This window comes from Acipenser ruthenus, chromosome 3 (assembly GCF_902713425.1).
Source record: "Acipenser ruthenus chromosome 3, fAciRut3.2 maternal haplotype, whole genome shotgun sequence".
In the NCBI taxonomy this organism is placed as follows: Eukaryota; Metazoa; Chordata; class Actinopteri; order Acipenseriformes; family Acipenseridae; genus Acipenser; species Acipenser ruthenus.
Window position 1 is genome coordinate 25,741,279 of NC_081191.1, and position 144,179 is coordinate 25,885,457.

General features: G+C 38.3%; 1 protein-coding gene across 6 annotated transcripts; it reads right to left on the reverse strand.

Annotated features, from left to right (window-relative positions):
- Positions 1 to 27,256: 27,256 nt before the first annotated feature.
- Positions 27,257 to 97,934, reverse strand: LOC117394713 (zinc finger protein 516). 6 transcript variants are annotated; one of them, XM_059012748.1, is made up of 7 exons: positions 97,853 to 97,910; positions 81,317 to 81,373; positions 55,241 to 57,281; positions 41,879 to 43,363; positions 33,033 to 33,137; positions 31,822 to 31,889; positions 27,257 to 28,939 (listed from the first exon to the last, which is right to left on the reverse strand). In XM_059012748.1, exons 3-7 carry the CDS (start codon positions 57,081 to 57,083, stop codon positions 28,880 to 28,882), a joined length of 3,561 nt encoding a protein of 1,186 aa, XP_058868731.1. In that variant the 5' UTR covers positions 57,084 to 57,281; positions 81,317 to 81,373; positions 97,853 to 97,910; the 3' UTR covers positions 27,257 to 28,879. The 6 variants fall into 6 exon arrangements, with proteins under 6 accessions (XP_058868731.1, XP_058868732.1, XP_033849089.1 ...); XM_059012749.1 differs by lacking the exons at positions 81,317 to 81,373; positions 97,853 to 97,910 and adding an exon at positions 94,236 to 94,520 and having other exon boundaries at positions 41,879 to 42,040; positions 42,983 to 43,363; XM_033993198.3 differs by lacking the exon at positions 97,853 to 97,910 and adding an exon at positions 94,236 to 94,520.
- Positions 97,935 to 144,179: the final 46,245 nt, after the last annotated feature.

The window sequence follows — 144,179 nt, forward strand, 5'->3', positions numbered from 1 at the left end:
ACCACCTGGAAAAGATTACACTCAATGCAACACCTTAAAATGTGTTTAGTTACAGTGAAAGCCTTGTGCTAGTGTGAAAAACACTTTTTGGGGGCCAATTTGCAAAGGAGGACTGTGCAATTATTATTTTTTTACCATCATTGGTAGCCTGTTATGATACAAACTTTAATTTCACTTTGAGATGCAAATGTTGAAATCAACCACACACACAAATGGCACCTTAAGCAAACAGTTTTCTCTAGGGTTTAGACCATCATTTCACTTTAGCAGGTTAGCCAGGCTTTTTTATGCATGTGAGATCTAATCATTTAATTTACCAGTTTATACATACTGTATCCTTGAACAATTGGGAAACAATGCAGGAATGATTTAAGAACTTTTAATAGTTCTTTGTTTTCATTAAAACAAATATACCCTTCAAATAAAGTAAAAAGTCTTTCAAACGCAACTAACATACTAGAAAAACTCTCGGGTTCACACAGCTTTGGAGTTTGAAGAATGGTTTCTTTTTGTGCGGGGCTGCAAAGTCCAAAGACCTTTAGTTAAATTGTAAAGGATTTAGAAATGTTGTTTCTGTACAATTCTATGTTAAATCCAATTGTATGTTTTATTTTGCTTTGAAAAAATTATGATTTATGTGATCAGTCTGGGGAAAAATATAAACTTTTTGTAACTGTTGTCTACCACACAATACCCTAAAATACATTTAATGCTGTAGGTGGGAGCCATTTCTAGTCCGCCTTAAAACCAGAATGGAGTTAGTGGAATGGCATAATGGGGAAAATAGGAGCTCTGACCAGGACTTCTTATAAGCAGTTACACAGAATAGCAACATCTTATAACAAGTGAGTGCTGGATTTATATTATTCTATTACACATTGCGGAGAGATGGTTGTGGCATTGAAGAACGTCAACTGAGTAAAGTAATGTGCTACATTTACACAAAAAATCTATAACTTCAATCATAATACAACTCTTAATATGGCACAGAATGCTAAAACTTACAGTCAGAAGCTGGTACGGCCATTTTGTTTCTACAAATTGTGTTATATTACAATTTATACATTGCTCTATTTTAAAAATCCCCCCAAATTAATTTGAGGACCGCATTTGCAACTCTTCATGAGTTCCTGCCTTGTTTATTAGTTTAGAATGTGCAATACGATTTGGATGAACTAAATTGAAGTTGGACATCATAACAAATGTAGGTATCTATGTATGTATCTATGTATGTATCTATTGTATTTAATTTTATTTGCCAAGTGGAAACCATTGAGAGTCAGCTCATTGTCAAAGTTGTGGCAAGAACTGGAAGGCACAAGTGTTTGTCATTTCTATATTATTTAATAATGTACATTAGAGGTATCATTTTCTTTACTATATATACAGTGTGTTACACAGTATATTGTTTTATATCTTACTGTAGTGTGCCACCTTTTAATTTAAAACTTAGAAAAATAAATGGTGCAGGGATTTAGACAGATGTCACTCTTCAAATAGAGTCTAATGGACATACCTTCCAGAAAGGGAGGTTGGGAGGAAGATTTTCTTTCTATTTAGGGTGTATAGAATCATAAGGGTTAGAAGAATTTAGTGAACAGTCACAAAGTCATTCTGTTTTAGTCTATAACATTGTTGTTGTACTCAACGACTTCCCATATTGACTCTGCATTTACCTGGCTCAAGAGATAGAAATTACTTGCATATGGCTGACACCTTCCATTACTGGTGTGTAAGGAACAAATCTGGACAGACTACAGTAGGAAATAGTAATTGAAAATGAACTGTATGCCCAAAAATTATTTGTTTTGCTTTTTGAGTGGTAAATGTCTAATTTACCAGGTAGTTTATTTTTATGAATAACATGTATTTTTTCCAGACCAACTAAAATATATTACTTTTATTAAATCTACCAAGCTTTGCAAAAAATACTTTTGTAGCACCAGAGAAGCTAAGAAAGGGTTATCGGCAACATTATTTTTGCACACCTGCAATTGAGTATTTTAGAATATACTACATACTGAGGGTCTGAGGGTATAAATAACAGTCAAATACATCTGTTCTTAATAATATGACAATGTCAACTAATTAAAACAATGTTAACAGTTGCTTACAACTTAATAAATCCATTCAAGACACTGACTGTGTCATCAGAAATTAAAAGCATCTATTAAAAATAAAATAAAAAAGTTGTACATAATATTATGCCCCTCTAATAAACCTTCCAAATGGTTTGAGGTTTTTTAATTTTTTTATTTTATAAATAGCAAAGGTTGATCCCACGGTTATTACCATTGTCTATGCTGCCATCTTTGTATGTGGTTTTCATCTGTTGTAACAAATAGCATGCTGCCTTATATACACCTGGAAGTTTCTTAAAGTGATTGGATACACTCACTGCACCCAATCAAAGGGCAGAACAATGGGTCCCTAGCTAGGTTTGCAGTAATGACCAACACATTCAATACAGAGTGCAAGGTTGGCAGCCAATTAACTCTTCTGATTACATAAAGACTGACATGCAGAAAATGGATAGCCAAAAGTAATGATGACACACCTGCTTTTTTGCCTATTTCTATACAAAACATGAAACACAGTTGTGTGTTAAAACCTGACAAGAACGTATTTTAAGAATTCTCGCTGACTTCCATTATAACAAGCTTTGATTTTGTTTCTGTAGTTTATAAAATGCATCATGTATGTAAGGGATTGAATCGGTAAATATAATTCACTGTTTCGAGTGGCATTAAGCATGAGAAACTGCAGGTTATTTCTAATCAAATCAACAGTACGAAGGTCACTCTTGAAATCAGGACTTAAAGGATGTGTTGCAGTAAGAATACCTCTGTTAAGAAAGGGGAACAAGACTAAAAGGCTAAATATGCACAAGAACACAGAAATATGGAACAATGGTCAAAGGTGCTTTGGACTGTTGATGGATGGACAATGACACCTGTGCCTTCTGCCAGTTCTGTTGTCAATTCAACGCTTGTCTTCTTTCTATGTCTTAAGGATATTATCTTCAAGTATTGCTCATCCTTGTTAGACAGCTTTTTGGGTCTTCCAGTCCTGGGTTTGTGAATTACAGATGATGTTACTCTGTACTAGTTGATTACACTATGTAACACAATTTTTGTTCCTGGGTAGTAAGTGTTATTTCCTAATTGCTTATGCCTCAAAAGTATAGAAAATGGCTATTATTCCCCACAAACTTTGCTTTTGTGACCAGGACAGTGATATTTTGAAATTTACCTATTTCCAATGAGAAAACGGGCAAATTTGTGTCTTTTCGTTCACATAAAGTCAGAAAAAAACAACATATGAATCCAAATTAACATGTATTTATACTAAAGTAATACAAAAATGACTACAAAAGATTTAGAAGTGAGTAGTTTTTCGAGATTTACGATTATACTGTAAATCACTTTCACGAATCAGCCCCCAAATGTAGTCTCCCATCATGTTCTCGTTATACTGTCCTTGGTAGCGGCGTTCAAAGTCCAGTATATCCTGGTGGAAGCGCTCGCCTTGCTCCTCTGAGTACGCTCCCATGTTCTCCTTGAATTTATCAAGATGAGCATCAAGGATATGGACTTTGAGGGACATCCTACAGCCCATTGTGCCGTAGTTCTTCACCAGAGTCTCAACCAGCTCCACATAGTTTTCGGCCTTGTGATTGCCCAGGAAGCCCCGAACCACTGCGACAAAGCTGTTCCAAGCCGCTTTCTCCTTACTAGTGAGCTTCTTGGGGAATTCATTGCACTCCAGGATCTTCTTTATCTGTGGTCCGACGAAGACACCGGCTTTTGACCTTTGCCTCAGACAGCTTAGGGAAGAAGTCTTGAAGGTACTTGAAGGCTGCCGACTCCTTATCTAGAGCTCTGACAAATTGTTTCATAAGGCCCAATTTGATGTGCAGTGGTGGCATCAGCACCTTCCGGGGGTCCACCAGCGGCTCCCACTTGACGTTGTTCCTCCCCACAGAGAACCTGGTCCGCTGTGGCCAGTCCCGCTTGTGGTAGTGCGCCTTGGTGTCCCTGCCGTCCCAAAGGCAAAGATAGCAGGGAAACTTGGTAAAACCGCCTTGGAGACCCATCAGGAATGCCACCATTTGGAAGTCTCCTATGACCTCCCAGCCGTACTCATCATACTTCAAGGCATCCAGCAAGGTCTTGATGCTGTTGTAATCCTCTTTGAAGTGCACCGAGTGAGCCAGGGGAAGAGACGGGTACTTGTTACCATTATGGAGCAGCACGGCTTTGAGGCTCCTGGATGAGCTGTAAATGAAGAGGCGCCACTCATTCTGGTTACAGGCGTTTCCGATTGCCTCGAACAGACTAGTCACATTGTGGCAGAAGCAGAGCCCATCTTGACGGGTGAAGAAGCTGGAAAAAGGTTGGTGGTGCTTCCTCTGATCTGCGACTTGCACACTTTCATCCAACAAGTTCCACTGCTTGAGCCTAGACGTCAAAAGCTCGGCATTGGACTTGGTGAGACCAAGATCTCTAATCAAGTCTTTGAGGTCTTTTTGGTTGGGGTAGTATGGGTTTCTCTCCTCAGCTCCACCTCTGAAATTGTCATCTGGATCTACAACGTCTTCCTTGCTCTCTGACTTGTAGCTCTCTTCTAAAGACGGCTGCTCTCTCTCCGGAGGAGTGGGTACGGGGAGCTCATGGCAGTGTGGCACCGGGGCGATGGATGAAGGACGGTCCGGATACGTGATAGCAGGTGCATTCTTGCCAGTCCGACGTTTGGAAGGATCCACCATGCAGAAGTAGCAGTTGCTTGAGTGGTCAGTGGGTTCCCGCCAAATTCTTGGGATAGCGAACTTCATGGCTCTCTTTTCCCCTCTGTACCATCCTACAAAAATACATTTATTTCACCCATGACTAATGTGTAAGAGATTCTCGTAAAATTTTTCATATATGATATATTCTTTCAATAAAATTGAAAATTGTAAAACATTTTAAAATTAAAAACTTTTACAATTTTAACAAATTTTATAACATAAAATTCCGAGCAACAATTGTCCATCTTACCTTCCAGATTTTTTTTGCAGTGCTCGCAGGTGAAATGAGATGCCCAGGGTTTGTCTTGATCCCCGACAGGCATGCCGAAATATGCCTTGTAGGCCTCACACATCTTAGCAGATGCTTCCACGGAGTACTTTTTCGCTCTTGTCTTGATAAATTGGCCGCAGACATAGCAAAATGCGTCTGCCGGATGCTTGCAGCCTCTTGATGCCATCTCAGAAAAATGCAGATATGTATCCACTTAGGCAGCTGGAACTAAACTGAACTGGTGGGCTTAAGGCCCCTGTATTTATACTACTATTTATATTACTGGAAAGTTCTAGAAGTTACTCCAAGTTTACTCAGCACTGAATCTATGTGGAATGTTCTGGAAAATAGGTAAATTTCAAAATATCACTGTCCTAGTCACAAAAGCAAAGTTTGTGAGGAATAATAGCCATTTTCTATACTTTTGAGGCATAAGCAATTAGGAAATAACACTTACTAACCAGGAACCAAAAAAAAAAAAAAAATTGTTACACGGTGTTATGCTTTGGATACCACACCTTGAAAATCAAGTGATGCAAGTTATTTCAGTCAATGTTTTTCCTTCTTTATGCAAGTCAAGGTTGTTATAATAGTAGAAAACACTAGTGGAGGCTTTGAGTAAATTGTTGATACTCAATGCATCAGAGTAGAAAAATGCAACATGTCTAAGACTTCTGCACAGCAATGTATATATAAAAAAAAAACAGTATTGAAATAGGTAAAATGAAGATGGAACAGAATGCATTGTACAGATGATGTTTATATTTAAGAAAAACAATGTTATTTTGATTCTTGCACACTTGCATGCATAGACGTTATCCTTCGGTCACCCTCTGCTGCAGCAAACCACAACTCAACTCCCGCTAATTATTTGAACAATGTCGCACGACTCTCACAATGTATAATGCTAGCGATCTCGTTAAGAAGACGCAACACATATTTAAATTACTATATTGCAGCTGTCTTCATTAACATATTTTCTCTTAGTACATACGACAACATTTTCACTTTAAGTGTTGCAATGAAAATGCAAATATGTTTGCACTGCGACTGGCCCATCTTAGTACACCTTCCCCATTGAGTTGTTTATCTGAAACAAAAACACATTGGAAATGTGAAAAAAATGCCAAGTTATCAAAAGTGCCCAGCCATTTAAAGTAGAGATATCAAAAACACAAGCCAAGTTAGAAGAAACAATTGGGGCAACCTTGGCCTGCACCAAGCAAATAGGCACAACTGTAAAAGCGGTGGGGGTAAAGGTTGCAACAATTGTTTCTAATAACTTGGCTTGTGTTTTTGATGCAAGTTCAAGCCGCTTTTATTGTGCCTGAAAGACACAAGCCACTACCCTGAAAACACATAAACTATTCTTGCTGTATAGAGAGTCTCAGGCAGTTCTCGCTGATAACTTGGCGCGAGGAACTACTGTTCCTCTCAATGCCACTTAAAACATTTCTTCCCAATTGATTTGTTCGATAATGAGATTGTTGATTGTTAATTTGGTAATTGGGTTTGTTTTTTACTCATTTGTTACGCATGGGCAGCAGTGTGGAGTAGTGGTTAGGGCTCTGGACTCTTGACCGGAGGGTCGTGGGTTCAATCCCAGGTGGGGGACACTGCTGCTGTACCCTTGAGCAAGGTACTTTACTTTGATTGCTCCAGTAAAAACCCAACTGTATAAATGGGTAATTGTATGTAAAAATAATGTGTAAAAAATAATATAATTGTATGTAAAAATAATGTGATATCTTGTAACAATTGTAAGTCGCCCTGGATAAGGGTGTCTGCTAAGAAATAAATAATAATAATAATTATAGTCTTCCCAGACTGTAGTAAAGGGAATGTGTTGCTAAGTTTAGGGTATATGAAAACAGGAAGCAAAGTAAGAAGATGTGGAACATGAGTGGCATTAGAAATAGGAACAGTTATGGTGGAATGTAAACATTTAATAAAACATAAGAAATAATAAATCTGTTAATGTAGTGGACATAGAGCTTTACATGTGAACCCCAAAATACAATATTCAGCTTTATATTTAATAGGTACTTGCTGGAGCTGAGACTGCAAGAAAAAAGAAAAAATGGCCAACTTCAAGGTACAGTACATCACATTTAACAAGCCTCCTATCTAACAAATTCTGCTTATAAATCCTAAGGGTCCTTGTTTCCTTTTGACCCGTTTCTTTTTTTGTAAAAATTGACTAGTACTAGACCTATTCTTTTTTATTCCAATTCAAAACTTGACTAATATATCAACTGTGATGAGCTGACCCCTTCTCAAGCACAGATTGTGATTCATAGTGTATATCAGCTTCTCTGAAGGCACAACTCAACCAAAAAGACTGGGGATAGGAACTTTCCTGGTTTGATTCTGATTATCTCTAAGTTATGTGGGTTAATTCCCTAATTCTGAAATGTGTAACAGTGGTGAGATACTACCCCCTGATGGTAATAAATCATCTTACAGTTACCAGTAATACATAACCACTTGCTGTATTCAGTTCACATTCTGCTGCACAATTCAAACCACAATAGAATCTCAGAGTTACGAGAACCTTAGGAATGGAAGCTGTTCGTATGTCTGAAATGTCCATAACTCTGAAAATCAGTTTTCAATGGCTTTAATAAATGCATACACCTGCTATCTACACCCTCAATCTGGTGAATAATACAAGGATACAGCACAGTAATGCAATACTGATATTGTTATGGTTCTAAAGTCTTTAAGACAGGACTGTACATGGAAAAGGCTAGATTTAAGTTTCCATTGAAATTGTTACTGTAGCGAACATCTAGGAAAATGGGGGTTAATGTAGTGCTTGTTTTTACACAAAATTATTCATGTAGCTTGCTCAGTCATTGCCTCCCTTGGCTTGAAAAAAAACCTGTGCTTTGTTTAAATCTAAAATGTTCCTGCTAAAATTGTCCGTACTTGCTTTGCAATCTGCCTCACCTGCCTGGATACATTTGTTGATACAGCAATTTTGCCTTCATGACCAGCACACAATTTACAGCAGGGCCTATCTGGTTGCATTGCACACATGGTTGAGTGATTTGCATACTTCCGGCTAAAAGTGGGATGTTCAGTAGATCAGTTAGTTCGTAACTTTGGTGTTCATAACTCTGAGGTTCTACTGTAATACCCATGGAATGATCCAGAATCTTTATATATCTAAATCTGGAATTTATTTTTTAACCCATAAATCTCTAAGCATTTAGACACAGTTGTCCTATACAGAAGTAAAATACAAATTACACAACTAGAAAGAACTCGAGTGACTATTTCAAAACTATCTGTTTCAGGGGAGTGTAAATTAGTGGGTGTGGGGTGTGGAGGGAGAGGGGGGCATATTTTTATCTTGGTGATAAACAATGATACTATAAGAGGCTTAATCACCATTCAGGTCTATAAGGACAAAAATCCATTCCATCACAAGCGGCCAAGAAATCAACACGGAAATGTAAGCCTGTGTGCTCACAACATTGGCACAGACATTTTGCCAATACGTATTTAGCACCGAAACGATGCCAGTGACATCTGGTGGTGGAACAGAATGACATATCCTTCTTTAAACTGTCTGACTGAGAGACTGGGCTGTCCATCAACATTGGGCCCTGTCATTTCCCATATATCACTCTGGAGGTGTGGGATGTTGGCAATTACAACAAACAGTAAGAGATCTGGTGAATACAGACCTCGCTTCCACTTGGCTTGCATTAAGGTGATTTCATAGTGCTACTCGTTTGTCAGTGCTTCACTGATCTACATTTTGCTGCATATATACCCTCTAGTATAGACAGAAATTGTGAAAAAAATACAGATCAAAGAATAGTGATAAATTTTCAGTATGAAACGTACACACTGTCAAAATGAAAACATTATAAAGTTAGTATCAGGTATGACCTCCTTGAGCATTAACACAATCCTGGCAGTGGTGACGCATAGACCTGATCAGCCTCTGGATAGACTGCTGTGGGATGTTCCGCCACTCTTCCTGTGCAGCTGCAGCCAGCTGGCGAAGGTTAGCTGGTTGCGGTTGTCTCCTGTGGATGGCATTGGCGATTTGGTCCCACAGATGTTCTATTAGACTCAGGTCAGGAGAAAAAGCTGGCCACGGCAAGACCTCGACATTGTTTTCTTGAAGTTGTGCTATTGTAATCCTAACACTGTGTGGTCTTGAATTGTCCTGCTGGAAAATCGACACTTCCGGATTGGCTTGCAGGAACGGAAAAACTGTTATCTCAAGGACTTTGTGAATGTATCGCTGAGCAGTAAGGTTGCCCTCAATCTGCACCAAAGGTGTTCTTGTGTTAAAGGAGATTCCTCTCCACATCATCACACTTCCACCGCCGTCACACTTGAACAACGCAACAGTCAGCATCATGGTCCTGGGCCGGTGTGGTGACCCTCTGCCTTCCAGGACATGGCCTGTCCCTCAAAGAGCCGGTTTCCTAATTTCTCTGGACCAGTCTGATTGTGAAGCAGAACATCTCATTCTCTGGGCAACTTCTCTCACAGACAGGCTGCCTTCAGTCATGCCGATAGCAACCAGGTGATCTTCATTACTCAAGCGGGGCATGATCATATCTTTCGCTGTTCTTGCATTAATTAAAATCATGTCTTTTCGAAAGGCTATATACAGATTCTTAATCAACTCATTTTGGCAATTTTAACTCAACTAAAACATCAAACACTGAGCACCTTGTGTTTTTATGAAATCACATGACTTGAACTCAGTATTTTGTTATCCCAAGGAACAATACTACTCAAACAATCAACAAAACTATCTGCTCACTATTTAAATGTAAATAACATTATGTATGTGCCCAATGAGCTATTCATTCATGTTTGCCAATTGATGAGATTGGTCCTCATTAATATGGAATAACTAATATAATCTTAGCTTCTTCTGCACACCGGTCTGATTGTATACAATTGTAATAACTGATGATGCTAATTGGACATGCTCTTGATCATTGTTTTACTAATTGACTGTATATTTAAAAAGTTGTTAATATTTGAGTCAATCAATTATTTAACCTAAAGATATAATGAGTATTAATTTTATAATAGATTATCACATACAACCAATTGTCATAGCTATGACAGTGGGTGCGGTATGTATTTAAGGTCTGAGATGCATGTTTCATGTACTGCTCTGATGAAGACATTGGTCAAAAAGCTTTAAAAAGGGTTATACAAGTTTTCATAACCTGTCAGAATATGTTCTTGACTCCTTAGCATGAATGCTCCCAAATAGAGTTAGGAGAGTATGGCAGTCATTATAGTGGTGGCACACCCACTAGTACACAAGAGCTAGCCAAGCATTAGAACAACTACTGCCTGCCAATAATTTCTATCATATTTTATCAACAGCAGCACAAGTTCAACTTTTGAAGGCTACTGCTCCCTTGGGAAAGGGACGAGAGCAGAAGCCAACCTTAAAGTTGACACATCTATTATCCAATGAGTGCAAGTTTTTTTTCTTCTTTTTTTTCTATAAAATAAGAAATTAATTTTATGAGATGTGCATACTAAGTAAAATAATCAAATATTTTCGGTATAGAGAAGAGATGATTATGGGAGATTTAAGTTTATTCTGTACAATACCAAATGGTACAGATAAGGTTAAACACATTTAAATTTCAAAAGCACAGAGTAGGACTAGAGGACATAAATGGAAGCAGAGTAAAAGTATTCCTGAAAATAAGTTAATTACGAAGAGTAACACTGCATGGGATGGCAGGGCTGAGTTCAACAACACAAAGACTTCTGAACAGTGTTGACAGAAGTGTTGCCTGCTGACAGAAGCTAGCAACATGTACTAGCATGTGGAGAACACATCTTAGAGCTAACATTTGCATCGTTGAACACACAGCTAAGATGAAGTTGTAACAGTTAAAACGCTATATTAATAAAATAAAATAAAACGTGTAGCTTTTGCCTTGGGGCTCATGGTATTCCCAGCAATAGACGAGCCTTGATGGGCTGAATGGCCTCTTCTTGTTTCCAACATTTCCTATGTTAATATAAACTAATCTGAAAAACAGCAGAACTACTGTTGTTTGCTGAATTTAGAAAAAAAATTAGATTTGCAAACACAGTGGGGATGGTTAACCTCTATGAACCTAAATGATCACTATCTGAATGCTGGAGCCCACTGGCCAAAATAAACCTCAAATTGAGGGAATTACTGTACATATTTTTAGTTTTCTTGAATACATTTTCAAAGTCATATCAGAGAGAAGGATTTCTGTCAGTGTTTCTTAAGCTGTACGTTTATCAGAAATAAGTATTAGCATCTAGTATTAACAAAGGGAAACTAATGTTGTGGGAATGTACAAAATGTCATTAATTCTAATTCTAATCACTTTTTGGCTATTAAGCACACATTAGTAAAGGAGCTGTTAAATGTCATTGTATGTCCTAGGAGTAATTTTCACTTTCAGAGTGGTGCCCAGTGAATAGTTATTTGCATACTTTAGATTTAACAAATCCTGAAACCGCAAAAGTATGATATGCTAAAGGCATAACAGCATTACATGATAATAGGAAATTATTCACACAAGTGAGGAAGGCCTAGCTAATAACACATAATTTTGTTCTGTCAATCCACCCAAATGTGTGTGCTAAAATGTATTATCACAAAAGATGCAGCAGAATGTTCTCAAAGCACAAGTTTTTCAACTCCTTATCTGTGACAGAAATAGAAACGGTAACCATGTGGTTTGCAGACTACCACTCCAAAATATTCTATGTGTTGTGAAGTTATTACCCACAGTCATAATTATAGAATATTCAATTGCAACATTAATGGATGTTTTTCTGCTTTAAAACCCTGTACAAAAGCAATACTTTTATTATTATTATTATTATTTAGTCGTCTCCAGTGGTTTTTTCCTCGGTTTTCTCCCCAATTTGGAATGCCCAATTTCCCAGAGACGCAGGAAATGGAGGCTGAAACACGCGTCCTCCGAAACGTGTTCCTGCCAATCCGTCATTTTTCGCACTGCGGATCCACAACGAAGCTGCCAGACCTATAGTGCCGATCTGAATGGCTACACAGATCTGAATGGCTCTACTGCAAACCTGCAGGCGCCCTAACAGCCACAGGGGTCGCTGGTGCGTGGTGAACCGTGGATTGCCCTGCCGACCTAAGCCCTCCCTACCCGGGCGGCACTCAGCCAATTGTGTGGCGCCCCCTAGGAACCCCCGGTCACGGTTGGCAATGACATAGCCTGGACTCGAACTTGCGATCTCCAGGCTATAGGGCGCATCCTGCACTCCACGCGGAGCGCCTTTACTGGATGCGCCACTCTGGAGCCTCCAGCAATACATTTTTTACCTTTACATTTACCTGCCCTGCAGTATAATGGCAATATTTTAACAGTATGCAGTATATGCAGAATAATGGCAATATTTTAACAGTATGCCAAACTCCTTTCTTTTCACATTATTCATATGGTTCATTTTACCTCTTCCCCTGCCAAAGCTCTCCAAGGAGCATATAGTGTTATCCATGAAGCCCATGCCCACTTTGCTCTGTACAGCTCAGTAATCATGCACCCAGGCATTGCAAGGAGTACGGTCCATACTGGAGCTGAACTTAGATATTCACATAACCAGGGAGTGCTTTGGGCAAATTAATGGTTATTTCACACAAAAAAGGGAATTCTGAAAATGCAAAAAAAAAAAACAGTACTGCTATTAACTTTATGAACAAAGTTTGCAAATGACACTTAAAAGTAACTTTAAGTAACTGGGTCTTAAATAAAGTTTGTGTGGGGTATTTAATCACCAGGGTAAACTCTTGATACGTTCACCTTGTTTTATAAATGCAATACAAAACTGTCCACATAATGTCTTAAGATAAGTGGAGGACAGGGCACCATTTTTGGTTCTGTTTAGGTGTAAATAACAGTTGATATGCATAAACACCCCTTTACATTCATTACTGTCATGGAATTGAAAAGGAGGAGGCAGAGGTCACTTACCAGAGGTCCTTTTCATGCAAAACACCCTGTGGTAGCTGTCACTCGTTCCTGCTTCGAGTACGCCCTCGGTCGTCTATTAGCAGGGCTTCAGGTCATAACCTTTTGTGGCATTTGCAATTCCGGAACCTTTGATTAGTGCAGTATTTACATATTCTTCAGTGGAAATGTTCTTATGTAGAAACACTTGAAGTGTTGTAAATTCGTTTGGCCTTTTGCCTGGAATGCATCATTTTGAATGCTAACAGGGCCCTATTTGTCTGTATTAATGTGCCATTTGGTTGTTTAGGCTTTAATGAGGAGTGCACTTACATCTTTAAGTCTTAAACTTAAAAATATACATGTTAATGTGAGCATTGTAGGCTGTGACTGTCGTTTTATTAAGATAGTTTGTTTGTTTAGAGTTCCCAGTAGTTAAATAAAATGCTTTACAATAGTATTATTATTAATGTTTAGTTTGGTGAAATTCTGTAGTTTACTTAAAGAAAGTACCAATTAGTACATTTTAAATGACTGAGGTTTCATTAAGTGTCCCAGGTCAAAGGTGAAGGATGAAAGACCAGATCAGTTATCTGGCTGGTCAGCGACCTGAGGGTATTATTTGTTATCATAAACGGAAAATCTTAATTTGTGCATGAAGACCTTAAATTACATGAAGGAGCTTAAAGTTTAAACGATGGCCAAAAACATACATATCTAATATACTGTAGATTGTAGCCTTATTTTTAAACAGGCATACATGTACAGTAAGGCACATATTGTGTTAATCTTCAATATTTATTCAAAATGTAGTCTAGTGCACATACATGTTTTAAAACCAAAAAAAATGTTTTGGATTGGTTACAAACATTCTGTAAATCTTTGTTGAAAAAAGTGTATTCTTTATTATTTTTGCATATGTTTTACTCCGTGGTGTACAGTAGGTCTGTCTGACAAATAAAACAACAATGGTTCTGTTGAGCCAAAAGGTTCCAGCATATCACTGCTCAAGTCTTCACACCCGGTTTTAATAACTTGCAATTTTCTTTCTAATTCTTTATAACAATTATACAAGGGAAATTAGCACATTAATCAGCTTTGACTTGAACATGTTCCAAATAGTTTCGAATTCTCCATCACAAATGTTTTCTTTAGTAAATTTAAGAATGTATTTTGTGTTACTGCATCCACGTCTTACATCTCATAGTAATTATTTGGTGTGTTTCTTTTGGCAGCATGTATTTCTAGATTTGCTCCCATGGATGATTTTCTTTATGAAATATTATTTTTTATAGCAGGCATGCTGGTTATCTTATTTCACAGAATTTGATTTATTAGAGTACCTTGTTCAACCTGGGATCGACAAAATTTGGGGAGCTGTTTCTCCTGAAAAAATTCTTATGTGGTAGTATAATTGTACTAGTTTGTATAGTAATTTTATTGATAAAATCTCACCCAATCAGGTTTGATTACAATGATCCTCATCATGTTGTAGATGTCTGTTACTCCCTGTTTGTTTTTTTAGAATTTCTGAAGATTTAGAATATTGTAATTCAGAAGTTTCATAACTGGTGACTTCACATTTATACCTTTCCACTTTCAACCAAAATGCAAAAAGGTAGCATGCATGCTAAACAATATGTTATACTAACCAACATGCAAAGAAAAAAAACACATCACCAACCATTATTCAGCATGACATCTAGACTAATTTACAATACCCACCCCCATGTCAGGTCAGAACGGTTACCCACAAGTGGCTTGCTCAGACTTTAAATGTTTCAAATGTATCAGATCATATTTCAGATATAATGTTTGCCCATGCTATATATACTCTATGTATTGTGACAGGGCAGATGCCCTGCACACTGGGGAATGCGTTTTGTGGCTGCTTTACACAGCCACAGGTTTAATTGTTTTATTCATGTAATTAGGGACGCCTGCTAGTAATTAAGGCAGGGGTATATAAGCAGGTCCAGATGTGTGGGTTTTGTCCGTGTTAAGGCCTGGGGAGAGACCTGTGTTTTCAGACTTGAAAGGCACTGTATACTTTTATGGTATTTGGTCACCGGTAAATGGCATAGTCATCTGATTTATACAGTTATTAAAATTAGGTAAAGGTTTAGTTAAAACTTCCAGGTGAAGTTAAGTTTTGTTTTGTTTGTTTTGTTTGTAAATTAAAATAAATGTACAGGCACTGCCCTGTTTTGCGAAAAATACCTGTGGTCCAGTGTTCATTTATACAAGACAGTGTGAAAGGTCTCAAAAAGTTGCACAGCACACCCCACTTTGCCACAGTATATACCAGTACCATTATTTTATATATAATGTGCACCCTGTGTATTGCACTTACCCTGTGTATTGTGCGCATGACTGAGCAGTTTACTTAACACACCTTTTATAACACACATCCCTCTGGTATGCTAAAAGCAGAGGGGTAAAGCAAAAAAAAATAAAAAAAATAACAGTAGGATTGATCATACTTTAAAATGGGTTTATTTATACTACTTTATCAATCAAGCATAAACTGCACACTTGCTATAAAGCCAGAAAATCCCAGTATACAATGTAGTTGAACAAAAGCTTGAACAAAAGTTATTGTATTTCTTGCTCTTATTGTATTACTTGTATTGTAACACTTGAAATGTATTTGCTTATGATTGTAAGTCGCCCTGGATAAGGGCGTCTGCTAAGAAATAAATAATAATAATAATAATAATAGTTGTATTTTTTCTCAAACATTAATGAAGGCTTAACTGTAACATTAGCGTTTGCTGCTTGCTGCAAGAAAACTATGCATGTATTCATGTAGGTTGTGACTTATATGTTACACATGGAAACTGCCTATGGAATTGATATATTTTGTATATTTATTTGTCTTATTGGTTTTATATATTTCATATTATATGCACTGATTAATAAGCATTAATGGCCCGAAAAAAATCCTAACAAAATGAAAAAAAAATGAAATAACTAGAATATTCAATAAATGTGGTTCCTTGTGCCTAAAGGCAGTCACAGTTTCAGTGACCAAGAAACTGTGTCAGCTAATACTCATTACCTAGCCTAGGGGTTCAAAAGCATTAAGCAATAGTGTCAGATGGCATTTGCTTGGAAAACTCATTTGACATCAGTCAATTCACACTGCCGTGAAACCAAGTTCCCCATAAAAAGTAGGATATGTCAATATGCTATGAAAGTCATGAGAATAAATTACAATTTCCAGATTTGTCTTATTTGAAAAAAGGGAAAAACCAGCATTTTAGATTATATCACTCCCATTTCTATACATATATCCACCACTCCAGATAATCTGTGGACTTGGTGTTTTACACATTGAAAAACATGAATTATGTATGATATTTTAATTGAATGCGTAAAGAATAAACATAGCAATCTTTTGCACATCTTGAGTTCGCATGTTATCAAGCTTCTTGTACTTCGTTGGTTCCCGGCATCTCAATAGTCAATTGTGAATATGCTGCATGCAGTAGGTAGAGAATTGGTCATAGAAATGCCGGGACAGCTAATTGTAGCCTGTCTGGAAATTTCCAGAAACACGTGACCAATAAGGCCAGGTTTTCAAAAAATAAAAATAAAAGCAATAATAAAAAACCACACAGTTGAATCCACTCACTTGCAATGCATGTTTGTGACTCTAACGTAAACTTGGTAAACTCTAGAGGACCAATGACCTAACTGTTTGATAAGGGAGTCTGGAACTCCGTGGCGAGAAGCTGAAGAAGCTGCTCCGATCCTGAAGCAGTGAACGGAGAACTGCCCGGCTGCAAATCCAGACCTTGAAAGAATCTGGCGAAGGTGAAAGAGGAACCAATGGCGGGTGACAATTGCTCCATTTTGTTAATAAACAGTGGGTCTGAGCGTGATGCGCCCTGAGAAAGGCAGAGTTGGAGAAAAAAGAGAAGGGGTTCGTAGGGGCTAATATAGGATTTAATTTAAACAAATAGATTAGGGAACCCTTTCTTTACTGGTCAGTTTTACTTCTTTTGAGCAGGAAGGAAAGGGTATTAGATAGATAGGTCGGAGATAGAGGGTTGAATCTGGGGGTTGAATTCATTTGAATGTGAAGTAAACTCTGAGCACCTAAGGAACCTGAAGAAGGCTAAGAGAAAAAGGGCTTCTAAGGTTTTTATCTAAAAGCTTGGAAGAGTAGTCGGAGTGAATGAATGAGATGCACTGGGAGAGTACATTGACGGTGATAGGTAGGCGAGACTGGGCAGATGGAGATTCTGATCGTTGAAGCCCTTTCAGAATTAGAGAGATTTGTGAGTTGCTGAGTGTAGAGCTGGGGGCACCGAAAATGAGTTTGTGGAACAACTGGATACCGGAAATTGAAACTTTGATGGAGGAAACTCTTATAGTTCTGTTTTTAAGGGACATAATAAAGGATGATACTACTTGCATTGAAAATGAAGGGAAGGGAATGTTGAATGCAATATGAACATTTTTAAACCAATTCATGGATGACCAGTACGTTTGCAGTGAGCGGGGAGCGATGCCGAGAAGAGCTGTTTCTTGAGCCTGCAGAACCAGGGAATGCAACGGGTGGCTCACAGGAATGTCAGGGCTGAAAAGGGAGGAATCTGAGTTGGCAGGAGGTTGGCTTCTGGTGCTAATGCCCTCAATCTCTGCATTTGAAAATGAGAAAGAGAATCAGGTGGCCGCTTTGTGATGTATGAAATAAAGATTGATTGAATGTGTTGAGCTCTAAGAATGAACTGATGAGTAACAGATAACCAGGTAATCCTTCTGAATATTTTCATTATATGGTGGGAGGATGAATGACCTTTGTTGATAATTTGGACTGTAGCTGAATTATCTGAGTGGATCAGAATGGATTTTTGGGCCCAGGAGGACCCCCAAAGGAATGTGGCTACAGCGACCAGATACATCTCGTACAATGACAAGGACTGATCGGGTGTAGGAATGGTGCTGAATTCTTCGGGCCATGGAGCAGAAAACCATGTTCCTTTATAGTATCCTCCAAAGCCGAGAGAGGGAGCTGTATCTGTGAATAGCTGAATGTTTTCGGGCAGCAGGAGACAGTCGTCGTAAAAGAAAGTAATGCCATTCTATTCTTTTAGTAGGAGCTCCTACAGGCGGAGTTCCTCATGGCAAAAAGAGTCCAGGAATATGACGTCATTAAGGCAATCAACGGAAGGGATCAGGAGAAGAAGGTAGGAGATGAAAGCTCTTTCTTGAGGAATTATTCTCATGGCATAGTTCAAATGGCCTATCAGGGACAGAAGATCACATTTGGTAGAAGGTGGACCAGAAAGAAAAGTGGAAATAATAGCCATAATATGATCTATTTTTTCCAGGGGGAGCAAAGCTGAAAAAGATTGAGAATCCAGGGTGATACCTAGAAACTTGATGAAAGTGAGAGGACTCAAGGTCTTTTCTGGTGCTAAGGGGATGCTGAGATTTAGAAATAAAGATTTAAGAATTGTTATGTTCTGGGCAGGGGGGGCGTGGGGAAAGTCAATCATCCAGGAAATGCAGCAGAAAAGGAATGCGGTAGTTGTTAAGAAGGATCCAGCACGTGGGTTCTGACAGGGTATTAAATATCTTCTTCAGGCGAACGGAAAAGTACATTTTGGAGTTCCACTGTACTCCGAAGGGGTGCCAGAGCACGGGATCAATGGGCATGATTTTAAATGCATTTGATACATCGGCTTTACCCAGCCGTGCATTTTTCCCAGCAATTTTGATTAAAGATATGGTGTGGTCAATTGTTGCATATTGCAGGTAGAAATGTTTGTGAGGGATTAAACTATTGATGCTGAGGTGGTGGAGTTATGGGGAGTGGAAAGGTCGATTATCACTCTTTTTGCCCGAGTATTTCCTTACTGCAACCCCAATGGGGTTAACCCTTTGCGGTCCTATGTAGTTGCTACGGAGATAATGCTGGCGCCAGTCTCTGATGTCAGGAGTTGCAGAGGAACGAGTGTCCAAGCAGGAGCAGCGGCGAACAGGAGAGGGAGCCGGTTGTTGTGCTGGGAGACAGGGAAGAGACAAAGGAGCCGGTGATGGTTCTGGAGAAGCAGACGTCTGAGCAGAGAAGGTTGGAGTGGTAAACACTGCCGATCGAAGTTGTCGTGGAGTTGACCTGGGAGGAGCTGGTTCAGCTGGTTGAACTGGTTGAGTAGATCTCAGCTCCAGGGAAATGGCAAAATGATCATCATCCAACAAAACGGAATAATCAAGAAAGTTCTCCATGATGCGTGCATGTACGATGAAATCGAGATGCAATGAGAGGTAAGTGAAGACGGTATATGTAGTACTAGCAATCTTGGTTAGCTAATGTGCGAATTGAATGATTGAAATTGGTGATGCGGTGAATGGTGTCTGACCCTCCTCACGAACTTTAGTTATTAACTACTTTTGGAGAGAGTCAGGATGCTTTATATTGCTATAGCAAGGCGGTCAATAAGGAATACAATATTATTGTTTCTTTATTTGCATTAGCACAGTATCAGTACAGGTTTTCAAAAATATTTTTGGGACATACTTAATTACACAGTTAAATCTTGGCAGCAACAGTCTTCTTTTGGATCTGAATTCAATCCGGCATGTTTTTGGATCTCAATCATGCATGGCGGGATTGTCACGTTTTTTCTCCCCTTAGGGATAGGGAGAATACACCAGAATATGCCAGGCTTGGTGCTATTTGTAAGATATAAATGGTTGCATCATTTAGATAGACTCTCTACTGTTCAACTTGACAACTGACAAAAATGTGTAAGAGTTGTAAGTCCTAAATTATATCATCCTGACATTGTGCGTGCAAAGGCAAGTACAAAGCAATGAAAAGCAAACCAGAATCTGCTTTACACATGCTTGTTACTGGTGTATGCTGCTTTATTTTTGGTGTTTGTACTCATGCACAGATCAAGTGGAACTGAATGTGCTATCGAATGCAGTGTTCAGTGTAAGAAAAGTATTTGTTTATGGCACTTTCTTCTTGAATAGTTCCCTATTGTGAAGGGAAATAGGAGAGATTGCACAATACAAGTCAAGTACTGAATATCAAATTACAATTTGGGGAATAAAAGGGTATTGAAAAACAGAGTTACAGCGACTGCTGATTGCAGAATACTGTAGCTGGGATTTTCCTACAGCCAATGCCTAAGAATGAGTTGCAAGAGATGACCCTATCTGAATCGGTCAAAAGACAAATCTACGTCCATGATATCACACACAGAAACCTGAAGAATACCAACACACTCAAATAACTGTGATCCCCCCAAGGCCAAGATGCAGTGAATTTGATTTCTAAATAAAACAGCCTATGACTTAACTCAATTCTATTTTATAATAAAATACCCAGTTGAAGAAAAATTCTGTAATTTGAAGACGATTCATATTTCTGGAGGTGGATTTTTGTAAGGAGGCTATTGTTGAAAGTGCACATCTGTGCTAATGTACTGAAGGGCTGTTCTTGCCATGGTCATTTGTCATAATGTGTACAGAGAGCAGCTCTCATATGAATGCACAAGTGGAACAGATCAATGCAATTTACTTGAGCCTCATTGTAAACCCTTCACTATTAATCTATTGCAGTACACGTGACTATCAGAAACAGCAGGAGAAAACAGGTTTCCCATGTGAATGTCACGAATGAATGATAAAGCATTTCTCAGCTTGTTGGCAACTGGAATCAAAGCAACAGGTTTGGGCAAGTATTGTATTCGCAATAATAATTATCATCAGCTGCACAATAAAACTTGACATTGACCATGCAAAGTCTTACATACTGTCCTTGGCAGGAAGTTTTAATTCACAATTCAAGTCTGTCTTTACTACTTCTGGCAGTTTTTTTTCACGTAAACAGCTAATAGATGATAGAAATTATCTTGAAATGCAGCTGTATTCTTTATGCTAGTTGCCCATTTTTGTTTAAGAAAGAACCATATTAAATGGAAAACCTGTATTTGCTTTCTTAAGGTGGGAATTTTGGAGGAAGTAATTTGTAGCTGCGATTGTTTGGAATCATAAAATCACATTAGTTACAGGAAATTACAAAAGTTCTTGGGCACTATGTCCCAAAGCCTTCTGCAATTTAAGTTATGATATACTAAATTGATTTATTATCTTTAAATAAAATAAAACTATAAGATTGTATCCATTAAATATTTACAGTATGTTGTTTGCAGAATTTATTAAAAGGACTATTCTTAATGGCAGCAATTTTTCTTTACAAAAGCAGGTTCGTTCTATTCTAAGGTTGCAAGATGTATTGGTCTAGTCCAGGGTTTCTGAGACTTTTTTAAATCACTCCCCACCTTAGCGATTCTTTTTTACTTGGACTAATTATTTATCTCAACATTTTAGAGATACAATTAAGGGAGATGCCTGAAAGTAAAAGGAGGAAACTAAGTCTATTGCACAGACATAAAACACCAGGGCATTAACTCTGGGAAAATCAGCTTTAGTAATTTAAAAATGAAGTGCCTGTACTTCATTTAGCTTTTATTATACATTGTGGACAATTTAACACTATATAGTAGTTGTTTCTTGGCCTTAAAACGTGATATTGTTTTTATAGATAGAAACTTTCTTTTGTAGTAAAACAAACTTAACCAAACTTCTTTGTTGCTTACCATGCATGCCTATGTTTTACTATGAATTCAAGCTTTGCTCTGATATCATGTAATCAATAGCATAAGAGAAGGTTTGTGTTGTACTAGTGCCAGAGGTTTGACAGTGGATGACGTCCAGCTACTGGCTTCTGGTGGACAAAGTCTTTTTCCGATTTTAAAAGCCTGTCATACGAAACGTTTCATCTGCACCTACTTTCACCAAGTACTGTATTGATTGGTCAAGAATCTTAGGCCTACCAGCATTAATTCCAACAAAAGTCTCACTAATTAGGTAGCTACATATAAACTGCTGTATTTTGAAACAATAATTATACCATTTTGGGAGTAAAACTGATGAGGGGGTCTGACTTGAAAACGTACAAAACACTTAATAAATTAAGCTCTAATAAAAAATGATGCCTACAATCCAACTCTGTGGTTACACAAACTCTTTTATTGCTGTTGTGAAACTGATACAGACTGAACCTAATACTTCTACCTTAAATTTTAAGCCAAAGTTCCACCACACGAATACAACATCCTCACTGTATCAATCAAATGTAGGAGGATTAACACAATAAAGTTACAATACCTATAAAAATGCATACTGTTGTTCAGAATCAGTTTGGAGAGCAAAGCCGTTCATTCAGCTGAAAACCTCGATCCTATGACAAGTCTTCAAAGTCTTTGCTTGGCACAGTATTATTTGACAGTGGGACACATGCAATTTTGTGTGCGGCCTCCTTAACTAGCATTATCTCCCAACAATGTCCACAGTGAGACGGGTAATAAAATCAGCTTCTTTTTTTTTTTTTTTTAATTATCTTTCCTATAGGCTTCAATAATATGACACATCATATTTGTGACTGCCCATTGCATAAGGATAGTGGGGGATTGCTAAACAGATTATTTACTAAAAGAAAATTATGAGATCTTTTTTTATTATTAAAAATGAAAATAAATGTATACTGTCGGTTACATTGATGTATAAATATATTTGTATGTGTTAACTATACCTTGATCAAAGACCCACCTTACTTAGTAACCCAGTGGGTTCACTATAGCACTATGTGAAGAAACAGTCCTTGGTGTTTTGCCTCCCCTACAAGCAGGACCTCCAAAACCAGAGCTAATGTGACACTTAGTAAAATCACCAGCAAAAAACGATAACTTTGCACAGCCTGGCTGCTCCCCTGACTGACTGTATGACTCACCTGGCACACAAACATCATGGTTGTGAGCCACGGGGGGGCGGGACCTGTATAAGCATTTGTTAAGCAGAAATAATTAAATCATATCAATTGTGCTCAGTAAAATACCAGTGGATTATTAACCTCTTTAATGTAGGACTGACAATTATAATTTGAACAAACGTACAAAACTGTTACGTGAGAAACATCAGATCTGCAGAGGTAGAGAATTTCTCATTGGTAAGAGTCGGAGGATGGTTGCTAAATAATAAAAGTTTATTTTAAAAGTTGATCAATACAGACTGAAAATAAATACTATAACAAAAAAAACATATTAAATACTATTTCTTATTGAACTTAACTAACAAAATAACACAAAATAAATACAATACTGCTGATAAAGAAACACTAGGAACTCAAAAGTCCAAAAAAAGGAGGGAGTGGCCCCCATTCTGTTATTAGACTTTTATCTTTTTATTTTGTTCCCACTATTGTTTCATCAATCAAGTAGACAAAGAAATTGCAGTTTTGTGATGTTCTGTATTAAATTACACACCAATGGCATTCACAAGTGGCTTGATTCCCGGAAACTTTATGACCAGCACTATAGAGTCATCTTTTATTGATTGCTACATGGACTGCCTGATTGCTTCGGAATTAGCAATATTCTGGACTGGTACTAAAAATGATCAGCTTTGCGTGAACCCTGTACATGGCTATTGGATGTACTGTACTAAGCAGAAATAGTCTTGAAGAGCCATTTCTTGTGTTATGGTCTCTGAAAAGTTTAAAGTAAATTCTGGATTTCTACAGCTATCACATATAACTTTTTTTTTTGTGAAGCAGCAATGTAAGAAGGACAGTGGTGAACAGTTGGTTCTCCCAGTAGACTAAAATAAAAGATGAATCCATAGCACACCTAGACCACTTGATATATACCACTTTGTTTTTTGTTTTTTTTCTTTTTTCTTTTTTGACTGATCTACCAGCATTTGAAATGTTTTAACTGACTGACTAAAAATAATAATTAAAATACAAAATAATGGAATACAAGTTTAATCATAACCCCTTGTGGCGGAGTGTCCCGCCCCTATTTATTATTATTTGTATTTTTGTTTGCGGCGCGGGTAAAAGCGCCGCGTCTTTTATTATTATTTAAAAACCCCGTGAGGATGCATGGCTGATCAGCTACTGATTACTTAAATAGCTGACAGTCATGCATCCTTACCAAACGCGTGCAGACTCTGGCCGGGGGATAATAAGATAATTACCAACTAGTTAATCCCTCGGCCAGAGTATATAAACCTGCAGCTCTCTGCACTTGATGTTGGGGTGTTGGAGTAGAGAGTACGGGGAGCGGAGAGAAGGAATAATATTTAAAAAACAATTGCTAATACGTGCTGGATAATCCAGCACGGCACTTACTTGTTTGTTTATTTATTCGTTTGGCCCTCGTGCCCTTTTGTTTGTATTTTGTTTAAATATTTTGTTTGTTTGTTATTAAATACGCTGAGTGCTTTTGCACTCAGTTTCACCCGCCCATCCACTGTTTGGAGTCAGTTACTTCCTGGTCCGTGACGTCATCCACCACACCACTGCGAGCCAGACTGTCACATATGGTGTCCTGCGTGGGACAAAACAAACGCCTCCAATAGCCGGACCAGGAAAGAAAAGCTCGTTTTTTTGTTCGTTTTTTTTTCAAAGTGTTTTTGTGTGTTTTTTGGGGAAAAAAAAAAAAAAAAAAAAAAAAAATATGGGAAGAAGCGGACGGAGGAAGCAGCAGCTACAGCAGCGTGGGGCCGGTCGCAGGTCCCACTGTAGCTCAACCATGCTGGACGTCTGCCCCACCTGCTTGAAAGGTGAGGAGTGGTGCTTCGCTGTTGGGGAGGTGGGTCACATAGCACCCGACCAACCCCCTCCATGGCAGGAGAAAGAGGAGCCAGAGCGTCCAGTGAGGGAGGACCTGCATCCTCCAAAGAGGACGAATGCACTCTCCTCTGAGGGAGTCTGGGACTGGCTGGTGGAGCCGGGGAGGGATTATGAGGAAGCCCTCCCTGCAGTGATCAACCTCCTGTGGGCAAGAGATGGGGAGCGCTGGGAGGCCTGGGAACAGCAACACCACCCAGCTTCCCTCCCAGACATCGCAGCCATGGTGTTCAACTACCTGGCTGCGGATATGGGAGAGACCCTGCTGCTGCCATCTCCAGCACAAAAGGGAGAGGAGCCATCGCTACCGTCTCCACCAGCAGAGGGAGAGGAGCCATCGCTGCCGTCTCCAGCGCCAGAGGGAGAGGAGCCATCGCTGCCGTCTCCAGCGCCAGAGGGAGAGGAGCCATCGCTGCCGTCTCCAGCGCCAGAGGGAGAGGAGCCATCGCTGCCGTCTCCAGCGCCAGAGGGAGAGGAGCCATCGCTGCCGTCTCCAGCGCCAGAGGGAGAGGAGCCATCGCTGCCGTCTCCAGCGCCAGAGGGAGAGGAGCCATCGCTGCCGTCTCCAGCGCCAGAGGGAGAGGAGCCATCGCTACCGTCTCCACCAGCAGAGGGAGAATGCCTGCTGGTTCCACATCCACCGTCGTGGGAGGACTGCTTGCCCCTCCCACCTCCACCAGCAGAGGGTGAATGCCTGCTGGTTCCGCCTCCACCGTCGTGGGAGGACTGCTTGCCCCTCCCACCTCCACCAGCAGAGGGTGAATGCCTGCTGGTTCTGCCTCAACCGTCGTGGGAGGACTGCTTGCCCCTCCCACCTCCACCAGCAGAGGGTGAATACCTGCTGGTTCCGCCTCAGCCGCCGTGGGAGGACTGCTTGCCACTCCCAGCTCCACCAGCAGAGGGTAAATACCTGCTGGTTCCGTCTCAGCCGCTGTGGGAGGACTGCTTTCCCCTCCCACCATCGCCATTGCCTGGGGATGGCTGTTCTGCATCGCCTGGGGCTTCCTTTTGTTCTCCACAGGACACAGGGTACGAGGGAGAAGTGGAGCTCCCGCTGCCGCCTCCATGGCCAGGGGCTCCCCTCCCGAGTTCGCCTTCCGAGGGTCCGCTGCTGCTGCCGTCGCCTTCCGGGGGTCCGCTGCTGCTGCCGTCGCCTTCCGAGGGTCCGCTGCTGCTGCCGTCGCCTTCCGAGGGTCCGCTGCTGCTGCCGTCGCCTTCCGAGGGTCCGCTGCTGCTGCCGTCGCCTTCCGAGGGTCCGCTGCTGCTGCCGTCGCCTGGGGTCGCCAGGGATCCTGCTTCGCCTGGGGTCGTCGAGGGTCCGGCTTTGCCTGGGGTCGCCAGGGATCCTGCTTCGCCTGGGGTCGTCGAGGGTCCGGCTTCACCTGGGGTCGCCAGGGATCCTGCTTCGCCTGGGGTCGCTACACGATGGCCGGAGCTCCATGAAAGGGAGCTGCCAGAAATGAAGAAGGGGGGAGAGGTCAGGAGACCAGCTCCCCCAGCCGCACTTTCGCGGCAGGATAGAGTGTGGCGGGAGCCCCGGAAGAGGGAGCTGCCGGCCACGAAGAATGGGGGGGTGCCAGAGATTCCACCATGGCCACCCCCCAGAAGTAACTTGCTTCCCCCTCTTCCGGGACTTTAAGACTGAGGGGGGAGGTGGCCGTTGGGGCCATGTGTGCTGCGCACAAGGGGGGGCATGTGTGGCGGAGTGTCCCGCCCCTATTTATTATTATTTGTATTTTTGTTTGCGGCGCGGGTAAAAGCGCCGCGTCTTTTATTATTATTTAAAAACCCAGTGAGGATGCATGGCTGATCAGCTACTGATTACTTAAATAGCTGACAGTCATGCATCCTTACCAAACGCGTGCAGACTCTGGCCGGGGGATAATAAGATAATTACCAACTAGTTAATCCCTCGGCCAGAGTATATAAACCTGCAGCTCTCTGCACTTGATGTTGGGGTGTTGGAGTAGAGAGTACGGGGAGCGGAGAGAAGGAATAATATTTAAAAAACAATTGCTAATACGTGCTGGATAATCCAGCACGGCACTTACTTGTTTGTTTATTTATTCGTTTGGCCCTCGTGCCCTTTTGTTTGTATTTTGTTTAAATATTTTGTTTGTTTGTTATTAAATACGCTGAGTGCTTTTGCACTCAGTTTCACCCGCCCATCCACTGTTTGGAGTCAGTTACTTCCTGGTCCGTGACGTCATCCACCACACCACTGCGAGCCAGACTGTCACACCCCTACATTACAATTTAAAATGTGTAGCAATAAAAATCCAATCTGGAATGTGGTTAGGCATTTTTCATTAAGAAAATGCAGACCTGTCCGCCCCAAAAAAACAAAAAATATATCCTAATGCAACTGGGTGACCAATGATTTCATTTTTATAACAGATGCAATAAAGGGTTTCATTAAAAAGTAACAGGTCAAATCACATTACCATCTCCATAACTGTTATCATCTAGTAAAACAATTTCAAGTAAATCAAGTAGAGAAACTAGAGGAAACCTAAATGATTTTTTAATCAGCATTAGTACAATAGCAAAATCACATTAAAGTACTTATGTCATATAAATCTTTGTTTTACAAGCCAATTACCAGAATGTTTTTTTTTTTGTTACTCTCCTCAGTACAGAAAGTTTTACATTATTACTGTACATGTAAAAGCTACTGAACAAATATACATTTGCATGCTAGGAATTTCTAGTTTTGCTTCTGTCTTTACAAAATGTTACAGCGTAAGAAAAAAATAAACTTCTAGCAACACTTACAAAAATCTTCAGTTTCGCACACTCTCTCTCTCTCAAGGCAGCGATAACGTTCACTAAGAAATAAACTCATCATCGTATGTGCAAAATTTTGAAACTGAAAAGATATATTAGTCGGTTACACTCAGTATAGTGTCACGTAACAGAAGAAAATAAATGCACTAAAACTAACTTTATAATTGCATATATAGAATGGCTTCATGTCCCAATGGGCCATACACTCATAAAGCTTTTATTGCAGTGGAGGTATATGATTTGTTTTATTAAAGAACCCAGTGAATGTCAAGGAAAGAGGGAAAAAATGGTTGACCTTTAGTCACAAAATCAATACACTTTAATGATGTGAGCAGTCAGTTAAGGGCATCCTGAACATTTAATTTGCATCTGCCCATTGCTAGGCTTTTGATCCTGCTCCTCCTTTATAGCGATGTTGATGTGGTTCCTGTCGTGCTGAACACCCCCTTCATATTATAGAACATTTCAATAGTGGTCCTTTATTTGTTAAAGTGTTACCACCATGCAGTCTTTGTGAATGGAGGCTTTGGAATCTAGCCATGTAATATGCAAGTCCTGAGGATAGAACAGAAATGTCCTTCTGTTAGTGTTCTACAGACATTCCAAAACACTAGATCCACCATCTTGTATTTTGATTCGGTGTTTTAAAAGTTCATTTTTGAGGCAGCTTTTAAGGGTTAAAAGTGTGCTAAGAAGTGTGCTGCTCAAACACTGCAGGAGTTGAAAGGGTTCCTCAAGCCAATGGTTGATTCAAAGTAAGCAGTGGCTTCACAGTTGTTCATGTAAACTTGCAATCCACAGCAGTCTGTAAATAGTTGCCTTTTTAGTACAAGTAGTATAATTTGTAACATGCACTTCTGTATGGAATTTATAACCTATAAATAAAAGCTGAAACGTGGTTGCTTTGCATCTAGCAAAACACAACAGAAAATCACAAAATACTGTGCACTATTTCACAGTGTCATTATATTTATACTGCATATACACACACACACACACATATACTGTATATGATGTACACCCTTTATCAAACGAAATCTCATATCAAATCTTCAATCTAATAAAAGGAAAATGGGTTATATCAATAAGTATTTTTCAATATCTTCATTAAGTTCAGGTGATGGATGCCAGTGTAGACATATTGCGTTTTTCCCCTTCGTTTTGTTTAAAATAAAATCCTTAGTCCAGGATAGTTGTTTCTGACAGTTCATGATCTTTTAGGACTTCTTCCATCTGTTTGTCCAAATGTTGGTTAAGATCAACAATTCCGGGTTGTCTAAATCTCTTGTCTGGGTACTGAGTGTTGTCAAAAGGTATGCGATGCACACACTGTACATGGGTTTTTAGGTTCCCCTTCTGAGATGCGCTGTAAGGGCAATATCTGCACTGGAATGGTCTCTCCCCTGCAGCAGAAATAATAAAACAAGGAGACAGAAGTGTATTTGTTATTTCAAAGGTCTACCTTAAAATAATTTAAACTATATTTGTGTTCAATTAATCGGCCAATTGTGCGCTGCCCCCTATTCGAACCTGCGAGCTCCAGGCTATAGGGCACATCCTGCACTCCAGGTGGAGTGCCTTTACTGAATGCGCCACTCGGGAGACCCTGCTTTCATTCACTTGTACTGAAAGAAGCAAAACTTCTGTGGGTTTACTGGCTGGTAAGAGCAGGTGAATGCTTAGTTCAGGTGATGCTAATACAGGTTTTATTGCAACATACTTCATCACACACATAATAAAAACAAGGAGGATGCTACAGTCATGGCTGTTGATATGCCCTTAAGTATTTAGAAATCAAGTTTTTGGTATACTGAAGCAGACCAACCATTATTTTATTATTGCTTCTGCCAATTCCTGTATTTTCTAAAATCGGTAAATACAAAATCCAATCCCAATATTAGAACAGTAATCCGTCACGTATCCGCCCGTCACATATCCGCCCTAACCATTTATCCACTGTGATCAACCGCTTCAGTAACATTTATTATTGAACAGAGAAGATTAGTTATTACGCACCCACACAGCAGATGGCTACCCTGTCACAAGCATTAATACCCTGTATCTTCTAAACAAGGGATTTCAAGGAGCTCCTTAATAAAAGCTGAATCTCAAAACAATAATTGTGTGAATATAGTAATTGTTACAGCTGTGTATAATGGTATTTAAAACAGGATTCATAGTTGGGTGTCCTAACCCAGTGGTCATTAATGTCCACTGCAGATTCCTTAGAGCAAGAATGTGCTTGCTCTAAGGCAGGGGTCTCCAACCCTGGTCCTGGAGAGCCCCTATCCAGCAGGTTTTATAGGTGTCTTTACATCATCAGTGGCTAAAGATCTGGAGCACCTGTTAATCTTAATTAAGCCAATAATTGGTTCAGTTAATTAACTGAGAGATTGGTTGAAATGAAAACCAGCAGCCACAGTAGCTCTCCAGGACCAGAGTTGGAGACCCCTGCTCTAAGGAATCTGAACTGAACTTGTTTTCTCTGAGGAATCTAATCTGAACTCGGTTTTTAATGTATGATCATTCCACGTATTATATTTGACAGACTAAATACAGTGGAAATACATTACCTTTGTTTGGTTAAAGTTACATTTGTAGTTATTGTTTTAAGCATTGCATAACTTGGACACAAGCAGTTTTTGACTGTAGCATTTCTCCTTTCCATATGCTTTTTAACATGATTGTTAGTAATCTAAGAAAGTTTCCATATATGGCTTAACAATCTCAGATTTCCAAAGAATTTACTGCAACAATACTTTCATAGGGGAAAGTGAAGCATTGAAACTGCTGAAATCAGAGACCTTTGTCTTCAGATGATAAAAGTTAAACATTCCCATGAATTTCATTTTGATCATAAAATATGAGACCAAGCTTATACTCAACGTTGAGTTTCCTGTATTGAATCAATTTAAAACACATTTATTTTTGTAAAGTTATATAACGCCCAAAAGGCACATACAACACTCCTAGAGGAGACATGCATTTCATACATTTATTACTTCTATTTTAGTGCTAGTTAATTTCAACATGAATATTATATGCAGTACATATTGCTTTTAATTACACTGACCTACACAATTTCTTATTTGATTACATAAATAAACCCCATAGACCTGGGTGAAACAAATGAGATTGACATTGAATTGTACCCAATTAATATTTTTGAGTAATGCAAATGTAATAGATGTTTTGTTTTGTTTGTTTGTTTGTTTGTTTGTTTTTTAAATATCACTTGGAAAAACTAAGATAACAACAATAAATCATGGTAATCTGAAACAGACTATAATGCAGTTGTGCTAACAATAAGCATATACAAAGACACCTTTGGATACATAGTTTATTATCCTGGGTGTAAGGTTTTTTTGTGCCTAATATATAGGTATAATCATTCAACAAAGCCTAAAATATCACTGTTATCATCTCTGTAAAGCAGCAAGTGCTAGATCTGTTTTTGACCTTTGCTGTTACTAAACTTATTCTTGTAACCATATCAAAGTATACTGCATGTTAGTAAGAAGTACTGGCTCATACCTTGAAGATGCATACTATACTGGGCTGATAACTTGCCTGTGCTCTTTTTCTCTAAATGTTATGACTATACTGGAAGAGGTAGCTGATTTTTTCAAATAGCTGTAAATATTCATAAAGGAAAGGTGAAACAGCAAGGTAGAGTGAACTTTGCAAAGTACACCACCACACAGAGCACAGAGAAACTGGAGGCTGAAAGAGGTGTTTCACATACATTTAAAACAGAATAACAGCAATACTCATCACAAAACCATAACCATTTGGTAATTACTTTTATTTTCCAATTGTCAAAAAATAGAAAATATGTACAATATATATCTATCTGTTTACCAGCTTTAATAACTACATGTTGTGTACATATTTAAATGTTATACCTAGCGAAACTTCATTGCAATTGTTTTTTTTTTACTGTCAATTGAAAATATGTTCAGATTTACCTCGTTCACATTTACCAGACATGCTATGGGAGCTTATTCTACCTACAATGTTTTTTTTGTTTCAAGATGACTGTGGTTGACTACTGGACAGATTCCAAATCAATCAACCAGGTAGACTAGGTGTGTGCAGTATTACCAGATTTAAGAATAACTAAATGACTTAATTATGTACAGGCATTTAGATCAGTTTTGTGACAACATTTAAGTAAACTGAAAATGGTGTTTCTTTTTTTAAAAAATAGATGGGTATATGTGTTAAAAAACCTCTTTCACAACAAGCACATGAAAACAAAGACCCAGTTAATGATAAAACATACTTGTTTTGGGGCATCTGCAGAGGTGGTGTGCGCTTCAGTACCTCGGAGTCCATTAGACTCAAATACCACTGTGGGAACAAGGGGGCTCGTTAAAATCTAAGACTTCAGTTAGCGAACATTATTTGAGACCATTACAGATTACCATCACCAGAAAAAGTGGACTGAAAATTCCAACTTAATATGACACTTACAGTTAGAGAGTATGCTAATGGAAGCCTGAGGCCCCTGCCCTTTTTAATTTGGACATTTATGCTGAAGAAAGTGAATCACTAACAACATGAATTATAACTGTATGTGTAAAGGGGGCCCACTTCTTGCATTACTTACCATTTGGCCTCCGTCACTTTGCATCAAACTGGCTTATGCATGCATCATTCACATTTTCAATACAGAACTTACTTATCTCACTGCCTCGTATCATACTAGTATTATTAGTAGTTAGATGGGTGCAAGGATTGAACTACAGTGGTGGATACGATATACATGCTAGGATTAAATCCATCACAGGTTTACATCCTTCAGTAAACAGTATGTCCCGCTTACTATATTATTTTTGTGATGGTAATATAAAGATTGGCTCAAGTTCAAAGAGACTGTGCAAAGGGTGACATATGTTGAAATTGACATTTTATTTTCATAGTGCTGGTGGCAATGCACTTCATTAATATGCACAATTACATCTCCCTTACTGACATCTGATTAATAATGTATACAATTTTCACAGGTCAGTATCACTAGCAAATATGATGTTTGTTATAAAACTGCATTCCAAGGACAGAGGTTATATCACAGAACACAGGTGCAGAATATACACGATAGATGTCCTTGTAATGATTTTCAAAAGGACAATTAGACAACAATAATAGGATTTGTTGATTTCACTGAAGCATCACTTTCACAACTGTGCTTATTAGTGGCTTGGATAATCCACCACAAAGGTACAGGAGGTTATTTGTAAAGATGAAAAAATAAAAGGTAAAAATAAACATAATAAACATAATAAATAAATAAATAAATAAATAAATAAATAAATAAATAAATAAATAAATAAATAAATAAGCTGTTTCTAAATGTTGGTTATCAACGCAATAGTGGACATTTTTAAAGGTTTAAAATTGAAAGTATATCTTTTTTGTCTCTATGATTTTGTTTTTAAAAAAGCAGGATACTTTGTCTTTAATTTCGTGTTTCCAATGGTTAAAAATCCTTACCTGTGTGGGATCTCATGTGGGTCCGGAGGTGGCTGGGCTGACTGAAGCTTTTCCCGCATTCTGTGCAGACATAGTCTCCTTGTCGTACTTGTGACCTCAGCATCCCTGTGGTTCATGAAAAAAAAGTTAAAGACGACAACATTATGCCAGGGAAAAAAAATATCATTAGTATGTCGAATGTGTCATTATGTGAGGCTACCTTCAGGCCCTGGATGACAACTGTCAGCCTTCATCACTGCACTCGCTGACAGGCCAGACACACACAGGACTGCGAGAATGCATAAATTAGAGTGAATTAAAAGATTTGCCCCGTGATGTGCCCGCTCTTGGACTGGCATGTCAGGTGTGCGCATTTCAGAGCAGCTGGATCCACTTCCCAGCCATCACCCAGCTTTGTCAAGTGGTACATCAGGCAAATCAAAGTGACACCAACGTGGCAGAGACAAGCCGCACAGATAATGGGAAGTGAGCGGAACCAGAGCGCGACTGTCCCCCCTGGGCAGGGATACCTTGGAGAGAAATGCAGAGTGAGTAGAGCCATCATGGGCTGATCAAACCTGCCTTCTACCTGCCTGCTGGTGCTGCTTTGACCTCAGACCTTGAAGGCACGGACTAAAGACATCTATGAATGAAAGTGTCACCGGACGTACACCAAGGCGCCCTTCTGCTGGCCTTGGTAAACATGTTTTCTGATCCATTAGCATTCATGGAAAACTACTAAAACATCCTCATTTCCAAAAGGTCACTTTATTATATCTGACTCAAAGGGCTACAGAGGGATGTGATGATATCTTTCCTGACATGTGACAGAGATTTCATCTGTCTACATTACATTACTTTTTTTTTTCAACATAGCAGTGATACAAACTTAGTTTTTGACCTTAGTAAAACATCAACAAGAAAAACTGAAAAAGAAAAGAAAAAAAAATGAGAACATACTGAAAATATAGCTTTTATAAATCGCCATTTTTCAAAACAGCTGGTGGCTTAATTAGATTTTTTTAATTTAATTTTTTACTTTACATATTTGTGTTGTAAGGCTACATGTGAAACTACAGTAACCATCATGTCTGCTTCTGACACATTATCTGGTTTAAGGCAAAAAGATATTTGAAGTAATTTCAAATGGGGATTTGTTTACACAGTTGACAGTATAAGATAAGGAACAAAACCATTCAGTACTTTAATTCCCCTCATGGTAAAATGCATGGTGACAGTATTTGATGGCAGATTTACCCATCTAACCAATACTTGTATTCCAAAATGTACAGCTTAAATAATTAAGGTTTAATATCAGTTTATTTAAAAACAGATTAAGTTGTCCTACATAACCCTGAAATAAAGTCCAAAATGACCAAAAATGCTGCAGACCACACATTTTAGAAATGAGGGCAACAAATACTGTCCACGAAGCGCAATTCCAATTCTACAAAGTGAAGTTGTAATTAAGTTTTTTTTTTTTTTTTTTAATTAATACTGTTAATGATATCTGCCAGTAGGTGTTAAAAATATTATAACTTCCACCAACAGGAAGCAACATTCCTTATAGTGTTCTAATTTATTTTACTCCACAAAAAATGTCTTAGCAACTAAATAAATAAAGAAAAGGTTATACTTTATGGATCCACTTCTCAACCATCATGAGGTTACATATTTAACTGTTATGCGATGAATAATTTGATGTAATTACTTAATGTTACAAGTAAGGGCATTTACAATGATCAAAGTGTTGGAATGTTCCATATTTTGAAACTTTTAAGAGTTATCATTGTACACCTTAAATTACTTGAGTAATTTTAAGTGTGCAAATGCTAAAAACAGCAGTATCATAATAATGGACCTCATTTACGAAAGGGCACTAAACATTATGGTGCACCATAATTGCAATTACCGTGCTCGTTCATGGTTTCCGTATTTACTATTGCAATTGTATTCAATGTCGCACGAAATAGTGGTTATATTATGGCACACACTGATTTTATTGTGCCACACGATGGTAATCCGAATGAATATGTGATGTGTACGGTAATGCATGATAATGTATTTAAATGAGGCACCCCACTCTAAATAATGAGATGAGCTTCATTCACACCGTATTTACTAAAGGGCAATAATCGTAGTGTGCACCTTAAAGTGAATATTAGTTTGTTTGGAAACCAGGCTTTAACCACTGATAGGTGCACTATTTAAACCGATTTTTTTCTGGGCTGAACTCTATCTGGCATAATGGAGGCATACCTTGTATTAAGAGCAGTGAAAATGACCTGTAAATAACAGGTTATGTTAAGAGAATAAACGTAAATGAATGTTATAATTTCTTCTATTTTATTTAATAGTTCATTACATTGGTTCAAATAATAGAGTGGTTAAATAAAACACTGAACCAAACAAGGTATTATAATTTAAAACAGCCTGTTTAAAATGATTACTTATCCGAGGCAGCTTTCATTTTAATCTGACTCATCTGATTTTTTCTCTCCTTCTGGCTGTCTTCCTTCAACAAATAATCTGCTGAAAAAACTCTCAAAGAAATCCACCCGTCCTGCTTCTCCTCCATCTGACAATGCTGCCGAAGACTTCCATCAAGCCTCCGCCAGTCCTGTTGCTTCAACCTCCGCTTATCCAGCTGTGCCCGCTGCTATTCTTCTTCGCAGCTCTAAATGCATCAAACCTCAGGATGATTCTCCAGCACAACTTTTTTACAACGTTTGGCCCATTGACAAACTCGTGAAAGCTCTTTTCAAAAAAGGCTTGCCCATTGAAGCAGGTAGCGATCGGGCTGCTTTATTTGTTTCAGATTGCAGTTCTGTTTTTCTCCCTCAGAAGCAGAGATCCACACTTGTCAGTTCACGCTCCGCCCCTTCTGCTGTGCAAGCTTCAGGTCGCCTCTGATCCAGGGCCTACAACCCCTCAGTTTTCAATTTCTTCTGATCCTCCGATTTGCATTATAAGATTTTTAATGATGTCAAGCATCTCATTCATCCTCTTTCCACCTGAATTTCTACAGTATCTGATCGCCTGGATGCGCAAGATAGCAGGAGCACTTGCTTGGAACCGGTAGCCATTACTTCCTCATCAGTGGCAACATCAGCAGCGCTTGTCTCTCCCGCTGCTTCAGCCACGTCCACACCTGCTCTCGAGTTGCCAATCTTCACTCTAGCAACCGCCTCTAGTTCAGAAACTTCTTCTGCTTCAGTTGTTCATTGTCACTCTATCTCTCACAATATTATTGAAGGTAAAGACATTCATTTGGTCTATTCTTATTGCAACCTCAGAATTTCTGGATCACAGGGTAGTTGACTGTGGAGATCTGTCTGTTGCTCTAAAATCTCGGGATCCTCGGCTGTGTGAAAAATGTACTCTTGGAGAATTTGTGCTTGTTTATGGTCACTGACAACAAGAACTGGACTCATATCTCTCAGTCTCAGATATGGCGGTACCATTTTTAACAGATTCTTCAGCGGTCTCCGTGCTAACGCTTGTGGAGTTTGTGCTTCCACCACTCATTCTACCTCCCTGTGTCCAAAAGCAGCCTTCTCTGCAGTCTCCTCATCAGCCTCAAATTATTCTCCTCCTGCTCTCGACAACACTCCTTTTTTTAGAAATCACGCGTTTGCGTTCTCCTATTCATTCTTCAGCTCCGCCTGCTTTTTCAACAAGCAAAGATTCTCATGGAAGACCCATCAAATATTCTGTTGGCAGACAGCTGTGCAATAATTTCAATTCCTCACTCTGCATTTCCAAAGGATGCCGTTTTTTTTACATATGTGCAGTTTCTGTGGTGATGCTCATTCACGATCCATCTGCCCTCTTTCATCTAAATCAGGGGTCAGCAAGTGGCGGCCCCTATGAGTTTCCTTATCAATGTATTACATTTAAAAAAAAAACATTAATTAATTAGATCTGCCGCCTCGGCACTTGTGTAGCCAGCTTCTGTGTTGTTGCTGGAGTGATTTTCTCACACCGCACGCAGTCTGTCAATGGTTGCTAGGCAACAGTTCCAAGGCACGCAGTCAACGTCACATGGAAGTACGTAATCAATGCTTATACAGTAACTGTATGCGAAGTGCTGAGCCAGCGGAATGAAAGAGGTGAATTTGGCCAAATTAAATAAATTGTTTGTTTTAATTTGTTAAGAGAAATGTTTTTCTTTTTTCCCTTGCTGGTAGCAAAATGTACAATTTAATAACCACATGTAACGTTAAATGGGAATAGATTAAACCTGCATTTGTGTGTTATGGCTGCTTTCGGTGGGAATCCACGTACCTTCAAAATACAAGCCGTTTTGTGGTTAAGTTGTGGTTGCCGAACCCTGATCTAAATGACATTCATCATTACTAACCGCCTCTACCCCATCAACATCCAGGCTCTAGCAGATACTCTTCAATATCACCCTGACTGTTTTTTTGTTAATTATCTAATTTCTGGCCTTACTAATGGCTTTTCTACCCATGCGTACATTCGTAGGTAATCACTGAGCATAACCTCTCAATGCCCTCACTGGGCAGAGGGAATTCAGTTTCCTATCTTCCTCCGAAACAAAAGGAGGGAGATGGAAGGCCTCTAGTTCCACTGATTGGTTCAAGTGGAAAGCTGTAATCACCTTAGGTGTGAATGCAGGGTTTGTGCACAACAATAGCCTGTTTCCATTATCCCAAACATGCATACAGGAACTGTGCACAGGCAGAGCCTGTAGCTCAATGACCCGCTTAGCAGAGATGATGGCCAATGAAAAGGCTCCCTTCATAGAGATATTTCAGCTCTATGGAATGTATAGGCTCAAACGGGGCCTTAGTGAGAGCCTCCAATACCACTTGGGGAGGACGTCCATTCTATCAGGAAGCAGTCGCCAGGCACCTTTTAGAAAATGGGTCGCCAGAATATGGGTGCCCAGGGATACTGAGTCTATAGGGACGTGGCATGCAGATATAGCTGCCAGGTACACTTTCAGCGTAGAGGGGGACCTGCCCTCCTCTAGCAGATGTTGCAGAAACTGTAAAATAATTGCTATGGGACAGTAGATGGGGTCATGACCTCTGGCCATACACCACTTCTGAAAATACCTCCACTTGTAAGCATATTGTGATCTGAGAGCCCTAAGATGGACAGACGGTCCTGTTCAGGGGCCAGACCACAGTTGAAGTCTGCCTGGTTCTGGGTGCTTTGCGCCTGACTGAGAAGATTCAAGCACAGCGGGATCTCCCAGGGCTGGCCCTGCACCAGCTGGCAAAGGTTTGAAAACCAGATCTTCCTGAGGGTAGAGTCACCATTCTGATGGGTGAGGACCCTCCCTCGAGAGGAGGTCCACCGCCCAGTTCACCACTCCGGGGAGGTGAACAGCCTGGAGGGATAGTAAATGCTTCTGTACCCAGATCAACAGCGGAAAGGCTATGCGGTGTAACCCCAGGGACCGAAGCCCACCCTGGTGGTTCACGTATGCCACTACTGACATGTTGTCGGTGTGAACGAGGACATGTCTGTTCTGGAGCACCGGAAGGAAATGCTGGAGAGCAAGGTGCACTACTCGGAGCTCCAGGATATTTATGTGCAGGGATGTCCAGAGGCCTGTCCAGAACCCGCTGACTCCTCTGCCTGCCCAAACTGCCCCCCAACCCAGGTTGGATGTGTCTGTCATCACCACTTGACGGCTGTGTATCACTCCCATCACTACAGCTTTGCGCAGGTGGGAGATTTGTCTCCACCAGCGTAGGGCTTCCCAGCATGAGCGAGACACCATCAGCCGACAGTGTCTGTTGCACTTGGGGTGTAGCCAAAAGGCATGGAGCCATGCTTGGATGGGGAGCATATGCAGTAACCCCAGTTGGATGGCTGATGGAACTGCGGCCATCAGACCCAATAGTTTTTGACACAACACCAGTTATACTATGGACCCCTGTTGAAACAGTGCCAGACAGTTTTGAATAACCTCTACTCTGTCGTCCGACATGGTGAGGGAATCCAGCCAGAGACACAAGAAGACCGTATTCTGCACCGGTATTAATTGACTGTTGGCCTCGTTGAGAGAGAGACCTACTCTCGCTAGATGGTTTGTCACTGTCGCCGTGTGAGCCATTGCTCCTTCCTGCGACTGGGAGCATATCAGCCAATCATCCAGGTAGTTCAGCACCCTGATCCCTTGCAGCCGCAAGAGAGCTAGGATTGCATCCACGCACTTCAAAAATGTTGGGGGAGCTAAAGAGAGGCCAAATGGCAACACGGAAAACTCTTTCAGGGGAATATGCTCCCCTGAAATATATTTCCTGTGCGCTGGATGGATAGGAACGTGAAAATATACGTCCTTCAAGTCAACTGTTGGCAGGACAGATTGGAGGATGTGGCGATGTGTGACCATCTGGAACCTCCACTCCCTCAAGAACCCGTTGAGGTGTCTCAGGTCTAGGATGGGGCGAAGGCTGCCGGCCTTTTTTGGCACCAGAAAGTATCTCGAGTTGAACCCCTCTCCTTGAGAGGTGCATTCTACGAGATGGATGGCTTGTTTGAGAAGTAGTTTCTCTACTTCTTGCCTGAGGGCCAGAACCTGGAGAGGGTCGTTTACGGATGTAACCGTGATCACTCGAAAGAAAGGAGGTCCCGAGTGGAACTGCAGTGCGTAACCGGTGTGTACGGTGGCAAGCACACAGGAGTCCTAGGTGCAATTGTGCAAGTATTGCAGCTGATGTTGTATGAACGGGTGGGTCTGAGGCTGCAAGCCTTCAGGGCCCCATCTGGGGCTGCTGAGGTTGGGGCGGAACACGCTCAGGCAGCTGCCTATGGCGACGGCACTGGAACTGCCTTCTGGAGCACTGCTGCGTGGGTGCACCACGCCCTGTGTTCTCTTTTCCTTGCGGGAGGGTCCGGTTGCCTCAGGTCACCCAGCAGAGCCGTGGGGACCGGGACCGTCCAGGTTATCGTGCGTGCCTGGGGAGATTTTCAGTGGCTCGTCTTGCCTCGCATCGGAACACGGGGAGGGAGTAGCGCGGCCACTTGCCGAGATGCCAGAGATCTGGAGCAGGGTGCCTGAAAGGAGGTGTAACTCGGAAGCCACCAGCTCAGGGCGTTCAGGATACTCACCGTATTCACTAGGCGGGTCACCTGTGCATCCGCTGCGTACGCCCGCTTCAGGTGCGTCTCCATGACCCTGCATTGCAGGTTCAGGCACGCAGGGTCCTCGGGTAAGCCCCCCACTGCTAGAGCCTTGACCAAGGCTGCAATGGTGGAGTCCACTGGGGGAAAGCCTGCCAGGCCCAGCTTCTCTGCACCTTCCAAGGAAGCAAGGAGGGTCACTTGCTTCAGCACACTCTGCGCTGAGGCCGGACGATCCTAGGAGAAGCGTATCTTCTCCATGAAATCCCAGAATGCTGGAAAGGGCTGAGGGCGGGGAGCCGCAGCCTGAGTCCTGAACATGGACCGCTGTGGCTCCACCACTGGTCGACCAAGGGACCTGCAAGAAGTTTGCAGCGTGTCCCATCAACGCCGACATGGAGCTCAAACGGGGGCGCACTAGCTTCCGAGGCAACCTTGGAGCTGGGCTCTGCCACAGTCAAGCATTTTGCAAAGCACCTAGGGCTGAAAAGCTACACAGATTTCGCAAAACGTCTCGTCCTGTAGGGCTGAAGTGGCGTGCTGGACACCCAAGCACCGCGCGCACAATGTATGCCCATCCTTCTGGGGCATGTTCGCCCTGCAGGATGTGCAAGCATGAAACCTGGACATGCTAGCTGGGGTATAAACTCTGGTCACTGCACGTCGTCTTGCACAGAGTTCAAGGCACGGGAGCGCCTAAGCACCATGTGCACCGAGTACCATGCACACAAGGCGCTATGCGCACCATGTGCAACGAGCACTGAGGTGCTTTGCGCACCGAGGCACCATGTGCACCAAGTGCACCGAGTACTGAGGTGCAATGGGTGCCGAAGCACCGTGCACACCGAGTACTGTGCGCACCGGATAAACCGAAGTACCAAGGGCTGAGCGTGCACCGAGGTACCAAAGCACTGGGGGGCAGCTAAGCAACGGTGCCTACCCTAACCGCATGTAGTCAACCACCTGGTCAGCGCTCAGCATGTACCAGGGGAGACACTCAGGCAGAATCCGCGGTGGGTGAGAGCTCAATTAGTAAAGAGAAAAAAGGAGGAGGGAGAACACACTTTTTTGTTTTTTTTGAAGGCCTGACGCACCGGGGCGAGGTCTACTCGACAGCAGGGCAGGCTAGAACACAGCCCTGGTGGAGGAACACACGGCTGACTGACTGGCTATTTCTTTTTTTTTTTTTTTTTTTTTTACAGCGCAGCAAAAACTGAACGACAGCCAGCAGAGTCGCTCAAACCGTGCCCCAGCGGAGGAACGTTGTTTTCCCTGAGGGTGTAGGTTAAAGACCACACACGCACACACCAATACTGCACAGGCAGTCACTCTCAAATGACAAACAGCCGTAGAAAAGACGGCCTGCGACGCAAGGCGAAGCAGGCTGTGAAGAAGAAAGAAAGAACAATGACACTCAAATAGAGCCGCTGATTCCACGAGAGTGGCAAGCCAGCTCTCAGCACAAATTCAAGGGAACTGCAGTCAACTCAGAGGACCTCTTTCAAAAACACACTCAGGTTAGTGACACAGAAGCATACCTTACAATTGGTTGGTAGTCGTCTTTGAATTGAAAGGGAACTGGATTTATTTATCCTTTCCCATCTCCTCCTGGTTGTCTATCAGGCATACACATATTACCAATCTATAAAGATATCAATCTCAATTCATTACCCTACCTACACCTCCAGGCAGTCATCTATTCCTTGCATCACGTATACAGCATTTTTTAAAAGGTATGAAAAAAGACTTGTTTGTCTTCTTACCTGTCTGATCTAACATGGGGTTGTTGGAGCCCCAGCGGTGGTACAGGGTGGTTAAGTCCTGTGTGTTGCAGGTCTTTAAGAAGCTTAAGATATCGAAGTGTGTCTTGGGTCCCTCGGGCAGAGGCTCCTGTTTGAAGTGTACTTGTAGGGAAGGGGGCCACCCTGTGGAACCAGAGTTGTGTGAGAAGCTGTTCACCCTCACTCCCATGCTGTTCCTTCCTACTGAGCGAGGATCATTGATAGATTCCCTCTGAGAATGCGCTGGGGGAGCTTCCTGCCTGCTTTTCACTGGCGAGTGATAGGAAGGGGGTTGCGAGGAGTTCGCTTTGACCTTGTGCTCAGAGAGGCCGTGCTTGGCAGAAAGTGCAAGCCCTAAACCTTCCCGAGGAAATAAGTACTTCTCCTGTCTGTCTCCAAATGTCGCAAGTGGCCGCTGTGAAGCCATAAAGTTTTTTTCAATGGCTCCAGCTGGTGTTACTTTAGGATACATTTCTAATTTGGGCCTCCCATGCGACTGCTCTGTTGGTACTCCATGTTGTCCCTTGTGATAGTTAAGTTTGGGTTGTGTTGTGTTATGTAGGCCTGAGCCTGTGGGAGCTGCTCTAGCTGCTGTGTCCCTTGCCTGGGAAGTACTGGGCAAGCTGGAGCTGTAAGTGGTGGTGTTTGACTTCAGTGCTTGCAAGCTGCTCTGTGGTGGTGCCTGGGTGCGGACATTTCTGGTAACTGGAAGAGGCTGGCAGTCTTTGCCATCTAATGCTAAGGGAGGCCCTGTGCTGCTCCTTCGGCTTGAGAAACCTAAATCTTCTTTCGGTCCTTTAAATCCATTTCTCTGAACCCACTTGGGCGCAGCTGTGTTGCAGCTAACCTTGTGTGCAATTATTTCATGCATCCACAGAACCTCTGGGTAATGGGTTGTGTGAGAACAGTACGGGCACTGGTGCCTAATCAAAGCATTCTCTATAGGTGAGGTAGGTAAATCCTTCAGCACAAAGTCACTTTTGTTTGACTTAGATGTTAGATCTAAGGGGATGGTGTCAATTGGCAATTTGTCCTGTGCATTATGTTCTTGTAATACCGTTTCTTTCTCGCTGTCTGACAACATACCTTTTGTCTGTGCTTCTGCTGATGTACTTAGGTTGACAATGCTGCTGGATACGGCCTGTTCCATACTGGGAGATATTGTTTTTTGAAGGCATTTAAGAGAGTCTGTAAGTTTTAAGTTCTGTTGCATTATAGCGGTTTGTAGTTCCAGATAACTTCGGTATTCTCCACTCTTTACTTTGTTCCCCTTGACATTGTTCCTTGGTAAGGAGTCACCATTATGTGTTTGTGATTCAGCCAAGGACATATCATTTCTATGGTTGGCACCTCTGGATTTACAGGCAACATCCTGGTCTCCCGTGTGATGGTCTTTCATGTGTGACATCAACAAGGAAGAACTGGTAGTTGCATAATCACAGTTGCTGCCCATATATGGCTTTTCATCTGTAAGAAAGACGAAAATAGATATTTAATCATTCAAAAATATCTAATCAGCTCTCCCACTTAGAATTTACACAAAAAAATACATTTTCTCAGAAATAAAAGTTACACTAGAACCCATTTTGCTTGAATAAAGGAGAGTTTATGCCCACCAGAGGAAAATGTTGTGGGACACTGTTGAACAGTGGGTAGTTTGTATAGAAGGGATTTTACTTTATATGTTGTGAGATAGTGTAGTCCTGGGGGAAGGAAAAGGACTACACTTCCCAGAAGAACACAGGCTGAAAAGCTGCAATTATGGTTAATTGTTTAATTTAATTGTTTTATTGTTAATTATCCCCTGCACCTGGTAGTGATTGTAAATTAGGACCAGGTGCACGGTATTTAAGAGGTGCAGTCAGTCTGCACAGGGCTGCTGAGTAGAAGGAGGCAGAAGGGGTGCTCTGCTTCCGAGCAGTCATTAAAAAGGGAAAAAAAGTAAGTCTCAAGACTAGGTGTTTGTTTATTAAAAATAGCGCATCAGCGCTTAAACCTCAATTTCCTGTGTCCTGGGTCTATTTTTAAAGGGGCAAAGAACCCGAGTGGGTGCAATTCTTTTACAATGTGAACTGCGAAATTGCATTAGTCAATTACGAGACTTTAACGTTGTAGCTTGCTAGCTGTTGATCTACACTTTATATACCATATTTGCGTTTTGTTTTTGAACCAGATTAAATCAATGCTTAACCTATATAAATTATTTAAAACTGGCAATCATCTTTTGGTGTCCATGTCCGCTTCTGTGTACACTATAAAAGGTCAAACACATTGTCAGTCTTATATACACTAAAGATTTATATAGTGTTTTTCTTTAATTGACACCTGTATTACATCATTAACATAATGTTTACCCATTGTCAAATAAGAAGAAAAAAACAGTTTGTAGGTTATAACTAAGTCCAGGAAGAGTCATATGCACCGTTATGTTTATTTTTAAAGGATGATTTACTAACCATCCTGTATCTTGTTCCAACTGTGCACTGCACTTCCTTTTTATTTGTGTTATGCTAAAAGAGAAACATAACAGGAATATATCCAGAAGTGTTAAAAATGCTCAAGTGTATTCAATTCACAAATACATAACACATAAATATACTTTCTCAAATGTTATCATCTGAAAAGACTTATTAAAGTTTACTGTGGTATCTATGGTAAATAATATGAAATCATGGTAAAGTACAAAAGTATGATAAAGCATGCGAAAAAAAAACATGATAAATTATGGTAAACTTGAATGCAAAGACACAAACAAACGTTAAATGAAATTAAAAAAAGAAAAATGCTTTATAATGATTTCAGATAAATTGATGAAATGTTGATATGTGACCAGTAGATGGCACTCTCTCACCAACTCTATGTAAAGCAGTCAGAATACAAATCCACTCACTGTTTACTAGTTCAGAATTTCAACTGACCTGTACATTTAGGGTCATTTTGTCTTGGTTTAAATTAAAACACACAAAAGTCAATACCCCAAATCATTTTAAAACAGCAGTTTTTCCCCTGTACTTCATATCATAACTGTTTTAATGTAAAATGTCTTATGTCACTCAATGCTTTGGAGAAGAACAGTGGCTCCTGACCTTTTCCAAGATAAGGCCCACCTTGACATTCAAATACTTTTTTCACATACCACTACCAGGCTTTGAGCCAGAAAATATATACAGTACATTATTATCCAGAAGTATTTACAAACTTGAACAGTATTCGAATATTTAGAAATGCTAACTTTGTTTTCTTTTGTGCAAAATGTAATTGTAAATGGGCATTATATATTTTTTCAATAATTGCTAATTCTAGCATAAAAAAATAATAATAACTTTCAGAATTTATAGATGAATAGCATCTAAGTCAGGATAACACCGAGTTGAATATATTTAGAAAAAAAACCCAATAAACTAGGCCTAGATATTTTAAAGCTAACAAGTATTTTCAAGAGTAAGTTAAATCTTCAACAGCAGTACAGTATTTTTCCACTAGGTGGCTCTATATTCACTTTTAATAAACTACTGATGCCTAAAACTGCCACTGAGGAGCAAGGCAGGAATGCATATCATATAGATTTTATGGTGAACCAGGGCCTCACGAAATGTATTTCTATGGTGTTGATTTATTTCTTAAGGCACATAATCATTTACATTCTGGAGCTCTATGTAGTTTTTTAGCAGCCTGGTGTAACAGATGGGAAATAAGTAAGCAGACAGGCATCTGGTTTTCATTTGGAGGGCTTTTGTAAGACTATTACAGCTTTTACTCTGGTTGTCCATGAAGTGTTTTAGCAGGGAGCTGAACCAGCCCTTCTTACTTTGCTTCCTGTCTTCATATACCCTAAACTTAGCAACACATTCCCTTTACTACAGTCTGGGAAGACTTTAATACATGTCAGAATGTAAAATGTAATTATTTGTTAACTAAAAAAAATCCTATTGAAATATTATCAAGTACACAACCCACTGCAAACACATTTTTTTATTAGAAATGCTTTTAAAAATGTTGTATTCACTATATATATTATATAGTGAATACAACATTTTTTATATTATACTACCCATAGAAAAACAAATAGGCTAACACATACTGTACAACCACTCCCTTGTTTTATCGGGGGCGTCAGACTCGTATAAAAAGCAGCACACCGTTTTAATTCGTACAGCGAAGGGTAATTGCTTCTCATCAGCTTAAGTCTCCAATTAATTTCATGAGTCTTCCTCTCCTTTCTCAAATGCACAAACCCACTGCATGAAAGAATCCCATTCCAAACATAGGAGGCTTGTTGCTAGGGAGCTGATGTCACTGCCCTGGGACTTGCTAGTGCATTGCTGCTGCCACAAGTGAACACCTCGCTGGCCAAAATAAAAAACGCTTCAGCAAGTAGATATTTCATTTGCTTTGTGTTATAGTGAAATGCATGTGTATATGATAACAGTATGATATTAATGCTTTGTTTTTTTGTTTTGTATATTTTTGATGTGCAGTACAAAATAAAACAAACAGTAATTCTAAGTGCCTATGTATATTGCAGCTAAGGCATGCACAGTTAGACTGTAAAAATGGGTAGCCAACTCCAGGACCACGGTATATCTGAATCTAAATTTAAATAGATACAGTAAGGACAGCTAGGAAGTAGACATTGCGTTCAGAGTGTGTGCACAATAGGAAAGCAGATTTTCTTCCATCAAAGCAGGAAAAGGTAAATAACATCAGAATCGAATACATACTGGAGGTGGAATTGAAGGGCGGCTACGTTTTACTTCTGATACTTGAGTGCTTTTAAGATATGATACTTTTGTACTTTTACTTGAGTAGTTTTCTAGAAGGATACTTTGACTTTTACTTAATTATATTTTTTTCCAAGTAACAGTACTTTTACTCAAGTAACACGTTTGAATAAGTTTATTCTACACCTGTGCATTACTGTCTTCACTGGGAAAGTTGGTGCTGTACCACTTCTCTGTACCATTTAAAGAAAATGGGTGAAATGTCACTCATTTTCTGGCAGTGGTTTTATAGCTAATAAATAAAATGGCAATTTGTCATGGAATTTTTATAATGTTGGGCATATTGATTTATACAGTGTGAAGTGACTCATTAGTTTGCAAGCCGTGTATATGATACATATATATATATATATCATATATACACATATATATATATATATATATATATATATATATATATATATATATATATATATATAAAATGCACAAGGGTTGCCAACTTTCCATTTTTCCAAAACCAGACAAAGCCAGCAACGTGAGCACGGCAATGAACAGTGAGTGAGCAAGATTCGCAAGAACTGGACTTTTGCTGTCCAGTCAGGACACTGTACAAATTCCCTTAAAACCGGACAGTTGGCGACCCTAATATTCACGGTCATGTAATGCTGTTTAACCAATCACAGGTTGTTATTTTTCCAAGCCGTTTTATAATTATCATCTTCTGGAACTGATAAAAATGTGTTCAAAGTCAAGCTCACAGCACCCTTACCACATCCAGTCATAATTTACATCAGCTCAGGATTTGAATTGTATTTTTAATTAATTTATTTTTTATAAAATAACTCTAAATATTTGGTATATTCTAAATACAATACTGACTTAATACATAATGGTATGCAGCTTATTTTTCCTGTTAATCATATACTATTACAGCTACTAATAATAAAATTGATTTAGTTTTTTAACCTTATCTTTCTCTCTCAGTATATGGTTAAATTTATAAGCTCACTATGAACAACAAATCCATTAATCAGAAGTGAAAAACAGAGCTCTTTAATCTAAGCTAACTTTACGTGAATCTTTAACCTTTTATTTATAAAGTAGGTATTTTTGTGATTGTTTTGCAAAAAGCTCTGGATTAAAATAGTCAATCACTGAAATAGACTTCTATGCAGGTGAACATTATTCCTGTGACCCACCCACACAAACACTGCATTTTAAATATTTTTTAAAGCGTCATAGTAATAAAAAGGGTTAACTTTGACATTGAATGAGTTTGTGGCTACATGTGTGTATTGTTTTTAATAGTGAGGGCCATTGAACCTCAGATGTAAAGGAAGACATTAACAACCCCAGAAGGGAGGATTTAAATAAACAAGGATGTTTAAGGTACCATGCATAACTTGTTAATGATTGAGTTTTCTCTCAATCTTTTTGAGGGTGATTGGAAAGGGGGGGGGGTGACGGGGTGACATGGCTTTCAACAGCAGGCCTGTATTATTACAATATGGCCGCTCTAATGCGTGAAACAGGTGTTCAAGGCACTAACACACACTTCACCCTTATACCCAATTGTTAGGGATGTGATTTTGTCACAGCGGTCACGGAACCCGTGAATTTTGACATTTGTTTCCATAGCATGAAAATAGGACAGGCGCAGTTCACGTCTTTTCAATTGGTTTCAGCGCACTTAAAGCGGTTAGCAAATGTTAAATAAAAGGTGAAAACGTACACAGAACTATAAAAAAAGTGGCGAAATTAAGTTCTAAGCAACTAGCAGAGCAATATCCTAAACAATTTCATGAAAGCGGAGGGATCAGCTTTAATGAGAAACAAACTTCAAATTAACCGAAGCCTTTTGTGCAGAAAATATACCTCTGCATACATTTGATAATGCAAAACCTAACGGGAGGACGGTTTACAGTTCTGAAGCATGAACCCCGATTTGCAGTCGTTCCCGAGGTGCTTAACCTGTCAACAGTGTAAATGCAGAACGATCCTTCTAATCTTTTAATGTACATCTTATCATACCAAAACTACAGCTGTGTTTAAATAGACATTAAAGAACAGGATGTTGTAAAATTCGCAATTTACAACCAGAACATTTATTTTTAAAAACTAAATTTCAGTGTTCAGGTTGTTTTACTTTTTTGGTATACATGTTAAAAATAAAAGGTAAGCATATTCCTGTTACAGTTGTTTTAAAAAAAATAAATAAATAATAATCTATGTTTACTTTTGACTAGAAGCGTGTGTTAAAAGAAAACACATTAAATACATTAAATATGTTTACTTTGCACAAATACTAAAATATTACAGTATATTACATGAATAAATATATTTAAGTTCAAATCTTTGTAGCCGTGACCATTCTGTTTTTAGCCGTGACTGTTACATATTTTTACCGTGACAAAATCACATCCCCTACAATTGTCTACATCAATAAAAGCCAACTGCTGTGTAAATCCAGGTGCATTTAAACAGTGAATTTAATGTTTTGAGTTACTTTTTATTTTATTTTTTTTAAACAAAATAATTGTCTATGACTAAATGTTTGATATGAAACAAATACCTTTTTTTTTTTTTTTAAATGAGTAGTTTCCTGAGACAGGAAATTTCTAAACATGATTTACATTTTATACTTGAAACAACAAGAGGTTTCTATTTCTGGCACTTCTACCGTAGATCTGTGTAAATGTTGATTTAATTTTTATAACTAACAAATAAACTACATCATAAAACAAGTATTCAAACTAGTTGAATAAAACACAAACAAACAAACAAGTATGTTTGTATAACACTGTATATCCCCTGACAGCTGTAAATACAAAATGTGAGCTATTAGTATCTGCCTGTCTCTCCAGAATATGATAATCTAAAGCAGCGGTTTTCAAACTGGGGGACTATATCCTGAGGGGGCGTGAGAAGGTTCAGGGTTTTTTCAATTTTTTTATGTAATTTTTTTTTTTTTAAATTACAGCACACATCTTAACCTAGGCTATACAGTATACTGGGCAGATACTTTATTTGGGCTTTATTGGCTATTTTGATTGGATCGCCAATAATACTTCCACCAATCAGAGGGTTGCATACAGTACTCGTAGTGATCCCGCCCTCTGTCAGACTGGTATACAGACCAGATTAAAGAAGCGCTGGACAAGAGAAATAAAAGTGGATATGAGAATGGCAGTGATGAAGTCAATTTGCTTGAGAACATTAAAAGTAGACTGGACATTTCCATCAATGGATTTAAAAAATGTGGAATTGATGATGCGATCAGAAACCCAGAAGCAGTGTAAACTGCCTGCTAGCAGGACTGTTCTTTTTTATGTTTTTTATGCATTTTTGTGTTCTTTTTTTAGAAGGGTTTAATTAACAGCCAAAATTGTTTGTGTCAGACTTGTTGAAAGTCTGTAACAAAATGGTTGATTGTTATTGTCGATACGTTGTAGATACGACTATATTAATGCAGGTATCGCAAAGTCCAGAAACCAAACAAAACGTTAAAACGGTGCAAATGTTTCATATGCCCCCTGTACCTTTAAGGAGTTGGTTTCTAGGCATTGCTATCTCAAGCTTTTTTTGAGAACAGAACATACGTGCAATAATATTAACCTATAACTTATCACTTTAAATTCACTTTCCTACAATATTTTACACAAATGGCCTGTGATGTGTATAAAATATGTAATGTGATATAAAACATAATGGGCCCTATTTAGTAAATATGTGCACAGACGCTTCCGCTCGGGCAAAAATGACCAAGCCCCTCAAGCAAGGCTACGAAATTTTAAGAAAAGTAATCTATAAGGCTTTGTCTGCCCTGCCTGGCACTTGCAGCATCTGCAACCTCCACCACTGGGGCTTCAAGTTCAGCATCTGCTTCCCTGAACCCTGTAACCTTTCCTCTGTAAGTTCAACATCACATCCATTACGGAGAGCTAGGTTACGTAAAACACAAGCCAGGATTGCTAACCTGCTGAGGAGTGTACTGTAGTGTTCCCCTAGAGACATCCAAACATCGGAATTGCATTTTTAGGATTCCAAATGTTCTCTCAATTACTGTACAAGCACATTTAAAGGTACGGTTATATCTCTGTTCAGCAGGGGTCGTGGGGTTGAGCAGCAGTGTCAGTAGCCACCGCTTCAGTGGATACCCGTTGTCCCCTATCAACCAGCCTCCCAGACTGTCACCCCGCTGAAACACAGAAGCCACCTGAGAATTAGCGAGGATAAACGAGTCATGAGCGGAGCCAGGATAGTTTGCATATACAGTTGTGATGTAGTTGTTGGCATCACACACTACTTGCACACTGACAAAATAGGTCCCCTTACAATTTATGTAGTGGTGCCAATTCTGTGTTGGTGCGCATAGCTGGACTTGCAGGGGTAGAAAATTCTCAAAATCTTAACATGCCTGGTCGGGTATGTAGCTCTAAATTTTACATGCCCAACACAAAATTTTACACGCCCAAGTGTGAAACTGAAAAACACTTTTCTGCTGCTGGTAATTCCACACCAATAGAGGACTTCTGGGCTGCATGTCCTGCTGTGTGTCAAGTGTGTCTAGTGCCAACAGTCTCAAACATCCAATGTTCCACTGCTGCAGCCTCTTAGCTGCCATTTTTTATTCATCAAATAAGCATACATCCAGTGCTTAATTTGTGACGGGGCTTGCCAGGGCACAGCCCTGGAACCTCTGGGCATGCAGAGTCATATTCCCGGTACCTCTAGTTAAAAATCTCATAAAATGCTTTCTATTTAAATTCTCAACAGTTGTATTAAGTCTGCAAGTTCTTGTGTGCGCGCTAAAGAGAGACAGTCCGCTGCCACGTTTGTAGCCTACTTTAAATTACTTTACGATTTCAGCATGAGTGTCTTTAGTAAGATGACAGTGGCTGCAACTCTACTGTCATTTTTTTATACACCAATAAGCTTACCTGATTTGAAAAACGCCATTAACGATACAAGCAACTTCTTACACTACTTGGTTTGATTAAATGAGTAGTACACAACAAAATATGAAAGCTGAACATTAATTTCAACAAAGAACAACGACAACTTTTTAATGAAAAAAATATATTGTAGCCTACTTAAATAGGAACATTAGCCTGCTATATTAAATGAAAACAATAAAAAACATAACAATCTGGTTCTCTCTTGCCTTTTTCAATGAATATAATTTAATTAATAGACAATAAAAACATACTACGATAACAACGACCTAGCATAAGTTTAATTAATCGTTTTTGTAATCTACCAGCGGTTTCTGTTGTATACACATCGCTGATAATAGTGCAGACCGTGGGTCAAACCAATGTTCATGTTGGGGTGCGAATTTTTTTTTAATCAATGTCGTCCTTTTGGAGTCACCTGAATATCTTTTAATTTGTTTGTTTTTTAAACCATTTAAATGCAAAACCATAACAAAACATGTATACAGTTTTTTTTTTTTTAAATTTATTTATTATTGGTCCTGCGGTTGCCTTTAATTAATTTTTCTAGTACTTTGTATATGATGTAGAATACGTGAATGTAAACATTTAACACAAGTACGTACAATACTCTCTCAAATAAACATGTTATGATTTTGAATATGCGCTTCTTATGGTCGGTATTATTGTCATTGCTTGCGCCTCGGCACCTCTTTCTTTACAAATTAAGCACTGCATACATCCAGTATACTATCACATAAGGAATGCACAAAATTTGCTGAATCTCTGATTAAACACTTTTTGTTATTTTCCCCCCAGTTTCGGTAATCCATTACAAATACAATCTGTTGTCACTCCCGACAGCAGAATATCTTAACCAATAGCAGCTCAAATCACTCGGGTATCACATTTTCTGCTGTTCGCGCAGGTGCACAGGGACGCAATACTAGAACACATGTGATGCTGGCTGGAAGTGATGTAGGTAAAAAAAGAAAAAGTGATGTGGGAGTAAATACGGAAGTTTAAATCTGTAATAAAGTAATCGCTTGCTTTTGTTTTAAGGCATTGACTTTTGAAGGGCCCCGACTCGGGCATGTAAGTAATTGTTTTTTAGATGCCCCACCAAAATTTGTACATGCCCCGGGCATGTCGGGCAATATAATTTTCAAACACTGACTTGTGTGCAATCGATGCCTCCCAGGACACCAGAAAACTAATACCTCCCAAGAAAACCCTGCTTTGTATTTTGTTGCAGCTCATGAGATACTAAAGGTGCAGTTACATCTCGCACTGCACATGACACAGTGGCATAAAATGTTAGTGCAGCGGATACCCTTAGTGTTACAGGCAAATAGTGCTCTCCGCATGTCTCCTTCCAGGTCAGCCTGAAGCAGTTGGCAGATGTCAGTGATTGTTTGTAAAGGCGAAACTGCTGCATACATTGTGTGTCAAGACAGGTTCAGAAAAGACAGATGACTTATAAATATTTGGGTACGTCTCATCCTCCTCCTTCTCCTCTCTTTTTGTCTGGCCACACAGAAATCCAGTGCGCACTTTTATTTCTCTTTTTTTCTCTCTCTCTTTTCTTTGAAAACCTCCTTCCCTGGTAGTTTCAGCGGTATTTTTAGTCGACTATGTAATTTGTGCACAGTTTAGACCCGGTTTTCCATGTCAATTGAAACGCAAACACTAGCACTGTTGATGGTTTGCTAAATCGCTACAGTTGTATGTAAATGAGGACACTCTCCTAAAGTTCAGCCCCTGTCCTGCACGAACGCTGACTTACCGAGTGGGTGCTAAAGCACAGATGGGCAAAGTCTGTTTGCCCACAGGTGCAGCTGACTTTGGTGCGCTAACTGTCCGCAAAAGCGTTTTGCGATTGCCTTAGTGGTTTACAAACGTTGCTAAATAGCACCCAATGTGATAGATACGCTTGGTAAACTAAAAATAGCGTACAAAATCTACATTTAGTGTCAAATTAACTCGTTTGAATCACATACTTTTCAGATTTTTTTCATAAATACTGACTGGCAACTGATTAAGATTTCCAGATTGCCTGCACACACTTTCCATTTTTCAAAACCAGATTCTAACCATTTTGTGCGCATTTGATTAACTGGCATATTTTGTGAATTACAGGTTACTGATTTACGACTGTGATTAGCAGGGAAATTGATTTGGAAATTAAGACAGTAGTTATACTGACTTTTCCATATGTAAGTAGTTGGTCTTAATTGAATGCTAGGCTTCACTGAACTGATGTAGCGAGATGTTTTTTGAAGCTATAAATTAGTCTTTTCTAAATGACTGTGCTGTAAATGGCAGCTCATTAAAAATTCTTATCAAATTAGGTTTGCCCAGTCACCCCCTGTCTCTCAAACTAAATGTCAACCCTGTCCTTGCTGTAAAATGAAGAGGAGTTTGAAGTGTGGCTGAAGTATATATTTGCCTTTCTTTTACACAAACAAACATAAATTAGTCTTTCACTTGCTTTTTATTTTGTATAAATCAAACAGTACAACTGTGATGCAAGTGCCACCTAATTCAGTTTGTATAATTTCTTGTACCTACTGTATTTGTCATCACATAATCTGTACAAGGAAATCTGCTGTATGTGTTAACACAGCTTGCTATTCTTATCAAGCTGAATACTCACAAAAAGAAACTATAAATGTGCTGCATTTTTGTTGTCTCTTAGGCTCTGCTTTTGAATTTGCACTGCTAAAACAATAATGTTATTTAAAGTAAAGTGTTTTCACTGGTACATGTGTGCCACATACTTTAGATTTAACATCTCATATGTCACTACTTTGATGACGTGCTATAGGCATGTGAACGAAGCCTCGCTATTCATTCAAAGAGTTACAGTTTATTAAGAAAATGAACAATTAAGTCAACATTCTTTTCAGGGAACTGATTCCGTTTTCAGGGCGTTCAAGTATATCAATGTATTCTACCATTCAAACCGCTCAATCAAAATTGAGATAAAGCTTACACTGCTGAAGCCACTTTCCAAAATGCTTATCTACTTTACTTCATTTTACCCTCATGTTAAGTCTTGACAAGTCTTAATCCTATTGAAACCACTGAGCTTATTATCATTTTTTGTTTACTGTAAGTAATTAAAGGATAGACATTGGGGACAGGTGGAATCTAAGTCTAATGGAAAAAGAGAACATGCAACTGTGTTTTAGTTGTGTGGATTAGTCTGGGCTCTGTGGAAAAGTAGGTGGGGTTGCAGCTGTGGTTTCTCATTCCAGTTTAGCTACTATAATGTCTGACCTTAACAGTGGGCGTTTGGGTCATAAAAACATCCTGCACCTCAGTCTGACCCAATTGATACAATTGTACCACAGCTGGATAAATGCATTCTAAAATACAATGTCTTCACAAGTTAAATATAGGGCCCATGCAGTAAGGGTCTTAAACTCAGATCTTAATTTGACTATTTAAAAGAGACAACTGGCAACTGAGGAATTAATAATGAAAAAATGGTTCATGTTTATGGGTACATATTAATAATAATAATAATAATAATAATAATAAATGCTCAAAGGGTACTCAACCTCTTGTGCTCAACATACTGTAGTACCTGGTACCTGCAGGTTTTTTTTAAGTTATTTACCCCTTTTTTGGGTACACCACATTGAACACTGCAGCATTAAACCTCAGTAAGGCAAGCTACTTACCTGGAGTTAATGGCAAGCCTTCCTCTGAGCTATCCTCTGCCACATTTTCTACCATGGCAGAGGTGGGTGAATTCTCAGCTACAGAGGCTGACCCTGGGGTGCTGGGTCGGCTGGTAGAGCCTGACTCCCCTTCGCTGGTCAAGCCACACCGGTCCTCCCTGGAGACCCTGCCGCTTTCACTGCTGCTCCTCGTCTCCCTGCGGTGCACCCGGGAGTGCAGTACCATCTGGTGGTAGGTGCGGAACACTTTGCCACACTCAAAGCACTCCGTGTTCTTGTTTTGGGAAGACCTCCGGCTCTGGCGAGATGAGGGTCTGTAGTCAGAGTCGCTGTGGCTCTCTGGGCTCAGGTCTCCTGGGGAAAGGTTGTTGTACTTTTCAGCTCGCTGGTGGTGGTTGCTACCACTGCTGTTGCCGATGATATTGGTGCTGTTTCGTCGCTTGCCACTGCCTGTGCTGTGAGAGTCCGGCTCTCGTTTCCTTTTTTCTTGGCCTAAAAGTATATATTCCTCTTTCTCTTTGTCATACGCCACATCTGCGTCGGCAAGTGTTTCATCCCACCCAATGTACTTTGCATACTCTGAAACCTCAGCTACTTTGCCCTTGGTGGCAAGCTGCCAGGCTTGGTAGCTGCTTACTGGATCAAGCTCTGCTATTCTCTTTCCAAGCTTTCCATCAGTGATGTTTTCTAGGGTCCCGGCTGGTCTAAGATTCAGGCACTCAATGAAAATGTGCTTTTTCGCTGCTGTGCAATCAACAGCTGCTCCATCTTCCATGCAGGTTTTGCTGGCTTGGGTATGAACCTTATCATGCTCCCTAAGGCTCTCCCTGTTGTGGAAGATGTTTCCACACTTGGAGCAGAGTTCATAGAGGCACAGCCCGCTCATCACTGCTGTCTCCTCTTGAACCACATCATTAATTGTAGCCAAGGGCTCCGAATCCATCTTCGGCTTACTTTTGCCCCCAGTCTTTGTGCTATGGGACTTCATGTGGTTCTTAAGAAACCAGGGCTCCCTGAAACGGCGGCCGCAGATGTGGCAGACATGGTCAAAGGTGCTACCATGCTTCTTCATGTGTGCCTTCAGGAACCAAGCCTGCGTGAATACCTGGCCACAAACTTCACAGGGAAAGTCTCCTTCTCCAGCGCCTTGCTCGCTTTTCACAGCTTCAACATCAACCACATCCCGGACGGGTGCCTCCACTGTGATGTGGACCTTCTCAATGTGGCTCAGGAGCTGGTCTTCCCTCAGTGCCACAAAGCTGCACAGCCGGCACCGATAGGGCTTATGTAAGAGCTGGATGTGCTGCTTCAGGTCCTCCTTGTTGTTGAGCTTCCTCTTGCAGAATGAACACTGAAACGTGGGAGACTTCCCACCATCACTCCTCCCCGTTTTGTCTTTTTTGATGCTCCTAAGCAGGATCTTGCTGTTTTCTTCCTTGGCCACCCCGTTCATTATCTTATTGCAAGCTGATGTGCTTTTGGTGGGGCTGGTACAGCTGTCCAGGCCGTCGGAGACTCCAGCCTCCAGCTGGCCCTCTCCTAGGTCCTCCTCCTCCTCCTTGTGGCCATGGCTCAGAGTCCCCATCTTGTGGGAACGGATGTGGATTTTAAGGTTGCCCTTTTGTGAAGCTCTGTGGTCACAGTAAGGGCATTTGTAAGGCTTGTCTCCTGTGTGTTTTCTCATGTGCTGTGACAAAGAACTCTGGAAGGGGAAACTCTTGCCGCAAATATTGCAGGCGTGGAAGAGGGACTTGTCTACCTCAGGATCATTTCTGTTCATCTTGCTTTCCTCTGTGGAGTCATCTTGGTATTCCATCATTTCAGTGTTATCACTGTGATCCATGGCAACAGAACCGTTGGTTAACTGCAATGCTATAGTAAGTCCAACAAAGGTCAAGGGAGCAGCACTTAAGACTCTGTTAACTCGAACTCTTCGTCATTGTTCCTGAACTTTTCCCCCCCTTTCTTTTAAATACAAAAGTGCTGTTTAACTTTGGTTTGCATGGTTAGTCAACTAGACACATATCCTGAATCCTGAGATCTGAAAAACAAGAAAAAAAAGGATTTTTACAAAACTGTTTTAAAACTAAATGGCACACAATACGATTAAAATGGCTAAATGAGTAATTTTACAAGTTTTTCTTCATGTTCAACAAGTTCTGGTGTGAGCATTATTATACTACAACACCCTAATAAATGTATGCTTACAAATCTAATTAATTTAAATGTATTTCAGGGTTAGAAACTAACAAATTGTGGTACTAGTCCAAAGGACTATCCATTTCCAAAGTGGGTGCCGTTTGGTGGCCAATGTGGTCGATATTAGCCTTATAATTACAATTTAGTAGGCCTACACATTTTACATGTACAGTATTCGGCTTCCCCTGGCTTGGATTAAGCAAATCTGAAACACAATTGTTTAGGAAGTCCAAGATTACTGCTATAAATAAAATATAATTTAAACAACTGTTTTACTTTTGACCCGGCTACTTTCAGTAGGCTTTAATTTTTTTTTTTTAAATATATATAGGCCTGATAAAGGTGGGAAAAACTGGAGTTATTCGCTAGAAGTTGCATGTCATTGTATAATAAATGCAGATAAATTTGTAAAGTAAAATCAGGGGAAATGGTCTATCGCACTATTTTTCTTGCATTTTACCATTTTCAATGCGAATTGCTTTAGCTCCGCCCACAACGTCATCACGTTGACCAGTTTATCCACGAGAAATTGATTTTAATGGAAACCTGACTTTTAGGTTGATTGTGCGCATAACTTTTGCCGACATTCAAATGCGCATAAGACGTTATTCACTTCAATATCCTAATGGAAACAAAGCCACAGACATCAACTAGTCCTCATCAGATTTAATTAAATTTGAGTTTTTTTTATATGTAGCGCCTTTCATACCACAGTATCTCGAAGCACTTTACATGTCGTTTAAAATAAATTAAAAAAAAACTGTTACTGAACATATTACATATTAAAGGAAACTACTTCCATCAATCACTGAGAGCTTTATTAAACCAACTGCTGTTAAAAGATTAATTGTCGGTTAGCGTTTAAACTGTTTAATTTCAGTCAGGTTAGAAGAATATTTCTAAAAAGAATCTGAAGTATATGTTAAATCAGTCTATTATCATACAGCATACTCTCTAGCTAATCATGAAACACAAGTGTATGCTGTAACTGTCACTGAACAGTTGCATCATAAACTGACAAAGCCAAACAAGCTTTACTGAAGCACACGCAACATTCTGTTTGAATTTTGCAACCTTTTGTTTGCTTATTCAGGTCTGTCAAATGGATTTTAGAGGAGAACCTACAATAACCTATTTCACTCGTAACATAGATTGCCAGCCTAATAACTAACTTGCAATTAATGGTTCTGCAGTAGTCCACAAACAGGTGGCAAACATGAGCTGTCTTGGGCCTCTGCGTTCACAGTAGAACAAAGAAGAGACCGAAGCTGTCTCGGAGCCCTCTTTGAAGCAAGCTACTTTTAGAGTCAGTTGAAAAGTGGCTAGTGTAAAACAGGGTATATAAACAATGGTGGTATTTACTGTAGATCTGCTGATTAGATCAAGTGAATACACCCCACTGTCTGTAATGCACATATACATTTGGGAATGAAAGGAATAACTAGTTTTAAAAAAAAAACTAAAGGTCCTCTGTTCAGTGATTAAAGAGTGTTCTAGTCCACATTTTTATGAAAAGTCAATATTCAACTTGGAGCTTAAAAGGCTGATTATTTCTACCGGAGCTGTGCGATACTCAGGTAACTGAGTTATATGAACTGTAAATCAAAGTGCTTGGGGCAACACGCTCAATCAACACATGTAACAATCACTGCAGAAAACAAAATAACAAAATTATTGAACCACATTTGTCAGTGAAAAGATGAGTGAGCATTATACTGTACTGACTTCTGAATGTACCTTTCACACAACATACAGTGTTAGCAAAATGCACTGATCCTTTGAAATGAGTGGAAGGGAAATGCAACAGTGAAGTTAATAGACATATGACTGATCCAGACAACACAGAATATTTCAACCTAGACAGATTACTATTGCTTTCAATTGAAATACGGAAGAAGAAAAAAAAAAATCTTCCATCACAAAATGGTAATCATACCACTAAATGAACTGCTGCTGTTTTGCTATCCATACTGCTATACTTTGGCACAGTTCAGAAACAAGACTATCCTGTTTTCTGCTTCGGTCAGAGAATCACCCAGTAGATTATGAGTTACATGGTGCTGTTCCAGATGAAATACAGAAACTTCCTATAAACCCTGCATTACAACAAATTAAGTGGCATACTCAAAATGAGTAATTGCACACACACTATAATGCAATAGTGGAATTGTTTATGGTGTTTTGTTTTATTTGCCAGATATCAAGCCATTTACATTGCCATCAACAACAAATGATTCTTGCTTGGCCAGCAGCTAATTAACTCCAGCTGATACTCATGCTTTCACTCTACGACTCCGGTATTCCAAACCTACTCCACTGACGGGTCCAACCCTGCCTCAGTTTGTACTGTGGGGGGAAGGGATAAGAGTCGTTATTATTGCGTGGCACACTGCACACAATATAGAGTGATGATTCCCAAGTGTCGGATTTTACAGAGCCATGGGCATGGTGTGTTTTCACAAGCTTCTTATGTTTAAACTGGTGAGCAGTATGCTGTGACAGCTTCCATTTCTTTTAAGTTAAGAGGCTCAAAAATCATGTTTACTTTTAAAACTACGTCTTTAATATACAAATGAAAAATAAGACCATGGATTTACAGGAATGATTGTGATAAGTGTATCTTTTTACTTTAAAAAATATTGTTCAACTAAGCTCAATCCTTGTTGACTAAAGTGAAAAACACTTGAGTAGAAAAATATTAAAGCATTATTTATTACTTGTATATTTAGATACAGCATGACCTCTAATATATGAACATACAATGCCTAAAAACAGAAACAAATCTGTATTTTCAATATAGATATTTTTATACATAATGTATACAGGCCATCCAATTTATCGGCCTTGAATTTTTTTTGGATGAAACATAGAAGGGCCTTTTTGGAAGTGACTGCAAATGTGACATTTCAGTACAGTGGATTAATCATTTTAATGGTTTAACTAGCAAGAAACAGCACAGTAACGTATGCTCCTTCCTGCAAGTAAGTTGTTGGTTAGTTTTAATAATATTATTACAATTGTGTTATTCCCCTCAGAAAATGTTTCAACGGTTCTGCAAACTGTGAAAGCACACAACATACAAGACCCTAACCTAACTACACGAACAACCCTGAATCCTGCTCTCCACTGTGACTGAACTCTTCTAAGTTTGTTAAAACATTATGGGACGCTTTTGATGTTAAGTGACTGACTATCATCTTTGCATTCTTAAGCGCACAGCAGCAATGTTGCATACCAGAGGCCACTTTACTTCAGAACTTATTTAGTTTTTGTACCTACACACATTTTATTGCAATTCCATTTTACATAATTTATTACCAGATCAGATACTGCAATAACTAGCGCCGTGGAGCTACAACGCATTGCTTACTTGAAAGTATCTGAAAATGTATTTCTACTAAAACTAATTTTAGTTTAACACAATGGTATTTGTGCACAAGCCCAGCTTATCTATCAAGACTTCATTGTACTTTTACTAACGCTGTTAGGTTAAATGAGATAACTGTAGTTCATAAAGCAAAATGAAAATTAGGTTATCCAGACCCTTTCCAGATTTTAAAGTTTTTTAAAGCGTGTATGATATATGTTGAATCGTTTTCTTGATTGTTATAGTAAAAAAAAAAAAATCCGTCCAGCTCTCCTATTTGATAAGTGAAAATTACCTTTTGATGATTTTGTTGGGTATTGTTGATTTACAAACAATGTCGCGGTTTTAGACTCCCCTGCCTGTGACATACTGCCCAAAGCTTTAAAACAGAAGATGAGGAAATATAGGAAATCCTGTCATTATGTACAAATGTGGATAAACTGAAGTATAAACGTATTTCCATTGAGCTACACTACATGGACTGATGAAAAGTTTTTGCCAAAAGAAATTTAACTGCTGGACCGATACTAGTTCTAGCAGACAAAGTTTCAGAATACACTTTTTTTTTAGGCACCAATACTAATCTACACATTTCAGAGTAAAAGTAAATTACAATCAGAAAGCTAAACTAATAGAAGAAACGCTTTAAATATTAGCAAACACTTTAATGCCTCTCTGTAACTATCCTAAAGAGAATGAACAATTAGGAGGCTTATATTCTATAGACTGAGGTCCTAAATTGACTACATGAAGTGATGCATTCACCACTGGGAAAGTAAGTACCACTGATGACAGGGCCTCGGGGGCTCTACTATTCTCAGACCAATCAATAATCCATTATGAACAAACTACATTTCCACTCTTAGATCAAGAAATGGACAAAGAGAAGTAGTATCTGTACTAGCACAAAAGAATAAAAAAGCACTATCAGTGGACTTAAAGCACAGTGCAATGCATTCAGGGATGCATCAATCATATCAGTCTTACTCAGCCAGTATTTTTCTGTGTTCTTTTTATATGTTTCAAATTGTAGCTCACCATAATTAAACAAAACAACAAAACTTTTTTTTTTTTTTTTATCAGAAATAACACTACCAAATTAGAAATACCACTGTGAACTTGTGATTTTATTGTCAACATTGCTGTAAGTTAAATGATTCTTAATATCAAAGCCCTTACAATATCAGACATAGTAAATAAGGGAATTCGTTTTTCCCCCATGAGACTTGCTTGGGTTAAAATAAAAAAAAAAAAACAGTAGGACCTGTATAACAAAAAATATGTCCTGTATTATTGGTATAATCCCCAGTACAAGTTTTTAGTGCCTCTCCCCAATATTGAATTCTTGTTTAAAATGACCTTGCCAGTACATGGCCCATTAGGTCACTGCTTGTCTTAACTTCTGATAGGAGGAGTACCATTTACAATGGGAATTGTCAACAGAGCTGATTCATAGAAAATCTTAACCATATTGCATCCTAATTTGCTCTCAAAGTATTACCTATGTCTATGAAATTAAGCCAGAATACATAATTAGTGATATGCTTCTGCAAACAAGAGGTATGGTATTACTACAGCAATCAAGGTTGTGTTTTGTCTTAAGGCTAGACTGGGGTGTCAACCTAATTGCTGGCAGGTAGTTCGCCAGCACAATTCCTTTGCCCTCTACAGGACAGGAATATTCCTCAAAGAGTGTGGTTTTAGTTTGGTCTGCTTAATTTCTTTAGAGTTTAAGGAGTTGCCCAATTCAATGAGTTCAGACAGAGTGACCAATTATTATTTTTATTTTATTTTCCCCCCAATTTGGAATGTCCAATTATGTTTTTTCTCCTCACCACAGCGGGTCCCTACACAAGCACGGACGTTCTGAGGGCATGTGAGCATCCTCCGATCTCACAAGCCTAAAGCCAGAATCGCTTTTACACTGAGCAATCCAGAGCAGAGGTGGGCGGGCTACCGATCCCGGTGAACAGAGATCAGCCACTCTGAATATGCTCGGTGTCTGGCCATTGTGTGGAATGACTGGTCCATCTGTAGCCAACTGGGCAGAAAGCATTTACACCACAGAACAAGCAACTAACTAATGCCAGGTAAATTGATTTACCAGTGTCAATGTAAAGTACTTTGTGATTTGGTGTTTTTTGGCTTTGTAGCTCAATGCAAGAGTTAGCTAGACTGGGCTCAAGCAACAGCTAAACATATTGGGAGTCCAAGATGCTGCCATGTGCCATAAAGCAAGTGTCATCTGTTATTCCAGTATGAATGTAACATGTCAGCTCATGTTACCTGGTTTGTGGCTCAGAAAAGGTCAATTTGATGCACAGTCTACCACACTGTTGTATTGAAACTCTTTGTTGATCCGGCAGGGACTGTCTGAACAGGTCACAACCATAGACTAAACTAACAGCAGGGGACTTGAAAATCTTATTGCTGAGGAATGGGCTTGGTTGGGTGTGGATTTGTGACAGAAATATGTCTGTATACCAGAGACAAAAGAGGGAACACACTGTTAGGAACTATACCAGCTAGCTTGTTATTTTGGACATGTGAAATTATATATTAGTATTTATTTGTATTCACTATTTGTATATTCACCATTTCAATATCAAAAAGAAAACAAAAAACATTCCAGAAGAAACAAATCGTTAGGTTATTATCATAACCCTGGTTCCCTGAAATAGAAATGTAACCATCACTGAATGGGTATTTACCTCCTAAAGACCCGAAACCTGAATAAGATATAACAAAGCTGCTCAGCTGAGCCTGTGACACAGTCATGCCCGTCCCCGAGGGTATAAAGGACTGCGCGCACAGATCTCAATGTCATTTTTCCTTCAAGCCTGCTGCAATCATAGACGCAGCAACCTTGAAGGTTAATGGTTACATTTCTATTTCAGGGAACCAGGGTTATGATAATAATCTAAAGTTCCCTTTTAAGTACGAAATGTAACCATTACCAAATCAGTCAGTATGCCCAAGCTGTCGGAAGGACAAGATTGCTGCACAACCAGAATGTTACAAGGCTAAGCCGAGGCTGCCTTGTGCATTACCATGTGGAACCCCAGTAACAAGTAGCTAGGGCTAAAAAATTGAGGGATAAACTCGCCTCTATGCCTGTGTTGTAAGGGTCGACTGAGAAGCCCCTTAACACTCTAGTTCCAAAACCAGGGTTTTGAGGAGCCACGATATTAAGTCTGTAGAACTTAGTAAAGGTGGATGGAGAGCCTCCCATTCCACAGACTGGTTGACATAAAATGCAGAGATAGTCTTCGGCAAAAAAGCAGTAGTAGTACAGAGCGTAACCTTTGTCCTGGCTTCTGCAAAAATAAAGCAGGCTTTTGCAATTGAGAATACATGCAACCCTGGTCTGGAACCGGTACATTGACTGTAGCACTGGGTCAGTACGGGTTGGTTTGGTACTGGTTTGGTGACTGTAGCACCCGGTCAGTACGCTACTGTACCGGGTCGGAATTAGGATGCTACCGGGTCGGTGCGGTACTGGTTCGGTGACTTTAGTACTGGGTCAGTGCAGTACACGTGCGGTAACCTCGTTCCCGGTTTGGTACGGTAAGGTACCAGGTTGGGAACGGAGCGGGTCAGTGACATCGGTACCGGTACGGTACGGGCCTGCAGTTACTGTGGGCAGCACTGTACAAGGATGTCCACCTATGCAAGCTACTGGCAAAACCACCCAGTCAGTAGCCACACGAGACTAAGGGAAGCCTGCTTGTTAGAATGAACTAACAGTCCTCGTAATGGTGTAGCAAAAGCTGTCACCAAAACCGCATCAACTGAAGCAGCCTCTTGGTCCTGCGCAGTGTTGCTGAACCCAGCAGCTGCTGTCACTACACGTGTGCCGCAACACACGCTGCAGACAGGCCTGCGCTTAGTCTCTGTGAAAACAGAATGAGAAAAGAAAAATATTTCTCAACAAAATACAGTAACAACAATTACTTCAATTATACAGACTGTCTTGTAATTTTGGCCGAAGCCAAAACGAGAATAAAATAACTCCAGCCGGAGCTACTGCAGCCTGGGGGGAGAGCACAATGTCAGCCGACTTACGTGGCTTGATCCCTGGGAAGGAGCGAGTCAAGCTGTGGGCTTCGGGTCTTTAGGAGGTAAATATCTATTCGGTAATGGTTACATTTCGTACTTGAAAGGGAACCACCAATTACTACTGCTCAATTTCTTTTTATAAACCTTTTTTTTTTTTTTTAATACCCCCAGGACTAGGAAAATGCAGGATACAGTTTATGTATGATCAAATGTTCAGATATATTTTGCCCAAATGTAGCAATTTTCCATGTCTGCATCAAGAGACTGCAATGTTATGATGTTTCTCGCCGACTGTACCTGTTAGTGTGGCACCCCAGCCAGCCAGCCAGCCAGCAATTGTGCTTATTGTGGCAATGTAGACACAAATTACTGTTAGATTCAGCCTTCTCCAGCTGTCTGTTTTTTTTGTTTTTTTTTTTGCTACAGACTTCTGTGAAAGAAACAACAGACGAGTACTCTGTATTAAGCAGCTGTTATAAAACCAGTGTGAGTGAGGCTGAAAAAGTATACCAAACAGTCAAGCTTTATATGTCACCCTTTTCCAAGTTTACCATTAGTTATGAAGTACAGTAGTTTCATATGCAGTAATAGGAAGCTTGTGATCTATAGTATTTACTCTACCTTTTTTCTCATCAAACTAGTTAACCTCAGGCTGCTCCTAAATGTACTTGTTTATACAGCATTGTGTAACTTTTAAATCAAACTCCATGTGGCCAAATGAGCAGAAGTGTCCTCAGCAGAGAAAACTAAGGTATTTCTGTGTTTCCTATCAGAATCAACTGACAAGAAGCAAACCAAGCAAATACTGTAAAACATATTTGAAATATCAACATAATGAAGTGCTCCATTTTGTTTGAAGCAAGTGCAAAAGTAAATTTGAAGAGGAACAAAAAAACTAACTAGAAGAAAACTAACTAGTTATAACCACAGTTTCCTTCAACTACTGTAAGCTGTACAGTATATTGCCAGTTCTATACTGTTACTGTTTTGTTCCTCTTAGAAAATGTGCCTTTGTCTTTGCACTTGTTTTAAATATGGGGGTCATATTCTTTTAAAATAATCAGCACGTGAAATGTGCAATGGTTTGCTTTTCTTAAGTTTTAATTTGTGAAACACGGCCATTGCTGACTGCTTTGTAGAGACATCCAACACCTTACTGTAACTGCAGTTTGATTTGTAGTGCTTTCAAACGGCTGTCGTCTACAGCAGTAACATCAAAATAGCTCAACAAGCTGCTGGCCCTACTGTAAAGTGCCTGATGAGAAGTGCAAGAGATGTGAAAATATATTGCCATTCTGTGAAAGCCGGACACAGTGCAAGGAGTCGAAATGCAAAACCACTCCTTCACATTTATGCTACTAATGTGCTTCAACACTACCACACATACTCACCTGCCTTTTCTCCAAACTGTGTGGCCTCTAAGCAATTGAAAATGTTAGAAAAGTCAACAGGGTGCACTTGATACTCATCAAGAAAGAATACCAAAAGCAACACCCATATACAGGAGGGTGGCTTGCTTTTTAATAAGCATTTATAAGCTTTAATCAAATCAAGCCAATCCCAATGTGTGTTTGTGGCAAAGTGGTTTGCAGTGCGCAGGTGTAGTGGTGATGTGATTATGAAACAGAAGACAGACAACAAAGTTCACGATCCAAACGGGTTTTATATATAATCCTGGTCTAGTGACCACAAAGAATAATCCCAGGCAATACACAGCAATGTGTATTGCACTGTTCCAAAACAACGTGTTGCAGTCCCAAAATAATAACACAGTTTGTAAATAATAAACACAGTAGAACACACAAAGACACACACGTTCACAAGTCCAGAGTGAGTGCTATAGTGCTCATGGTGAAATACAATTTATCCGTGTACAATGGTGCAGTGTTGTCCGGGTATAGTGATGGCCTTAAGCAACAGTTCTGGATCGTGTTAGCCGTCTAATAATAACAAACAAGTATATTTTTAGACATGATAAAACAAGATTCATTCTTTCTCTGTCACAGTGTTTTAGTAACTTAGCACTTTTGTTTAACCTCTGGTGGTTTTCTGCAATACTGTATGTTAGTGTAACAAGACACAGTATGCAAAGAAAGCACAATACATAAACAGCTAGCAATGCCAAACAAGTGAATTAAGTAGACCATTTGGACTTTCAGCATTATACTGTGTATAAAAAACAAATGCACAAGCTGACAATTCTGCTTGCAGATTCTATTCTGGCTAGCCCAGTGGAGCTGTCAAAACATTATTTTTGATCTGAAGGAACATACAAGGCCAACACAAAAAAAGAAAGAGAAGCCCAAATACTAATAGCGGGGAAAGGATACACAGTACTCTTTGCTGTTTACTTTGAACCCCTTCTAGTGGCTGTAAGTCTGCTGCTACACATAGCTGCTAAGAAATGGTTTTCCCTCTGGCAGTCTCCAGGGGAAGGTTGTAGTAAACATTAAATCAGCATCCCTAGTTTATTCTCTCAGTGATCATCTGGGTTTATAAAGCACTAATGGCAAAGCACTAGAGCTCTACTCTCCAGATTCTTCTGCTAATGCAGAAAGCTGCTGTCAATGTTAGCCCTCAGAATTCTGTATATGTCAACTTCTTTAGCTTAAAGGGCATTAAACATTGTTTGCCATTATTTCACCTGGCTTTTGAGATATCATATTTTTGTCTTCAGTAATTGTGGGTCTTAATGTCTCAAAGGGTCTTAATGTTTTTTTTTTTTAAATAAGTATTTTCCTTTAATCCTTATTCCATGCTCCACTACACATCCAAGGATAAATACAAACCCCTACCAACACCATGTGCAGTAGAATATAAAAGTTCTGTTCAGCCCGCTGAATGGGTGCTACTACAGTACAGTATGTCTGTACAGTCTACAGATTATGTTGGTAGAGTACCCCTGTGGAAGCCTGTTTTCAAATCGGACACAAGCCATTTCATCACAAATATGCATTAGTCTACATTACTAAAAGATCATAAAATTCTCACTCTGATACAAAATACTCGTAACAAAAAAATCCACATTTAAACTACATATTCTGTGTTTATATTAAAAAGCATGACACAGGGGGGTTCCCGAGTGGCGCATCCAGTAAAAGCGCTCCGCATGGAGTGCAGGATGCGCTCTATAGCCTGGACATCGGCGGTTCGAGTCCAGGCTATTCCACTGCCGACCGAGGACGGGAGCTCCCAGGGGGCGGCACACAATTGGCCGAGCGTCGCCCGGAGGGAGGGTTAGGTCAGCCAGGGTGTCCTTGGCTCACCGCGCACCAGCGACCCCTGTAGTCTGGCCGGACGCCTGCGGGCTTGCCTGTAAGCTGCCCGAGAGCTGCGTTGTCCTCCGACGCTGTAGCTCTTAGGTGGCTGCATGGTGAGTCCGCAGTGTGAAAAAAAGCGGTCGACTGACGGCTCACGCTTCAGAGGACAGCGTGAGTTCGTCTTCGGCCTCCCGAGTCAGCGCAGGGGTGGTAGCGGTGAGCTGATCCTAAAAATAATTGGACATATCAAATTGGGAGAAAATTATAAAAACAATTGGCAACAACTAAATTTATATAAAAAAAAAAAGCATGACACAGTAAGTGTTAAGTGGTAAGTGTAATGAGTACTTAAAAAGTGGAATTCAGAGCTGAGTAAAGATAGAAGAAAATGACATATTTTGATAAATCATTTAAAATAAATAATGGTATGAGCTTTCGTTGTATGGTTAGAACAGTTATTTTTACTAGGAAATTTCAGCAAACAGCCAGGGCTTTTTAAAGCTTTCATTTTGAGGCAATGATCTGTAAGAACGTTCTGTTAGACATTAGCCTATGGAGTTATTCCTCAATGAACAGAACAAGCTATGCATTACTTCGCTTTTGTTTTGAGGAGTTCAGAAACCAAATTGGTTGAACCTTTTTTGCAAGGAAAGACAAATAAAGACAAAACAATAGAATGGTAAGGCATAATAAGGTTTATAAATGACTAGTAGCTGAAACAGGACCTTGATCTGAGAACAAAGGCCACAGTAAAAATGTATGGAAAGTGGATGCAGTATAAATACTGTAGAAGTTCAAATGCATGTAAATTCACATTTTTTTTCACCAAGTTTACCTAAAAGTAAATAATCTTACAGTTTAATTAATTAATAAAATGTGCAACCACAAATCATCCCCTGGCTACCCACTGTTAATAGAATGCACATTTCATTTGCTTTACATTCTGAAAGTTTATTTTTCCTAAGCTTATATAAAAAAAATGTACGCTTCAATCCAACTAGCACAGTTATACAAGTCCATAATGATTCATGAGTATTTATTATAGTATCCACATTTTTGACTGAAGACCCTATCTGAAAAATTGTAGCTAGCTTCAAACAAGCATCATCTATGCCAGCTTCTCTGGTTCAGTAACTTAAACCACAGAAGAATGTATTTTTCAGCAACACGTCAGCATAATCTTATTCCATGAAGTATTAACTGTATTCAATACACAAGGGATTTCATCGTGTGTAATGGGGTTGCCGCATTAATCTTGCACAAAATAAAAAATCTAATTCCCTTCTACTGTAGGCCTCGATAATGCTGTGCGACAGGACCATGTAGTATAGCGTAACCATTAATGCAATAAGTTACTGATAATAACGCTTTCTGGTAAACACTTCTGAGTTTCACATGCTGATTAGCAGCTGTTGTTTATTTAGTTCTTCAAAGAACAGAAGCACTGATAGGTTTGATTTGGAAGAATACAGATTTCACATATAAAATATTGCATGCAGTAAACAAAACTGTACTTAAAGACACTTAAATTAGTCTAGAGGCGTAAATCAGGGATTCGGAACGGAACAGGACGGGAAACGGAACGATAAACTTAAAAAAATAATAATAATAATAATAATTCTTCACGGAACAGAAACAAAAAAAACAAAACAAAAATATTTATTACGTTGGGAAACAAAAACGATATTCAAGGGGCTCCCGAGTGGCGCATCCAGTAAAGGCTCTCCACGTGGAGTTCAGGATTCGCTCTATAGTCTGGACGTCGCGAGTTCGAGGTTCCAGGCTATTCCACTGACGACCGTGGACGGGAGCTCCCAGGGGGCGGCGCACAATTGGCCGAGCGTCGCCCGGAGGGAGGGAGGGAGGGTTAGGTCGGCCAGGGTGTCCTTGGCTCACCGCGCACCAGCGACCCCTGTAGTCTGGTCGGGCGCCTGCGGGTTTGCCTGTAAGCTGCCCGAGAGCTGCGTTGTTCTCCGACGCTGTAGCTCTTGGGTGGCTGCATGGTGAGTCCGCAGTGTGAAAAAAAGCGGTCGGCTGGCGGCACATGCTTCGGAGGACAGTGTGTGTTCGTCTTCGCCCTCCCGAGTCAGCGCAGCGGTGAGCTGAGCTATAATTGGCCATTCTAAATTATTATTATTATTATTTGTTTATTTAGTAGACGCCTTTATCCAAGGCGACTTACAGAGACTAGGGTGTGTGAACTATGCATCAGCTGCAGAGTCACTTACAACAACGTCTCATCCGAAAGACGGAGCACAAGGAGGTTAAGTGACTTGCTCGGGGTCACACAATGAGTCAGTGGCTGAGGTGGGATTTGAACCGGGGACCTCCTGATTACAAGCCCTTTTCTTTAACCACTGGACCACACAGCCTCCATTGGGAGGAAATAATAAAAATAATTGGCAACGACTAAATTTATAAAGCGACGTAACGTACGTGTTCAGTACGGCCGCACTCATCGTGAAAATAACGACCTATTTTATAATAAAGGTGCTCTATAAAATAAAGACTGATTGATCCGATTTGACCTGCATTAAAAATGACACTGACCAATGAAAAACGACTGGGAAGACACGTGGGTTCTTGCGGTACCCTCAACAAAATGGAAAATCTAATTGCGTGTGCCACCAAACAAAAATTACTTTATGATAAATCCAACAAAGACTGGAAAGATTTTGTAAATAAAGAACACATATGGAAAGACATTGCCGTGGACTTGGGCATGAATGATATGTATTATAAAACATGAAAACATGGATTTTGTGCAGTATAGGTTATTACAAGCTTATACTTTTTATTCCAATTGTCGAGGAAGTAAAGAAACAATGGCCTAACCTGAAGACACATATCAGATGTCAGGGCTTAACAGTCAGAAAACAGGGGCAGTACATGAAAGTGATGGAAAGTATTTTCAGTAGCTCATTGCTAGCTTCCCAACTTTTAGATATATTTATTACAGGAGCGAGTGTTTGAAAAATTAAATATTGGTCATATGGTTCCTGATGCTCTGACAACCGTGTTGTGTAATATCATATGTTTTTTTTTTTTGTTTTTTTTTTTATGTATTGCTTAACAACATAGTTGTAGTCTAGTAGAAATGTAATAATTATAGGGCTGTATTATAAGGTTCGTTCGCTAGCCAGGAATTTGAAGATTGTTTTAAACCTTTGAAGGTTCGTCAGACACCATGCACACACTGTTTTTTTTCTGTTAACAGAAATTGTTTGACAAGGGGTGAATACTATAAATCACACATTAAATGTCGCTCACATGCAAAATTCAATCTTTTGATTTGTATAATGCATATTACTTAAACAAAAGTTGTATTAAAATCCAACCAAATCTTAGCAACTCTATATGGTGCCGCTGCCGTGTATAGAGCAGGGTATATTATCCAAAGCACTGGGGTGGTACCTATAGTGGCTGTAGGGCTTCAGTAAAATATGTACTAAATACCAGGTGTACAAGACAGTGTAAGAGAAGTGCTATGGTAGAATATGTTTGAAACTGAGCACCGTCCGTCCTTCCTCCCTCCAGCTTGTGTTAACCAGAGGCAAATTTCTTCATTCAACATCAACAGCATAAGCTGTATTGAAAGAAATGTCTCGAAACCCCTGGGATTTTTTTTGTTAAATGCCAAGACGACCAAAAAAAAAAAGTTGAATGCAAACTGTGCAAGTGACTGTTGATGTATCATGGAGGCACATCCAATCTCTGGGGTCACTTGACAATCGTAATTCATATTATTATTATTATTATTATTTTTAGTAGTAGTAAAATGTGACTGTGACTGATAACCTGCTTGGAACGATGACTATTAAATTAAGTTTGTTTTGCCTAAGTCCGCTGCGGTTGGTGCTGCTGCAATGCAAGCTTACTGTATATATCACAAGCAGCATCATTTACGTGTAAATAAACGTGTATTTTTATTTTTATTTAAATTATAAAAACATGATTACTGTTCTATATAATGTATTTTTAAACTACATATGAATGTTTTATTCGATTTATAATGGCTTACCTGTAAAATAATAGGATTTTCGTAAGTAAATTATAAATAAAAGAAATATGGAGTGCGTACTGGATTAATGTGATACTTTGTACTGTGATTTTGTACAATTGTAAGTTGCCCTGGATAAGGGTGTCTGCTAAGAAATAAACAAATTAATTATTAATAATAATAATAATTTCTACGTGGTCAGACAAAGACAGGACGTCCACAAATATTTAGAAGTCATCTGTCTTTTCTGAGCCTGTCTGACACACAATGTATGCAGCAATTTCGCCTCAACAGACAAACAATCACTGACAGATCTACCAAAATATTAGGATGGATATTTGCTAAATCATTAAACTGGAAAAGAGATTCCTCTCCATGTGTCCACATTCTGAAAATGTCATCCTTGTATCACGTATTCCAATGGTTTCTTGTATACTTTACCCAACAAAATACTTTGAGCCTATTGCTGTGCCATCATTCTGCTTGAAACATTTATTTCCAAATGTAAAATAACTATTTCCTAAATCTTGATCATATTTAATAGCTCTTCTGTAGGTGTTATGTTCTTCTCTTTTCTGTTATCCAGTGCCTCTTTACATGCCTCTAAAGTTTCATTCCTGGGAACACTGGGGTACAGGGATTTTACATCCATGCAAAATAAAATAGTATTCTCTGGAAGTTTATTTTTTAATCTGTTAATCCTATTCCGAAAATGTGTTGTATCTTTAACATAGCTAGGTAAACTTTAAAACATTTGGCTGCAACTGCTTCTCAGCTATTTCTGCAATAACATATGTTGGGTTATCAATTGTGCGAACAATCATTCGCATTGGGTGTTTATCTTTGTGCATTTTTGGGTTACCTCTAACCAAACCTGTTCTTGGATTTTGAGGGAGCATGTAATTTAATTCTTTTGATATAAATCCATTTTTATACAATCTATCTGCTAAAACTCTCAGTTCTTTTATTATGATATTAATGTTACTAGTTTGTACTATTTTATATGTATTTATATTTTGCAATTCACTCCCTACTGCTTTCATATTATCAACTTTGTTCATTACTACCACCCCAGAACCTTTTATTTTATACATATATATATATATATATATATATATATATATATATATATATATAGTGGCAGAGCAAGAGCTCTGCGTGTAAATAAAGTCTGGGTGTTTGTGTTTTGGTGGTGGTTGGCAGGGACGGGGTTAATTCCTGTTCCTGCCAAAAACATGTGAGAATGTGGCTGTTCACAAACGAGATAATTGGTGTCAATTGGGAACAGCCACAGACTATAAAAGAGAGCTCCCAGCTCAATTTGAGAGAGATCACGAGGGAGCTGTGTACAAGAAAAAAAAAAAGGTATTGTGTAAAGTTAAACTTATGTGTGAAAAGTGTTTGTGAAGGTTTGTGACTGATAAACGGCTTAGGCCCGCCATACACAGCCCGACTCAAGCCGTCCCGACTCATCTGAGTTTGCACAGATTCTGCGATCAGTTGTGCTCAGTTTTGGTTTGACGTCACAATTGAGTTTTTCCCGACTGGGTGTCGCACACTGCTAAGACTGAATTACTGACCACAACTATATACTCGTGATTACTAGGTATGCAGATTTAATTAATACTGCCCTGTACACATTTTTGTATTAACTTAGCCCAACATAGCGACCCTCATATTATGCATGGCATCGTATGCTGATTAGATGGCGGAGACAGCGCTGCGAGGCAACCAAAAGAAGCGCTTAGCCTATTAATTTAGCTATTGGCCATTTACACCATGCAAACATTTCAGGCAGTGTTTGACTTTTTGTATAGTTTATCTACTACACTTTAGCCTGTGGTAAATAAAATCCAACCTGTTGATTTTTATTTGACTTTGGCATTTTTTCTCAGCGTGTGGCTCTAGGTGCTTGTGATTTGTGACCTATTGGAGATCAACACACCGGTTACTTCTGTTTCAGCGCAGTAAGAAAATATAGGCTGCCAGTGGATTGATAATAAAAGGTAAATTGATAATTTACCTTTGATTAGTAAATGCCTAAAAACACCTATTCAAATGTGCACATATCTGGTATTTTTTAATTCGGGACACTCAGAGCAATTCAAGACTAATGTATTTTTACCTGTGGAACTAAAGCTGTCAATATTCCGCCATCTTGTGACAAGGTACATGACAAGCTACGTCACTTAAACCTGCTTCACCATTGGTTGACACCCTTATGGCTAATCGGTCTCAGTCAGTCTTGGTCGGCAACTGCTGCACACAGACAGACTGATCACATCTGAACGAAACTGCGTCTGAAAAAGATTCAACATGTTCAATCTTCAAATCTGAAGACATCCCGACTAAAATCTGCATAATCTTGGTTTTAAGGGCACGCACACTGACACAATTCATCCAAACTCTGTACGACCAGTTGAGATGAGATGAGTCGGGACGGCTTGAGTCGGGCTGTGTGCGGCGGGCTTTAGCTGTCCAGTCTGATAGTTAGGGATAGTTTAAAGTGCAGTTTAGGCTCTACTTTTTGAGCTAGGCTTCTGTTTTGTTTTGTTTAATTTTGTTTCATGAAAATAAAAGTGCACGAAAGTGCTTCACTTTGCAGTTCTTGTGTCTGGGTCTATGTTTTAAAGGGCAAACGAGCCTAGTATGGATAGGCTACATTACAATATATATAAGAAAAAAGAAAAAAGGATATTTCAGGTACTTAAAAAGGTAGAATAATTGATTACAAATCAATAGGACGTTTCGGACTACAAGTCCTTCATCGGCTGAATACAAAAAAACAGTGCTTTAAGAAGTTGATAGAAAACAAACAAGTAGTCTTTTAAACAAAATTCCAGAATGTTGATGATGATGATGATGACGACAACCTCAGAATAGAATGTTCATTCCAAATGGCTCCAAAGTGCCTAGTTTGAAAATAAGTTCACATTCCTTTTGTTTCCTGACAGCATTAGTTCCATAGCATTGAACCATCCCACAAATTGTGATGTCTTCTATAGTGTGGTCATTTCTGTTAAAATGTCTGGCAAGAGGAAAGGTAGAGGTGTTAATTCGTATACTTCTCAGATGTTCCACGAAGCGATCAGCCAAGCGTCGTTTTGTTTCACCAATATATAGCTGGTTACATTTGATGCAGCCAATGCAATATACTATTCCTTTACTAATGCAAGTAAAAGTATCGTGGATAGTAAATGAGGATTTTGCTCCCTTAACTACTGTGTTGCTGTGCATGTATTTACAAGTTGCACAACGTGACCTATTTCATGGAAACGTACCCTTAAAATTGGGTCGAATGTTACTGTGGACCAGATGCTCTCTTAGATTTTTGTCTCTTCTGTATGACATTAGAGGAGGGTTATTGAAAATAGGAGCTGTAGAAGGATCATCTTGAAGAATGCTAACATTTCTTTGTATGATGTGTTATACTTTTTTGGTCATAGGATGATATGTAAGAACAAGGGGAATACGATTGTTGGTATTCTGTGTTTTGGTTTTGTACAAGGCATCCTTTCTGTTTATTGTCGATACTCTTAACTGAGCTTCTCTAAGTATAGTGTCTGGAAAACCAGTTTTTGAAAAATGCACACGTCATTTGTTATATTCAAAAAATCACTATCATCACTGCAAATGCGTCTCAGTCTTAGTAATTGGGAGTATGGAATGGAGTTGCGACAAGCTTTGGGATGTGAGGAGTTGTATCTTAGATATGAATGAGAGTCTGTTTCTTTGTAGAAGATTGTTGTATTGATGGTACAATTAGAAACCGTGATGGTAATGTCTAGGAAAGAAATTTGTTTAGAAATGTTCCATGTATACTTTAGAGCTGGATGAAACTGGTCAATAAAATGTATGAAATCCATTAAATCTTCATTAGTGTTATTGGAGATGTCAAATATGTCGTCAACGTATCTAAGATATAACATTGATGTATGTCCCTTGTACTGTTGAAAAACTAAGATACGACTCCTCACATCCCAAAGCTTGTTGCAACTCCATTCCATACTTCCAATTACTAAGACTGAGACGCATTTGCAGTGATGATAGTGATTTTTTGAATATAACAAATGACTTGTGTGCATTTTTCAAAAACTGTGGTTTTCCAGACACTATACTTAGAGAAGCTCAGTTAAGAGTATCGACAATAAACAGAAAGGATGCCTTGTACAAAACCAAAACACAGAATACTAACAATCGTATTCCCCTTGTTCTTACATATCATCCTATGACCAAAAAAGTACAACACATCATACAAAGAAATTTTAGCATTCTTCAAGATGATCCTTCTACAGCTCCTATTTTCAATAACCCTCCTCTAATGTCATACAGAAGAGACAAAAATCTAAGAGAGCATCTGGTCCACAGTAACATTCAACACAATTTTAAGGGTACGTTTCCATGCAATTGGTCAAGTTGTGCAACTTGTAAATACATTCACAGCAACACAGTAGTTAAGGGAGCAAAATCCTCATTTACTATCCATGATACTTTTACTTGCATTAGTAAAGGAATAGTATATTGCATTGGCTGCATCAAATGTAACAAGCTATATATTGGTGAAATAAAACGACGCTTGGCTGATCGCTTCGTGGAACATCTGAGAAGTATACGAATTAACACCTACGACCACACTATAGAAGACATCACAATTTGTGGGATGGTTCAATGCTATGGAACTAATGCTGTCAGGAAACAAAAGGAATGTGAACTTATTTTCAAACTAGGAACTTTGGAGCCATTTGGAATGAACATTTTATTCTGAGGTCATCATCATCATCAACATTCTGGAATTTTGTTTAAAAGACTACTTGTTTGTTTTTTATCAACTTCTTAAAGCACAGTTTTTTTGTATTCAGCCGACGAAGGACTTGTAGTCCGAAACGTCCTGATCATTTATTTGTAATCAATTATTTTATCTTTAAGTACCTGAAATATCCTTTTCTTTTTTTCTTTCTTCTTATTGATCATTTTGGTACACAGCAGTTTTCCTTTTTCTCAAACTATATATATATATATATATATATATATATATATATATATATATATATATATATATATATATATATATATATATATATAATTAAAAGAAGTAGCAATAAAAGTGTTACAACACAAGATTACAGTCACTCTGTACATAGGAGACGATACAACAACAAAAAAAGCTCCAAGGGACATCATTCTTATATGAGCAGTTTGAACAACAGAGTAACTGTCATTCATATTGAACAATACATTAGATGATAAACAGTTGTCCCTAAGCAAGAACTGACAAAGATTGCTGTCAGAATACAATGTCACCAAAGACACTGCTACAGATTGCCAATGGTTACCTTTGTACAACCTAAATGGAAGCCAGCTAAAACAAGGCAACTTAAATCTCTTTAGTGTCTGATTTCTGAATTGTCAGAAAACTAAATTAAACCACACAGTATATACTCAATATGCATAGCTACATACATAATACAATGGAAAAGCTGGAGAACCTATAGCAACTTGAAAATATGCCTTTTTACATTTTTCCTACTTTGTTATTGACCCATTCAGCACAACTAGCAACAGTGCAGTCTACTCAAGACCACATAATTTCAATGTCACACTTGCAAAAGGCAATCCTTATTTACATTGTTAACAGACCTCTCTGAGTGATGAAAAGGGATATTCACTTTCCCAGAGACTACCCTCATGTACACCCACTAACTAAACCCAGTACAGGGACAGGTACTTGGGGAGGGGAGGAGATAATCAAATTTAATTCAATTCCCCTCTTTTCATTAAACAATGGCCTGTCATCACAGAGAAAGACGGCCCTGCTCCCCCTTCTATTCATTTGAAAGGTACTGACACAATAAAACAATGACACACAAAAGAAGCTCCTTCTTCCCAACCACACTGCAAACCCTTGCTTACTAATGACCTAAACTCCTCTGCCATCCAAAATAAATCTATGGGGCTAGGCAAAAAAAATGATGACATTTAATCAAATTATAAATAAGGTAAAATCTTTTGAGGTTTGAGTACGTGCTAGACTGTCATTGCCAGAGGTTTGGAATCACGTGGGCAAAAAAACAAACAAACTAATATTCAAAACCAGTACTGTTTATTAAACTACTATGCAGACAAAATATTTTCACGCAACATTTTATTACCGTTATCTACAATACTATATGTTGCGATAAACAAGATAACCCTTTGGGTGGGGCTATATATATATATATATATATATATATATATATATATATATATATATATATATATATATATTGAAATATATATATTGAAATATGTTATGTTGTGTGCTAATATAATCTGACCCATATATTTCTCTCTCTCTCTCTCTCTCTCTCTCTCGCAAATTCAAAGATGCTTTATTGGCATGACTACAGCAGAAGTATTGCCAAAGCAATTATAAAATAAATAGATAGATAGATAGATAGATAGATAGATAGATACATAGATACACACAACTTGGCAATTTAACATAGCAGTTAGATTAGTAAACCAGAGAAAAAGATTCATCTTGTGTACTGTAGCTGTCTCATTCTAACGCTAGACTGTTACTGTGCCACAGAGCACTAAACCCTTAAACCTGTTAGACAGTAAATTAATCAAGGATTATTACTTCACCATGTGACTGAGCACTGAATAGTTTGTTATTTTGTTTTACATATGCCTTAAAAAAGAACAATCGCAAATTCCAAGCTGTCAAAGCAATGCTATTCAGAACAAACTGATAGAGAACGAAGTAAACAACTGTCTGACATTTGCTAGCTGTTATGCAATGCTCTACTTGACCTATGATTAAAGTATATTAGTAACAGCTAGTGTTGGTGTTATATAGCACAGTTGAACAGTTCTCATTACAGTACAGTTACACGATCTGCAGGGTCTTCTTATAAGGAGACAGTTAATAGCATTTTTGTAGTAGTTCTTCAAGATTCCTTCAGCAGTCAGCATGCAACTGAATTAAACAAAAACAAACAACCTCTTACCACACTGTAACTAAGCTGGCTATAAAGAATGATGTTAGTCCAACATAAGATAGATGTCTTGAGATCATTATCAGCTGTGCATCTGGGAAAGGTCACTTACAAATCTGTGTCTGCAGGTCAGTGATTCAGTAATTATCTTTTTGTGCATTTTCACAGTACAAATGCATTATTTGAAACTCCACAAGGTCAATCTCTAAATAAAGCACTGTTAACAAGGATTAATAAACTAATAGGGACAGGTGAACCCGTGCAAGCTGTGCAGTTGGCACCATTACCAGTGGGTACTATATAAACAAACTCCTGCACCCCAGAGTCTCACACACTTAGCATAAGACACATCTCATTCGCATGCCATCTAACTTTCTTATGCACATCTTTGCTTATCTCACACATTAAATCACACAAAAAATAAACATAATACACTTTATTTTTATGTTACAAGGAAATGTATATCTCACTGTTGAATATGAATATAACAGAGTGATCTTACAGGTTAAAAAAGTTAAGTACCTGTACATTGGTGTTCTATACTAAATCCAATTTTGCGTGGGAGAGTATTTAAATGCCTTTGTAACTGAACACAACATGGTGCCTTGGACAGCGAGTGCTGCTGCTGCCCAGAGTTGTTTCATCAGTGTTGTTCATTTCTAAAACAATGTGTGGAGCTTTATTATTAGTTTAGCAGTGCTTCCGTGAATAATTTCAAATTTACCCCTTAGTTAAAAATAAGTGGCCCTGTGTATTAATTTCTGAGCTGTAATGTATCATTTCAGTTGCAGTCTATATGCAGCCATCCAGGGAAAAAAGATGTGATATGTTACCTATAGGTCAACACATCTGTGTCACAACAACTTCAGTTTACCTTTTTTACCAGTTTTGGATCTCGTTATTGATAAGGCTGTATTTTTTTTTTTCACGGTTATCACATATTTCACGATTTCTGTGAAACGTACCCATTGCAGTGAAATATGTAGCTCCCTGTAAAAATTCCTATTTCTGAAAGAAGCCATAGATAAGTTCAGTACTACTGATTAATATTGAAACAGTATCTGAATTTTGTTTCATGGTACTTAACAGCTCAGTTTAAAACTGTCACCTAGGTGATCTGTGTACCTTCAGAATTGATATAGTGTCTCACTCTTCGAGATCATTCAACTTGGGCATCTCTGCCACAGGCTTTTAGAACCAGTTGCTAAAGACTGTGCGATAACTACATTTTTACTGCCAATAGACCTTTTTAAATTACCAGCATCCCACTTAATAATACTTTGGTACAACAATTCCCCGCAACAAACTAGTAATCAAGGGATAATATATTTCATATTATATTTCCATTATGTGCATTGCTGTCTACAAAGGATGCCACAGTGCTGTATAAATTGCATTTCAAATCATACAGAGATTAATGACCTTGCTTTGTGCTGGAGGACAGAATGTGATGGTGTGACCTCAAATCAATAATATTCAGGTCATGTGATTATAAACTACAAAACAAGAGCATTCGTTAAGACCAAGGATTACAGTCTTACAGTACAGGTAACTCGGAAAGCAAATTAATGTGTTCTGTTTTCTCTGCATACCAAGGTGATATTTGTCCCAGTGGTCCCCCTCTGTCCCCACAGAGAGGTGAGGCTGGCAGAGGCCGATCCCCTTAGGTGGGGCGGCGACAGCACACTGTCACTTATGTTCATATTTATCTTTTATGCATGCATTGTTTTTTAATTCAGTAATTATATTCCATATTGTATTTAATTAAATATTGTTCTATAGATCAAACTTTTAGCACCCAGGCCCATTTCTCAAATGTAGGGGTGTCAAGTTTAAACTTGTACATGCTTCAGTTTAGTTTCCTACCACTAAATGTTTAGCCGTTCACTAAATTTAAATGAAAGTTTTACTTTTCCATTGCTTGAGTTGGTCCCTAATTCTGTTTCTTTGTCAATCATGCAAGTATGCAGCTAATTGTAAGCAGTAGTTTATTGTACTCCATAAAACTCCATAAACATTTCTAATCTTCTACATCCTTATCCTAATCTCAGTAGGAATATCCAGATGAGCTATGTTTGTCAATAAAGGATGGGCAGAACATTAAAAATAAAACAAATATAAAATAATAATAATAATAAAACATTGTCTATTTTTTTAAATGCCACTTCCAGCAGTGTCCAGTTAAAAAGAAAAAAGAGTAACCTCACTGACCTAAACAACTTCAGTCTGTATCAAGTAATTCCACACTCCCATCCATCTTCAACTCCCCTACAACATAAAATAAAGTAAATAACGATGAATAGAGATCTGAATCCAATCTGATTTTTATTACTTCTCTTGAACTCACTGGTCTTCACATCTCTTCATCTCATCTGGCGACAATGTGGGCAGTAAAGCAGGAAAAGAGGTGGGGAGTGGGACCTTGACAGTAGGGTTTCCCATCTTTTAGGTATCATGAACAGTATATCTGCCAGGAACTGCATGAGATGAGGCCTGACTTTGTTTGTTCTAAATTGGCTCCAATTTAGCCTCAGGCATGACAGGAATCATAATTCAAACACTTATAGCTACTTTTTAAATAGTGCACTAAAGTATGCAACTGTTCACTTTTCATTGTAATATAGCTGATTGTTTAAAGCAGTGCTTTCATAAATCTGATTAAAAAGTCTTACTACAGTTTTGCCCTGTCTCTACAAACACAAACGCTTGATAGAAACATTGAGCCTCACAGAAAGTGCTTGTTTTGCTCTTTTGAAAGGCATCTGTGTCCAGGCACATTCAGTGTAACAAACATGCACAGTACAGAAGTGGGAGAAACCATTAAACAAAGCATTTTCTTTTTTCTTTTTTTTGTTTTTTGTTTTTAGCTAGTCTGCCAAACCACCTTGTCTCCTCAAAACTGAGATTATTGGTACTTTATTTTCAGGGCTTCTGTTTTTAGGTGTTTATTCATTTTATTTTTAGTTGCTTATTTTTTAGCTATTTTCGAGTTTTATGTAAATCTTTTTTTTTTGGGGGGGGGGGGGCTTTCATTTTTGATATACTGTATGAAATGAGTGTTTTTTGGTTACTTTCCAAAATGCTTGAGCATTTTTTTCTATCAAAATATGTATAGTAGTAACGCAACAGTACTTGCACACTTAAGTTGTACCTTCTTTCCTTTGCTGTGTTTCACAATGAAATCCTTATGGTGACGGGTATGTTCTTCTGTGGTTTTTGTGTGCAGGCATTTTTTTACATTTCGCCTCAATTTGCATTTTTTTTTTAAATCCTCTGTATCTTAACTGCAATACAGCTTTAAATCCCGCTAACAACCCTCCATTCCTAATTGTAATCTTGTTTTAAATCAAGCAAGCGGAGTCTCCAATAGAAATGAAGGAATGTGCTGTCACTCAGTAGTTGGGGCGGGTTTAAAGTATTCAGAATTAATCAATGATAGACACAAGGCTTGAAAGTGGGACATTGCCCAGCTTCGCTGAGAAATTCATTTTTTTATTGGTAGTAGGTTTTATTTTTTAATGGGTGACGTCAACGTCAATTGATTAACCGTTTCCACAGTTTTTCTGGTGGTTTCCGGTGTCTGATGTAGGCATTGGGCAGGCAATTGAGTGAATGAGCTAAAGGACACCCCTCTCTAAAGAGCTGGGTGAGAAGGGAGTCAATTTTATTTCTTACACAGTTAAACGCAGAAGCCTTCCACAACAAATCTATAGTAAATAGCGGACCACCTGTCACTGTTGAAACCGTCTCCATCTGCTGCTGCATTCAAGGTGAACGATCTGCTAGTAGGCCTAATGCTTATAACATCAACCGTTAAGCTCAGAGCAGTCATACTGTATATGTTGCTGTTGTTTTCTTTGCTGCCAAGTCACATGATGACTTGATGCAGGTTTTTACACACAAAGAAAAAAAAAAATACCTGATACTATTAAGTTCACAGACTGCTGACTAAAGCCCTGCCCACACTATGCCTTTAAACTGTATTAGTTGTCTTTAAATTGGCTAAAAGTGCTAAATACAGTTTGCGTCTACACTACGCAGCGTTTAATACCGTACTCAAGACCACCTCAGGGGGTAGTCTCAAGCCCGGTCTAATTTAGATCACATCAGGTAGTGCAGTTTATCAGAAGTGTGGACGCTGTAATACCAAACTACATTTTTTGTGTATCCTCCAATATCCCAAAATGCTTTCTGATGCACAGGCATTACAAAATGCAGTACTCAGAACAGGCGCATGAAGGAGTTGGGAATGACTGTCAATACTGCTGTACCGTATACAATTTCTGAGGCTTGTTGTAAAATGGTGGATCAGATGCTGAAATCAAGGCACATTCATATCTGGAGCAATGAAATCGGTCAAGAAGAACTTAACATTTCAAAACGAAACGCACATGTCATGATAAAATGTACCTTGTGTTTTTAAGAAAAAAAGCCATAACGTTCATGATAAGAAGCACAATGTCCTCCGTGGGCACAGGCTCCATATTTGCCGGGCTGTATACATAAAATATACAGTGCATGGTGGGATAATGTTCCATTGCGCTGCTAGGAATTATAACCAAACTATTTTAATAGTGTTGTATGCATTAAGCGCGACTAAACATGAAACGGTACTTTAGTTTGGACGCTTTGAGCTGGGTTAATTAAAATGTTTTTGAGTACGGTTCTCGAGATCGGTTATGTCGTGTGGACAGGGCCTAAATCTGCTTTGCTGGAGATAACATTTTAGGAGAATTTGTTTCCTGAGGTCATTCCTACCTATACCTGATCACACCCTTGAGTACCTGGTGCAGGCTTTGAGTAGCTTAATAATACATCAAGATGCAACTTAACATTACTTCTATAGTAGAACACAGCATCCTCTTGTACATACATTTTTAATAATTTAACTGAATGCAACTCTGACTACCTTTTTTTTCTCTCTGTATTCAATGGTTTACAGCAATGTTTTCCTCTAGTGAGCTACAGTACAGAGAGTGAAAGAAAGATCACAATGAAAAATGGATCTCCCTCTAGAAAGCATGGGGGAACTGTAATATGTGTGGATCAACATGGAAAACAGGAGGTTGGTATGACAGAAATGGTAGTTTACATTCACTACCACTATCCTTCATGTTATACATTTTCCATCTAAAGGGCACATTCATTCAAGGCTTAGTTTTCTTGGTTATGCAGGGCCCTTGGGAATCCCATGATATCAACATACCAGAAAGTTCCACATTCAGTTTTAAAATACACTGATGTCATTTCAATCTAAAATATTTATGGAAAAAGTACACTACATATATTAAATACAAATCTGAGCACATTCTTAAAGTACAGCCAATGCATTTAATATTATATTCACAGACCTCCCCAATAGTACAATTTAATTGATTTCAATAAAGCAAAAATGACTTTAAAACACACACAAAGATATTAAACTAATTACTAGGGATATGCATTTTGGTACATGAACTTTTAAATGCTATGCAGTGTCAGCAAATGTTTAAACCATATCTGTATACACAAACACACACACACACACTTTATATTACATTCTGATGTATACTGACAGCCCTGGTTAGTATTTTCTAAGCAAAGAAACCCTAAATAAGCAAATAACACTTTAACATTGCAAAGACTTAACTACAAAATAAAAAAATAAATAAAAATTAAAAAAACACATACTCACCAAAGTATATATTGAAATGTTTATATTTCAGTATCCTCTTCAATCAAACAATGGTTGCAATTAAAGTTGTCAGTGGAGATAGAACTATAAACATATTCAACACATTTTCGTATAGTACATTTTTAGAATAAAGTTGGAAATACTTTCACTTCTGGAAAAGGAAGTTACCAGGGATAAAATAGCACAAGATTTTGGAATTTCTAAGAGCACCGTGACTGATATTAAAAGGTCTGCCTCAGAGATTTAGGAGTGAGATTTTCTTTGTACTTGAGCATTACAATTTCCAAGAACTCAAATCCAGCGCCACTCTCCTCTACATACTTGTGTACATAAACCTCCCAAACATTGCCAGTCCTAATATCACACAATCAAGTAATATATTAAGTAATGCATATAATGTTTACCTTCTTGTGCAGTTAAAGGGTACCTCAGCACTAGATGAAAGATAAAACAAACCATCTCACCTTGCTGTTCCAGATGTATTTGGTCATTGTATAATAATCCGTATGTGCCCAAACATCTGCATAATGCCACACTGCTATGTCCAAAATTACTGTTCTCAAGCATCTCTAATGAGCCAAAAAACATGACTTCCGCATGTACCCTCACATGTGCTCTGAAACATACCGGCGCATGCCCAATGAAGCGCTGTATAACCTATATTACCTCTGTGTGGAAACACACCGGTCTGTGTGACAAACATGATCCGTCTAATTTTCCATACGTCTCAACTTCGATATGGCAGTGGAACGGTATGTTTTTCTTTCCATTTGTAGATTTTTGCTTGCCATCACAGTTGCCAAGTCTGCTTATAATAAGTATTTTTAAAACGTCACTTTTTTTTTTTGAGAGTCGCAGGTTGCGTGATTGACTGGTGTCAATGTATATGCACGTCATTAGAATTTTAGAATCCTATCCCCACCAGTTCAACTAAGAAAAAACTAGAACTACTAAAAAAAAAAAAAAATGGAATTTGTATAAACACCCCCACTCCCCTCCCTCTGAAATGGATTGGGCTTGTTTTGAAAGGCTGTGCCGCTTCTTTTTCTCGTGAGACTTGGCAACACTGTTGCCATTGTAACTGTGTCTGTTTGGGTGTTTTTGTTATCAGACACCTTGGAACGAAAAACATACCGCTCCACTGCCACAAGTTGTTGGGATTTACAGGCTGAATTGGAACTACGAACGTTATTATAATGAAACCTTACGTCTTACAGTAACATGTGCATCATGTGCGCTTTCATTGTTAAATATCAAAGTTGTGTCATTAACAGTTTAAATTCAATTTTTCCTCAGCAACACATTGTGACTGTACACAGGGAATGTCTGAAATAATGCCAGACAATATTTCAACATTGTACGAGGCAGTGTGGTCCAGTGGTTACAGTCCAGGGCTTGTAACCAGAAGCTCACCGGTTCAAATCCCACCTCTGCCACTTACTGACTCACTGTTTGACCCTGAGCAAGTCACTTAACCTCCTTCTGCTCCATCCTGCAGATGAGATGTTAAATCAATGTCCTATTGTAAGTGACTCTGCATATAATGCACAGTTCAAAGCCTACCTCTGTAAAGCGCTTTGTGATGGTGGTCCACTATGAAAAGCGCCAAATAAATATATTATTATTATTATTATTATTATTATTATTATTATTATTATTATTAGTATAACATCAGATTGTTCAGAAACTGATAGGGAGATGGAATTTGACTTTCCCACCCAACAGTGTGTAGATGATTGTGCATGTGTTGTGTCAGGAAATGCAACTTAAAACCAAATACTAAGGATGAAAAAATGCAATATTTATTTTTTTCGGTCGGATCATCCTCAAAGACCTCATTCCGAAAGGAAATACATCATTTCCGAATCTCATTTGCTAGTTTATTTGATACGTGTCCATTCTGCAAACGTTCCGAATCAGCTGGAGTATTGTACGTCACTTTTCTTTGGTATAAATTACATACCACGGTTTTTTCAACCGGTTCCTCAAAATACTTACAAATGTTGCTTCACCTTGTTCCTTTGTTTAGAGGTGCCCTTTTATTAAAAATATAACAAACATCGGGAAAAAGAAACGCTTGTCATTAGCTCCACTACCACGTGGACTGGGTACCATACCACACCTACTACAGAATTAACACAAGAGTGTACCACTGAGGCGCCAGATCGAGCGAGGATAAAATCCGCCCCGGTGTCAATCTTTCTGTTGAACCATTTACAAAAACTACTTGGAGGCAACTGCCAAACCCCTTCCTTTTTATAATATCCGCTTTACTCTGGCACCACCACAGTCGCATACGCGACTGACTACTGTATATGATAAATTAATACATTAAAAAAAATATGCATTTGGTGAAATGTGTCACGTGACCAGTTATACGTCTAGCATATTATTAAACATTTGACCACTTCTTTTAGAGTTTATATGTTTAAACGTTTAAAATTCCCATCCACACTAATTATATTAAGTACAAAACCACCCAGCAGCACAACATGACTGTTGTGCTAATGACTGTGTTAGTAGCTTACAAATAAATAAATAAAAACAATATCATCAGCTGTGCCAACAAAAGCGACTTAGGTTCTTCAAGGTCAGTGTGAAACAGTTGCTTATTGCTTTTTTTTCCAGCCTTTGCACTAGCAACAGAACCCAGCATTCTAAACAGGAAGCCAATCTGATTCTACCAAACTTTCCTGTGAATACAAAGCCAAGAGAGGCTTCAAGCATGCCTTGTTTCCGATCTGTTTTGCTATACAATGAAAATAAAAGATTTTAGAAACATGTGACTGCCAGCAAAGTAGAAGTCTGCAGCATTAGTACCCTGCAGGGCCTGCAAGTCAATAGCACAGCAACAAACATCCCACAATGATCCAATACAATTACAAGTACATGTCAAAAACCAATAAGATGCTCAGGAAGGCTGACTAAACAGCTGTCAAACTATCAAACAGCATTATCTGTAAAAAAAAAAAAAAGCCTCATGTTACAAATAACAAAAGAAGCAGTGCATGACTTAAAATTAAAGGGGTAAGTAAATTGCTTCAAATTCAAACTATGGTTTGGAGTTCTGCTGCTCCAATAGTGAGATACAATAATTTCCATGCTCTGTAAATAGAAGTCTGTACTTAGTTTTAAGCCAGGTATAGACATTTAATGATTAGATCTCAAAACTGGATTACTGTACACTGACTGGTAGAAACAACAGGGAATTGTTGCTAGTTCATCAAATTTAGTCTGGAATTATATTTTTACAGTGTTTTTTTATTTTTTTAATTTAATTTATATCAGCTGTGGTCATGTCCCTAGCATTTTACTAAGAAAGAAAAAAAATAACTTCAAAATTGTAAAAACAATTGACCTTTCAACCGGTGTGCTATGTAGTTCCCTCATGTGGCTTCAGGAATGCAACATTTCTCCACTCTTGTGCATCTGAAAGGTATTTTAAAAAATGGTCCGTTTTCCTCCCACTTGACTCTGAAGCAACAGTTAACAATTTAATCCACAGTATGGCACAAGCATTTGAAGAACATGAAGCAATATTTTCTGTTCTGTTATTTTTTGTTTGTTTGTTTTATATTTCCCCATCACAGGTGTTCTTAAAAATAAAAACAAACTGTTCATTTTCTGGATAAACAATAAGAACATAAGAAAGTTTACAAACGAGAGGATGACCTGAAGACTTTTAAAAAAATGTAACAAATAAATAAAGCAATAAAGGTTTTCAAGCAAGGCTTTTTTTTCTCTCTTCACCAAAAAAAAGGCTAAAATGATGTTCTTGTTTGTGCAACCCTTCTATAATGAAACTTAGGTCTAACAGTCACTGGAGAGGGCTCTCTAACAAATCAATACAGTGCACTAGTGACATCTGGGCCTGGAAAAAAGCTGACAGCCCATTGCAATTATGCCTGCGTGTTGGAGCTTAAGCTTATACCACATGTCAGGCATTTAGACATCACAATGTTGTATGACCATGGAGCTCTGAAGCATTCCATATTACCATTACATTTATCCAAATGATTGTATATAAATACTCTGCTGTTTAAAAATAAATGGTATGAAAAACTAAATCTATTACACAATTTTAATGATCTAAACAGTATTGATGTGTATATCTGCCAGTACTTAGATCGACTGTATAGGTCCAACACATTGTAAATATATTAGAGAAGGATTAAACAAATACAATTCATTTATATTTTTTAAAAAACAGGCAATTTGTTTCTGCATGGCCATTTCCTTCTTAAAAAATAAAACAAAAACATTAATATTTTTTTCTACTGGCACCTATAACTGATTTGCAGGGAGCAACTTTGGTAATTATTTTATTTTTAGAAAGTGACATCTCACAGGAATTATATACTGTATCTGCTACTGTAACCTGTTTGACCCCTGAGCATATTCCTGTATTAGTTTTTGATTTGTGTGATGATGTCATGGTATGTCCACATGTTTCAAATGTGCTCAATTCATTTCCTGCACAGTGTATTACTGCAGCACTCCTTTCAACTGCCGATGCATGGAATGAGAGCACATCAACTGATCCTGACTTTACACCCACTAATTCCTTATTCTCTGTTTGCGGTGCAGTCAGTACTCCAAGTCACACACAGTTAGCATTCCTCATTCCACATTGAAGAATATCAGCAGAAAAAAATAAGCAAAAGTGGCTAAACATGTACTGAAACTTGAACATGTTTTGTCTTAAAATAGAGTGTCTAATCCTGAAAGAGTGTACTTTGGAACTTTTTAAAAAGGCTCTTGTTTGTGACCCTTCACCCCGTTATTGCATCAGACCTAATCAGAGCAACTGGACATGCAGACTTGTAAACCTGCTTTTGTGCATACAAATCAAATACATTTTTTACATTCATCTTTAAAAAAAAAAAACTTTACTAAGTAAAAACAAATTTAGGACATAACATGTGTATGTACTAATTACATTTTATTTCAAATGAAGAACGTAAACCTTAATAAAACCCAAACAGTTAATAAATATGTAATTCAAATATAATTAACAAATAATAATATCTACTACATAAGCTAAATAAATAACTGGGGAGGGTGGCATATTAGATTTATATTAGACTCTGCTAAAAGCCTACACCAAATTGGAACAAAATACTATGTAATCCCCAATCAACCTAGAAAACGTTGATAAACCAATCTGCTTTTAAGACCATTTACAGGTCCTGGCTCCTGTATCAATAGGGCAATTTGTATACGCCATCTTAAATCCTCACCAGAACCCACTAATCCAGACTATTTCTAAATTGTTTTGTTTTTTTGCCTGAAACATTCAATAGTGACTGGACATGTTTTGTATCGATCCTGAGCAAAAGACGATGACCCAAATAACAGGATTAAGCTGGCACTTGTTTTGGACCATGGATCATTTTGAAAATGAGAAGCATGTGAAACCTACAGTAGGTACAATATTACCCAGACACACTTATTTTGCAGAAGAAAAAAAAAACATCAAATCCCTAATGTATAACACATACTTCATTATGTATTAAAGAAATAAAGCCTTTTTTCATAGATATAAAATATGCGTTCTTTCATCTTAAAATCATCCAGTTTTTAGAATTGTTAACTTTTGCTTCTGTATGCCCATCATGTACCTCACATCATTATGAAACACACAATTATGTGCTTTATTAAGGACTATATCATTCAGCGTTCATTAACTGTCATAAGTAGCCATCCATCCACTAATTTTTATACAAGCCCAGAGTTATGACTTGCGTATCCCAAAGTAATTAGCATGACTTCATTCTACAGTAGCTTATATTTTCTCATCATGTCTTACAATTTCATTATGAATGTCCCATTGGAAATAAGCTCTGTTTTGCTTCAAACCATAATTCAAGTGCTTAAAGAAAATGTGCAAACCTGCAAGGAACCAAAAACAGATATTATATTAGTATTTTTTTTTTTTTTTGCAGTACTGTTGTTTTTTGTATAACAGAATGTAAGGAATAAAACTTTTTTTTATTTTAAAGTACTATTAGAATATTTTTTCTTAAATGAATGGGAGTAGAAAGGCCATTCAGCTGTAATAAAAACTCATTTGACTCCTACACTGTGAATCAATTACAGTAATGGCTTTGTTTCATTTTGTTCTGAACAGTGGGAAACAAATTACACTTGCATATTTTCTTGTAAAATTATATTTCACATTAAGAAAGCAGAATCTAATATAAAAGGACAACTGTTTTAAAAAGCCTCTTTGAATGATTGTTTATCATCTAGTTGTTAAGGACAAAGGGTCAAGCTGGGTACTGTGGATGCGAAATCCCACATGCATCATTTACTCTTCCAAGTTCCCAAAGAAAAATCCTATACTGAAAGCGGCAATCAAATCAATTGTTCTGTCTTATCCTGTTTATGTAATTACTGAAGTGCACGTTTATAAACTATGGAAACTTTGTATGAAAGTTACATTTTTTGTTTTACCTTAAGCCTTGAATTAAACATGTTGTTTTAATGCTAATCATAGCTAAATTCCCATGAGGAAAGTGTGACAGGAATTTGTTTTCCAGCTGTATTTACTTATAAATATTATCTTCCAACTTTGACAAACCCTTTTTAAAGCAACTGTAATTTGTTTGGGAAAACAGTAATTTTCCATAAACTACTGAATCTTCCATTTAATTATTTTGGGCTGACTGTTGCAAACTTAAAGAGTTACAATTATAATTTTTAATGGGCACATAACATATTGCTAAGCATCAGCCGCCCTATTTCTTCCCCTCAAAGGTGCTTTGCCTTGTGCAGTCCTCCACACCCTGTAGTAAACAATTCTATTCTTAGAGTTCCACACCCAGTATTTAAATTATTCAAACCCAGGATGAAGTTTACTTGCCCTTCTTAGATCACTTCAGCCAGCAACTGTTGCTTGGTCATGTGTAACAAATACAGCAATGAAAACCCCGAATTGGTTAGATACCACTTATCTTTATACACATTTATTATTGTTATCTAACCATGAAAAGCACCTGAAGTTCTGCATATTTCTATAAAATATATAGCAGGTGACTGTTATATTTTAGTAAACTATTTTAATTTAGTTGGAAGTTTTAGCAATGTCACCTTTTTAAATCATAATGAAACTAAAATAACAATGACAACTTTTTTTGTCTTTGGGAAATGCTGCCTATAGTGTAAAACTGTAGTGTCAGCCTAAAGTTGACCCACCCTACTTGTTTTTCTTTTACAATGACTATCCTTAATATGATTGCTGTTTCTAATGGCTTTTTTTAGCAGTCTTAATATATGTTATCAAAATGGAAATCTATAGTTGTAAATAACATTCAATCTAGAAGGAAAACCATCCTTCCCTTAATAGATTAAAATTAGGGTCACCACAACTCAGCATTATCAAAATTTGAAAAATCAATTTCAAAACTGGTGTGCAACCTTCCTATCTGATCAGTGCAAACATTTAAGTAAGATAACAGTGCCCTCCTGCTACATGAGAGTGAAAAATATTTTTTATGACTCAAAGTGTGAATCCCCCTGTGCAAGAACATCATATTGCTATGAAAGTACGGTTAGAAATACATTTTGGACAATGGTGTTTCAGTAGCAAGGTCCACAATGCACATAGCACCACTATTCAGTGAGTTTTAATGTTATTATTTATGGGGCCAAATAAGGCAAGTTTTATTCTTACCACTGTTTTGTTTCTATGAAAACTCTGTGAGCATCTTTTTATCAGGTACAATACAGGTATGCACATGCGTCTGAATCCAATACCTTGTAGGAGAAAAGAATAAGGAGGTTCAATTTAAGGAACCGCTTGAGTTTACAGAGACTTTTCCAGACCTGTTTTAACTAGTTTTATAGCAAGTATGTTGTAATACTTGGTTAATTATATACTGGTTGAGAATGTCATGTGAATAAAAAAACATAAACTGATGGTGATAACATAGATATTGTGTACCATACTTACAAGACACATACAAGTGTATACAGGATAAAATAATTAAAGTACCGATATTCATAAGAAAACGTTATTGATTATGATAGATATATTTGAACTACTGCATACTACTACTAAAACAAAAACAAAAAACACTCAATTAATCTACAGTAAGTACCACATATACTGTAGCAGTGTAAAATAAGCAGATTTAGAATGACAGTTAAACTTCACCTGTCTCTTCAACTATCACTGTTTACAGTTCAACAGAGCCCTGTACAATATCCATTTACATTTTTAGGATTCTCCAACATCCAGCACAAGCTCCTATACATCAGTGACATTTTACTACATGGAAGCTATTAAACAGCTACATAAAGAAACCAGTCAAAGAATGGAATGTATTGTATGGTTTGGGCTGTGTTGCTGACATGGTACTTTAATTGTATCCAAGCATATGAGTTCATATTACTCTTCATTAGGTGTTACTTTGGAAATCCCAAAATATGTTTTCTTAACTAGGAAATTCTATACTTCCCTTTCAGCACAACCCAACTACTTTTTAATCCACAGTACACATATTCAAGGTTAAAGGGGTTACAACTGCCACCCCCCACGGAAAGTTTTCGTTCTTTTTTTTTCTTTTTTAAAATAATCGTAAATAAGGTAATTACCAACTATGGGCCAAGATCTCTTCATATTAAATTTCACCACCAGTTTCTTATATTCTCAGGTCTTGCTGCATACCCTACCTGCTCGCGTTTTCAGTACAGGAAGCCAGCGTTTTAAACAATACACGTTACTAGACGAATAATCAACTCTTACGAGGTTACTAAATAGAAGCTGAATATGAAATCGATAAGCAAGGTCATGTAGAGCTTAGAAATAACATCATGTGTAAAACGTAACCACGAATAAAAGAAAAAAAGCGATTAGGGTAATAAAAAAGATACTCATTTCAAAGCACTAGGCTTTGCACTATATGCGTTATTGTTCTTCCATTTGGCACATACTACTAGCTCTCGGTTGATCAACAAGGCGACCCAGCATACCAAAGACTAAGCTGTAGTATGCAAATATGTATATATTTTATATTATTTTATAGTTTATACAAATTTTACGTTTGATTTGTTTAGTTGTTTTATAAAGTCAAAATCACTCGAATTAAATACTATTTTTAAATTACCAACACTTATTTTACTGATCTGATTTGAGTATGCTGTATTATGTATTGTACTGCGTTTAGTTTAACCTCAATAAACAATACCAAAAAAAAAAACCCAAAAAAAACACCCTGTGCTATATTTAAGGACACCTCCCAGTAAATTAGGGAAACGAAGGCTAGGGTAATTATCTGAGCACATACTTCACAAATATGAATGTATACATTTTTACACCTTTTTCATACATAAAACCAACTCTACTGATTGCTGTTTTACTTTCACTATATTAATTCAACGCTACACCATCGAACATAACACAACCTCTCAAAATATAACAAACAAGCTGAAAATAGAAAGTAATGATCTTACCAAGAAACGCCGCTTCAGCAATATAGACAAAGGGGTCTCTAGTACGAGTATAATCCATTTACTGTATTAAAATATCGACCTGTGTCGTCAGTTACGCTATGTTCTGTACTTCTCATTATGAAATCTCCCCCAACAGTCTTCTAACTTCTGTATTATCGTAACATTTTTTCCCCACTGTTTGGTAAATTCCTGCTGTGTTTTATCTGCCAGTGTAAAGGGTTAGAAGTTAGGTTGCTGTTGCTGTTCCTGGTACTCTTTCCCCACCCTGCTGTTTCACTTGTTGTATTACAGTACATAATGACTGCGTGACGTTCCCGCAGGCTCTGCAAGGACAAGTCACACCAAAAGTAGTTCAATTCAAGCCCCACCCCTTACACTAATTGAAAGCAATCACAATAACAGCTACAGCCAGGTAACTACTAATGCTCAACTCAGTACTGTATAAATAAACCAAAATCATATCCACTGCTTTAGACTTTATATCAGATTTCAAATCTACTGCTCACCAAATATCTCCACGAATCAGATTAAATAATGCTATCATATCATTTTGCAGTTTGGAACATGTACTTGTTGTACACAAAGTGTTAGTAGTAATTTTGTAATACATTGGGGGAAAAAATAGAACAACAAAGTCAATCTGGGTAAAGTATTAAAACTAATCCCATGCTAAAGTCAATGAAAAAATAGTAATATATTGCTGGCTTAAAGCCCAGTCAACTGACCACACAAAAAAATATATATATACTGCATTTTTCTTGCTAATTTTAGTAGTGTAAATTAAGTTTTGTTCTCCTTGTAAAACTACAGTTTCTGATATAACTGGTTATGATAAAGGTTTGCTTTAAATGTGCTTTCCTGCAGTACCGGCCCACAGCATACAGGCAAATTGGGCGAATGCTGGGGTGGTCCAAGGAGCGAACACAACCAGAGTTCTCCTGGAATAGCATTTTTCTGTTACTGAATAAGTCCATTGTGTCCCTGTGGTGTAGACATGACCATTATACACAATATGCCTGTTTCTGGTGGTCAGCAACCTGTTTATATTCTAACAACAAACTACTCTGTATAGGCAGCAGGGTCTTTTAGTTTCGCTTTGAATAGCACTGTACATAATGTACTGTGTTCACAAGTCTTACAAGCTTAGCTAAGCATCATGACTTGCACACATTTTTATTTAAAATAATTATATGTGACCTGAAAAATACTCCTCGACAGTTTAATTTCTTCAACGTAGGTATACCAAATGTTACAACAACATGATATATTTTTGTTTTGTTTTGGGTTTTTTTGCCATGAATACTGAATTGAGTTACTGTTCTTTACAATATAGACAGAACAATTACCAACAATGCATTATCCGCTATCGGGGCCACACATACTGGGCCTCGCTACAAGAAAGAACCCAAGGGAGGGTGTCTCCACAGCAGTAGAAAAGTGAAGGGCCAAGTCCTCATACGTTTTCGATTGCTCCGTGAATAGATAGAATTTGAACCTAGCCCTCCCAATTCCTCGAATCCTGCGCTCATAAAACTTGATATATAATAAATCAACATATTAATTGCACCTTGTTTGAATAAGCATTCAGCTTGCTTTTACAATCTGAATGTGTAACAACAATAACGTTGACTTTAAGAAGTGAAATAATTCCCACAAAGCAAGCACTAGTAGTATTTCAGTCATGCAGCACTAAACATCACAGTAAACTTGAGTGTATTATTGGAAACAAGCAGCATTGTGTCGGCTGTACTGTCGGTCTTTCATTTAAATAGGCGGTATATGATGTTCTTTACATTACGTGTCTGTAATCTTTCTAGCTAGTATTCCGAATCAGCATATCTCAGTGTATACAAAGGTAACTGCTGCTTCAGTATTCATCTGTACTCTCAACCACATTAATCTCCAAAAACGAATTTAGAATGCAAGGGTAATAAAGTGACACCAGACGCGATAAGGGTCGATAACAAAGGGTCTATTGACTTTTATTTGATCCCCAAAGGTATTTGAAATAATGTAATGATCAGCTCTAGAGAAATTACATTTTATCACAAAGTAACCATTTAAACAAGTGATTAACATAATGTCGTTATTAAATCTTTATTTTTTAGTAATTCTTTTTTTCTTTAAGAAAGGACTGACCTATTTATGGATAGAGATAAACGGTCATGTTAACAGATGTGTATCCTGTAATCTGTTTTTTTTCTTCCTGTAAGCACTTGAGATAGCCGAGTTTCATCAATTGCAACATCAATGACAATTTTGAGCGCTGCGTGACGTGTTTCAAGCACCAAACGGCCTTACTTTATAGTTTTTACTTATAAATGCTAATTTGTTCTGCCTCAGCTCCCACTGGCTTTTATTTGCATTCCACATTCCACAGGTTACACCAGTCGCATTCTCCGAAAAAAGTAACCGAACAATGGCTTGGTTATAAATAATAATCTACTGTATGCACCTGGATTAACTAAAATCAGAACAGAAAATATTATTTACTGCACAATCTATGGAATTTAGCCTTTGGACCAATAGCTGTCATGTTTTTATACTGTATAACAGTAATGTTAAACTGCATTCCGTTTGCCAACAATCACTTTAAAAACCATCATTCCATTATTCTGCATACAATGTAATTCAGTAGGTTATTTATAAGAGCTAGCCTATATACAACATCCCTTGCTTGGTAGCTGAATAAAACTGCGCCGATATATCTAGCTTATGCACGAAGGTTTTGTTTTTGTTTTTGTTTTTTTTCAGCAAACAAGGACTGATTGTGATTCAATACCACCCTTTAGTTTATAACAAATGTATCTAAATACATACAGTATTTTGCCTGCCAGATTAATGCGACCGTCCAAAAACAAAACAACATCAAATCAGACATCAAGTCACAACATTTTCTACAACTACCTATAATATACATTCTTTGAAATATCGTACAGAAAGCTTTGCTTCCTTCCAGTTTGCATACGGCTACTTCCATTATTTTTAGACAAGTTTCCACGCTGACGTATTGTTAGATGCACTTAGCATGTCTATAAATTAAGACGCATTATTTAGTCAGTCCCTTTACTTTAGCGTCCACCGTCATTATTTATATTATTATATGTCAACCCCCAACTTCCTTTTCCAAACTGTCTACTTCACTTATTTTTACAGTCCAATGCATACAACTGAAGGTAATATAATTCCATAAATAACCATCTTACCTTGCATACACACATATTGAATCAATTACATTTGGAGTCCCTTAATAATTTAAAAAAAGGCTTTCTGGTTCAGATGCCTCACGTTAGTCTCAGCATTTGTACTTAAACGTACTGCAACCCATTCATGTCATAATGTAAAAATAGCGTCGTTGCCACGAACTCTACCGCTCTCAGAAGGATTACTGGTAACAGCATCGTTAACCACAGCTACATTGTAATGATGAGTTTTTAATTAAAGCAATGGAAAGTTTATTATTATTATTATTATTATTATTATTATTATTATTATTATTATTATTATTTGCTACCATTGCTCAAAGTGATAATTAGTTAATAGAGCTCGTGACTCTATTTCAATTAAGCCCCGATCGTTCAATAACGTCATTATTACAATTTGATATTTAAACCTACCTTTGTGTATACTGAATATTTCAGTAAGGACAGATGGATAAAGAAGAAGCTGAAGGTGAAACCATGCGCTGTATGTAATAAGGAAAGATCTGCCCATGATTGCTTGCGCCTGCTCCATTCTTCCAAAGGGGAATTCTTTTAAATCAGAAGCGAATTGTCTGGTAAAAAACAGTTTGCCAGCAGCCGCTTTTATCATTGTGTGTGTATAATAAGTACACAAAACTGGTAATATCATTGAATATGTATGTCTTTTAAGCTGATATCAATAATGCAGTTTTTGTTGCCATTAGCTTTTTTAACGTACACCTGAGCCAATAATGGTTTCTCCCGTATTAAATGCACACACATCTACTATTGTCTCATCAGCACAAAGTTCGCTTAATGCAGGGAAAGTATGGGTATCTGAAAATGAGTCACAAGCATCTATATATATATATATATATATATATATATATATATATATATATATATATATATATATGCCATTAATAGAATCGATACATTTTATTCTTAGATTTGCCATCATTAGTGTGTCCTGGAAATTACTGTAAATATGCGTGGAAATGCACTTACAGTGGGTTCTTGTGCTATACATTTATTTTAAGACCCATGCATATCAAAAAGTATTTTTTACATTAAAAAATAATCGATACATTTAAGGAAGCATTAGTAGGCTTTAAATATTAGTTTAAAAAATGGTAAACTATGAACTCAAAAGTTAGTTAAATGTTACAACATTATCTCTTAAAAAAAGACGTTAATGGAGACTAATATATTTCAATGTTGCTGACGTTCAAAGGAAGCATAAGTAATCTCGTGTTCGGAGACGTTATTAAGGCTGGGTGTGGATGGAGATTATTGTACTTTTCTTTGTCTCGAGTAAAAGATGTCGTTGCATTAGCAATGCCATCTTTGCTACTTAAGCCTAAACGATAAAGTAAAGAAAGTAACTTTGACAGACATGAAGGTTACAGACAGCACCCTACGCTCTACATTCGGTTGTTAAACAAAACAAAACACACACACACACACACACACACACACACACACACTTACAAAAACATTTCAGAATATCTTAATTTCTCTTCATGTCAGTTTTTTTTTTCTGATTCACTACTATTTGTTCTTCAGGGTATGACTGATCTAGATGTACTGTAACGAACAAGAGACCGAATACGTTTTTAACTCAATATATCATAAATGAACGGATAGCTTATATAACAACACAAGAAAGATTAAAAATACAAAAGGGACGCATGGAAACATGGAGTTCCATCTGTGCTAAACCATATGCACTAATTTGAATAGCATTCCTGCTAAAGGTCGCTGCAGGTCTCTGCCTGACTGGGATGGGAAGGGAACAAAATGCACATTTTCACTGTTGTATATATATATATATATATATATATATATATATATATATATATATATATATATATATATATATATATATATAATGTTGAATATAAAGCCCGTATTTGCTGTGCAGCTATTCAAATGTCATTGTCAAGGTTTAGTTCTTACTCTAAATTATTATCTTACAAAAAAATCTCAGTTGTGTGTGGAAGGAACCTTCAGGACTAACATGATTAATTCATGTCTGTGGAGAAGCAGGGCAACAATGCCGGTGATTTTGAAGGAAGGCATCCCTTTTAACACAAATAGATCCTTCGGTGTAGGCTATACACACTTTGTGGATTTTTTTTTTACAGTTGCATACAAGAATAACATATTTCCAGTGCTTACACTAAACAGCCTGTAAGTTTTAGCACAGAATGGCTGGCTATGCTGGCAAAGTATGTTTTGGTAATGTATTATAATGTATACTGTATTTCTAAGTAAATGGCCTCAGGTTATGATAATTCATTATACAACATATTTCATATTTCCCAGTCCCTAAATTAATAATTGATTTGATTAAATTCACTTTTGTTTTGCATTGAATGAAAACTCAGTGACATCTTATTCTTTAATTTGAATATAACCTTCTGAATAATAAATGTTATTTTTTTTTTTCAAGGTGGATCCAATAAGGGCAAATGCTGCCAGTTCAAGCACATTTTAGAAATTAACAGCATATGCATAGTAAAATGGATAAATAACTATTATTTGATTAAGATAATACTCCATAAAATATGCAAATGCAAAAAGTTATGCTTACCTTTGGTGCTTCCTATAGTTCAGACTTGATTAAGAACATAAGAACATAAGAAAGTTTACAAACGAGAGGAGGCCAGAAACAAACCACCCCCTCTTGAAACTTGCTTGCCACTGCATCTATGTCATTCTGTGATCGTCATAGTTATACTCTCTGTGCTACATACAGCAGAAGTATGTTATACAGTACACACTCAAGCTTAAGAAGAGCTAACCTTTTTAGTAATATAAAAACATTTATACATTTAAGCACCAAGTTAAGCTGCTATTATAATAGTGTTACAAGCAAACAGACTTCTATTGTGTATAGAGCTTTAATTCTACCCATTATACATTATTTTAAATTTTAATGATAGCTTTTTTAGTTTCGTTGTCATTCTGTTTCTGTGCTCATCAGCTAAGTTCAATTTAATGACGCTGATAAATACATCCATATGCTTTTGTATGGGGGTGGAGGAGGACATTATCAAGACAGACATTTTCTCAGTCAAGTTTGTTTTTCAGTTACATTTGATGAAATTCTCTGTTGAGATAAACAATTCAATTACGTTTTCTTAGGAAATAATTACTATTTCGGGGACTTGCAGCTCGGGTTTTCAACTCCAGAGTTTAACACTGCTTGGCAGTTTCTAAGTTGGAATCATGGCAGCTTGCACCATTTCTCCACTGGTCTTCACCATGGCAACTGAAGTCACTACTAGGGCTTCAAAATGGAGAGTGGGTGGAGAATGGCTGGCTTATGGCATGCGACTGCCACCACTTAGAGTAAAAATGGATGACATGACCACCATGACTACAATGGTAGCCTGCACCAATCGGTTACTTGGCAAACTAGCACATAATATCAAATGAGCAGGTATGCAGTTCAAGCCCACCAAGTCAAAGAGCATCTCCATCGTCAAAGGCAAAGTAGTGGATAAGGTGTTCCATATTGATGGCGAGGCCATTCCAACAGTGCCAGAAAAGCCCTAAAGTCTTGGGAGGAGGTACCATGGGGATTTAAAAGAAACAGTCCAAGTGGGAGAGGTAGACATCAGGCAGTGCAATAGCTGAAGAGGAACGACAGTTTTGCACTACCAGACAAGCTTAAAGACAGGTGCTTTCAGTTTGGTCTCCTTCCAAGGTTGTTGTGGCCACTTACTGTGTTTGAGGTTTCCCTGTAAAGAGTAGACTAGAGGCCTTGATTAGTTCATACATTAGGAAATACCTGGGAGTTCCATGATGCCTTAGCAGAGTAGCACGGCACGGTGTCATACGCATCATACACATGGGAGGGGTCATACGTAAAAAACACTCATTGTGGTCCAGTGGTTAAAGAAATGGGCTTGTAACCAGGAGGTCCCCGGTTCAAATCCCACCTCAGCCATTGACTCATTATGTGACCCTGAGCAAGTCACTTAACCTCCTTGTGCTCTGTCTTTCGGGTGAGACGTAGTTGTAAGTGACTGCAGCTGATGAATAGTTCACACACCCTAGTCTCTGTAAGTCGCCTTGGATAAAGGCGTCTGCTAAATAAACAAATAATAATGATAATAATAATAATAATAGACGTATCCCCCCAACTCAACACCACACGACCATCATGACAGTAAAAATAGACATAATGAAGCGTTCTTACCTTTGTATAAGAGTGATCAGCAGATGTGTCAGCCTCACGAAGAGCAAAGCGTGTGGTTTTCACTAACTCTACTGTGCAGAATAAATTAATTTTTTTTATGGGTAAATATCGGGACTTTCTTCCTATGTATCGGGACCCAGGACATTTGCTAGGAAATCGGGACTGTCCCGACCATATAGGGACTGTTGGCATGTATGTTCTTAATAGAATTTACATCATATTGAAAAGCAGGGTTACTGAAGCATATTACACAACAATCTAATATGGCATGCTTATTTTTTTTTTAAATTAGTCAGCCATAAATCGTAGCTCAGAAAATTCTTCATAATATGTACAGTATATATGCAAGAAAGAAAATTCAAAGCACGTCAGTCATTAGGGCAAGCAGCTGGGTGATTAATCTCCTGAAAGAAGGCTTTGAAGGAGTGGGGACAATTTCAATCTCTAGGTAAACCTAGGCAGTGCAGGACAAGTCAGATGTATGGAATTACTTCATAAGCTATAACCCCCTTTATGGGTAGTTGAAAAGTAAAAAAATGGTTCAGTAAGTAATGCTGTTTTTAAACCATCCTTTTGGTTATTCACCCTACCTTATATTGCTGAAATGCCATGATTCTATGCTATTAGCTGTAGCTATGAGTGTTCACTTTTGGTAGTTAATAATCAGAGTGCCGGATGCGTCCTATAGTCTGGACGTCGCGAGTTCGAGTCCAGGCTATTCCTTTGCCGACCGAGGACGGGAGCTCCCAGGGGGCGGCGCTCAATTGGCCGAGCGTCGCCCGGGGGGAGGGAGGGTTAGGTCGGCCAGGGTGTCCTCGGCTCACTGCGCACCAGCGACCCCTGTAGTCTGGCCGGGCACCTGCAGGCTTGCCTGTAAGCTGCCCGAGAGTTGCATTGTCCTCCAACGCTGTACCTCTGGGTTGGCTGCATGGTGAGTCCGCAGTGTGAAAAAAAGCGGTCGGCTGACGGCACACGCTTCGGAGGACAGCGTGTGTTCGTCTTCGCCCTCCCGAGTCAGCGCAGGGGTGGTAGCGGTGAGCTGAGCATAATACAATAATTGGCCATTCCAAATTGGGAGAAAATAATAAATATAATTGGCAACGACCTAATTTAAAAAAAACCAAACAAACAAAAAAACAAAAACAAAAAATATTTTAAAAGTATTAGCAATACTGATATGGGGTACAAATATAACCCAAGTGACAAGCAAAGCTCATTTTAAAATAGGAACTGGTGAATGTTAAGCAAATTTAGACCCATTTTACTGATACATATGATTGACTCAGTAATGGACATTTAAACTATTAATTAGTATTAAAAACAAGACCCCTGCCAAGGGTCCACAAAAAAGGAGCCTGTGAATCTGTAGAGAAAATCCCCCAAATGTTTTGCCACCAATACTGTGACCTGCTGTTACACAACCTCACGGCTGATTGACTCACTCCAGACTAAAAGCTGCCATACAGTCATAATATTCTACTAAGTAGTACCGTGCCGTCTGTTAAAATACTGTAAAGTTAGTAAGTAGCCACAGCAGTGTGGCTTCAGACACAGCAAATGCACTTCTAATCCAGGGTAATTAAATAATCCCTGAACAATGACAATCAATAATACTCCAGCTGTAATATGCTTCTGTGACCTGTTAACCAAGATCAGGCTGATGAGGGGAAGGCAGGCATCTAAAATACTGTGAACCTGGGCTACATTTCTTAAACATTTATGAGATATTAACTTACTCTCTTGGAAAACTGTCAGATAAACCCTTTTTCTATACCTTATACCTTCTTTTTTGTTAATCACATTGTGTTCACTGACGTCTTTTACTATTGATGCACCCAGACAGCCATTTTAGATGTGTCCTCACTGTTGTAAATACAGTTGACATCTTGTCTTTATAAGGCAATAATATGGAATAGAAACCACATTGCAACAGATGTCATTTTTTTAGCATTAGTCTATGGACTTTGATAGTAATTGTGTTGATACAAGTGCAACATTACAAAGCATAGTTGGATTTATTCCATCCATAAATATTTAATATATGCATAAAAACTACTACCCTCAGTTAAACAAAAAACAAGCCTATCATTTTTCAGGTGTCAGTAAAAACAAAACAAATCACAAAACTATTTATTACAAGTACAACAATCAGCTATAACTAAAAATAATATACAGACTTAATTGCTTGATTCAATATGATTCAAAACAACCAATGAGAATGGGACTCAATTAGGAAAAACTGTAAATTAACAACAGTTTGTTTTACATATGTATCTTTATTAAAATACAGTATATTCATTTTTAACAGAAACAGAATACCTAGATTTATGCCTGCTGTGCAAACGTCTTAGACATGTTGCATTTTTCTACTCTGATGCATTATGACCATCAACAATTTACTCAAAGCCTCCACTAGTGTTTTCTACTATTATAACAACCTTGACTTGCATAAAGAAGGAAAAACATTGAGTGAAATAGCTCGCATCATTCGATTTTTAAGGTGTGGTATCCAAAGCATAATCAACAACTACAGAGAAACATCATCTGTAATTGACAAACCCAGGACTGGAAGGCCCAAAAAGCTGTCTAACAAGGATGAGCAATAGTTGAAGACAATATCCTTAAGGAATAGAAAGAAGACAAGCTTTGAATTGACAACAGAACTGGTGGAAGGCACAGGTGTCGTTGTCCATCAAATCAACAGTATGAAGATCACGCTTGAAATCAGGACTTAAAGGATGTGTTGCAGTAAGAATATCTCTGTTAAGAAAGGGGAACAAGACTAAAAGGCTAACATATGCACAAGAACACAGAAATTGGACTATGGAACAATGGTCAAAGGTGCTTTGGACTGTTGATGGATGGACAACGACACCTGTGCCTTCTGCCAGTTCTGCCATAAAGTGCACCACAATGCTTGTTATTAGAGGTGCAAACCAATATAAGGCAATTTATATTTATTTATTTATTTATTAGCAGATGCCCTTATCCAGGGCGACTTACAATTGTTACAAGATATCACATTATTTTTTACATACAATTACCCATTTATACAGTTGGGTTTTTACTGGAGCAATCTAGGTAAAGTACCTTGCTCAAGGGTACAGCAGCAGTGTCCCCTACCAGGGATTGAACCCACAACCCTCCGGTCAAGAGTCCAAAGCCCTAACCACTACTCCACACTGCTGCCCGTGTGTATATTAAACAAAGTCTCAATATTAAACAAAGCCTCAATAAAGGTCCAAATGTTGGCAAAGGCTTGTAGCTTGATGGTGGACCTTGTAGAGACATCTTGGTGGCACACTCATCATATAATTTATAAGAATATGACCACTACAAATTACTTATTAAAACTTATTTCATTTTATTGTTAAAACAAAAGCAGTATATAAACAAATAGCTGTACACTACACAACACATTTTGACACTCGTTTTTGCTTTTAACAATAAAATGAAATAAGTTTTAACCTGTAGTTGTTTAAATAACTCAGATAATAATTTTCAGTATAAAGAAAGCTGAGGTACAACTGATTTCTAAAGGCTTGGTTCCATATATATTTTTTTCTGTATTAAATGTTCATATTCTGAAAAGAAGAGTCTTCTAGCTTAATGATACAGTGTCCGAATCAGGTTGAAATGAACCCTATTGTTGTTTGTTATGTACACTCAATTCAAAAAGGAAAGAGTTTGCACAGGAACTATTCATGTTACAAAATTAATCGCAAACTAGGCACACTTTTATATATTTTAATAGCACAAAAATCGATATTACCATATTTGGGAACCAAAAATATTTCGAGACCATAAAGAAATATTTTCAGAGCAGAAAAATATTTCAAGAGCACAAAAGTATTTTCACAACATAAAAAAATATTTTGCAACCACAAAAAATAATCTGTGACCACATTTATCACTCGTTGATCACTCTTTCCTCCGGATACTTATGGAGTATTTTCACTTAAAGCAAAAAAAAAACTGTAACAAATGTTTAAACATAATCTTGAATTGTTAATATAACATTTCCCATTCTATAAATGTAAGGCCAGTAAAATCTAAATGTTTCAATTACTTCAGCCCTAATCAATGAAACCCTAGCAAAAGTAAAAATAAAAAAAAATCTTAAACCACTTTTTGCTCGACAAGCAATTAAAATAAAAAAAGGTCCTGGACCATAACCCCCAGTGCCATTCGGAGGCTTGCAGCAACAAAACTCCTAAGTGACATTCAGTTCATGTACCTACTCCTGGAGTTGCAGAGGTTACCAGAACCCTTTTCAGTGGACAAATCGATAGCCTGTAGCTTCATATTCTCTGGTCAGCTGCTGATTTGTGTTATTTTCAGCAGACTTTAAAGTACCAAAGGCCACCAATTTAAAGTGTTTTTCTATGGAAGAAAGACCCCCATTTAAAATATGTCTGATTTATTACTACTGAGTATGAATCTGTAAAGGATACTATGTTCCTGGTGAGGGTAACCAATCAACACACTTCATATGCTTCATGAATCAAGTGGAATGACATGTTTCAATATACTTGGCCCCTGCGTTATAATAACATAAATGCTGACCGTCAGATAATCTTCTATTAGCACTATTCATGAAATCATGAAATAATGTCAATTTCTTGGTGCAAGCAATGGTATTCAAATCTCCACTTGACCTATGTACTCTTTATTGCTAAAACATTAATTTGCTTATTAATAAATTACATTCACTCACTGCTAAATTACCTAACCTAACAGCACCAATACTATTGCATAGTCATTATTAAACAAGCTGGTTAATGATTCACATTGCAGTCCCACGGTTTATCCAGTCAAGTCTGTTAATATCCAAAGTGAAACCAATTTTTATAATTTTACAGTTACCATATAAAAAAAAAAGCTACAATATAATAATTTGAATCACTTTTCCTGTGCTATGACTGATTAACATACTTTCTTCTGTGGTTTTGAAAGTGCGTCACTGTTCTTTTGTAAATCATCAAAGAATAAGGTATACCTGTATTTCAAATAATTTAATTACAAACCAGACTGAAATGAAAATGCAAAGCAAGCTTCTCAATCACACTGTTCCTCTGTGTAGGTATTTGTAGTTAAAATGAAACTGGCAAGATTACAAAATGTATCTTCCTTGAATATGTTGGCATAAATGTTTGTGTTGAGAAATGCTTGTTCTGCTGTGTTTGCTTCTTATGAAAATGTATTGGATACTGTTTTGTAATTTCCACTTTGAGTGCTTATTTTAAATCTATTAAAAAAAAAATGTTCACCTCATTCTAACACTGTCGTGGGCCCATGGTACTGCAGCAATATTGGGATAAAATGACAAAACTTATGAGAGTTTAGTAGTCAAGAAAATGTTCTAGACCAGGGATAGACAACCTTTGGCACTTCCAATCTATTCCATTGCAGGACTATGTTCCAAACAGATCCTAAATTTAATTGGCCCTGTTGGAGGTCAATTAAATAATTAAGGCGCCAGTTAGAACAAAGTCCTGCAATGGAATGGATTGGAAGTGCCAAAGGTTCCTACCTCTGTTCTTGACTGTGGTTAAATGGGTGCTACACTTTTAAAATCATTTAAAAAAACAGTCTGTTGCAGTTGCACGACTGCAGTTTTTTCAACTTTACAAAAATAACAGCTCATCTTCACATAAAATACAGAGCTTAGGTCAGACAATGGCTTGGTTAACATGCAGTTTAGAAACTCTAAATTCTTTCTCCATTGTCCCGAGAATGTGATGTAGCAGCACATATCAAGCACATTCCTCACGTATGTAAAGTGCACAGCCAAAACATAGTACGACTTAAAAGGGTGGGTAAATCGCCTTCTTGTGTTAAACAGCCACGAAAATCGAACAAAAACTATGCTTGAGAGTTGTATCGTATGCTCTCATGACTTTAGCAATGATGATCCTATTTGTGACTTAACCAGATCTGCTGAAGGTAGTTCTGGCAATCTTCTCTGATCAAATAGAAAAAAATAAAAAAGCATACAGTATGAGGGGTTTAGAGACCTCTTCATACAGCATTTTTTTTTCATTTATTCAACGTTTCAAATTATTGCCATTTGCTGGTGACTCCTACAATGATAGTGATTTATAGTGTAGTTGTGTTTTTATAATACAAAAATACAGAAGCTAGTACGAAGTAAAAAATAAAAAAAAACCCTGCAACCCGCTGCAATAAATAACTACAAATATAAATGATAAAGCCCTTTGCAAAGCATACAAATATATTTTTTAACCTTTACACTTTTGCTATTTTCATGTTTGGTGATCAGATAGCTGAGTGCTTTAAGCATAGAATGTCCTGTCCCTTAGCAATAAGATGCAATTCATAATATACAAGCCATAACATGTATCATGAGTGCCTACAAAGAACAAAAAATGTCTTGTTTGTCCCCAAAATTAATTAAATTAGCATAACTGGGAATCCGTGCCAGTGGTCTCCTATATTATTACTGCAGGCTACCATCCTCGGCACCAGGCTTGAACAAAAGTGTATAGCGTTGAAGTAAATTCTCTTAAGCCTCTTAAAATTGTTATGACACTGGTATACGGGATCCCCAGTAACACAAAATATAACAACATTCTACCGGTGAGAGCCTTGGACTATCCCTGTGGAATTCGGATTCAGGTCTTTATTATTATTATTATTATTATTATTATTATTATTATTATTATTATTATTATTATTATTATAAGAACATTATCTAGTGGGTAAGTATGGTAATACATCATAGATTTACTAACAGTATTTTGAAAATATAGGTCTACTCTACAAAACATTTTGACTGGATATTTTTTATATCATTAACCTGAAGTGCTGTATATTAGCTCGGTTCATAGACTACCATAAGGACCAGGATTGCTGAAGATATCCTTCTCTAGGAAACATTGTATATATTATATATGTACATGCATAATATGTATATACATATATATGCAGTCAAAATTGTTTAGCAAATAATATATGGATAATACAAAGCGCTCTGTGATGGAATGTTGATATTTTTATTTTGTTTGTGTCTGGGTTTTTGTTGTTTCCCTCACTTTTTAATTTTATTTGTTTGGTTGCCAAATGAGGCAGGCTGCATTAGCGGCTCTTCAACACAACCTAAACACTGCAAGCTATCAGTCGTCGCGCAAGGCCAAATTGAAACACTGACCGAGATATTTAAATATACCCTCCCATGTTTTAATATTCATTTTCATTTTGGAGGAGAATTTCTCTCCCTAAAGGAAAACTACATGTAAACTCAAATTGCCCAAAAGGTACTACTACCAAAATAGTTTGACAAAAAGTTATTTGTTTTTGCATGTAAACCAACCCTATAATATGATGGTAAAGAGCACTTCTAAATGGCAGGAATCTTGCTTGTACAAAAAGTTTCCACCCTCGGGACATCTACAATGAGTCCCATTTTAACTTTAAAACAGTTCAAGTGCTATTACCACTAGTGCCTAGAGCTAGTGCAACTGTTTTACTGCTGCTGCATGGTTTAATGAATGTAACACATGACGTAGTATCAGTTAGGGGGGCTATAAACTTTCCCACCAAAAAGAGGTCCCTTAGTGTCCAATACAGATACAAAAATGTGTTTTACCTTATGTTCTTACATTTTGCAGCTCATGTTAAAGATATTGCCTTTGTTGCTGTTTTTTGTGTATGTGTGTGTGTGTGTGTATATATATATATATATATATATATATATATATATATATATATATATATATATATATATATATGTGTATATAATGTACAGATCATCAAGCCTGTATTTTTAATTTACACATTAATTCAAGAATTATAACAAAGCCTGATAATGTCACACGTAGCCTCCTCTTAATGTTAGCCTTATGACTTGACAAACAAATGTATCAGATACATGTCCATATTAAATCATTAAAAGCTTGCAGTTTCCTTTTGTGAACCACAAACTGCAATGCATTCTGGACTGGTGGTTTATTGTTGTTGATGATATAGTAAATTGAGTGGGAGTGGATTTGTGTGTGTACATTTCGTTTGAAAGGAAATATTTGACAACAAACAATCTATTAGACAAATAACTGACACTGCATTTGGCAAATATTGGAATGACATGTTAGTGGGAATGTGCCTTTTTAATTCAGACTGCTATTGTAAGGGTTGTGTAATAATCATCGTTTCGGATTCAAAAGCCTTTATTGGGAGAGTAAGCAGTATTAGGAGTACAGAGAAAAAAGGGACAGTGCAGCTGTTTAATCTTTCTTTAAAAGTCTCACTCACATTTCTATCACTTTCTGTGTCCCCTATATAAAGGTTAACCCCAATACATAAAGCCTATAATTTAAATGTGTAGTCACTATGTTTTATACAAAGTGTAACTAATACAAACAACTGTTTCGAGGGGGTGGAAGCTTATGTTCCTGCAACTAAAATGACCTTGAGGGAATATTACACTTGACTGCTTAAATTCCAGATGAAGTGAAGTTAACAATGTGCTACATTGTGGAATAATATACAGACACCACGTATTTCAGTGCAAAACTTAACGTGGTTGTGGGACACTGTACGTTGCAAAGCCTATTGTTGAGAAAAAAAATGAAAAAGTGACACATGATGTATTCATTCCATTAGCATTTCTACGTAACAGTTTTTAATTCAACATGATCTAGTTTGTAAAAATGCATGTTCTTGCTATTTAATGAACGCTTCAGTTTTACAAATGTGTGTCTAAAAGACCTGATCGCCAATTACTCCGATGTAACTATAATCTCCCAGTTACTGAAAGACTAAATCCATTGTGTTGTTGTGTAAACTGTATTTTTTTCATCTACCAGAAGCAAACTGGCAAACGAATATGTGTTTAGTTGTATACCTATGCATTAACAGTATAAAATGTTTAAAGGACACATATTCAAATATACATACACAAAAAATACTGTGCATGCAAATATACATACACACTCCAACAAGGAATGAAACAGTACCGGGACACAATATTGAAGGATAGTGTATGCACTTACAGTAAACATATATACACACATATTATAGTGTCATTGTATCTTGTGATTCCCTTTCTGCTGACTGATTTTATGTGTGTGCAGGCCTTGAATTTCAGCGTGGAATTGCACATTTTCCAAGTTGCTGCATATCTACAACTTTCAGTGTGGAAAAATCCCACAGAAATATTTTAAGACACCAAGCTACTGTATTTTCCACCCAATTTAGAATGCCTGAAACGCTACAGCACTCTCTAAGGAAGACGAAAGCACTATGAGCCGCATTCTAAGTACAGTAGTTCTGGTTAAAATAAATAAATAAGGTACATAAAAGTAGTGCTGGATATTTTAAGTGCTGCAAGACTTTTCTCTCGTACGTGATTAAGCATTATAGAAACTCAGTACACTGCGGTAAGTAAACAGTTTTGGAAAAAAAGACGATATTAAGTCTATCTAGGTGTTGTTTTGCAAGTGGTGACTTTCGCTTTAACTCTTAAAACTCAGCCCCATTCATTTTGGGGCACCAGCGCCCTGAAGCTTATGCACATATTACTCAGGCACTGTAAAAGCCACCTACCTGTTTAGTACAGATTCGGGGCTTTCCAAAGACATATCCAGTGGCAGTGCCTACAAAGGTACCATGAAATGTTCCTGTCAGGAACATTTGGTGGTACCTTTGTAAGCACAGCTAAGCTATTAACTCTGTCACATGATGAGAGGCTTAACTTCAGGCGATCGTAGTTCCGGCTAGGAGTACCTCATACACACGTTGAATAGCTGTCCTTACAAAGGTACCACCAAATGTTCCTGTCAGGACACTGCACTCTGATTGGTTATCATATTATTAATAAAACAATGAATAATCCTCTCCCAACACCAAAACCCTAAACCTAAGGTCAGTATCCTATTCTGCAGTCATTACACATCTAAAGTAGTTCATGTTTGGCAGTGAATAAGCGTTTTTGTTACTTTAAAAAAAGTGACCGGTGGTGCTGACTTCCTCAGTTGTCCTGACAGGAACATTTTGTGGTACCTTTGTAGGCACTGCTAACAGCTTAAGTTACGTTTTGAGTCTATTGCTCCGTCATTGTAGCAGCTACACTGAAAGGTGCGGTATCGTTGGAAAGCTTAGAAGCTCAGCTTCCCCCCCCCCCCCCCATGTTCATTTCATATTGAGGTTCAATGGTGCAGTGTTTTTTTGAGCCATCTATGATTACAGGGCAGCAGTGTGGAGTAGTGGTTAGGACTCTGGACTCTTGACCGGAGGGTCGTGGGTTCAATCCCCGGTGGGGACCCTGCTGCTGTGCCCTTGAGCAAGGTACTTTACCTAGATTGCTCCAGTAAAAACCCAACTGTATAAATGGGTAATTGTATGTAAAAATAATGTGATATCTTGTAACAATTGTAAGTCGCCCTGGATAAGGGCGTCAGCTAAGAAATATATATATATAGCATTGAACAAGCATGATTTTTTTGGAAAAGCTTTTTTTTTTTTTTTTTACCATATGTGACAATCTTGCCTCAATGTTTGATTTTATTCTTTTGAAAAAAAATGACTGAATATATAACTTAGCGGATTCTAAACTGCCCTATGAGAATTTCACACATGCACAGATACATACATACAGTACATCTAAATACTCAATCATAAGACATATAGGGCCATATTTTCAAAGCGTTTCCTCCAGTCTTTAATTGACAACTATTTTTTTAAAATAGAAAAAATCATGTAAATGTTACAAAATGATGAACAAACACCTGGAAAGTGCTTCAGAGAACTTGGATTATATGACTTTGTTGTTGGTTTTAGGTTTGTAAAATTAACAGGCATTTTACCTCTTTAAAAAAAATAGGAATTAATTAAAGACTGGAATAAGTGCTTTGAAATATGGTTCATAGAAGTACTTAAAAGAGTTAATCATACAAGTACAACCAACTCAGTTAGTCAAAAACAAGCGTGTGGTTAGTTTAACACTTCTCTGCCGTGTCGCAAACACAAAACAAAATATGACTGAAATATACACTTTTAGTTTAGTTTATTTTAAAAGGTGATTTCCCAACTATAGTAGGATATTACATAACTGTGACATGCTCAAAAAACTGTTTTGCACATGTAAATATAAAGCCTTTTACTATAAAAAGTTACTTTCAGTTTCTGTGTCTGATAGTTCTGATAATGTCTGCATATACAAACATGCACTCTGTGTCACCTGTTAAAAAAAGCTAATTAACATCAGTGCTAAATATAACTGACTTCTCAAACACATGCTTCAGATAAATGTGCGCATTCAATTATAACCAGCTTGAGTTTTCATTTGTGAACCACAAAACATAATGGCTTCTCTAATGGTTTATTGTTGTTGTTGAAACAGCAAATTGAGTGGATGTGAATTTGTGTGGGTACATTTCATTTGAAAGGAATGGTTTGTCAACAAATAATCTGTTTGACAAATATCTGAGGTACCCAAGCTGGAATAGCATTTAGCAAATCATGTGACATGTAAGTATTTTTAACTGTCCGCACCAAAAGTCATTGTGATTGTTGAGCTGATACATGCAGCATGATTTGAGATTCATTAAACAACTGTGGCAGAGTAGGGGGAGGAAAGATGTAGTCCAGGGGTTTGGTGCATGACTACATCCCCCAGAATGCCATAGGGTTGGAGTACAGACAGAAGTGGAATCACCTTGCTCTAATTTAATGTGAGACACCTGCCTGGGATTAAGCAGCAGGCAGCAGTGTGGAGTAGTGGTTAGGGCTCTGGACTCCTGACCAGAGGGTTGTGGGTTCAATCTCAGGTGGGGGACACTGCTGCTGTACCCTTAAGCAAGGTACTTTACCTAGATTGCTCCAGTTAAAAACACAACTGTATAAATGGGTAATTGTATGTAAAAATAATGTGTAAAATATCATATAATTGTATGTAAAAATAATGGGATATCTTGTAACAATTGTAAGTCAACCTGTCTGCTAAGAAACAAATAATAATAAATAAGCAAGTCAAACTGTGGTTGATGTCTGTTAAGGTTAAGGCCTGGGGAGACCTGTGTGCAGACCTTGAAAAGGTATGGTAATACTTGAAAAGAATATATGTGCTTTGGTACTGGTAAACGGCCTAGCCGTCCAGTTTATAGTTAAGACCTACAAAGTTTAGTTTAGAAGTTAGTACCAATTGCATCAAAAAAACAAGCGGAACAAAGTTGGAGACTATGATCCCCAGCTTTAGTACGGTACTAAGGATCAAGCATTGTTGTTGTTACCAAACAGGAACTGAAGGGGGCTCTAAATCATTCTTTCATTCATTCATTATGAGAACCGCTTGATCCTTTTACAGGGAGCCAGACACGTCGCAAGGCGGGATGGCTCTGAATCAGAACATTTGAAATATTTGTAACAGTAATGTATGTATTTTATGAGCTAATAATCATTTAGAATGTTACAAATAGGCCGACATTTATACATAAATATTAATTGTTCTCTAACATATATTTACATGTGTGCACGTAATAATTATTATTATTATTATTATTATTATTATTATTATTATTATTATTATTATTAATATTATTATTATTATTATATATTTCTTAGCAGACGCCCTTATCCAGGGCGACTTACAATCGTAAGCAAATACATTTCAAGTGTTACAATACAAGTAATACAATAAGAGCAAGAAATACAATAACTTTTGTTCAAGCAAAGTATAAGTGTGACAAACCACAATTCAATAATACAGCAGATAATAGTGATAGTTACATCAGGGTATGATTAAATAGTGATAGTTACATCAGGATATGATTAAATACAAAGTACTACAGGTTAAACACTTGGCAGATTACAGTATTCTGAAGTACAGGATTAAATGCAGTAAAATAGGGGCAGATAAGAGCAAAATAAAGCACATTTACATGAAGGGTGATAGTGTCCCAGGATACAAACAGAGGAGTTCTACAGGTGCTGTTTGAAGAGGTGAGTCTTAAGGAGGCGCCGGAATGTGGTCAGGGACTGGGCAGTCCTGACATCTGTAGGAAGGTCATTCCACCACTGCGGAGCAAGGGTGGAGAAGGAGCGGGCACTGGAGGCAGGGGAGCGTAGCGGAGGTAGAGCTAGTCTTCTAGTGCAGGCGGAGCGGAGAGGTCGAGTGGGGGTGTAGGGAGAGATGAGGGTCTGGAGGTAGCTGGGTGCAGTCTGGTCAAGGCATCTGTAGGCTAGTACAAGAGTCTTGAACTGGATGTGAGCGGTGATCGGGAGCCAGTGGAGCGAGCAGAGTAGTGGAGTAGCGTGGGCGAAGCGAGGCAGAGAGAACACCAGGCGGGCAGCAGAGTTCTGGATGAGCTGGAGCGGACGGGTGGCGGACGCAGGGGGGCCAGCCAGGAGGGAGTTGCAGTAGTCTAGGCAGGAGAGTACCAGGGCCTGGACCAGGAGCTGGGTAGCTGGGGGCACATTGAAAAATGTAGTATTTAAGATATATATATATGGTAAAATACTCCATATCAGGGCACACAGACTGCCTATAAAATACTCAACCAAGTGCAATGCCATGAAATAAACTAGCAAATGTGGTTTAATTTTGAATTCTGTTTTTGATTACAACATTAGCTTTATACATGATACAGAGTTGCAGCTCATGCGGTGGGGCCCAGGCTGTTTTAAAGGGAGTAAAGGATAACCGTGGTCAACACACACGGGCTGTTTCGACACCGTTCTCATTGGTCCACAACAAGTACAAAACAGGGAAGGGGTGCTATTCTGAAGAAGTATCATCACTTCTGAAAACACCCTGAGAAGAGCACTGTTTATTTTATTTTTAAATGTGCCCCCAGGTCCTACTACGTAAAATAACACTTAACTCACATTCTACCCACTGTGTCCCTACTCCTCAATATCCCTGCTCGCCCCTAAAAACCACCAGTGTCGAGTCCCCTCAAATTAAAGGGAATGAAAAGACTTGCTGCCCCACCCCCCCCCCCCCCCCCACCCCAAAAAAAATACATCTCTCAAATGTGAAACCTACTATTGCATACTACAGGCTCTACATGCATGACTGTAATGCTGCCGACACCTTCCTTCATTATTAGTAGTTAACAGTATTGTAGTCGTAATGTAGATGCTTCAAATATAGTGACGACATATATATATATATATATATATATATATATATATATATATATATATATATATATATATATATATATATATATATATATATGTGCATATTATATGCACACATTATTATTTCAGCAAAAATAAACTGCCAGTACATTCTGGGACTGTCACATGTCTTCCACTATTCCACTTAGTACGATACTAAAATTCTTAGTCCATAGCAAGAGTTGGACTACGTTAGTCCCGTACTTAGTCCAGTATATGTGGTCCAGTGTTTCTGTTTAAACAAGAAGGCAAGTGTGAAAGGTCCCGAAAAGTGGCAATACAAACCCTGCTTGTCCACATAAGGTATTAGTCATATGGGTTTAATATTCTACTGCATGATACTTCTGCATTTGCAAATTAAACAGTTAAATAATAATAATAATAATAATAATAATAATAATAATAATAATAATAATAATAATAATAATAATAATAATAATAATAGCTTGTGTGTGAAATGTTTTCTGTCTTGCTGTTTAAATATTTTCGCTGTTCACAGCAACACAAAAGGGAAAATCAATTAGTATCACACAGAGCCACCTTTGCACAGTCATTTGTGTACAATATTTGTATGCAAGTGTTAAAATGGTTGCTCAGCAGAGCTATACCACCACATTAATGGCTGGGGTTGAAGGATTACAATTTGAAGGATTGGAATTGTGTAATGAGTTAATCGTTAGCGTTTTTTCTTTCTTTATGGTTAGAAATGGCTCAACTCCTTTCACAAGGAATTAGCAGATCCCAGCATTTAAATCCTTTAGTGAAAGATGAGGCTCAGCAGGAAGTCCCATTACAAACTACAACCATGGACAAAGTGGTTTATTTATTTTATTAGGCGACATTTTGGCCAACTGTTGCCTTTGTCAGTTTAAATGTAGAGCAATTACACCTCAACAGGAAACATTCGACTCCTCGAGACCACGACTTTCAATTCAAACACAAAATGTCTTGTTTTCAAGCACTCGACAACACCCACAGTATAGAAATGTTCATTAATGATCAACAAAATGGGAATACGTAAAAAAAAAAAAGACGTAAAGCTGGTACATTCGTATCTCAGAGAAACTGGAGAAATGGATAATGACACAGAACGTCTGTACAGCACTGAAACTCTATGTTTTAAAAAACAGTTTTTAAATTACTCGATCTTCCGTCTCAAAATTTATGACGTCACAGAAACCCTAGATGAAATTATTTTCCTGTAACTCACTGAAGCCCATCTCTCTCTCTCTCTCTCTCTCTCTCTCTCTCTCTCTCTCTCTCTCTCTCTATCTCTCTCTCTCTCTCTCTCTCTCTCTCTCTATATATATATATATATATATATATATATATATATAGAGGTCATTTTTAAATTCTTAAGTACTGGCTGCACATCATTATAGACCAATTTGCAGGTAGTCTGCCAAGAGGTCTGAACAAAACATGTATAAATATCACACTACGCAGTCAGTTGAAACCAACCAGGCCTGGTTGTTGAATTTCTATTTATAGGAAAGTAACAGTGCCACTCCAGTTTAAAACAGGATTAGAGATCAACTTTGAATGTACAAATTAAGCATTCTCCCTCCCTCTCTCTCTTTAGAAGAACCTCATTTTATACTAAATGGATTAATAAAGCAGGAAGCAGAAGAGGTATTTGTAACCATTAGACACCATTATTTTATAATGATAAAATGGCACCTTTTATATGTACACTAATACATTTCTCAACTTAATATGATCCAAAAGATATGTCCACTATAATTTCAATGTACTTTTTATTAACACAAAGAATAATACATTTGTGATACAGCTATTTTATTTGGCAGATTTAAAATAGGTGTTTACAAGTTTACCATGGCAAAAAGCATTGCACAGTTAAGAAAGCTTGGAAAACCACAGAACAGTATGTTAATGCATAGTAAAAAAAACATCTGTAAACTATGCATTGCATAAGCATAGTCAAACTGCATTATTACAGTGCGAATGTACCATGCTAACTAAAATAGTATTCAAACAAATAATGTATAAATAGGTGTGAAATTAGTCAATAAGCCTGATGGCTGACTCACCAAGATTTGTAGGGAAACTGACTGACGTGTAGAACTGCAGAATGACATTCAGGACATAGGCAGTACAAGCAAAACGGGAGAGTTTTATTTTCCTTTTCTTTCCACAGATAAATCAAAGACTTCAACAGAAATGTAAACCTTTGACAAGTTGTTATGGGCTTGTGACAGAAAGACAATGATTCTTGGTGGTAAATCTCCCTCCCGATCTGTGAGGGCGCTAAGTAACGGGAACAGAGTACCCTGGACTGTTTGGCCTGACACTTCATTCCTAGGGTTAAAAGGAAGTCGGTCATTTAGAAAGGGGGTGGAGCTTCGTTGCATCAACTCATCGATCCGGAAGGGAAATGATGTGGCAGCCGCAGATTGGAGGAGCAGCTGCAATTGGTTACCAAGGGGTCATGTGTGACGGTATAAATAGGGGACAAAGCGACGTAATCTGTTCCTTTGTTTTGGTTAGAGAACAACCTGGAAGGACCTGTGTTTTGCGTGGAGAAAATTCTGTTTTGTTTGTTTATTGTCGTGTCGGAATTATACTGGTGTGATTATTTAGACGGCTAAACACGATCCAGGAGGTGTCGCTAAAGGCCAGCACAGACCTGGACAACACTGCACTTTGTTTACACTAAAGTACTGTATTTCACCACGAGCACTAGAGCACGCACTGCGGACGGGTGTTTGTGTTTGTGTATGTGTTACGTGTGGGTGAATTAAAACGGGACTGTTATTATTTCGGGGCCAACCCGCAGATTACAGATTACAGCGGATTACGCTGCTGTATTGCTTCTCATTGACATTGTTATTATTTACTGTTGTTAGCCATCAAGCATTTGGATTACAAAATACAACCATTAAACAACATTGCACCTGGATTATAATTGTCTGTCTGTTTATTGATCATCTGCACCTGCACACTGTTAACCACTTTGCAACAGGGCTGTACCCAAAACAGAAAGTTCATCAAACAATAATAAATTGTAAATAAACACAAAAGTTTTCTTTATACAGTTCAGAGTTGTAATGGCAGAGTTCAGCTCACCGCCCACTGAGACCTCCAGACGTGTACTTTAAAGGTGAGTTTAATAGCACAGTCCCGAATTCTAATTGAACTCTGTGGTTGCTTTTAAAATTGTTCTTATTACTTCTTTTGCAGGTTTCCAACAGCGGCCGCCAGGGGGGTGCCGCTGCGTTGAGACACACCCAGGTGAGTAATTGTAATTCCAGGAAGAGAGAGGAACATACAGTGTTGAAACACGTTGTTCTACACTTTTTAAAACAAAAGGATATCAAAAAAGATGTGGTTTTAATGAGATGCCGAGTATTTCACCTTATTGAACTGTTCGTAATTTAAAGGATCTACAGGAGTGTGCTGCCATACCGGTTTTTGTTACTGCGGACAAGTGGATATACAACCAGCTGTATCACAGACTATTATATATATATATATATATATATATATATATATATATATATATATATATATATATATATATATATATATATATGATGGGCACTGTGGCAGGGCAAGAGCCCTGCACATGAAGAGTGGGTTTTGTCTGGTGTAAATATTGCAAATAGTGTTGTGTACAATGTGTGTAGATTTATTGTAATTAATTATTTTATTGTAAATAATTAATGGAGTACTGCCACAGTGCCCATCCAGGTGTGGAATATAATCAGCAGGAAGGTGTGTTCCAGCAGGGAGTCAGGTATAAAACGGTCCCATTTATTCACCTCAGGGCTGCTGCAAAGCCAAAGCCAATGGGCTGAACATTGTCCACACTACCTGGACAAAGACATAAACACCTTGCTGTAATCCTTTGATCGCCGTGAGTGACCCAGGATCATAATGTAAAGAAGCTGAAATTTGCCGACAGCTGTGTGTGTGAACCAGGGTTGGATACAGAAGAGTAAGGAAATCGAAACCGCCGAGTAGCCAGAGCCAGAGAAGATTAGTTATGAGATTATAGATCCCACCAAAGTATAGACAGCGCAGTGAATAAGCGGGACATCCATGTATTAGGGAGTAGCCCACACCGTTTTCACTGCACCTTTTATTTTATAGTTTTTGTACAGTGTTTTATTTTGGTTTTCGTACACTGTGTTGTATGTACTCCGTGCACTACCATTGTTGGTAGTGTCACGTGAGCTGTTCTGTGTGTATGTAAATAAAACCTGTTCGTCTGTGGGGCGTATCAGCTATAACCTTTGTGTCAATCACCTGCCTGTCACTCTGCAGCGAATGCACACCTGTCACAGGCACCAACATCGATATGATCATTATATTGTTCTATATCGATAGGACATTTCCATATTGCAATATCGTGGGATTTTTAAAATGTTTGCTTCATCAATAATTTTTTCGTTGAAACATGAGGGCTTTTTGTGAAATAAACATGGTGTATCTAAACATCGGTTTTCTTGAAGTTTGAACAATCAATTTGCTATATGCTGTAATGGATTTATTTTTAAATAGAAGACCAGATTAATTTTTCAGCATAGCTTAACCGGAAATATCACTCACTACACACACTCTCCACAAAGAGACGTATGGAAAGCTCACAGAGATACTTTTTATTGCTAAAATACTAACGCAGTATAATCAAGTTTATTTTATACTGAGATACAATAAACCCTATTAAATACCAATCATTGTCAGCCTTGTAGGCAAATAAACACCACACACCGAAGTACAGTATTATTTAAGCATTGTATTTAATTGATTGGCATTTAGGTAACAAACACTATTTGCATTCTGTGTTTTGGAAGAATTCGATATTATCAATATCAAAACACATGCACGATATCGATGTCAAATTTTCTTATCATTACCCACCACTGGACAAGCATAGATGGGCTGAATTGCCTCTTGTTTGTAAATGTTATGTTCTTACATGCTTACATGAATTTAATAAGAATTCAATAGGAAATGATGATACATAGAACATTTAACTTACAGGCACTATTACTGTTATCTGACTTGCTTTTTAAAACAAATGACAATATGTTTTTTTGTGTTCAGTGTGTAGAAGCAATAAGGCTTTCTTATGTCTGTCAGTCCCCTTATTTGAAAGCTGGTTGTGTGCTGCCGGGCAAATTAAAAAGTGGGTTTGTGAGGGAGGAGACCCTCACATTTGTCTCAGTATGTATCTGGACATTTTCTGCAAATTGTTTTTTAACTGTTTGTGTATTGTGTTGCTAAACCTTGGGTCTAGTAAGGAAAATAATAAAAACAAAATTCACTTACCTGGGGTATCAGGACTGGAGGCCTGTGGTTGGGAGTGTCCTGAAAAACAAAAGAGAGGGTTAATCAAGAGTACCGTTTAGACAGTTGGTTTGGAAGGGTGCACACTTCCAGAACAATGTATTGCAGTACTATTGTTAAGCTAAAATGAACAACAGTTATTTTAATATGCATGTTTTTTGATATGCAATGGTTTAGGTAACCTGAGTTGGGTGTGGTGGTATGGTCCTCCATCTTGACAGGAAGTGGGGAACCAGCCATGTTGGTGAGGGAAGCTTTTATTGACTTCCCTGGGTACTGACTTCCTGTAGCAGGGCTGTACCTGTAGAAGATATTGATAGGGGGGGATAGTTGATTTTAATTATTTTTCCCTCTGTTTGTTTTAAAGCATAGTATTAATGCATGTGTTAGATTAATGTTTAGTATATATACATATTCATTGATTTGTTTCTTTTTGAATACTTTATTTATTATTGATAACTGTTTGCTGTTTTGTTCTTGTATAACCACCTGCATAATGGTTTATTCTGGGGGGAGGGGTAGGCCTGGAAAGGTATAAAGGCTGTCATTTGGTTCAGTCAGGATCTTCCTTTTGTGTAGATCAGAGAGCAGTTTTGCAGCTCTATGGTTGGACTCATTTATTGAAGTCAGTACCTGTGACTAGGTGACTATAAATAGTTATTTTTGGTTTCCACTTTTTCGTTCTTCAAGTTGTTTGATATTTGGTTCAATTAGCTTTTTGTTTAATTATTGTTCTTAAATAAAAATAATTGGTTTTACACCAAACTTCTCTGTGCTCTGCGTGCTTCCCTGCGAATCAACACCAGCCGCTGGCTGCACTCTCCAACATTTGGTGGCAGCGGTGGGATGCATCAGTGGCCAGCAGGAGGCACTCTAAAATTACATCAGCACAGAAGAGAGGTGGAAAGCAGCAGAAAGTTTGCAACATGCCTGCAAAGCGGAGAAGAGAGAGACCAGAGGATTCTGAAGAAGGAGCCATGGCAAGTGGAGTTGCAACTTCCCAAGCTGCGGTGCAACCAGTATCTGGCGGTGATCAAGTGGTGAATGAACTAGCATTGATGTTCAAAAGCTATCTTGAGGTGCAGAGAGCCAGAGAGGAGCGAATAGAACAAGAGATTGTCAGACAGGATGAAAGATATAGACGTTTACATCATCAGTTCACCCAGCTTCAAGGAGAAGTGCATCACAGCCTTCAAGGAGGAGTCCTTGAGAGCAGCCGTAAGGGCAGAAGAGTAGAGGACACTTCTGCTGATATTAGGCAAGGTTGGTCCAGGGGCTGGAGAGAGCCAAAGCTGCAGAAACTAGAAGACTCAGATGACATAGAGCACTTTCTAACCACATTTGAGCGCATGGCGGTGGCTTGCGCATGGGAGAAAACTAACTGGGCTGTGAGGCTGGTTCCACTTTTAACAGGGAAAGCCAGAAGCGCCTTTGTGGCTATGCACCCTGACGAGACATTTGACTATGAGAAAGTGAAAGCTGCTATACTAAGAAAATATGAAATAAATACAGAGACTTACCGTCAACGATTCAGAGCGTTGGAGGTCCAGGAAGGGGAGACCCCAAAAGAACTCTATGTGCGTCTCAAAGAAATGTATGAGAAATGGATAAAACCAGACAATCACACAGTGCAACAGATCGGTGAAACTATCATCCTGGAGCAGTTCCTGAAGATGATGAATCCAGAGGTTGGCACCTGGATTAAAGAACACGACCCATCAACTGCTATGGAGGCCGCTCGTCTAGCTGATGTCTATGTCTCGGCTCGGAGAGGAATGAAGGCCTACCATTACACCAGGGGGTCCACAACACCAACACCGGGTAAGTCTGCAGGGTGGAGGAAGGGTTGTGGTCCATTTGTTAAAAATCAGTTTCTACCCAATCAGCCTGGTAAATCTGCTAGGGAACAAGTAATATGCCATCACTGTGGTCAGGCAGGTCACTATAGACCAGAATGCCCATTGAGGAAACCTAAACCATCAAACTTGTGTTATGTGCCTAGACCTACTAAACCAGTGGAGGAAAAGTGTGTGTATGAGAATTTAGTGCAAGTCTCTGTTAATGGTAAATGGGTTCAAGCTCTTCTAGACACTGGGAGTTTCCAGACTCTGGTCGTGAGTAGTTTGATCTCTAGAGGGAGTTTGAATGAGGGAGCTAGCATTAGGATCCTCTGTGTGCATGGTGAAGAGAAAATGTATCCGACAGCAGATGTTTATCTGGTTATTCAGGATCAGACATTTTTAGTAACTGTGGGTGTGGTTGATGAGTTGCCATACAGTGTAATTTTGGGGAGAGATATACCTATACTAGGGGAGTTGCTGGGAGTAGCTAGACCCTGTAATGTAGTGACTACTAGAGCACAGAGTAGAAAGCAACTTGAGTCTCTGAATCACTTGCCATTTTTTGATGCAGAGATTGAAACATCAGAAATAAGGCCTAAGAAGTCAAGGATTCAGAGGCGCCAAGAAAAGTTGAGAGGAACCACTCGGTTAACGCAGAGTGACAAGTTGAGTCAGAACCAACCTCCTGTGTCTGTGGAGTGGGAAGTTCCTGACAACCTAGAACAGTTACAGAGAGCTGATGGGACATTGAAGTCTCTGTACACTAGATTGTCTAGTATTGAGGGGGAGCAGGGAAGCCATCATTTAAACGATGCTTGGTTTGTGTTAATTAAAGGCCTACTGTACCGTCAGAGTAAGGAAGGAGAGCAACTGGTCATTCCCGAAGCCTTAAGAAGGAAGATTTTGATGTTGGGACATACAATCCCCTGGGCGGGTCATTTGGGGAAGCAGAAAACTCTTGCCCGTATTGCAAGTCGTTTTTTTTGGCCAGGCCTATACACAGAAGTTGGGGATTTTGTTAAGTCTTGTCCTGAGTGTCAGTTTTCATGTGCAGGGGGGAAGGGGACTAAGGCCCACCTCTCACCTCTTCCTATAATCAGTACACCTTTTGAACGCATAGCCATGGATGTGGTTGGTCCATTGGAGAGGAGTAGATCAGGCCATAAATATATACTGGTCATATGTGATTATGCAACTCGCTATCCTGAGGCATTTCCCTTGAGGAATGTCAAGGCTAGGCCAATAGCTAATGTATTGATACAATTGGTTTCAAGGGTAGGGATCCCAAGAGAAATTCTTACGGATCAGGGTACAAATTTTAGATCGAAACTATTACACCAGGTTTACAGGCTGATGGGAATTAAAAGTATTAGGACCACACCTTACCACCCTCAGACAGATGGCCTGGTGGAGCGTTTTAATCGAACCCTGAAGGCGATGCTGGGAAAATTTGTGTCCACGACAGGAGGAGATTGGGATCAATGGATACCATACCTTCTCTTTGCCTATAGAGAAGTCCCTCAGGCATCAACTGGGTTTTCACCTTTTGAACTCTTGTATGGCAGGCAGGTGCGAGGGCCGCTGGATATCCTCAAAGAGACCTGGGAGTCGAGCCATGCGGAAGACCAAACGGTTGTTAGCTACGTGCTGCAAATGCGCGACCGGCTGCAAAAGATGACGACATTGGCACAGGAAAACATGGAGCAAGCACAACAAAACCAGAAGGCCTGGTATGACAAATCAGCACGTACCAGAGAGTTCCAGCGTGGTCAAGATGTGTTGTTGCTATTGCCATCTCAAGAAAACAAGCTGCTGGCTAAATGGCAAGGTCCATATAGAGTCTTGCAGAAGATGGGCCCGCTGACTTATGAGATTGCCATGCCAGACCGCCGCAAGACTAAGCAGGTTTACCATGTTAACCTATTAAAACCATGGTATAGTCGCCCTGAGCAGCCTCAGCAGCATCTCTTGATTAGAGCTGTAGAGGAGGAGGAAGATCGGACTGAGCAATACTTTCCTACAGATGAAAGGTCACATGGCCCAAACTTTAGCCATCTATCAGCAGATCACCAGAGAGAGATCTCTAGTTGTTTAATTCCTGGCTTGTTCCAAGAAAGACCAGGATACACTAGATTAGTGGAGCATCGGATCCCATTGAAGGATGTCGACCCCATCAGACAGCAGTTCTACAGGGTGCCAGAAAAACTGATTCCACGGTTGCGTGATGAGTTGGAAAGTATGAAGTCCTTGGGAGTCATAGAAGCTACCAGCAGTGAGTGGAGCAGCCCCGTCGTACTTGTCCCAAAGAAGGATGGCAGCCTCCGATTTTGCATCGATTTTCGGAAAGTCAATGCAATGTCTAAATTCGACCCCTATCCTATGCCTCGAATTGACGAGATGATAGAGAAGGTTGGGAAAGCCCAGTTTATCACCACCTTGGACTTGTGTAAGGGATATTGGCAGGTTCCCTTAGCAGAGGATTCCAGAGAATATACAGCCTTCCGTACTCCTTTTGGGCACTATCAGTTTACGGTTATGCCGTTTGGGCTCCATGGGGCCCCTGCGACTTTTCAAAGGCTCATGGATCGAGTTCTACAAGGTATGCAAGACTTTGCAGCAGCCTATCTGGACGATGTGGTTGTTTATAGTACTTCCTGGGAAGATCATCTGACACATTTAAAAGTTGTGTTTAAAAGCATCAAAGAAGCTGGACTTACCATCAATCCTGCAAAGTGTGACATTGCCCAAAGAGAGGTCAAGTATCTTGGATACCGCCTGGGTAATGGGGTCATCAAACCACAAGTGGCAAAGGTGGAGGCAGTTCAGAACTGTGGTCCACCCAAGACCAAGAAGGAAGTGAGATCATTCCTTGGCTTAATAGGATGGTACCGTAGGTTCATCCCTGATTTCTCCACCAGAGCAGCTATCCTCACTGATCTTACTCGGAAGAGTGAACCGAATAAGGTTAATTGGACTGTGGCCTGTGACAAAGCATTCCAAGATCTTAAGGAAGCTTTGTGTAGGGAACCTGTGTTGCAGAGCCCGGACTTTTCTAAGCCCTTTGTTGTCCAAACTGACGCTTCCAATGCAGGACTTGGAGCTGTATTGCTGCAAGGGGAGTCAGAGAACTTGAGACCAGTACTGTACATTAGCCGGAAATTGTTTCCAAGAGAAACTCGTTATTCCACAGTTGAGAAGGAGTGCCTGGCAATCAAATGGGCCCTTGATTCACTACGGTACTATCTGATCGGCCGTGAGTTTACTTTGGAGACAGATCATCGAGCATTGCAGTGGCTTGGGAAGATGAGGGACTCCAATGCGCGTATCACTCGTTGGTACCTGGCAATGCAACCATTTCAATATTCAGTAAAGTACAGGGCAGGAGCCTTGAATCAGATTGCAGACTTTCTTTCTCGTGTCCCTGTAGAACACGGGAAAGCTTAAGGAGGGGGATATGTGAGGGAGGAGACCCTCACATTTGTCTCAGTATGTATCTGGACATTTTCTGCAAATTGTTTTTTAACTGTTTGTGTATTGTGTTGCTAAACCTTGGGTCTAGTAAGGAAAATAATAAAAACAAAATTCACTTACCTGGGGTATCAGGACTGGAGGCCTGTGGTTGGGAGTGTCCTGAAAAACAAAAGAGAGGGTTAATCAAGAGTACCGTTTAGACAGTTGGTTTGGAAGGGTGCACACTTCCAGAACAATGTATTGCAGTACTATTGTTAAGCTAAAATGAACAACAGTTATTTTAATATGCATGTTTTTTGATATGCAATGGTTTAGGTAACCTGAGTTGGGTGTGGTGGTATGGTCCTCCATCTTGACAGGAAGTGGGGAACCAGCCATGTTGGTGAGGGAAGCTTTTATTGACTTCCCTGGGTACTGACTTCCTGTAGCAGGGCTGTACCTGTAGAAGATATTGATAGGGGGGGATAGTTGATTTTAATTATTTTTCCCTCTGTTTGTTTTAAAGCATAGTATTAATGCATGTGTTAGATTAATGTTTAGTATATATACATATTCATTGATTTGTTTCTTTTTGAATACTTTATTTATTATTGATAACTGTTTGCTGTTTTGTTCTTGTATAACCACCTGCATAATGGTTTATTCTGGGGGGAGGGGGAGGCCTGGAAAGGTATAAAGGCTGTCATTTGGTTCAGTCAGGATCTTCCTTTTGTGTAGATCAGAGAGCAGTTTTGCAGCTCTATGGTTGGACTCATTTATTGAAGTCAGTACCTGTGACTAGGTGACTATAAATAGTTATTTTTGGTTTCCACTTTTTCGTTCTTCAAGTTGTTTGATATTTGGTTCAATTAGCTTTTTGTTTAATTATTGTTCTTAAATAAAAATAATTGGTTTTACACCAAACTTCTCTGTGCTCTGCGTGCTTCCCTGCGAATCAACACCAGCCGCTGGCTGCACTCTCCAACAGGGTTGGAAATGTTTTGTAACTGAGGGTGTATTTAAAAAAGATAAAACATTTGTGATATCTGAAATACATATAAAACAACAGGCGCAGCTGTTTCAGGAAATAAACACCTTAATCATTTTGAAAACAATGAAGACACTTTACTGAAAAATAAGGCATTGCAAATATTTATTAAAAACATAGAAACTTTAATGACAACAACTCCTAACATAAACCTATTTTTAATTTCTTATATTAGTTATCTTAATACTATTTAATATATATATATATATATATATATATATATATATATATATATATATATATATATATATATATATATATTACAACAATATTGCAGTAAGCTCCTTCAACAACAGAAGCTGAAAATGCTTCTATATTGTTGCTAGTTCTGTAACATTTTGTTTTACCAAAAAAAAAAACAACTCAAAAACCTTAGCACTGTGGTGCTTTGTTAATATGTCCCCAATCCTCTATCTCCCTTAGCAATCTATTTCAAAATGGCTTCCGGTGGGGGTGGAGGTTGTCTTTTGTTTTGTTAATAACCATGTAAAACTTGAAAGAGAATCTCTGCGATTCTCCCACAGCCCCTGTGAAGGTCTATTGTTTGGATACACTCTAGGAAATCACAGCTACAAAACTTCTCTCTGTGCATTTCACCAGGAAACTTTTTTTAAGAGCAAAAACAATTATATTTTATGAATAGTGGGCATTATATAATCAGTTAAATAATGAATGCCATTTATAGTTTTGCTACTAGTACAGTGTCATTTTAAAAGCAGTGTAACCACTGATCATTTGAGAGACAGGTATTTTAGCTCGAGTCACAGTGTGGTGAGGAAGGGCATCTAAAGGTCAAATTGCTGTTTTTCAATATTGTGTGGTGCATGCCTCTATGGTTAAGACAGTGTAATTTGAATGAATTAGCATAAACCACTGACAGACCTATTTTTCCAATCTCAGGAGATTTAAATGTTATAGACAGGTGTCACAGTTACTATATATAGCTAGGCAATATTAATAAAAAAGGCTTACTGTCAGTCATGAAACGACCAGATGCTATTAAGTACACGATTAGGCAGCATTTCAGTTCCTTAATATGTGGCCTGCAATGAAATGTTTCCATATGTTACTTTCAGAGCACTTAATCCAGTCATCCAGGAACAGGCTGGCTTGTGCTTGTCTGCATGGACTTCCCCTAATGATTCAAAAACAGCTTTGAGCAGCGTCAATCTTTTTGATTCCCTTGTTTCTTATAGCTTTACACCTAACTGAAGAGAATTTCAAAACAATAGTGGAGTAAAAACAAACTTAGCTTCATAACTTTCATTTCTATATTGCTTGATCATAAGTGCAAATACAATAGATCCACAACGGCAAGAGGTTATCGATCAGTTATCTCCTATTTCTATATTCCAATCTAATCGCACTTGATGTCCTGTTTCAATACCACAGGTAGGCTAGCTAAAGCTACCTCCATTCTACATGCCCTACACAACATAAGGAAAACATGTATTTAGAATGGTCATGGAAATTGCACTTGTGTATCTATTATTCATATCAGAGATGGAAACTACAGATTCTATTTGCACGTGGACTACACTGGTGGGTCAGACATTTTCTATTTGGAACAGTACACAGTATTCTGTTACATACACTAATAAAAATGTATTTAGTAATGCTCATTTAATATTTAGCTAAATAATTATTAAATCAGTTAGAACATATGCAACACATTTAAAAACAATCTGTAATGGTAAATTGTGGGTTGTGTTAGGAGACAATGCTGACAAGAAAATAATCATGGTATCTTCCCAAACAACAACAAAAATAATGCATTATAGTCACATATGAGCCGATGCCCTCTGCTGCTGTAATAGCCTCTGTCTATGTCTTAAACCCATAGCATGAATTACAGCAGCCATGTTTCTCAAAGTTCAGTTAGGGAAATTAATTTACCTGTCTTATTTATAGGGCAGGTAATATGAGTGGTAAGTAAGTGTTGGTAGAATACAACAGGTAATACAATGAAGTGGTGTGATAAACTTTATATAGAAGCACTTCTTCTATTGTATATTCTGCTCCTGACGTTATACTCACTTGATAGGACATTGGTATACAGAAACAAGAACCAGCTGTTTGACTGCCGGTGAAAATGTTACTGTTACCTGATGGGAGTGAAATAAAAGAGCGGACTTGCCCTATATGAAGTAAAAGTCACTTAGCCACTTGGCACTGCCGCTGTGGTAAAATATGGGAGGGAAAACTACTTCCCACACTTCAGGTACTGTATAAAATATTCTAGGATTCTTAACAATTACCATTAACCTTTTCCTTTTTCTTTCAGGTTTGTCTATCTAGGTCCACACCATGGGCTTTGAACAGGAGAGACAACACAGGTATGTATCTTATAAAAACAGTATTTTTATTAAATATAAAAACAGGAAATTAGACTAAAATAAAACTTGCATGCAGAGAGAAGAAAGAAAAAAATCCAAAGGCTGAAGATGATAAAAGAAAAAAAAAACAAAAAAAAACTAAAAAAAAAAAAAAATCCACAGCAAAATAATCCAAAAGAACTGGTAAGTGTACCAAAAAAATAAATAAATAAATAAATAAATAAATAAATAAATAAAAACAAAAAAACATTGTAAAGAAATGCAAACAGTCACACAAGAAAAAAAGAAATGAATAATCCAGCAACGATAGTTCAGTCTTCTAATAACAGCGCTCCTGCTGCTTTCAGGTTACCAGGCTCAATCTGCTTTCCAATCATTTAAATAGCACATCCATTTGTTCCCCGTTTTTTTCTTACCCCGTTCTTCTCTTTCATTCTGTCTGTCGTTCTTTCTTTCATTATGTTGTGTTCTGCCTTAGTTCAGTCGGGTTCTCTGCATTCCAACACTGTCCGTGTCCCACTGGTCTGTCTTTCTCTCTGTCCATTTCTTTGACTGTTACATGCCCTTCCTGCTCTCCCCACTCTTTCCACTCTTTCTGCTCTTCTCCACTCTCTTCGCCCTCTCTGCTTTTTTTCTGTTTCAGCTACCTTGTTTCTTCCATTCAGTGCCGGTGCGTAATTGACAGCTAATTAGCAACGAGGAAGAAAGGCTTGGAAATAAAGTGGAGATATAGAAAAACGAAAGATAGTACAAGTGAGCAGAAAAAAGAAAAAAGAATCAGTGATTTGTCACCTGGTGACATACACACTGAAGCAGCAGGTGAAGGACCAGAAAGAAGTTGATGGACAACAAGATTCTGGGACTACAGAGTGACATACACATGGAAGCAGCAGGTGAAGGACCAGAAAGAAGTTGATGGACAACAAGATTTTGGGACTACAGAGTACAAAAAGTCAAAAGGGTGGACTGTAGCTGCACATAAGTGAGATATCATTACCTGTTCAATGTGACCTCCTCCAGATAACATTTAAAAGAGCTGCACACCCAATATCTACAAAAATACACAACCCCTCTTGATAGATGCCATCCCTTAATGGTTTTCTTAATACCAATTACAAATACAGAATTAATTTATTTAACCCTCCACCCCCACCTCTAAACCATCTTGGTATCAGAAGAAATGCAGATAATTAGTTGAAACATTAACCTAAAAAAATAAATAAATAAATAAAAGTATATATATATATATATATATATATATATATATATATATATATATATATATATATATAGGTCCGAGAATCGCACAGAGATTTTTAATCGGCAAAGATTACATTTCCCAAAAGACACAAGCAGAGACACCTGAGGCTGATTAAGAATGCCTATAAAAGGCCCTGGTAATTGTCACACTATGATGGCTATGGAAACTGAGTGGGAGTACCAAGAGGATGGTAAAGGAAAGCATTTCAAGGGAACTTGCTACTTTTGATTGTTAAAAAGTCAGCAAACAGCTTAGCTGTCTGACTTACAGCTAGGACAAACTTTAGTTAGGGTTCTAGAGTGGAACTAAGTTTTGCTTTATACTTTGTTTTGTTTTGTTGGTTTGTGAAAATACTGTGCCTGCCCGAGTGGCAGTGTTCAAGGTCTGCTATCTAAACGAGCTAGCCATTATATTCAGAAGATGACTTTTGAAGATGACATTAAGGCATACTTAAAAGCCTTTGAATGGACAGCAGAGAGGGAAGGCTGGCCAGCAGCATATGTGATATGCTGCGGTTCACCCACCAGGAGCCACCCCAGAGACCGAAGTCCCGGTCCAGCACCAGAACCGGTAAGACTGTCTTTGGGTCAGGGGGTGCTGAAGAACAGCCAGAGGCTGAAAAGGGACAGGAATTTTGGGCTTGATAAACAGGGGAAAGAAATGGTGTTAGAAAACAAGCAGCGGCCGGTGGGAAAATGTTTTATGTCAGGAAACTAGCAGTCAACTGTCCTGGGGATGACAAGCCCTATGCGCTGCTATCTGGGTTTAAGAAACAAGGTTAACTCAATGTTCATATTCATTGGTAACAGTTTTAACAGGTTCAGACAAATTATAATTACTTGTGTCCTGTGGCAGTAGAATGTAATAAAATGCATCCCCTACTCAATTCTGGAAGCATAATGACTCAAGTTTCTGCAGGTTTAGTAGAAACAATTTGGACCAGTCCCATAAAAGCAGCATTACTTGTATACATGGTGACATATGCTAATACCTTACAGCTAACATAACAAAGCTAACAAAGACCGCTTCTGTGGCTGTTGTTACTAATTTACCGTATAATGTAATACTGGAACGGGACTTCCCTAATTTTTCAGAATTATGGGAAAATGATGGGAAACACAATTGGCATGCCCCCTGAAAATGGAGTAGCTGAAGTTGAGCTAGAGAGTATGTAGCCAGAAACAGGAAGGAAGAGAGTTTGGGATGTATTATCTGCGGCCCTGGGAAAAATTGACATTATAAGCATGATATTAACATGTTCCCAGGAAGAAAAGTGCAGTTGAAACCATACAGGGTAACAGAGGCCAGGAGAGAAGCCATAGGCTTGGAAGTAAAAAAAAAATGCTGATAGAAGAATTGTACAGCGAATGGTCAAGTCCCATAGTACTGGCACTAAAGCCTGATGGGAGCATTCATTTTTTGTAATGAATTTTGAAAATTAAATAATATCTCTACATTCAATGCCTACCCTATGCCTAGGGTAGATGAACATAGAAAAACTCTCACTACTCTAGACCATAAAAAGGCCTATTGGCAGATGCCTTTACCCAAACATGCTAGAGAGAAAACTGATTTTTCTACCCTAGAGGGTTTGTTCCAATATAAGGTGTTGCCATTTGGTCTGCATGGAGTGCCAGCCACATTCCAAAGGATGATAAACCGGATACTGCGAACTCATAGGGCAGTGTTATTCAATTGGTGGCCTGCAAGACCAATCTGGCCCGTAAGAGCCTTCCGTTTGACTCGTCAAGCGTCAGCTGTCCTTCATTACAAAAGCTGAAATTACAGATAGGCAAGATAGAAATGTTGCCGCTATCAATCTATAAACTTTAGTTTATAGTCACACTCTAAGCACATTCATTCCAATTCATACTAGTACATTCCATAACCCAATGGTGAATACTATTTTACAGTTTACTAAAAATAATGTAACTTCTACTCTGTACTGTAACTTCTACTCTGCCTCCGCTGACTTAGTGGGCTACACACCGTTAGTTTGGTTACATAGATCAGTGGTTTTCAACCTGCGGTAGGTGTACCAGTACTGGTACGTGACTGGCAGTAGTTCTTTATGACACCATCGTAATGTATCAATCTGTTTGTACCACTGAATCACAGAGCCATGAGAAATTATGATGCAAGGCTCCAGACTGTGACTAAAATGGTTGCAAATGCGACAACAAAAACATTTGACAACTGTTTATTAGGGGTTAGGCACAAAAATGCCGCCTCTCCCTTTAAAAGCGTGTGTCAATATTTATGAATGCGATAAGACGCCGGTCTGTATAGTAAAAAAAAAAAAAAGGTTTGATAAACTGCAATTTAATAAGTGCGAGAAGGTCCTTAGCAATTTCAATGGGATGCTTCCCCAGGACCAACCATTTTTTTGGCTGTAGTTGACTAAAAGTCTATTTTTTACAGTAGTATCTTGGAAACGGTGCCCTTTTTTCAGAACACTGGGGAACATTATACAGTACTTTAGAAACTATACAAACTAAAACCTGTTTCGCAACAGTAAGAAACACACCTACGGCACAGTTAAATAAGCAGTTTATTTTTCCTCTGTTTACTGTCATGCCATGTATTTAAGTTATGTTGATACATATTTAGACACAACACTACATTTTTAAATCGGGGCCTAGGTTCTCTCACAGGAGGTACAGGGTGAAAAACATCCTGTTCCCTTTGTTAGCAAGAAACCCCAAGAAAAAAAAAAAATTCTACAGTAGAAAAACGATCAAATGGGCCTTAGAGTTGCTTAAATATTATCTTTTGGGGAGACAATTTAAGTTCATCTCGGACCATGCACCATTGACCTGGATGCAACAGAATAAAGAGAATGCACAGGCCACCAGGTGGTTTTTGAGTTCACAGCCTTTTGGCTTCACAATCGAGCACAGAGCTGGGTAGAAACAAGGAAATGCAGATGCTCTGCCTCGCACACTCTTTTTTCTTACAGGGCGCTCGTCCCAGTGGGTCTGAGCTGAGGGGGAGGATGTGTGGTAGAGTGTATGGAAGAGTAATAGAAGAGAAGTGCATAGGTGCACGTGAAGTTTTTACCCTATGTAGTTCTAAGGAGAGTGTTGAAAAGTCGGCAAACAGCTCAGCTGTCCAACTTGAAGCTAGACAAGCGAAAGTACAGTTAGGGCTCCAAAGTGGAACTAGGTTTTTTTTTTTGTACTTTGTTTTGTTTGTTTTTTGAAAATACTGTGCTTGCTACATAGGGTCACGGTGAAAAAATAAATATACAGGTACTGCCCTGTTTTGTCGTTAACATTGTTGTGGACATTTATTCTTACACTAAAAGATGGCGTACAAGATCCTGAAATAAGTGACAAAGACGAGACCAACAGAATAATTTATTTATTTATTTATTTATTTATTTATTTATTTATTTAAAGTTTGTGAATACAATCCAGATTTTGTTCCTGGGGGTTTATTTAATCCCGCTCACATGAAAGATGTCATAGCTCATTTTTGACATGAACGCTTAAGAGCTTTTCCTTACTCATGGAATACATTCTCACATCCCATGGAAACTGAGTACATATTATCTAGACATATACTGCGGAATGAAGAATAAAAATGACTTTAGCATAGTTCAATCACATTAGGTAATGAACAGCTGTTTCTGTGGCTCGGTTTGTGTGAAGAAAACACTAATCCTCAAACAGCTTTTCAGTTTTTCTTATCCTCTGGTACAGTTTATCAAAAAATGAAATGTTTGGATATATATTTGTGGTTATGTTACCTAGAATTTAAACTTTAGGAGGATTATCTGTCAAACAAACAGGAGGATTCCAAAATGTTTGCCACAGTGCAAAGCACACCCTCATTTTCATGCAAATGATCTTTTTACTGCACGTTATCCATCATAGGATATATCTGCTTTCATCCCACCCTATACTCGCATGCACCTTTAATCAGATTAGAGGCAGGGAATAGGAATTGTAAAACCATAAAAACATGCCATAATTCATAATTTTGTTTGCCCAGGAAAATGCGGTCAGCATGCTATAGCATTTAATTGATGTATATATTTGCAGCAACTGGATAGCCAGGCAGTGTGCAGGAAAGGGGGGGAAGGCATTTTGTCAGAAGAGATGGGGGTGACTAATTGATTTGTAGGGCAACAAGAGGCAGTTCTGACCCTACAGCAAAGCAGGAAAAAAAAGTCATGCATTTTCACTGACTTCCAGTTATTAGCTCATTGAGCTCTTGACAATCTATTATTTATTATGCACAGTATACATACTGTATATAGACAGATATCTAGATATAAAATGGTGTGTTTTAATAATCTCAACATAATAGTGGCACTGTAAGATTTAATACAGGGTTCATATTCAGATTAGTAAAACAGACCACACAAATTTACATACATATTGTCCATACATACACAGTGAATAATATACAGTGCAATATTGAAAATAATAGATGACAGATTGTGTAGTGTAGTTTAGTGCTGTAAACCCATCTAGGGGCTCCAGTAAAGAAAGAAATAACAAGAAGAGTGTAGCTGAAATCCCCAAGACAAAATGACAACATTAAACACATCTTGTCATTTGTGTCATATATAAAAAATCGCCTTAATTTGAACTGCAGGGGGAATTCAATAAAAAAAGCACAGCAACCATGTTATTTCCTGTTCAATAGTTACATTCAATCAAATGTTCCAGGGGAGGTGTATATGGGTTTTAAATTCAAGGCCTGTAGAATGTTAAGCTTTGTTTTTGACTCTTTTTGTAAAAGCAGAGTTGTGTTCAGGGGAGTATGTCTCGAAATATAATTGAATAGCCCCACAAAACAGGGAAACAAAGAAGGTCATAAAGCAACATTTTATTTGATTGACTCTACCCCTAAGTAAGGAGAATTAGATGTTTGGGGTTTTGTTCTGTTATTGGCTGCTGTGTGGATTTTTTTTTTTTTTTTTTTTTTTGATACATAGTAAAGAGAAGCTTATCAGTTATTGATATAGTTAAAAGGGTGTTAACAATTAAAATTCTGTAGTAGAGAGCATAATATAAATACAATGATAACTCTTCACTAGGTTGTACTATCCAGTACATTGTTATCTGGTTACCATGTCTTCTATTCGGTTTACTTTCCTATCCTGGTTGTTCGTGGTAGATAACCACTAAAAATGTCTTTACCTGGTTAAATAAAGGTTTGAATTGAAAAAAGCAATTAACAAGGAATGGGCTGAATGTAAACAAGGAATGCTAATCTTTTAAAATAATGAAATTACACACATCTATGTTTTGCTTCACACAGGAATTATGACAGTAGTTGAGCTGAAGACTACCAATTCCAAGCAGTTACTGACTTGTTGGATAAGCTTCTAAGTAGACAAACATAAAACTTCCTTCCTTATTTAGTATAACACAACAAGCCGAAAACATTAGTCCACTGAATTATTTATTAATTAAACTTCTAGTTATTACTTATTAAAACAAAATGTTTGGGTCTTTCCATTTAATTATGTTTATTGTGCATGCAAGCCTTAAATCAAAACAGCCTTAAACTTAAATATTGATTTATGGTTTATTGTACCATTGACATATTAAATGTAATTTTTACCATTGTTCATTTCTAAAGGTAAAGAGTTAAGGTTAATCGTATTCCGAAACAAAGCTCCATTCATTAACAGGTGCTTTACTTGGTGTCAGTTTTTCATCCTTGAATTTTATTTAAAAAAATGCTGTAACTGAATGACTACACTTTCAAAAAGCTGTAGGCCGCCTAAGTCTTGCCAACCAGGCATGGAGCAAACTTAGTGGTCCAATGCTCCTTACGCCACTGCGGTTTTGGCCACACATTCAAACGTGACCATATAAGCCTCCGGATCATCCACCACAGTCATCTTGAGTAGCTTTGGCTGTACTGCAAAAATCTTGGCTACTGTTGCTTCTGTTCCACAATTGGGCTGATGCCACCCTGACACCACATGTGAGCGGTAGGGAGCTAATGAGACTGTTCCAGAAATAAAGAGACCAGTGTACAAGTGTTTTAGAGTACAAAACACAAACTATTTACAATAATTACATGTTTTGCCAGAATGTTGCGAGGAAGTCACAGCCGTCCGAGCAGAATATCAAATCAGCAGCCAAACGTAGCATGAGCTGGTTCCTCATATAAATCCACCCAGCCCTTACAGGCCCCCTTGGTTACAAGGAGTAACAGTCATCCTTCAGCCCCTGGTCACAGAGACAAATAAATCAATGTCCATATAAAGGTTAGTGTTACTTCTTCTGGCTGTGTGCTCACTCCCTCGCATTCCCCAACAGAACTAACTTACCCTCCTCTCACAGTCCCCTATATGCTGTAGGCCCTGTCCCATCAATAGCCAATCACGAGCTGATTGGATTATTGCTTAATACCTGTATTTATAAGGTGGAACCAGGATAACCTGTGTGGCTGCCCTTACCAAGATGTCCACCGCAACCCGGCCCTAGACTTGTGTCCGATTCACCTTGGTAAGGGGAGGGAAATTAGTTTCAATAGCACCACCTCTGTCGAGAAGTAAGACTTCACTCCCTAACCCTGCCACAATAATATACCATGCTGCATTTACATTATTTTATGTAGCCAGTAGCTCACTTTCCAAGGGCCATACTGGTTTTATACTTCAAGTGAAAGTCTTTTAAAAATGTCATTCACTTGTCATTATCCCCTTTTCTTGTTTCTGGCTACAAAATGTGTCTTTTAATGTGGTCCTTGGAATACTTACCATCTGCATAGGCTACCATCACAATGCCTTACCAAATATTCATATTCATTTTTCTGTTAAGGGTTATCAATAACATATAGCAGCTTTACTAGTATTCCACCCTAGATCAATCTAATATCTAATGATTACTATAGTGTTGCTAACTTTCTCTGGTGTAAAAGCTTTGTAAACACTCCAGGAATACAGTTAGCTACATTGCAGTAGTTATTCAGTTGAGCTGGGGTGGGATGTCATTAAGGTTTGTCACATGCTATTGATTAGTTCTCCTGTACTGTCTTGCATTTTGCCGTCCCATGTGTCTTCAGACATCTGTGAGTGTTCAGCTGTAACGGCAAACTTCCTTTAAGACAAAACAACTAGCAAGTCAAAATTTGTTTTACATTATTTCTTCGTTATTTCACAATTCAATAATTCTTAAATGTGGTTAATTCACTAAAAGGTCAAGTATATATTATACTGTCAAGTAAATTATATTATATTATAGTGTAATTGCCTTACATATAGTGATGAATTCACTAACCTATATTTTAGACACTTTTAGCACTAATACAGGATACTATTTAAGGTATTATTAATAAAACAAAGACGTAGATAAATAATATGAAGACGCAGATAAATTGTACAGTAACTATGAAATTACAATACAACATTAATCTAGTTGTGTGCGATTAACACACATTATAATAAACAAGTAACCTTTGTTCTTAATAGTCAACTCATTTAATAACATTTTTATAGATTCAAATAACTGTATTCATAAATAGTGTCATTGGAAACTATTCCAAACTATTGAACCACATAAATATATTAGTTGTGGTTCAAAATATTTTAAAGGTTGTATAATGTAGGTTTTCATCTTTGAGCCCACATTAGTTGAGTGTTTATAGTGAGTGCCCCACACAAGCTTACGATATTATGGCTACAGCCCTGTACATTTTGTACAATACACATATGATAAGAAAATGACATTTACACATTGATCTTGAACAAATCCATTGCAAATCCAGCTACGCAGGATGTAAAAAATTGATCCCCAAAAGTAATTAAATCTTGTTAGTCAGAGAAGGAATGTCCTTTATTCGTTTCAGTATATTATACGTGCACTCGTGTCAAGGCAATGCAAATGACAAAGCCTGAAGCATTCTGTACTGCCAATATCCTTTACTTTCATGAAGGTAAAATGGACTGCACTGCTTTTTCTGGACTGCACTTGTAGTCCGAAACGTCCTTATGTAATTTTTTTATTATTATTAATTATTCACATTTTTGTGTGAATAATTATATATAATTGTGGCAAAGTGGTTTGCAGTGTGCAGGTGTAGAGGTGATGCAGTGCTCAAGACAAAGGACAAACAACAAAGTACTGGTGAAATGATGGTTTATTTTGTAATCCCAAGTCTGATGACAACAGTACGGGGAGTGGTCGTACTGGGAGAGGAGGTGGTACTCGGCTGCTCGGTGGTACTGGAGCGGCAGTGAGTAGGCCGCTCCTGGGAGAGGGAGGTTTATCATTCTGTCTCTGTCATTACACACACACACACACACACACACACAAATAATTAGGTCGGCACGGGTACCTGAATATCCGGGTACCCATCAGGTTTTAAATTACCCAACCCTACCTGGGTTTCTTTTTACTACCCGGGTATCGATTTATTAATTTGAGAATTTAAAGAAAATGTTGAAAATATGACAATGCAGTTGTAAGCGCAGGTCTCTCTTTGCATTAAGCCTTTCTTAACAGGATATCAGTGTTTTACAGAAAACAAACACACAGCGAGCAGCAAGTATACCTTATGTAATAGAATCTCACTCACCGCGGTTCGTTGCCCCTTTAAAAACACTGACCCAACACACAGAAATTGATTTTTTTTTAAGCGCGGTTGCGCTATTTTTAATGAAACAAAAACAAAAATAAACAAAACAAACACCTAGCTCTCTTTGAGCAATAACTAAACAAAACAGGACCCTAACTAAAAACAGGACAGCTAAGCTGTTTACCTGTACAAAAACAAAACACACAAAAAAGGCTTCACACTACCTTTTTCCCCCTTAATTTTATGGCTGTACCCACACACCAGCACAGTCGGGCTTCTACCCTCTTCAGCAGCTGCCCAGAGAAGACTGACTGCTCTCCTTTTAAACCCTGCACCTGGCTCTAATTTTCAATAATAGCCAGGTGCAGGTAATGATTAAACAATAAAACAATTAAACAAAACAAAACAAAACCAATTAAACAAGCATTCTGCACATGCTTTTTCTGCAGAGAGGTTTTAACCCCCTCCCTGCCATCTCACACTCAATAATACACCTCGACTATTTTTCTCAGGAACTAAATCAGAAAGAAAACAACATAACAAAATCCTGTTGGTTTATGTCAGTGATAACTCTGTGATCCATTAATAATAACCGTGTGGCTTCCAATGCTTTATCTACAGTTATTGCACAGATATAGTTTCTTACCAAAAAGATCAAATAAGTAGCCTTTATTTAAAAATAAATAAGCAAGTAAATAAAATCAAAATAACATAATGTGAAGCAATTTAATTAAGTGTGCTTCCGCTTTTGAATGAAATATTTCCTTGGCAGAGTTTGCAAATTCCGTTTTCTCCTGCTTGGTTAAAGAAATTCCACCCAATGCTTTGCTTGGATGCTATTTTTATGTATTCACAGACAGAATTTAGTGATCAGGAACAGCACTTTATTGTTACAACCAAACAGATGCACATGTCCAAACTAACTCTTTTGCGACTGCCGTCAAAACCCAGCTGCCTCAATTTACGGTAGCTATTGCGACGGTCCATAACGTAATAGCGGTGGCATTAGTTTTAAAACTGAACATTACAGCCATGTTAACAACAACAGCGGAATAAGGCCAATATAAGTTGCAAAGAATCCTGCAGCATGAAGCACATTTAACTTTAATAACTGTATGTTTTTTTTTATTATTATTATTATTATTATTATTATTATTATTATTATTATTATTATTATTATTATTATTATTATTATTATGATGATGATGATGATGTTCCAATACATGGTAAAATGGATTCCATAGCATACCAAAAGATATTGGCCAATCATCTGAAACCCTCCGCTACAAAACTTGGTTTAAAGTGCAACTGGATGTTCCAACACAACAACAATCCAAAGCTCACATCAAAATCTACTTCAGAATAGTTAAAGAAGAATAAAATCAAGGTTCTGGAATGGCCCAGTCAAAGTCTGGACCTAAATGAGAATCTTTGGTATGTATTGAAGAAGGTTGTGCACAAGAGAAGTCCTCAGGATTTGAATGAACTGGAACAATTTTGCATTGAAGAATGGTCAAAAATCACTAAAGAATCATGCCAAAAGCTCATTGACAAATATCCTAATCGTTTAAAAGAGGTTATTATTGCTAAAGGTGCCTCAACTAGATATTAATTTCATTTTCCTTATCAGGGTATAAATACTTTTGAATTAGCATTTTTTTTAGTTTTGCTGACAATATAAAAAAAAATGCTGAGATAAATAATTGTAGATTTCTTGAAACTTTTTTTCCTCATCCACAAAAGCAAAACTTTTGCTACAGAAGATTTTTCCTATAATTATTTGTTTTCTATTGGGGTATGTAAACTTTTGACTACAACTGTGTGTGTGTGTGTATATGTATGTATGCAGCTGGCTCTTTGAGCTATATATATATATATATATATATATATATATATATATATATATATGCAATGTTAAAAACTACACAGACAGGTTTTACTATGGTACTAAAGACTGGTTGCAATAAATAACAAAGCATATCATATAGTAGCCAAAAGCACAGCTAGTACTGTAGGTGTGTTCACTAAAAAAAAACCTTTGAAAAGATTAACTAAGACTAAATGAACAGAAGAGGTGCCACACCCAATCAGCTTTGTGAATACAGAATAATGATTTCAAACCGATTTTAAACTCCTAACCAGGTGGAATATGGACATTCCAGAAGAATTGTAACACCCAGTGAGAGCCCTGCTATGGTATTTCGAGTGGTGTTTCAGCAAATCTTTTTCACTGTTGCTGAAAACACAAATCATTAGTTTGTTCTGTGCATAATGAAATACAGTATACTTAATATTCAACACATGCTCACATCTAAATAAATTGTGTTGTGGGATTCCCCTTTGTTTAATACACATCCATACTCTATTTACATGAAAATAAAAATATGAACATTTGGTTTTTTTTCCATTCTTTCAGTTTTAGTCATTTTATTTCCTGTCAAGATAAAAAAAAAAAAAAAAACCATTAAAAACAAAGGTAGCTAATGTATCTTAAAGAGAGGGACAATATATTTTTTGTAGTTGATGGTTTTGCATATCCGTAATGACTGATTTGGCCAGCCAAGTAATGCATTTTAATCTGTTTGTAGGAGCTGTGTGAATGCCTTGTATATTTTAGATGTTACCTGCCAAAAACCTCACTGTCATATTTTACTTTTTAAATCTGTATAACCATCATTATTAAAAGGTCATTTTAAGGCAGGACTTGGTCTTACAGGTTTGTGGTAGAAGAATACAGTACATTGTTATAGTCTATTAGCTTTACACTTTAAAGTTGTGTTCACCAGGATAGCTGACATTTTCATGATGGTTTCAGGGTACAGAAAGTACACAGTCAACTGCTGAAAGACAACACCAACATTAAAAAGTTTACCACTGCATATTTGCATTGTTATATTGTGCACTTAGGGAAGTTTACCATAGTTAACCAAAGTTTTTCTCTTTTATCATACTTAATCTCTATGAGTCACCATGAATACCTATGCTTTGCTAGACTTTCACTATAGTTTTACAATGCTTTACTACACTTTGCATTGATTTTACCGCAGTTTACCTCAGTAAAGTGACTAAAATACTAATCCTATAAAAAATATTATGGTTGTGAATAATAACACATGTTAAGAACAGTTCCTTGAAGTAATTTTTGTTTACGACTGTGAGTTGCCCTGGATAAGGGCGTCTGCTAAGAAATAAATAATAATAATAATAATAATAATAATAATAATAATAATAATAATAATTAATACTTTTTAATAACTCAATGTGTTTAGCTGTGTATGAAAATGTGGAATTAAGCAATCACTCTTGCTACCCAAAAATTAAGAGCATACAGTATAATTAAAGTTGACAGAAAACAAAAGAAATATCCATTTATAGTAAAGTAAACCAGTGGTATCTCTATTACATTAACAGATACTGCGATGTCATGTTTTAATTTGCTATGTTTAAAAAAAGACCAGACACCAAATTATTTGTATTTATGCTGTGCAGTCTCTTCAAGCTTCTCAAATCCAATGTTCATGTCTGTTCCTTTAAAATAGCCACCACACCCTGCTGGAAATTCCAAGAACTACTTGATAGCCAGTGATGAAGTTGGTAATTGAAACACACATTTTTTGACATAGAGCCTTCCCCAGAAAAAGGGTTGTTTCTAAGTTTGCTCCTCCCTCACAAGATGCTTTTTCACGAAAAACAAGTTCCAGTGATAAAGCATATTGTAGCGTTGCGGTATATCTCTAATTTAGTTCCCCCTTTTTCTTTTTGTTAATAATGGTCAGACAACTATATATCAGTTAACGCTCAGAGGGCTTTTTATTGCTGTAATAATAACACAGGGTCCCTATGGGCTGAGACCATGCCAAAATAACAAACCCACATCTTAGCTATCTCCCTATGCACAGTCCTGCCCTTCCCTCTGACTCTACTCTACTCTCCGCCACTCTAAGTCCTGCAACCCAGACAGTGCTGTCTTTGTGGCACAGGGGGTGCTGGTCGGGGCTGTGGTGGAAGTGGTCTCCTCACCTCCCCCCCCTTCTTCGTGGCCGGCAGCTCCCCTTTGTGAGGCTCCGGCCACAGTACTTCCTGCTGCCATTCAGGACTGGCAGCGACCCCAGGAGAAGCAGGACCCTCGGGAGGCGACGACGGCAGCGGACCCTCGGGAGGTGACGGCGGCAGCGGACCCTCGGGAGGTAAGCTCGGGAGGGGAGCCCCTGGCCATGAAGACGGCAGCGGGAGCTCCACTTCTCCCTCATACTCTGCAAACGGTGGCTGCCGAGGCGATGCAAAGCAGCAGGCAACCCCAGGCGAAGCAGGACCCTCGGCGACCCCAGGCGAAGCAGGACCTTCGGCGACCCCAGGCGAAGCAGGACCTTCGGCGACCCTAGGAGGAACAAAAGCAGAGCAGCAGGCAACCCCAGGTGATGCGAGGCAGGCATCCTTGGGCGTGGCCAACATTGCAGGAACCTCCGGCCAGGGTTCCTCTTCCCTGTTGGCAGCAGGAGGTAGAGCCCGCTCCAGCTCCTCTGGTGGCGGACGCGGGAACATCAGCTTGTCTCCCTCTGATGGCGGAGGCGGGAACAGCAGCTCGTCTCCCCCTGATGGCGGAGGCGAGAACAGCAG

Coding starts and splice junctions, on each gene's coding strand:
- LOC117394713 (XM_033993201.3), bottom strand. CDS start 57,083: ATGGATCACAGTGATAACACTGAAATGATGGAATACCAAGATGACTCC. Junction 43,364..55,240: donor AGGCTTGCCATTAACTCCAG/GTAAGTAGCTTG, acceptor TCTTTCTTACAG/ATGAAAAGCCATATATGGGC. Junction 33,138..41,878: donor CCCCATGTTAGATCAGACAG/GTAAGAAGACAA, acceptor CATGAACCACAG/GGATGCTGAGGTCACAAGTA.